General features: G+C 44.6%; 3 protein-coding genes across 5 annotated transcripts; 2 read left to right on the top strand and 1 right to left on the bottom strand.

Annotated features, from left to right (window-relative positions):
* Positions 1–25,545: 25,545 nt before the first annotated feature.
* On the bottom strand, positions 25,546–38,466 carry LOC118088836 (uncharacterized). 2 transcript variants are annotated; one of them, XM_060277519.2, is made up of 6 exons: positions 37,910–38,466; positions 36,439–36,551; positions 34,719–34,816; positions 30,860–30,981; positions 27,139–27,235; positions 25,546–25,864 (listed from the first exon to the last, which is right to left on the bottom strand). In XM_060277519.2, exons 1-6 carry the CDS (start codon positions 38,383–38,385, stop codon positions 25,853–25,855), a joined length of 918 nt encoding a protein of 305 aa, XP_060133502.2. In that variant the 5' UTR covers positions 38,386–38,466; the 3' UTR covers positions 25,546–25,852. The 2 variants fall into 2 exon arrangements, with proteins under 2 accessions (XP_060133502.2, XP_088530313.1); XM_088674187.1 differs by having other exon boundaries at positions 34,719–34,813.
* A 3,390-nt stretch (positions 38,467–41,856) lies between these two features.
* On the top strand, positions 41,857–78,966 carry BAK1 (BCL2 antagonist/killer 1). 2 transcript variants are annotated; one of them, XR_015951076.1, is made up of 7 exons: positions 49,314–49,619; positions 52,656–52,770; positions 68,594–68,729; positions 68,827–68,970; positions 70,042–70,100; positions 72,119–72,299; positions 73,688–78,966. XR_015951076.1 is itself a non-coding variant. In XM_035122954.3 (6 exons), exons 2-6 carry the CDS (start codon positions 52,689–52,691, stop codon positions 73,790–73,792), a joined length of 648 nt encoding a protein of 215 aa, XP_034978845.1. In that variant the 5' UTR covers positions 41,857–42,017; positions 52,656–52,688; the 3' UTR covers positions 73,793–78,966. The 2 variants fall into 2 exon arrangements, 1 of the variants encoding a protein (XP_034978845.1); XM_035122954.3 differs by lacking the exons at positions 49,314–49,619; positions 70,042–70,100 and adding an exon at positions 41,857–42,017.
* Positions 78,967–86,962: 7,996 nt separating this feature from the next.
* Positions 86,963–93,804, top strand: TSPO2 (translocator protein 2). Its single transcript, XM_035122687.3, has 4 exons — positions 86,963–87,346; positions 88,888–89,110; positions 90,253–90,391; positions 92,081–93,804. Exons 2-4 carry the CDS (start codon positions 88,938–88,940, stop codon positions 92,258–92,260), a joined length of 492 nt encoding a protein of 163 aa, XP_034978578.1. The 5' UTR covers positions 86,963–87,346; positions 88,888–88,937; the 3' UTR covers positions 92,261–93,804.
* Positions 93,805–104,191: the final 10,387 nt, after the last annotated feature.

The raw sequence follows: 104,191 nt of genomic DNA, 5'->3' as shown, positions 1-104,191 counted from the left end.
CTCCATTCACAATCCTGCCTTGAGCTCTCTTGGGCTTTTGAATCTGATCCGAGGAGAAATGCTCCTAATTCGCACATCAGTGAGCGCACGTGTGCATATACGCACACGTGTATAGACGCACAAGCAAGCGCGCATGCTACCCCACTCCACACCCGTGCTTCGTAGGCTTTCGTCGCCGCTGATTCGCGTGGGGACAAAGTTGGTGGCGCTGAAGCCGGGAGTTGCGCGCGACAGTGCTCTCGCCGCGGTCCGGGCGGCCGGCCGCGCGGGCTTCCTGTCGAAGTAGGCGCTGCAGCTCAGCCTCCGGCGACACACTGAAAGCGAGAGAGAGAGACAAAGAGCAGAAAGCCAAGACTTGCTCGGGCTAACTCTCCCTTTTATTTCGCTCGGCTATAGAAAGTAGCTACGGTAGTTGTTTTTAAAGCGGCTGCAGCCCTTTATTCTCATAATCTGCTCGACCCAGGGAAAGAAGGAGGGGCGGAGATAAAAGGGGAACCTGACATCAGTTTAACCCTGTTAAAAAAAACAAAACAGATTACCGTATTTGACACACAAAAAAAAACTTCTTTGAAACAACATTATTTCAGAAAGAAACAACTTTCAGAAAGAAGGAGTTGTACCAAAACATCGAGGAAGTGCCAGGAGTTCTGGCTTCCTTTCAACGTTTATTTATTTATTACATTTATATCCCACCTTTCCTCCAGGGAGCTCAAAGTGGCCTACAGACTTCTCCTCCTCCCCGTTTTATCCTCACAACAACCCTGAGAGTGTGTGACTACCAGTCCAAGGTCACCCAGTGAGCTTCATGCCTGAGTCGGGATTTGAACCCTGGTCTCCCAGATCCTAGTCAGGCACTCTAATCCAGGGGTATGCAACCTCAGGCCCGTGGGCCTGATGTGGCCCAATCGCCTTCTCAATCCGGCCCATGGACAGTCTGGGAATCAGTGTATTTTTACATGAGTAAAATGTGTCCTTTTCTTTAAAATGCATCTCTGGGTTATTTGGATGGCCTGCCTAGTGTTTTTACATGAGTAGAATGTGTGCTTTTATTTAAAATGCATCTCTGAGTTATTTGTGGGGCATAGGAATTCGCTCACCCCCCCCAAAAAAAAAATAGTCCGGCCCACCACATGGTCTGAGGTACGGTGGACCGGCCCACAGCTGAAAAAGGTTGCTGACCCCTGCTCTAATCACTATACCACACTGATGCTCATGTTGCTTGCTAGATGCTGTTGCACACCACAACAATCTTCACAAGTGGTGTTAGATTCTAGGAGTTTCAGGTGCACCTACGAGAGTCTGTGATCCCTTTTGGGACAACAAGGCACAACAGAGACTGTGGTGTCTTTATGATACAGTCGTACCTTGGTTTTCAGAAGCCTTTGGGAGTCAAAGGTTTGGGCTCCCAAACAATCGAAAACTGGAAGTGATTGTTCCGGTTTTCGAACGTTCTTTGGTACCCAAACATCCAACGTAACTTCCGTGGCTTCCGATTGGCTGCAGGAGCTTCCTACAGCCAATCAGAAGCCACACGTTGGTTTCCGAATGTCTTGGAAGTCGAACGGACTTCCGGAAAGGATTCCTTTCGACTTCCAAGCTACTACTGTATATGGTTTATTTACACATACATACAAACCTGAACTTACGGTAGATGAAAGGTTTGCAGAGCATTCACATCCCAAGCAGGCCTGGCTTCCTCCATAAACCTAGCTTTGGATTAAAAGAACAGCAAAAGGCCATCCTCTGTGTCTCTTTGTTACGGCTTCTCCCAGACAGCCCTCATCAAGTTGCCCCCCAGCAACCCACCCACCCGTTTGCCAAGCCATTTGCAAAAACTGATGCCTTTCCCCTGTTCACTACATCACCCACCCTGAAATCCTACACCCTTTTGTTCTCTGCCCACCAACACACAGCTTGTCTGGCAGCGTTTGCTCTCTCTCGATGGTTTCATTGATGAGCCATGACAGGTCTTTGTGTCTTAATGCCTTATACCAGTGGTTCTCAAAGGGTGTGGCAGGAGAGGGGGCAAGCGTGGTGGGAAGACTCAAGGACAATCAAAGAAACATGTAAACATTTCAGCATGGTGTAGTATAGTATCACAATTACATATTTATAGACATACACAACCAGAAACAGTAGGATTAATGCACTTCTGTAGCTACATTATTTTTATTCTTTCTGGGTGTACCATGATCATATTATAAAGTAGTTGTGTTCTGTGTTATGCATCAAACATTGCTCGTAGTTGTTTCTTTTAGTTTTGCAATTTATTTCCTACCAATAAAAAATTGGTGTGACGTGAGCAAATTTTTATTCTGAAAGTGTAGCCCGGAGAAAAATTTTTGAGAACCACTGGCATACACTTAGCAAGCTAGCCTGGCTTTTTAGAATGAGCTAAACCCAGGAAAGTCCATGTTTGGCAGTTTAATCACGCCTTGATTAATTCTAACTTCTGCCAGTTCTAAGAATTATGGGTGACCTGCACCCACAAACCATAGCTGTCAAGTTCTCCCTTTTTTTAAGGGAAATTCCCTTATGCTGAATAGGCTTCCTCACAAGAAAAGGGAAAACTTGACAGCTGCTATGCCACAAACCCCAGCATATAAAAATACATTTTGGCTCCTATGTCTTTAACAGCTATAAACTCCACCTGTGCAGCTTTACCAAGTGTGGAGATACAATGATGAAGAAAGCTTTGCCAGCAAAGTTTCTGCCTGCCTTGCAACCACTACAGGCACCTGAACCCCACCAGGCAAAATACAGCACACCTGCTTGCATAGAAGCAAGCCCCTAAGGGCTGAGAAGTCTTAGGCCCTGGCTGCCACAATAAAATATTTTAGAGGTCTGTCCGTCCGTCCCCTCCAAAAAAGTTGATGGCCATTGCCATTCAACGTAGGGATTGTAGAAAAAAGTTTTGCAGAAGGGTAGGGGCTCTACAAAAATCCCAGGTGGCAACAAAACTTAAAACAGCCCAATGAGGACTGGATATGCTCAGTAGACATAGTATTTAGAGTGATCTAGAAAAAGAAAAGGGGAAAGGGGGGTAGGGTGGGGAGGGAATGGCTGGCTGGCTGGCTTCCTTCCTGCCTGAAAAGGATTACTCATTTTAGGAGGGAGGAGGCACTGCAACATTTTGTTGCAAGTCCACTTGTTATAGCCAATTAGAAAACTGTTGCCTATGGTTATTCCTGTGTCTGGAATTTTGGAGGTACAGTGGAACCTCGGTTTACGAACACCTCGGTTTATTAATTTTCGGTTTACGAATGCCGTGGACCCATCTGGAACGGATTAATTCACTTTCCATTACTTTCAATGGGAAAGTTCGCTTCAGTTTATGAAAGCTTCAGTTTATGAACAGACTTCCGGAACCAATTGTGTTCATAAACCGAGGTACCACTGTATAAGGATGCCCTGAGCATAACATTGAACCTATCTAAAAATCGCTACATAGGAAGCTTATTAAAAAATAAGGAATTACCTCTCAGCAGTACACAGGGGCAGTAATTGCAAGATTGGGTCAGACCGTCAGCCCTGTGAATTGCTGATTTGTATAGTCCACAGTGTTGATTAACAGTCGATCTTTTGAAGGAGACTGCACACATCATAGAATCATTGAGTTGGTGTGTTGGAAAGTATCTCAAGAATCATCTAGTCCAACCCCCTACCATGCAGGAATCACAGATGGTCATCCAGCCTCGGTCATCGAACCGCTGAGCAGATTCCAGGCCTTAAAATTAGTGGTTCCAGGCATTAAAATCAGCACCAGGTGGATGTGGAAGGCACGATGTATTCAGCAGATGGTTCTGCTTTTCCATGTGCTGCCTTTTAAATTTACCTATTGCCTCTGTTGTAATAACAAATACGCTTAAAAATAGAAATCTATTTCCTTCTGTTCTTTTCCAGAATGCAAACAATTTTTAGACTTCGATATAATTCAGGGATCTATTACACACCAACACATATGGCAGAGCTAGGAGACCATGTAATGCTGTTTTTGCAGGGGAACTGCAAATTCAGGTCTGTCAGGAAATGCTGCCTTTTTAGAGCAGGGCAAATTTAGAAACTTTTATCCCAGATGGAGAATAATCAGTCAGAAATTAACTCACTGCTTTTTTAGCTGCGGCGCTGCTCTTGAAACTGGGTCTCACTTTTAAGAGCTGCACTGAACACTCTCTTCTCCCCAGCTACTCAAGAGCTGTCACGTTTATGTCCTAACCTTTTCACAAGGACTTCAGGGCCTTTGCCCCTTATCCCCTTTTTTATTCTACTTTTAAAAATGTTGCTTACATGGTGGCTTTCCTCCTAAACTCACCCTAAATTTGCATGTGAATTTTTATGCAAATTTATGGTCCAGGCCTGAAGGTTTTTAAGGATCTGGGGCGGGGGGGGGGGAACCCTGATGGAGTGAGTATACATGTTTCCATTTCGTACACCACAGCCAACTCCGACATTTTATCTCACGAGCTTTGCATGCAGAAGGCAGAGCCTTGGGGCAGTGATGTTTCCAAATACCAGCTGCTGGAAGCCTACCCACTTGGTAGGAAAAGTTGAACCGCCCTCTTCTAGATAGTGGGTCAAGAGGGGTTGTGCCTCTTGCACAAAGGCAGATTTTACATCAGTTGCTCAGCCCTCTTTTGCCCCTTTTGCATGTGGCCCTTGAAAGCTTGCCCAGAAGGAAAGATGGCCCTTGGTCTGAAAAAAAGATTGCTCTCTCCTGAATTAGCACTTCAAAGGTAGGAATACAGTGTTATCAACTACCACTGCATTGATTGTCACTGTGCTTAGCTTGTGCATATTTGAGCTTTGCTTAGACATGAGACAGATTTCTTGTATTTCGTGTTTTTTGGTGCTAATATTTTGTGCCTCCCCACCATCGTATGTGTGTCCTCCAACAGAATAACACTTCATCTGTCTGCCAACATGGCATCTAGTCCACAGAAGGTGATGCCACAATCAATCTGTAAGCATTGAAGATGCCACAAGACTTTCTGCTGTTTCTGCTGCTGCAGCAGCAGCAGCAGATTATCCCCTCTGGAATTTGATTCCTCATTTTGCTTCAGAAATCATTGATTCAGGTTTCTTATGCTGAATTAGCAACTCTCATTAACATGGACAAGAAATCCCACGATATTTCAACCATGACTCGGTGCTCTTTGCCTTTGGTCATTTGCACTATGCCTGCAATGAAGTTTTAAATCCATGCCCCTTGGAATGCATAACATAATGGCCATTTACAAAGAGACCTTTGAGGACGCAGTTATGAATTTGTGGAGGGAGTTCTAATACAGAGGAGCTACTTATTAACCAGGACCACTTTCCTTGCCATTTAATCCACATCACCTCCGGTTAGCCCATTGAATCTTGGAAGTTTACCAGCCAGAAAATAAAAAGACTAAGAGCTATAGCTTCAGGATAACTTAAACTCAGGGCCGGCCCTATGGCCAGGCTGGGTAGCGCAGGGCGCCAGGCTGCCAGGGAGTCGCCGGGCTGCTGTGCCCGCCAGACAGCCACGCTGAGAAACAGGGTGGGGGGCACCGGAGGGATCGTCGCACCACGGCGCCAGGGCGCCAGATATGCTTAAGACAGCCCTGCTTAAACTGCTGGGCTAATTTGTTTTAAAATACCTGTTTGGGGTTATAAAACCCAATAATAAGACCAGTTTGGGGGCGTGGGGAGACCTTAGTGAATCCTTGAGTCAATGGATTATTAATGAGAGTATATGGAGATTACAGAAGAACCAATGTCAGAGGAAGGAGAGGAAGGAGAAGCTACAGCATGATATGCCTTCTTGGTCTCTTGAAAACAACATGCACCACATTTGCAGAAAGGCTTGGTGACCCAAAGAGAACTTGAGGGAGGGGGAGGCTGAGGCATGGCATCATCTCGGAAAAGTGGTGCATGGAAGGGTGTTGCAATAATAATAATAATAATAATAATAATAATAATAATAATAATAATAATAATTTATACCCTGCCCTCCCCAGCCAAGACCAGGCTCAGGGCGACTAACACCAAAAATAAAACAATTGATTAAGATACAACTTAAAAACAAAATTAAATACAGCATTAAAATTAAAATGCAGCCTCATACGGAAGGAAAAAGGGAAAGTGGGAGAGGGGATCAAGTCGGTTCCAGGCCAAAGGCCAGGCGGAACAACTCTGTCTTGCAGGCCCTGCCGAAAGAAATCAGGTCCCGCAGGGCCCTGGTCTCATGAGACAGAGTGTTCCACCAGGTTGGAGCCAGTGTTGAAAAGGCCCTGGTTCTAGTTGAGCTATGAGGTGATTCCTCAAGTTAGTCATCATTGCACTGCCTTTCTGCTCCCATGTGCTCTTCCCATGCAATCTGCTATCTCCGCCTCCGGTCCCACCATTCAAGGAAAAAGGATCTAACTATAAATGTGCGCCCTTTCTCAGTGTATATTAACCAGAGGATCCATGAAAACTTTGAAAAGGAAGTGATTGCAAGAGGCTTCTGAGTGTGACTCAGTGTGGTTAAGGCAGCAGAGTCATCTGTCTCCATGGCACAGTCTCTCTCGTTGGCTAGCTTGCCTTCTTTTTCCATGCTGCAGTTCATCGACGGGAAGCTTTTCAAGCTGCGGATTCCCCATCCCTGCACATTGGAGTTTCCTCTGGCACCAGAGCCTCTCCACCCACTCCTAGAGCGTGCACACCCTTCCTTGGATCAGATTTGGTTTCGGCATGTTTTTCACACCATTGCATTTAAACAGATGTCCTTCCTCAACTTCACAGACCACCAATATGCTCAGTCACAGATGCCCTCCCTCTGATATGATGATGTCACATAGGAAGGAATGATGCCCACCATGGCTGTCATGCAGGACCACATCAAAGCAAGGGTCCCTTTCACAGTCGCTGGAAACTGGGTTAGATTCCAAATAACAACTAGGGTAGAAGTGTGGGCGGATGTTAACAGAGGTAATGACAAAAGAGAGCAGTTTATTGGGGGTGGAACAAACTACAGGTGGAAAAGAAAATGGGGTGCAAATTGTTCTAACCATGTGAGTGGAACAGACCTACCCCAGATTTCTCATGAATGAGCATCAAACAACATTGCAAAACATGCTTGAGAAAGGCGTAGGAGAGGGCAAAACAAAAAACAAAAAAAACACCCCAGAGAAGCTGTTCATTCTTAGAAGATGAGTCCTAGAAATACAAGATGGGCTTTTTGAAGGCCATAATAATAATAATGCGGGTGGCACTGTGGGTTAAACCACAGAGCCTAGGGCTTGCTGATCAGAAGGTCGGCGGTTCAAATCCCAGTGACGGGGTGAGCTGCCGTTGCTCGGTCCCAGCTCCTGCCAACCTGGCAGTTCGAAAGCACGTCAAAGTGCAAGTAGATAAATAGGTACCGCTACAGCGGGAAGGTAAACGGCGTTCGCCAGAAGCAGCTTAGTCATGCTGGCCACATGACCCGGAAGCTGTACGCTGGCTCCCTCGGCCAATAAAGCGAGATGAGCGCCGCAACCCCAGAGTCGGTCATGACTGGACCTAATGGTCAGGGGTGTCTTTACCTTTTAATATCAGTACTGTACCTGCATGTGGGTGCTGTGTTATACTGAATTATACCTTTAATACAACTAGCTGAGCTCAGCATTGTCTATTCTAACAGTTCTCCACCTTTTCAAAAAGAAGTCTTTCTTTCCAGTTCACGCTGGGGATTTGATTTCTCCCCCTGTCTCTCTGCCCCCCAGCTACTCTGTGTCCCTCCCCTGCCTCCCATCCTCTCAGATCATTTCTCTTTCCCTCCTACCCCCAGTTGCTCTGCTTTCCTGTTCAGCTGCTGATGTGAGCCTTGTAAAAGCTCCTGGAATTGGAAGTTCTTCCAACTTCCGCCTTCAACTTGACAAACTTTTCAAGTGGGGGAAATGGAACCAGCCTTGCCACCTCCTAATGAAAGGGTGCACTGAGAGGAGGGTTGGTGGCAGTCAGAGACTTCATGGGCACCAGGGAAGTCGTTGAGGATGCAGCTGCTGCACCCATGGGTGCCACAACTGCAACCACAGAAACAGCCTAGCCAGTCGTGTGAGTGTGAGTGTGTGCAGCCAAGTATTTCTGCACTGCAATGTTATCTGGCCATCAGTAAGCCAGCCACTGCCCAGCAAGCATTTCAGGAAGAAGTAGCTGGCAATGTGGAAGCGAAAATGACTCTAACTGCCTTTGTGTTAGAAGGAGCAGAGGAGACACTGGACGCTTTGTTTTCACAGCCAAGTCAGGGAGAGAAGGAATTCTCCAGGGAGAGAAAATATAAAAGGAGGAATTCTTGGCCTGTGAGACAAATCTTCTCCCACCCCAATGCCCTCAGCTGTTAACCCAGAAGTACAATGCAGTCTCAGAAGGATGAGTTCTCTGTAGCATCTCTCATGCCGTACACACCCTCCCCCTAGAAGTTGTGCAGCGTGATAATCTCTCATCAGACAAAAAAAAGAGAAGGGAAACAGCCACCAGGTGAGATCCGCACTTCGTGACATTTCCCAAATAAAGTTTGGAATGGCAATAAAAAACCTGCAGGTTACAGGGGATATTGTGTTGCATAGGAAGAGATGCAAAGGAGAAGGTTCTCATGCAGAGATGAAGGCAGTTCATCGGAGAGGGAGAGGGCAGCAAGTCCTTGAAAACAGAGAGAGAGGACTATCTGCCCAATGGATTTTGCCACCAGTTTGACACGCGCTACAGAATTCCTTGTAAAGTCAGCAGAGATTATGGGGCTTAACTCTCAGGCACTCATAACTGCAATGAAAGCTGTTCCATTAAAACCATGGGGCGCTGCCTCCCCAATCTTAGTTTGTCCTCAGCCAGCCCCCACTGACCTGCCTCCTTTCTTTCTTATGGCCAGTCCGTGGGGTGTCCCTATAACATCAGTCTTGGTGTTGTCCTTGTAGAACATGCAACAAAACTCAAATTGAGTTGCCCTGCCTTCCATTGGTTCTGGTGCCACCTACTGTCAGTGGCGGACCTACATTTCAGGGGCCCTGAAGTTTGAACTGTCATGGGGGCCCCTTTGCTAATCCAAATCCCCCAAGGTCCTGCATAAGGAGGGTTGGGGTTGGCATGTGGGGTTGGTGCCCTCTTCAGCACTCAGAGGTTCTGTAACAGAGAAGTCAATGTGCCAAGCATTCAATGAAACTAGACCGTTTTTAAATCACCGGCCTAAGGGAGAGGTGGCTGTAGACATTTTACCCACATGCTGATAGGCAGGTACCATAGCAGAGCTGGCCTGCCCATTGTGTCAGGTTAAGCACCCGCCTCAGGCAGCGGAAGTGCAAGAAGCGGCACTCTGCCCACCTGCCCCACTTCTTCCACCACTGAGAGAGGGGGTTCTAGTGCGCCACACTGCTGCTTGTTTTCCCTGCCCCCAGGAGGTGAAGCCAAGCAAGTACCAACAATTTGCGGGGCACCCCAGCTCCCTTCAGTTCAGTGAGACCTGGAGCATTCCTGCCTGCTATGTTGCTGGTCAGCCCCCCATCCCGAGGTAAGCCAATTGGCAACACTTGGAGGAGTGCCCTGGCTGCCGCTGAGTTTAGTGAGAGATGGAGTTTAGTGAGAGATGGAGCCCTGCCATGGCAGAAGGGGTATGGGACCAGGAGGCAGCACTTCCTTTTTCGTCTCAGGTGGCAAAACAGGACAGGCCATTCCTGTTAGGCAGTGAGAGAATCGGGCACAAAGCACACAGAGATACAGAGGGGCAGCCTTGTGCGTTATCAAGGCCCGGTGGGGTAGGAAGGGGTGTGTGGTGGGTGTGGGTCACCCCGGGTGTCATCTCTGAGGGGGTGACAAAATAGCAAAAATATGTGTTTTTAAAATAAAAAAAGTGGGGGAGCTCGCGACACTTTTGGGGGGGGATATTTAAAACGAGTTGAATAGCTTCGTCTGACAATTAGTTAACCTCGACAAGTCAACATAATATGTATTGAAACTTTTTAGTTCAGTCAACAAACGCATCGAAACATGGCTGAACTTGACGCTGTGTAGTGGAGAGTGTGTGGATAAGGAAGGGCAGGGGCTGTTTCTTTCTGCCAAAGTCTGTCTCTGCAGTTTGTACTCGAGTGAGACGTATTTTTGGTTGGTGTGGAGATAATAATCTGGTCCTTAATACTGCCAAGACCAAGGAACTGGTGGTGGACTACAGGAAGGAAAAGGCGGACATTCAGCCCCTGTATATTGGCGGGGAACCGGGTGGAGAGGGTGGCTGTATTTAAGTTCTTGGGTGTTACCATCGAGCAGAGTACGACCTGGAGCACAAATACCACTGCTCTGGTGAAGAAGGCCCAGCAGATGATATATTTCCTCAGACTTTTAAAAAAAGAACAAGCTGAGTGAGAGACTGCTGGTGTCCTTCTACCAAGGCTCCATAGAGAGCATTCTTACATACTGTATCTGTGCTTGGTTTTCCAGCTGCACAGTCATGGATAGGAAAGCGCTCCAGAAGGTCGTAACCACAGCCCAAAAGATTATCAGTCATCCTCTCCCATCTCTGGAAGAACTATACAATTCCCGTTGCCTTAAAAAACCAAATAATATTTTACAGGATCCATCTTATCCTGGATATAGTCTTTTTGCACCGTTGCCTTCGGGCAAGAGATACAAAATAATTAAATCAAGAACGAATAGATTAAATAACAGTTTCTATTCAAGACCTATAACCATCTTAAATGCTGCAACTAAATAATATGATCCTGGGGAGTTGTGATGGGTGTGTATATGTGTGTGAGTGGCTGTAATTGTATTTTTGTTTTGTGTTATGTGATGGCATTCAATTTCGTTGTACTATGGTATACAATGACAATAAAGTATCTATTCTATTCTTTTTCCTTCTTTTAATAATTTCAATGTGGGGGGGGGTTGACAAGAAATTTTCCGCACCGGGTACCACCTGACCTTGCTACACCACTATCAAGGCCTGGTATTTTTCACTTAAGTTCTTTCTTTTCAGCAATGCCAACAGATGGCTGCACTTGACCTAACTTTCATTGCAACCACTCGCTAATCTTTAGGAAACAGGGCAGCTATTGAGGAGGTTACCAGACAAAAGGATGTTGTGCAGGAACCTCCCATTCCAGAGAGGTTTTCCTGCCCCAGTCTTCCACTCTGGCTGGCCTGAATTTATATCTGCTCACTCTTCAATGGAGAACAATCCTTATCAACGGTTGGCAGCCTAGCCCGCTTGCAAGCGTAGCATAGCCGTTGGCAACTTGATTCCATTGGGCAGCAGCAAGAGCAGCGCATTGTCTCCCACGGACAATATAATATGTGCATGTTGCTACGAATGCAGGGCACATGCAAGGGAACCCGACTACTATTGACAGCCACAAGTCCAGTAAATGGTGGGCTGAGAGCAGGGAGGGGGGAGAAATTCAGTTCATTCCGCATTTAAAGGCAAATTTACCCAATTCACTCTTTCCAAAACAAGATGCAAACCAAAACACAGTCATCCATCGAAAATTGCAATGCAGTTTTCTAGGCCAGTAATGCGTACAAAAACGAACATGCTAAAATGTGTATAAAAAGCACAATAGCAGACACAAATGCTGTAGGAAGTACTGCTCTCCCAAAATGTATATTTTAGGACAAATTGCTTACAAATATCTGTCTATTGGGAGAAATTCACAGTCAAATGCTGCTGAATTTTCAGAAGGACTTATTAAATTCATAAATTCATAAACTGATATAAATTCATAAACTGTTTTCTAACCTCAAGCCTGCTTGGTGGGTGCGGGGCTCTGGTTTTCGATTGTGGGTGGGAAAGAATGGGATAAACCTCCCTCTCCTCATGCCACAATCTTGATAACAATCGTGTGTGTGTGTGTGTGTGTGTGTGTGTGAACGCGAGCGCGTGCACACACATCCCACCAGTAATTAATTAAAGGGGGAAGATGTACCTGCATACTTATAGTTTGGCCCTCAGAAAAGTAGCTGTGAGCCCCAGGCACAATAATCCCAGAACCTGTGAAGAAATAAGGCAAAAGAAACTCTGAGCATGTAAGGAGTGTATTTCTCATGTCATTGAGCAAACAGCCACATGCAAACACATTTGGGATTAGAGTCTGTCTTCTGGATAAAATTAATCCTAACTGTGTGGCTTTTTAGAAATTAGACAACGGTTGTCAGTGGCGGGGGGTGGGGGGCAGGGTGGATATGGTACCAAATCCTCCTTTTCTTTTTTGATAAAGAGTTAAACAAATTCAGAAATGAAGTCACTTTGAGTTCTGGTTTTAAAATACATTCAATCCCCTCTTGGCATAGCTCTGTGTGACTTGCAGGTAAATTTCCATAGTTGAGGCAATAACCTTCCCCTCGGGAAATTCTGTCTTTTTAATACGATTAAGCAGGGTAAAAATTAGTGAGGAATTAAATATAGCACGGAACAGAAGAACAATTAACAGCTGCCATTAGCAGCCACTGGACCGACCAGCAGTGGGACGGAGGCCGCAGCCGGATGGAAAGGGAGGCTGGCCGGGGAGGCATTATCCGGTAGTGATTGGAAATCCTAACCAGCTTCGTCTGGCATAGAAGTTTCAGCAACTAGACTCCGAATGCCTAGCTTGGTCAGGACCACACTAAACATTCAAGTCTCTTGCCTTCATTTAATCAGAAACATACACCCTTAATAGTTTCCTTGTGCTTCCTACTTCCTTGAAAGATGAATTGATTGTAGGGCAAAGGTCTCACCAGCTCCATATACAGTACAGTATATCATGGCTAAACACCATCACTATTGGAGGAATAACGTTAAGTAGCAGGGTGTTGTGGTTTTATTTCTTTAATTCATAAAATTTATACGCCTCTTGATTGTAAAAAAAAAAAGCAAAACAACCTCAAAGCGGTTTGCAAAAAGACAAAACAATAAAACCGAGGAAAAAATCGCAACCTTACTTTTAGAAAATTTTAAATACTAAAGCAGATTAAAATGACCTCGACTTTTTCAACATCTGGGTAGACTTGTCTAAACAAGAATGTTATCAGCGGGGGCCAAAAACAGTACTATTGATCTCGGTAGGCAGAGAATTGCAAAGTGCAGGTGCTACCACACTCATTGATCGAGTTCTTAGAAATGTGGAATGGGTATTATGTGGCCCGCTTCACTGGTTTCATATGCATTTCCAAAATAAATTATAACTCCATCTCCTAATATGCAATTATAAGATTGCAACTTTCAATACAGGCTCCCTTACAGAGGTGGTATAATGCCAACCTCCGCCCTGAAACTCTGTTAGCGACTTTGCGAAATAACCTCAAACTGCTGTTGTTCAGCCCCCATACCCCTTTCATATATTGTATATCGGATTGTCCCCCACAGCACAATCATTCAGGCAGCAGCTTAAGACCGCTTTGTTCCTGCCAGCTTTGGGGGCATAACAGGAGTGACGCCATTTGTAGAATGATTATGTACATTTGATTCTTTAAGGTGGCTCTACTTTTGCTTTTAATGCTGTAGTTCTGTTGGTAGTTGTCCTGGCCACTCGTAATAGGAGTGAAGGGATAAAAGAAACAGTAACAGTGGTAGAAAAGAAAGTGGGAAGGAAGTTCTTGTGTGAAATGTAATGGGATCACTAACCACCCCATGTTCAGTATTTATATTATTACCAATATCCTTCCCAGTGATATAACCCCAGGCTGTGGCCCTCCAAGCTTCTTTCTCTAGCCCTTGGAACTCTTCCCAGGAAATACCCTTACCTTCCAAGTCCCGGACTGCAGAATCTGGGACCGGCAGCCATATGACACCGGAAGATGCGTCGACGTAACTTCCGGTGTCGCTTTGCCCTTCTATGAGCACCAAAAATGGCCATCGCCGGCTTCGAAAGTCGCTTCTACGCATGTCAGGAAGTGCGTCGATGCAACTTCCGGTGTCGCTCTGCCCATCTATGGGCACCAAAAATGGCCGCCGCCGACACCGGAAGTAGCGTCTATGCACTTCTGGACATGCGTAGATGCGACTTTTGAAGCCGGTGGCGGCCATTTTTGGTGCCCATAGAAGGGCAAATCAGAAAGGAAAAAAATGGCCGCCGGCAGGAGAAAATAACGGAGAAAAACGGGAAACGAAGTGATACGGGGGACCACCAGGAAAAGGTAAGTAAAAACGGGGGGGGGTTCCCGGGGAGAGAACGGGGTACTTGGCAGCTATGACCACTCCCTGCCACTGTTTCACACCGGAAGTCTTTTGGCTGCCTGGAAGGTGCCCTGGACCTCTGACAATACCCATTGCTTGTCTGGATGGAGGACAGAGATGGGTGTGTATAGAAACTAGCCTAATGTACAAAGATAGAATTCATACCGTTCAACTATCTTGATTCAAGCAGGACATCCCGGAATTACAGAAGCCATCTCAGCTTCTGATTGCATTCTGGTATGTCCCAGGTTTTGGTCCAGCACAATGGCATTTGAGTCAGTTGGCCTGCAACAGAGCGCAGGACCAAAAGGTGCTCGTTTTTTGGTCTCACACTCTTGCATGAATGAGCTGGTTCCACAAGAGCTCAGGACCAAAAGACACTGGTTTGGGGCCACACACTCTGACGTGAATCAGCTGGCTCACAACAGAGCAACACACCTAAAAAATGAGCATCCCAATTTTGATGTTGGTATAAAAATCTGCATCCATCCACTTTTGCCTCTTGGCCCTCAGAAAGTTGATCAGAAGGGAACGTGGCCCTGAAAAAGATTTTCCACCCCTATTATAACCTCTACTAGAAGATGTGAATAAAACCATCTTCTTCACAGCCGGAAGCCCTAGTAAGCTTCATTCATGCACTACATATACTTCAAAAGAAGAGAGACCTTGGATATTAAGGGTTTGTTTTTTCTGCTGATGTTACTACTAGCTGGACAAGGGTCTGGAAAATGCAACCTCCCTAGCTACTAAGTAATCAAGGAACTGTATCTCCACTTGGCTCCCACAGGAAAGCAATTTCCTTCCCTCCGGGCAAAACAACAGACAGACTGGTTTTATTTGGGGGACGCTATTCCTTCATCACTTGTTCTGCTGAATCACGGCACCATCACATTCCGCTCTTTAGAAAATGGCTAGATCAAAAGAGGTTATTTACATATAAGGAAATAGAGAACATCCGTAATGTGGATTGGGAGCTGCTTCATCTGTTATGAAGTTCTGGCCTGGAAAATGTGATGTACAATTTACTATGAAACTTATGCACACATAATAAATGCTCGTTTCGGCCATATTTATCCATGTGCATGCTCTGGGAAGTTGTAATTGAGCTACTTGGTGTAGTTTTATGAATCTGGACAACTGCTTGGCATAATTTAGTGCAAGAGAACCACACTATTTTGTGACACAAAAAGGCTACCTTTCTAGGTTTCTCCTACATCAAGAAGTTCATGACAGTATGAGCTGTTCAGCAATGGAACAGCCTCAGAAGGTGTTGGGTCCTCCTTCACTGGAGGTCTTAAAGCAGAGGCTGGGGGGCCAAATATCAAGGATGCTGCAATAGTGGATTTCCTACATTAGCAAGTGGCTGGACCACAGAGGTGGAGCAAGGTGGGGGCGGTGGGGGTGGCATGCCCTGGGTGCCATCCCTGAGGGGGGTGACAAAATCCTGGCCAGGCCCAATCGCAGCCGTGCCGGATTGCATCCCCCGGCTGGGCACGATTGCCCTGCCCCTTGGGTCGGGAGTCGTGGGGGGCGGCATGCCCTTACCCCACACTCCCGCCTGGAGGAGGCAGGCAAGCAAAAATGGAGGGGGTGGGAATGGGTGCAGCGGGCCTCATCCTGTCCCTCCTTATGGGTGGTTCGCCCCACCCCATGGGCGGTTAGCACCATCCCAGGTGCCAGAGAGGCTTCCTTCGCCACTGCTGGACCAAAAGACCTTTGAGAGCCCATCCAATGCTTAGTCAACAGTGATGGGCATTTGCTATTCCAAATGTTTGACTGTGTGCAACCTCCGCCTGTTCGGGTTGGGGATGGAAAACTAGTTTTACTTGACTCCAATATATATGAAAGGGGTAGGGTGGGCTGAATAGCAGTAGTTTGAGGTTAATTTGCAACTTTGCTAATAGAGTTAAATGGGAGAGGTTAGCTTTAGAATGCCACGATGCTGATGTTACTATGAATCGGGTGTTGTCTGTGTGCTTGCATCTGCATACTTCTAAAACCAACTCAAGTGATACATCTGTAAGTACAAAGACCCTTTACATTTCCAGCACTCCCCAAAGGAAGAAGGGATACCTAGAATTGCCCATTTCTCTGAAAGTGGAAGCATGAAATGATATGATGTACAGCAGCCTGCCTTTGGATTTGAATTACAGGTATATGTACCTGAACAGTTGAGATTGCAAACCCACCTATTTTTCTGACTATTGGAAATACTTCCTCCTGGTGAGTCAACTAGGTTTGGTCTGAAATTTGACCCTACTATAAAAGCCTGTTGTTGACAAAGCCCATTTGAGTAACTGGACAATGCCACTCCTGCAGATCCGCTGACTCATTTAGCCTCCATAATTGCCTGAGTGGAATTATACATTATGATGAAGCCTTCAAACTCTGCTTGCTTGCTTGCTTGCTTGTCAGTAAATCAATCAGAAAGTTCTGACAAAGCTGTAAACTATAAGAGAGAACTGAAGAATGAGTAGCACTTCGCAGCTTATCGCCTATAAAAATGAGCATTTGGTGAATTTTGTTTACAGGATCATGACACTTCCTTTTAACAAAATGCCTTGAAGGTAACATATATTTCATACGGCACCTTTAATCCCAGAGATTTAAAAGTACTTGGTATGATTCTTCAATCATCACTGAAATGCAATTTGATTAGAATGTTCAAAGAGATTTCCATATATATGTCAAATGGGACTATGAAGACCCTGGGAAGGCTAGCATCGCACTGCAAAAAAGCCACAAGCATGAATCCTGAGAGCATTCAACAGATATCCTGCTGTGGGATTCAGTTCATTACGGCAATTGCAGCTGCTTCCTGTAATGTAAACCATTGTTTAGTATATTACTTGGGGCTGAGCCCCTTGGAAACCTGACATCAGTTGCAGATGGGCAACACTAAACCACCTAAATCAGGCATCCCCAAACTTCAGCCCTCCAGATGTTTGGGACTACAATTCCCATCTTCCCCAACCAATGGTCCTGTTAGCTAGGGATCATGGGAGTTGTAGGCCAAAACATCTGGAGGGCCGCAGTTTGGGGATGCCTGACCTAAATGTTTCTGATTCCAACATGTTTGGTACTCTCAGGATCACAACATGAAGTAAACCCACACAACAAACACACATGTATGGAAAGGATACATCAGAATGAACTGTGACCACTCTAAGTTTTTTGGAGCCACTTCTGTGAGATGCACTCAATGGGGATCTAGGAAACAGATTACAGTACCCACAGATAGTAAGTAATCCATGGTTTTCTTGTAACTCTTAGAATGTAGACTGCACACTGTTTAAAATTTAATTCTGGATTTGAGGCACCTCAGTGCTTGCAAAATTTCCACAGATCTCTAAGACACATGGAAAGGGAGAAGGCATGGCAAAGTGAATGATTCCCAATGTATTTGAAACTTACCAAGGGAGAGAGAGACATGCAAGTTCCCTTTTGCACACAATTCTGTGAAATAGTGCTTTTCATTGCTTATCAGAATGTGTGAAACAGCTCTGAAGATTCCTTAAATCTAAGTACGTAGCAGAAAGTGGCACTGAGGTTTTAAGGTGCTTCCAGACAGTACTTCATTTGGCTGAATCAGGCACAATGAATACTGAATCAGTGCACCTGAATCCCACAAGCCACATGTGGCAGGGATGAACCCTGCCCCACCCTAGTTGACTGGTTAAGTCCAACAGGATCAGTACAACTGACACTGTGCAAACCAGGCATAGGCAAACTCTGCCCTCCAGATGTTTTGGGACTACAACTCCCATCATCCCTGACCAATGGTCCTGTTAGCTAGGGATGATGGGAGTTGTAGTCCCCAAACATTCTGGAGTGCTGAGTTTGCCTATGCCTGGTGCAGACTATCAACTCTAAAACCCTACATTTTAAGGACTGCAGTTGCTGGGGAATGATGTCCTTTGGATGCAGCCTTAGGTATGAACAGATGCTGAAATTTACTCAGAGTCACGTAGTGATTTCATGCTCTTTATTGCAGCTCGTAAAACAGTGAGTTAATTTCCCCCCAAACCTCAGGCTTTACACATTATTTACACAATGAGTCCCATCTGATTGGTTGATTCTACTTCCCTCCTGGAGCCTGATTGGGCTGCTTGTTGTTTAGTCGTTTAGTCGTGTCCGACTCTTCGTGACCCCATGGACCATAGCACGCCAGGCACTCCTGTCTCGCACTGCCTCCCGCAGTTTGGTCAAACTCATGTTCGTAGCTTCGAGAACACTGTCCAACCATCTTGTCCTCTGTCGTCCCCTTCTCCTAGTGCCCTCAATCTTTCCCAACATCAGGGTCTTTTCCAAGGATTCTTCTCTTCTCATGAGGTGGCCAAAGTATTGGAGCCTCAGCTTCACGATCTGTCCTTCCAGGGAGCACTCAGGGCTGATTTCCTTAAGAATGGATAGGTTTGATCTTCTTGCAGTCCATGGGACTCTCAAGAGTCTCCTCCAGCACCATAATTCAAAAGCATCAATTCTTCGGCGATCAGCCTTCTTTATGGTCCAACTCTCACTTCCATACATCACTACTGGGAAAACCATAGCTTTAACTATACGGACCTTTGTCGGCAAGGTGATGTCTCTGCTTTTTAAGATGCTGTCTAGGTTTGTCATTGCTTTTCTCCCAAGAAGCAGGCGTCTTTTAATTTCGTGACTGCTGTCACCATCTGCAGTGATCAAGGAGCCCAAGAAAGTAAAATCTCTCACTGCCTCCATTTCTTCCCCTTCTATTTGCCAGGAGGTGATGGGACCAGTGGCCATGATCTTGGTTTTTTTGATGTTGAGCTTCAGACCATATTTTGCGCTCTCCTCTTTCACCCTCATTAAAAGGTTCTTTAATTCCTCCTCGCTTTCTGCCATCAAGGTTGTGTCATCTGCATATCTGAGGTTGTTGATATTTCTTCCAGCAATCTTAATTCCGGCTTGGGATTCATCTAGTCCAGCCTTTCGCATGATGAATTCTGCATATAAGTTAAATAAGCAGGGAGACAATATACAACCTTGTCGTACTCCTTTCCCAATTTTGAACCAATCAGTTGTTCCATATCCAGTTCTAACTGTAGCTTCTTGTCCCACATAGAGATTTCTCAGGAGACAGATGAGGTGATCAGGCACTCCCATTTCTTTAAGAACTTGCCATAGTTTGCTGTGGTCGACACAGTCAAAGGCTTTTGCATAGTCAATGAAGCAGAAGTAGACGTTTTTCTGGAACTCTCTAGCTTTCTCCATAATCCAGCGCATGTTTGCTATTTGGTCTCTGGTTCCTCTGCCCCTTCGAAATCCAGCTTGCACTTCTGGGAGTTCTCGGTCCACATACTGCCTAAGCCTGCCTTGTAGAATTTTAAGCATAACCTTGCTAGCGTGTGAAATGAGCGCAATTGTGCGGTAGTTGGAGTATTCTTTGGCACTGCCCTTCTTTGGAATCGGGATGTAGACTGATCTTCTCCAATCCTCTGGCCATTGCTGAGTTTTCCAAACTTGCTGGCATATTGGGTGTAGCACCTTAACAGCATCATCTTTTAAAATTTTAAATAGTTCAGCTGGAATATCATCACTTCCACTGGCCTTGTTATTAGCAGTGCTTTCTAAGGCCCATTTGACTTCACTCTCCAAGATGTCTGGCTCAAGGTCAGCAACCACACTACCTGAGGTGTACGAGACCTCCATATCTTTCTGGTATAATTCCTCTGTGTATTCTTGCCACCTCTTCTTGATGTCTTCTGCTTCTGTTAGGTCCTTACCACTTTTGTCCTTGATTATGGGTTGCTACTTCAGGCCAATCAGTTGTTGCATCCTAGGATTCTACCGGCCTAATAGGCTGATTAACTTCCTCCTGGGTCTGATTGGGCTGCTCCTGCAGGCCAATCAGGTTGTTGCATTCTGGAATCCTACCTGCCTATTGTTCTTGGATTCAAGCTTAGTACATAACAGATGCTTAGAGAAAATCAAGAACTGGCAACTCGTTTTCTTGAATTCTGTTGATTGTGTCTACAGTCACATCTGTACTACAAAGTTAAAGCAGTCTGGAAAATGGCAAGTGTAATGGCTTCTACCAAGGAACCATGGGAATTATGGTTTTATCAGTGTGGTTTCTCTAGCAAAGATCCCTAATCCACCTCTGGGAGAACCACCATTCCCAGGGTTCTTTGAGGGGAAGCGAAAGTTAAATTGTCTACTGCTTCTGATAAAGAGGTTGCTCCAACAGCAACAAGCAGCACAAAAAGGTCATTATCACCTTTCAGCTACTAGAACAAAACTGACAGCTTGCCTATTTACATTATAGTTCACCTAAGCTGTTCCTGAAGAGCAGCTAATCCATTTTGTAGCTCATTTCTTAAGTCTGTTTTATGGTTTGTTCCGAACACAATATGAGAAATGTACCCATGAATCACCAAAGAACCTGGCACCTTTTCCTCAGATTAAATTTTAAACCTTTTCTCTGGATCATGTTAAATGATAGTTAGTGCTTCCATCAGTTTATGATGTACCGGTCAAGGACGGAGAGATTAAAAGCAAGGCTGAAAGCTATATCATGATCACAAAGTCCTAGAGCAAAGGAAGAATTTTAAAAAATGTCCATTATGAACAGAAATGTGTTCTCAGCCAGTTAAAACCATCTTATGAGAGCTTCCAATAATTTCATTAACATCTCATGTTAGGGACAGGATCAGAAGAAATTCGCACGCTGCTAAAATAATGGGTACGAGTCACATGTCAATAGTTCTATCATATCTAAAAAGAACTTGGGAATCCAGTCTCTCCCCCAAGGAAATGTATTTGAGACTGGCATTGTGGTTCCCCATACATATATTTGGCCAGTAAATATATGGCTCCCTAGGACCATTCCACCTCACTACCAGCTAGAGTACTGTGCTCACACTGATCACCAAATTCATGGTGAAGCATTCATCTGCTTGCTTCAACATAACCACAAATTAGGGCTTGCAACATTCTTTTGCTCAGTTCACTTTCTAAAGGCTTGCAATGACATGGTGCGGACATGGTGAATCAGCATGGTGAGCCATACTTGTGGTGAATCAGGCAGGCAACTGCTTCACCACAAATTTGGGAAATATCTCAAGCACCGCAAATGTAGCTTTGAACAAGGCAGAAGAGCTGAATGAATTGCTCCTGATTCCACATCTGGATCTAGTGCCAGATTTATGTACAAGCTAAACAAGCTATAGCTTAGGGCCCCACTCTCTTGAGGGCCCCAAAAATTTTAAAGGGAAAAAAAACCCTGGATGTACATTTCCAAAGTATAAGATAAAAATAAATAAAAATAAAACCTACATACAGGAAATGTTTTGTGTTGTGTAGGCTCCTATTTGTTATGTGCAAATGGCTTTAGATAACTATTAGGTCCATAAATTACCATATAGCATATATTCAACACATAAACAGTGACAGCTGGACATAGAAAGGGCCCCATTACCTTCAGTAGCTTAGGGCCTCATCAAACCTAAATCTTGCCCTGTCTGGATCTCACATGGTTTTAGTATTTGGGGAATGAGGATTGCAAGAATTGCATCTCTTCACAAAAGTAATACTCTGTGTGATGAACTTTCTTGACCTAATTACAGTCATTTCGTGCAGTGCCAAGAAGAAACACCAGTGGTTTCAGTGACTAAAGTCTAATGATTGCCAGAATATTGGGAGGTTGATGACGATGAGAGCCAGTTCTTCACTATTCTGAGAGGAGCAGGAACCACCTATGCTGAAACCAAGTAAACTCATTACAATACATAATTTTTAAACTATGAAGTATTGTAAGGCGTCTCCTTGGTTTCACCATATTTGGTGATAATCATAGGGTTCCTGCTCCACTCAAAATAGTAGACACTGACTCACCTATAGCTTAAATGGAAACAGAAATAGAATATTTCAGGCTGAGAGATTTTGGTGGCATCCGTCTATCTCAAGAGAAAATGGAGTGTGCTTCTGGGGGTAAAGTCCAACCACTGTGTTAGCAGCACTGAAGTGACCTCCTTGGGGCACAAGCCTGGACAGTGTGTATGGAGGTCCTGGGCTACCCGGATGACAAGACCCCCACCCCACTCCAGCCTCACTGACATAGTTCAAAGGAAAGCAGAGCAATACATTTGGCACCAGCTTGGCTGCATATTGCCAGAAGGAGGCATACCAGGCATACAAGACTCCATCCAACCATCTTAGGGACTCCACTCCAGATTTGTGTAGGATGTCCCACAAGGCAGCAGAGGTGTAGTATCAGAGTTTTCCTTCTCCTAGATGGACTACTTTCCCAGGTTGACAAGCCCCACCTGCCCCTTACTTCCCTACAGCTTGTGCAGAAACCACCTTCTTGACTCTAGGGTTGCCTTATTTCAAAAAGTGAAAATCCAGACATTTTGGCAAAGTTGTTGAGATTTTTTTCTACACTTCTGACATTTAAGCAATTTCCACCCGGACAGTTTTCAATGGCCAAATCCTGGCTATGTCCGGGAAATTCTGGACATATGGCAACCTTATTGTCAGAGGGTCGTCGTGGCTACTCTAGAGTAACTCCACTTGAGTCCAGTTTGTCTTTAAAGACCTTTATTGTGCAAGATATTTACAGTGCAGAGACAGCTTAAAACATGACCTCTCATTCCAAATCAGAATCTGGCAATGGCGTACGTCTGTTCTTACGCCAGCAAAGTAGTTGGGGCACCCCAAAACGCCTCCCCCTTGACCTGCGTTGCAGTGCTCTCCTTAACTCTTGCGCCGGAAGGAGCGATGCCCCCAGTCTCCTCCCTGAGCGGGGGGGGGGGGGTGGCAGGGGTCTCCAGCATCCCTGAGCCTTTGCCTCCATCTCTCCGCCCCCGAGCTTTCCCATTGTTCCTCACACTGATTTCTCTCTCCCTCCGAGTCTTTCCCCTCCCCCCTGGCTGCTTCAGACCCACTGCTGCTCCCTGTGCTAGGCGAGGTGGACGTTAGGATGATGGGGGCTAGCTCCCTGTAGGGAGTCACCCTTACACCTATGTTAGACCCATTATTGTTCTCATCTGCACAATCTGCCGGAGCCTTCTTTGCGTGTAGGGGAAGTCCCTAACTGTTTGAGACTCATCTGATACCCTCACCTGGTTTAGCTAGCCAGTCGAAACTGTTCCCAGGGTGTGGCTGCTGTTGCATGCTGATGGTTTCTAGGAGGCACAGGAGAGAGCTGAGTGCAGGGTAGAGACCAAAGGTAGACAAACTACCCAAGGAGGAGCATGACGGGTCCCCCAGCAGAGGTACTATTCAGTTTAGTCATGACCCGTAAACCTGTCTGCGGACAAACACTAGCTCCCTTGGCCTGAAAGCGGAGATGAGCACTGCGCCCCATAGTCAAATTTGACTGGACTTAAGCATCTAGGGGTCCTTTATCTTTACCTTCCCTTCCCTAACACCCCACATATAACAAATATAGAAAAGAATATTCCAGAATTCCTTAAATTCTTATTATTGAGCCTGGTGTCTAACTGAAGAAACCATGTACAATATTGAGGAGAGTCTTCTGAGGCACAATAATCAAAATAGGTAGCAGTAGTAGTCAGAGGCTTTTGCATATATCTTGGAGACAAGTGACGGCACATAAGATGATTACCGTAGCCCACAAACTATGTGCTTTTGTGAAATAGACACATTAGCCGTATTCTGGATGTCAGCCATACTTGCACTGCAAAGCTAAGGGCAAAACAACTGCAGATCCTGAAAAGTAATCAATAAAACCTGTACAAAAATAGTAACTGCTCTATCTTGCAATCCCCTGGGAGTCAACATGTATGAAGAAGGCTTTGTCGTCTGGCAGGTTTGCAGGGTGTGGGTTTCCTCTCATAGAATTCCCAGATTAGCAGGGGCCTTGGGCTGCCAGAACTATTCCGGCTCAATTCTCACAGCCTGTGGTTAAAAATGCCAAGGGCTGGCCTACAGTTCACCTCTTACAAGAGGCTGAAGGTATAAAGAGAGCAGCAAGATCCATTTCCTAGTCCAAATCCACACTCTGTGGAACCTACCTGCAGGAACAAAGGTTTTCAGGTTTTAGAGCTAGGAAATACAGTGGTGCCTCGCATAACGAATGCCCTGCTTAACGAAATTTCTGCTTAACGAAAGGTTTTTTTCAAGCGGAGGTTGCCTCGCTAGATGAATGCGTTTTACGAAAAATTCGTCTAGCAAATCGCGGTTTCCCATAGGAATGCATTGAAATTCAATTAATGTGTTCCTATGGGCAAAAAAAAAAAAATCCCCCCCAAAAATCAATGCATTCCTATGGGATTCGCTAGACGAATTTTTCATTATAAGAAAAGACCTGTGGAACGAATTAAATTCGTCTAGCGAGGCACCACTGTATCTCTGTCTGTGACTCTGGAGGGTAGCTGAATAATAAAGAGTTGAATAATACCGTAGAAAGCCCCTCCAGACTGGTTTTTTATTGTTTTATTCTGCATTCTGTTCTTGACTCAATAATAGTGCATTTATGGTCAATTTGTTCTTAGTTTGTTCCATGCTGCATCTCTAATGCTGCCACATTATTGCTGTCTGGAGGGGCTATCATGAAACAAAAATGGGAAAAAGATAAACCGAAACATTTGTGATATACTGTATATAATTACGGGATTTCACCAGGAAGTTATGGGATATGCGTGTGACCATCCAACATTTTTGCACACACAAACAGTATTGAATTTGGGATTGTGTATGGCCACCTTGATATCCTCATGAGCAAGAATCATCATGAATGCATAATGAAAAGGTCTGGAGGGACCCAGAAGTACAAGATCTCAGCTGCCTGACCCAAAGTGTTACAATACTAGAAATGATGGAATAAGTGGAGCTGGAGAGAATTTGTCCTTTCCCTAATGGTCCTCAAAAGTTTTTCTCTGCATAGGTGAATGCCAAATATTTGGTAGATATTCAACTTGGCATAGGTATTTTATATATTCCAATATTTGATCTTAATATTCGTTTCCAATCATTTATTTGAATGCTTTATGTTTGTCAGTATCTATCACTAATAGTCAACAACAGCTTATGGCATTTGATGTTTTACACCTTGAAGAAACAGTGAGCAAGAGAATGCATAGGTCCTAAAACTCAGATTTTGTTGGATGTTGAGGTCAATATCTATGTTGAGTTCCCATACATAGTTCACCCTTCAGCTTGTCCTGTGCCTAGAAAGCACAGGTCCAGGTGGTTTTCTTTTTGCCCCACTGATTTCCCTGGGAAAACCAGGTTTTTAACACTGTATGGGAGTAAACATCAGTCCACGGACAACCCGATTGACATTTGTTCTGATTCAGCAGCTAACATTGGGTTTTCCAAGGGGAAAGTGGCGAGACAAGCACAAGTCTGAATGAGCCTTCTGTGTTTCATGAAGCCTCAAGAGATGTCTCGCTTTGTCATGTGTGACATTAAAAGCACACAAAAAAAAGATATGAATTCACAGGAAAACTTTAATGAGGAGGTGGAAGAGCAGTTCATCAACCTGAAATATATACTACAAACACATCTGGTGGATTTGTAAGGGGAGCACAGGGGAAAGTGGGCAACAGCTATACAGAAAGAAAGAAAGAAAGAAAGAAAGAAAGAAAGAAAGAAAGAAAGAAAGAAAGAAAGAAAGAGAAATTTGAAACAGTCCTGGTGGGTAATAAATAACAATCCTTAGTAGACCATCTTCCTCCCAGCAAGCAAAGTGGAGAAGGGTGCAGTTGGTAGGCTCAAAGTGACTCCGACAGTGTTTTCTCAGTGCACATTCTAACAAGGGTGGAAAGAAAGATAAATGTTACAAAGGTATACCAATGATCATTCTGGAGTTCCATTGTCACTGATATCCTACATTTCAATTCTGCTCTCTCCTTCAAAGTAGTGTTGTGGGCTCACAGTCATCCTGAAGAATATTTGAGAATACTTGTCAAAAGCAGAGCCAGCTCTAAGTTTGAAAGGCCCCTTGGTAAAGGACTCCTTGGTGGCATAGCTGCCAAGTTTTCCCTTTTCTCGCGAGGAAGCCTATTCAGCATAAGGGAATTTCCCTTAAAAAAAGGGATAACTTGGCAGCTATGCTTGGTGGTCCCTTCCTCTGTCAGTGGTAGGTCTCCTTCAATGTTGATGAGCTCTGGGAAGAACAGCCATGGTGGGCAGCAGTAGCAGTACTTCAATCAGTGCTGTGCGGCTGGAAGCTGCCATTTTGATTTTCAAAATACACCCAATTGCTGTGGGGCATTGTGGGAAATTTAAATGGTGGCTCTCAATCCCAGCCACCTGGTGTTGATCAGAGCACCAGACAAAAAGAGGGTGAGCTTCAGTAGCTGGCCAGATGCCTGAGGATACCATGTGCTAATGCCAGACCATGTTCAGCCAGACAGTTTTATAGCCTAGCAGTGATTTAAACTTGTGATTTCTACACAGTGTTCCACACTGGTCCTTTATCTTACCCCACCTCTTCTCCCTGCTAATGCAGACATGTAAGATGATGCTCCATTGATTAATAGCCAAGAAAAAAACTCCATTGTCCTGATTGCTGCTTGAAAGAAAACCCCAGGGAATTCAGCATCCATGAAGATCAAGGCATGACCCTTTCAGGAATTCAATTTACCATCTGCAAGTAAAGTTGTCTACATTCACATAATGAATGTAGGTTAATGAGGTTGGGGTTGTTGACTTTTCACTTCCTCAACAAAGGTTATTTGTCTGCAACAGCCGTATTACATGCAGAAATTCAACAGGTGCCAATCCTTGCTGGCATGGCAATGAAGTAGTGCTCAGAAGCTGCAACTGTTGAATTTCTGCCCATTGTGTAGCAGTTAAAAGCTCAGAGCCTCTGTCAGGAGGGAAATGGATGTGATTCCTGGTTCGCTTGAGAGTATCGTGATCCTGTCATTCTCACTAGAGAACTAGAAGGGTGGAGCCCTCTCTTTTGCTGTTTCAGCACAAAAGACAATTCTACAACACTTTAAAGACAAAAAGTTGGGCAAGTTGGAAAGTGCTATGAGCCTCCATTCCCTCCCCGACTATATTAGCATCTACAACACCTTAGGGTGCTCCAGAATTCCAGCATCATTTCTTCCTGGGCCTCTGAGTGCCGTCTCACAGTCATCAGCCACTTCTCCATCTTCATTCTGAGGAAGCCTAGATTGCATGGGGGCAGGGAAAGACAAAATTAGATCAGAAGCGTTGCTAGCACTGATGGAATCTAGTAAAATCTTGACTGTTCTCATTTTACCAGTTAGGCCTAAAGTAGAGAGAGCTGGGGAAATTCTACAAGCTACAGAATTGCCAGTGGCAGTGACCCCAAAGTTGATATTGCAACCATCAGTTGCTTTAAATGTCTCATAAAGGCATCTTCCTGCCTAGGTTTTCCTGGACCCTTAAGATTGGATCCTGTTTCTATTTGCCTGAATCTCCAAAAATCCTGCTTTTACACATTTTTATATTACCATTTTATTGGTTTTGTGTTGTATTTTTGTTTTCATATATTGTTTAGTTTTTTATGTTGTACACCACTCAGGGATTTTTAAAAATATTAAGTTGTTTATAAATGCTCTTATTTAAATAAGAGTCGAGAAGTGTGGTGGAGTCTCCTTCTTTGGAGGTCTTTAAGCAGAGGCTTGACAGCCATATGTCAAGAATGCTTTGATGGCGTTTCCTGCTTGGCAGGGGGTTGGACTGGATGGCCCCTGTGGTCTCTTCCAGCTCTATGATTCTATGATTCTAAATAAACAAATGTGACTGCCTTAAAGTCATAGCTTGGGTCAATGTCAGAATCTGAATAGCCATTCTTGTTCCTTTCTCTAAAATCTGAATGCTATAAATAAAATAGCTTCTACAAAGTATACCAAGCAAAAGTCAGTTTCAGGGCTCCAGCTATCACTGGCTTTATTTTAATAACAACAAGAAGTTTATAAGAGATTAAACTTCATGTGCAGCTTTCAAATGAATTTACTGCACTGCTCTCTAAAGGACAACTGTTATACTATTATGCATTGCCCTCAAAAGGATCCAGCACAGTACCTTATCAGTAGGTACTTCAATGCTCATTAAAACAGAGATGTAATGAGAGTTCAAGGTAATCATCTGTAGCACTTCTAGAGGGCAATTAAAGGCAGATTAAAGTTCATCCAGGTGATCAGTGATCAGTTGTTGTGGTTCTTAAATTTCTATACCACTATTTATCCAATGATCACAACCATATTTTTAGTTGCACAAAAGGTAGACCCCAAGTTTGTGAGAGGATAACCTGTTTGCTTTTTAACAGAAACAGAGCATTTTTGAATTCTACCACTGGTGTAGATCAATGTTATAATTAAAAGGAAATAGTTTTTAAAGATTTACACAATGGTAAGTCATTGCTATGGGTAAGAGGAGGGTGGTGATACCTATATGGGATAGTTTTAATTTATATTATTGGGGGGAGTGGAATTCTTACAGAAGTAGTGCTTTTGAATAGGTCAACGGGATCCTCAGCAATAACTGTGCATATTCTGTGTAAGAAAATAAATTTAGGAAGGCGTGAGGATGTCCTATTAAGTCCTTTACTTTCTCTGTGGTTCTATAATATATCATGGATAGCCAGCCTTTGGCACAGGTGTTATAAGCAGCACAAATAATAGAGGTTTATGGCTATAGCATATTAATTATGAGCCACATTCTTGCTCCCCACCCCCTGCTACACAGCCATCTGCTTCCTGTTCCCCAGCTCAGCAGACTCACACGAAGGGATAGGATGATGAATATAGAATGTGTACATTACTAGGGTGGCACTCTCTAAGACTTTGGACTTGACCTATGGCATGTTTGCCAAAAAGATTTGCCACCACCAGGGTTGGTTTTTACTAAGATTTCTTTTCACATTCATACACAGTTACACTTATATATACAACATCAACAAATTGCAGATTTAAAATGTACACTCATATATTATTATTATTATTATTATTATTATTATTATTATTATTTGGCGATCACTTGTAGCCGAGTAAGATTGTCTTCCATAAACACGGTTTTAACAATGGCTCTGTGACTGTGGAGGCCAATTCTGGATCCACACGTCCTTCCACAGTGGGGACATTGGTTTCCAGGCGGGGGTTGATCATGGTGTGGATTTGCCAAGCGTGCCTTCCTCTTAGCACGTTTCTCCCTTGCGTCCTGAGTTCAAGTGTCTTCAAAGCCCATGACACCTTTGGTAAAGGCTGTTCTCCAACTGGAGCACTCGCAGGCCAGTGTTTCCCAGTTGTCAGTGTTTATACTACATTTTTTAAGATTTGCCTTGAGACAGTCCTTAAACCTCTTTTGTTGACCACCAGCATTACGCTTTCCACTTTTAAGTTCGGAATAGAGTAGTTGCTTTGGAAGACAATCATCAGGCATCCGCACAACATGACCAGTCCAACAAAGTTGATGTTGAAGAATCATTGCTTCAACCCTGGTGATCTTTGCTTCTTCCAGTACACTGATATTAGTTCACCTGTCTTCCCAAAGTGATGTGTAAAAATTTTCAGAGACACCGTTGATGGAATCTTTCAAGGAGCTGGAGATGGCATTTATAAGTGGTCCATGTTTCACAAGCGTTTAGTAAGGTTGGTAGTACAATAGCTTTGTCAACAAGCATTTTGGTTTCCCTGCAAATGTCCCGGTCCTCAAACATTCTGCACTTCAATCAGGAGAAAGCAGCACTCGCAGAGCTCAGGCGATGCTGGATTTCGGCATCAATGTTGGCCCTTGTGGAAAGGTAACTGCCTAGGTAGGAGAAGTAACCAACATTTTCCAACGTTACACAACTGAGTTGGATTTGTGGCGCTGCAGAGGGGCTTGTACTTGTTGGTGCAGCACTTTGGTTTTTTGGATGTTGAGTGATAGGCCAAACTTCTCGTAAGTGTCTGCAAAGATATTTAGGATGGTTTGGAGGTCATCCTCTGAGCGTGCGCACACTACATTGTCATCAGCATACTGAAGCTCTATGACAGAAGTTACGGTAACCTTACTTTTTGCTTTCAGCCTGCTCAGATTGAAGAGCTTTCCATCTGTTTGATATATGATTTCTACTCCGGTGGGGAGTTTCCCGTCGACGAAGTGTAGGATCATGGCAATGAAAATAATGAATAGAGTTCATTACACAACCCTGTTTAGCACCTGATCCCACTGTGAATGGTTCACTTTGAGAGCCATTGTTATCTGTGATTGTTGTTGTCATATTATCATATATATCAATCTTATATAATTATAATTCTTACAGCTTATAAAGAAAGAGTATTTTTAAATACATCAGTAAATTAAAGACTCTGTATCAGGGTAACTCACTATAAATTCTCCATTCCAAATTATTGCCCCTTAAACCAGGGTGTTTTCTTTTAATCCAAGCACTGTAATGCATTTTAATGCCTTTACAGCCACTATGGGATACACACTTTAGCCAGGTGAATTTATTCTAAATGGAACATTGACATCTAGTGGTCACATGTGGTGCTATCCAAAGTTGTTCCCAGCACTCCACCTGACGATTCATTTTCATTTATCAACTCCAGTTGACTTAGTGGAGAGCTGAAGAACACTCTTTAGAGTAGAAATCTGGTGGTCCATCATTGTTCTAGCTGGAACCTCTGCTTAGGGGCCAGAGGCACCCCACAATCTTTTGTCGCTCATTCTCACCTGTTACATTCTACATTTCAAGATCACATTGCACAAATTTTGGTATTTGGGGACCGACTACTCAATGTTTCAGAACTTGGGGGATGAAGAGCACCACAAAAAACTTACCCACAAGCACTGGCAACTGCAGAGGGATTTGATAGGGAGACATGAGGTCTGGGCGTGGCAATTCCATATACCATTAGATCCAATGTAGAGTCATCTTCAACAACTGGTTGTACTGGAATATCCTGAAGAAGGTGTACATATTTTTTTTAAAAAAACATATTCAGAAGATGTGGCCAGATAAAATGGAATTTAGTTTTAAATATCCAGTTATAGCAAGGTTTCTGAAATTATATTACATTATTTTACAAGTGAACCAAGAACGTAATTTTGCTTTTGAAAATTTGATTTTGAACATCCAATTATGGATGTTTGAAGTCTGATTCTATTGGGACTCCATGAGTGCAGTTCAATTTTATTGATATTAGCTATGGACTGTTGCAAAAATGAAATGACAAAAAACTTACAAGATTAAAACAGAAAGAAACAAGCATCTGACAGAAAGACATGGCTGCATAAGAAGGAAATACTTTGCACACTGATTTGGGAAGAAGCTCCATCCAAATTGGTGAGAATTATTTCTGAATAAACATCCTTAGGGCTGTTCTGCACGTTTCTGTGGAAGACCACTGTGTTTAGTATGTATGTTTAGTAAGTACTGTGTGTTTAGGATTGCAGCCTAACACAGCAACCCTATGCACCTATTATGCTGAGGAAGAAGATGTACCACTGCTATGCCAGAAGAATGGCCACCAATATATCCTTCATGTGTTCAACCCAGGAGGGGAGGGGGAAGTAAACAGCCAGAAAATATAAAACAGGCTAAAAAGAGCAGACACACACCCTGTGTGGGTGCACTGGTGGGAGTAGCAGATTGGCTCCACCAATGTGCTGACATAACACCGTCTCCCCCCTTCACCTTGTCCCTCCCACTTCCAGTAAGATTCAACAACTCCATCACCAGAAGGCCAGGTGTGTGATGGTTTACCTGTGGGAAATCTGAGGCAAGATACCCATGTACTGGAAGTTGTCCCTAGTTCCATTCACTCCACTGGGGCATGTTATGGTGCAAAAAATAGTTTACTGCTGTAGAATAGGCATGTCCAACAGGTAGATCATGATCTACCGGTAGATCACTGGATGTCTTTGGTAGATCACCAGTAGATCACTGGCTCCCCCCAAAGAAGCTAAAAAACTTTGGCTCCCCTAAAAAAGCTCAACATCTTTGCCCTGCACCCCTAAAATGACCTGAACCACCCAAAACAGGGCTTTCCTTCCTAAAAAAAAGTTCAATGTTGCTTTCCTCTTCCCTAAAGAAGCTCAACAGCTTTTACATGAACCCCCCCCCCCAAAACATGGGCCTTCCTCCTTCCTAATAAAAGCTCAACAACTTTGACCTGAACCACCCAAAAGGGGGGTAGATCACTCCCAGTTTTTAACTCTGTGAGTAGATCGCGGTCTCATGGAAGTTGGCCACCCCTGCTGTAGATGATTAGACTTCAGTACCGTAATACAGTCATGGACACTTGGTGGCGATACAGATACAGACAAGGACAAAGTATCAAGACATAACACAGACTCAGACTCACTGACTGACTAATGAGATGACATGCCGTGCTCACTTCCATAGCTGCCAAGTTTTCCCTTTTCTCGCGAGGAAGCCTATTCAGCATAAAAGAAAATCCCTTTAAAAAAGGGATAACTTGGCAGCTATGCTCACTTCACTGGGTCACAGCCATAACAACCCACTTTGCTGACCTTGCACCTGCTTGCTTATCTCATACACATGAAGGAAATTAACCCTTTCCTCCATGCCCAGTTCCTCTGAGTAGACCTGGTTAGGCTTGTGCTAAGTCTTGTGGGCTGTTATATGAAACTTCCCCTTTCCCTCTGATTGGGAAGCCAATTCACCAAGCACCAGAATAGTTAAAATTATGACTAATTATGGTAACTGACCACTACTTAATTCTGCTGCAATACCCAGCTATGTAAGCACTTCCAATCATTAGGCACTAACGGTGTTGAGGGCAATGTATATGGTGTGAAAATATGCTTATGAAGCCATTTCCATGTGGCTGCAAAACACGAAACACGTTACTATAAATAGGCACAATTAAGCCCTTTGCACAAGCGCTTGCTTATCTGTGTGGTAAGGATTGAAAGAGAAACATGTGCAAAAGCCATTGCTATAGCTGGAGCTACTTGCAGTTTTTATGGGCAGAGGCGTTGTGCGGGTACAGTGGTTAAGAAAACAGGCAGTTGGGAAATCCCCCGTCTTCATCTCAGCTCTGAGGTAGCCTTAGGCATGCTACTGTCTTTCAGATCTTGCCCTCCACACCCACAATACGAGGGCAAAAAGGTTGCCCTACTTTTCAGAGTTATTGTAAGCTGACTGAGATAATGTATACAAAGCTATTTGAATGCTAAAAAGTGCTATTTAGGTTTATTGTCATGTGATGCAGGCATGTAACTGCTGACTCACAGGCAGAAACTGACAGAATAGATTTTCCAAGCATGGTGATGGTAGCAATGAGAAATAGTTTCCACTCTTGATTTTTTCTTGGTTGGACTGAAACGTGTTCAGGGCATTGTGGGAAAAGTAAAATACTGTAAGGCATTTCACAAGTGGCGGACTTTGGGCTTTCAAATTTCAGTGGCACCCAGTGCGACACCAAAATTTGGCACATGACTCCAGGGCTCTCACCTTCTGTTCTAAATCTCTGTTGGGGCACCCCCTCCAGTGCCCTCTCAGTTCAGTGCCCAGTGTGGGCAAACTGGTCACGCTCCTAAACCTGCCACTGATGGCAACCGAATTGCAGTTACCAGAGCACTGCTCTTGAGGGGGCCCAAGGAAGACAGAGTTTAGCACGCAGCTACCCAAGGAAGTCAGATGCTGATGTTAGATCTTAGTTTTTAGGATACTTGGCTGCTGATATGTCAACAACAACAATAACTTTAAAACAAGTCTCCAGTGTGAAACCAGAATTTCAATTAATGCTGAGCTAATTAGTGCATTTGATTGTATTTGTTTAGGACTCAGTCTGAATCAAGGTCTCCCTTCCAATATGGGTGTTAAATTAGCACTGCTAAAATGAGGTCACTGGGATTACATCCATACATTTGAGCTCTGCATAGAAATGTCACATGCTGTACATCTCTTGCATTTCATAGTCTTTTAATTCCACTGTTAATCTGCGCGCGCCCCACACCCAGGTATATATCCGCCAACAAATAATAGTACTTAATGCAGCTAATGAAGTGGGCTATAGCTGAAGGGCTATGACTGCTGGCCCTGAATTATTTTGCCATACCCTATTTCAAGGGTTTCTTAAGTATCTCTAAGATGTCTGCTTTTATAATTTAACATTTACTGAGCACCACAAGATCACAGGCATGACAACTGTCCCTATCCGGTGACAGTTTCTTGATGGAGGAGCTACCACTTGTAATATCAAGACTCCTTGATATTTTCTATTTGCAAGTCAAGTATTGTTGCTTGCCATTTTGCTGATTATTGTCCTGCTTTCTACTAGTTCTACTGATTCTTACTGCTGTGTTGTTCCTTTTTCATCCTTAATATTTTCACTGGGTGTTAATAGCTATTGTGAGCCAGCTTGTGGGCTGATAGATGAAAAGGTGGGGTGTTACATTTAAACAAACAAACAAATAAATAAATAAATATGTGGCACTGGCAGCTAGCATAGATACTCTCAAATCCCACCTATCTTTTGATTTTTAAGCAAAGCAAATTTACATTGTGTTGGGGGGGTGATCAGGGGGGAATTCTAGAGGGCAGCTCACTGTAATTTTGTTACCTTTACTCTTCTGATGGAAATCACATATTTATCCTTGCTTATGTTAGAAAAATGCCACTTGCAGAGGAGGGGGGAAACCCAACAACAACTCCCTGTTGCATATTTACCACTTTAGAAGCAGGAAGCCACCGGCGCTGCTTGTACATATTGATGAGTCTGTTCCATGGAGAGAGGTCTGCTTTTGGAGGTTCTTCTTGTACATCTTCTGTTTAAAAGAAAAGCCACGTCATCAACTCATGAAGTCTCTCCATATACCAGGGTGGGCTGTAATGACCTCTAAATCCAGCAGCAATTCAGCCACAGAGCTTGAGGCTGCACAGGCACCAGCTAAGGAGTTGGGACAAGGAGCAGGGCTCTGAACTGGCTACTGCAGATCAGGAGACCACTATGCTTGAGGCTGTGAGACAGGAGTCTCCAAAAGAATCTCTTAGTCTACTAAAGAAGAAGAAGAGGAGTTTTGATTTGATATCCCGCTTTATCACTACCCGAAGGAGTCACAAAGCGGCTAACATTCTCCTTTCCCTTCCTCCCCCACAACAAACACTCTGTGAGGTGAGTGGGGCTGAGACTTCAAAGAAGTGTGACTAGCCCAAGGTCACCCAACAGCTGCATGTGGAGGAGCGGAGACGCGAACCTGGTTCACCAGATTATGAATCTACCGCTCTTAACCACTACACCACACTGCCTGTAGGGTCAGGGCCCAAATCCTCACAGCCACCTTCCCCTGAGTCTGAGAAGACAATGCCTCCCACAGTACCTCTCCAGATCAGTGGTGTAAGATAAGATACATTACACGGGGTGGGGGGGTTGTTGTGGGGGATTCTTACTGTTGTTGAAGTTAATTTTTTGTATCTTTATTTCAGATCTTTATGATTACTTTTGTTATGCTTGTAGTTATTTAACTTTTGATATGTTGTAAGCCACCTTGGGAATTGTTTTAACTTAGGAAAGGCGCCATACATATAGAATGATTGATTGATTGAATTTCCCCACAAGTGAGGAGAGCCTGGGGGAGGGAGTCTGGAGACATAAAACCAGGCATAGGCAAACTCGGCCCTCCAGATGTTTTGGGACTACAATTCCCATCATCCCTGACCACTGGTCCTGTTAGCTAGGGATCATGGGAGTTGTAGTCCCAAAACATCTGGAGGGCCAAGTTTGCCTATGCCTGCAAAAAAGGTTTCAGCCTGTTCCCAACCTTTGTCAGTGAAATCTTCTCAGAACTATCTGGACACCTGCAATGTTTGACCCACTTAGTCACCTTGCTGCTTTCACTGTGGGATCTGGCATGGGACCAGCTTCTGCTGGTGTGACTGCAGCCTGTGCACAATAGAATTCAATGGAATCACCTAATAAGAACTGCAGCTGTAGTTCTGAGCCATCTTTAATGGGCCATCTGACATAATACTGGGTTCTAGTTACAGGTGGGTAGCCGTGTTCGTCTGACGTAGTCGAAACAAAATAAAAATAATTCCTTCCAGTTGCACCTTAGAGACCAGCTAAGTTTGTCATTGGTATGAGCTTTCATGTGCATGCATGGTATCTGAAGAAGTGTGCATGCACACAAAAGCTCATACCAATGACAAATTTAGTTGGTCTCTAAGGTGCTACTGGAAGGAATTATTTTTATTTTGTTATAATACTGGGTGTTCCTGATGGTAAGGTTTGCCTCCTGCTTGCTTGAAATACACGTCTCAAACTTCAGACATCTGGTATCGAATAGGATGAAAACAATCAAGTCATAGCAGCTTCAGGGGGTGGGGGGTGAAGGTACTATTGGACAGCAGCTGCCATATGGGTGAGTGGGAATCTTCTTCCAGCCCTCACCTTTCAGTAGATGCTCTCTTTCCTCTTCAGCGCTACAGCCTTTAGCATCAGTCATGGATCCAGCAGACATGGCAACTCCATCATCTGCACATAGGACCTGGGGAAATTCATCCCTAAAGTCAAACACACAATTATTGCATAGAAGAAGGGGACCCCCACATTGGTGGTTCATTCATCACTTTTCCTCTTCCCACCCTAATATCTACACCCAAACTCCACATATTTATCAGCAGTGATAACTGCTACATTGCCACAGACAGGTGGATTTACCGTAGTGAATAAAAGCAATGATGTTGATGGGGATTAAAATTTTAAAAGAGAATTTCCTGGGATGAGGCCTGTCTCTAAGTCAAGCCCTTTAGTTGACTGCATGAACAAAGCCTTCAGTCTGTATCGAAAAGACCCAGGTAGTTAGTCTCCATGATAATCTGTGGTTTATAATAACAGATTATGGAAACCTCTTCACATGGAAATCTTACATTAAGAATTATTCATGGTAGCACTGCTTATGCAAATACTTCTACTGTACTTAAAATTGAATTATTAACCGTTAATGATTATTGATTATACACGGATGAGAAGTTTTAAATGTAACTCTAGGATTGCAATTTTTGTTCTCAAAAATCCAGACACCTCCAGCCGAGTGCTTCTGAGCATGTTCAGATCTCCATTTTCCTCTTAAGGTGATGAAAGGGGTTTTCCCTCGAAAAACAACTTCAGGGTAAAATGTGTTGGAGGCAGAGCATGTGCAAAGTGGGGGTTTTTTGTATCAGGATTTGGGCAACCTGGAAGAAGGTAGCAGGCAATCGCTCAGCTGAGGAGAAGAGTGTTGAGCTCATCTGCAAGGCAGCAAAAGCAGATCTCCATCTAACAGCAGAGTGCACATGCATTCATATTATTGTGCCTGCAGACACACAGATGTGCTAAATCAAGTTCTGCTGCATTTTTTCTGACTTTGCATCCTCTGCTGTTGGCAGCCAGTCAGGCTTGTGAAATTCTGGTTGGCTGCCAACTGTAGTAACTCTTCCTTCCACATGCGTTTTCATGGTTAACATCTCATACAGTGAACTTCAGTTAGCAAGGCAAAGCCCCACATATCTCAACTCAGTGTGTGATAATCAACCTCATGGAAAGTTTAGCAGAAAATTAAGTGTTCGGCCTTTTGAAGCCAAGAACAGTCAATGAGCAATTCCATTCCTAATTAGTACCCATGTAATACAGCCAGATGCCAATTAACACAAGTGGTTTTTGTGAAGGACTTTGCAATATTTGCCCATCTATTTTCACACATTCCTGTATGAATGGATGTTAATCCTATTAGAAATAACCGAGTTTTACTCAAAGCAGATTTTAGTCATGTTCATTAATTTCAATGGGTCTACTCTGAGAAAAACTTAGCTGAATGCCACCCTGAGAGTATTAAACACTGTTCTGTGCGCCGAGACTTGGCCTCAACATTGGTGACACTCACTTTCCCACCGTCTCCCTGTCATCAGATTCTTCTTCCTTCTCTCCCGTGACAGGAACTTTCTCACATGGGTCCTTGGCCAAGCCACTTATCATGGGGTCAGAAAAGCCACCTGAGTCTCCCATCTCCATCCTGGTCGAGTGAAATGAAGCAGGCAGTTTGTTCTCATTCATAGGGGTGGTGTCTCCCAGACTTATTTCCTTCAGCAACGATAGCTCTTCAGGGCAGCTGCCCATCAACTCCCCACAGATCTCACTGGGGGAAGTCTTGGTGGCATCAGGCTCTTTGCCTGGCAAGGTTGCTTCAAGCCCATTATCGGGCAGAGGAGAGTCCAGGAGTTCACTCTTGGCGTTATCTTCATCTTTCGCCTTGGGTCTTTGCCCCTCTTGCGTGACATGCCTGCTGCTCCCAAAGAGGTTTCTGAAGAACTGGAGCACCCAGGGCCTGCTGGAAACAGAGGAGGCTGTGAGAGTATCCATCAGTTTTGGGTCTTCTGCAGGCTAACGTTGGAAGCTGCTCTGGCACCCAAAGGTGGCTGCTCCTCTCAACAGATTGGAATCAGAGCTTCAAACTGAAAAACCAACTGCTCAGAATCTTCTGAGGATTCTAGAACTCTTGGAGGGGGTGGAGCCACAAGAGAGATCACCCAGTGGTTTTGCAATCCGGAGTTCGCCTTTTGCTCTCCTGGCTCAGCTAACAACAACAAATCAACAGATTAAAAGATGGCCAGGAATGGTATAAGAGTTCTTTGGGGTTATCTGTGCAGGTCCACAGCTCCAAATATCATTATTATCTGTAATAATTCTCAGGGCACTGGGCCCAAGTTATAACTCTAAGAGCAAACCAGTAACATTTGAACAATGCTACAATAAGGGAAAGGTGGTTCAATAGAAACAGAGGAACCTGCCTTATACCAGATGAGGCTATTTGTCCATCTAGCCTAATATTGTCTGTTCTTACTGGCACTGGCTTGCTCTGATTGTGAATACATATGCTATGCTGCCTATGCCTGTTAAATTATGCTGAGCGTGTCCGTGTTTTGCAAATATCACCATGCTTTAATCTATTTCCAGTGTTCAAACACGGTTAAAACAGAATTTAATTTTGTAGCTCCTATGCAAAACAATAACACGACTCACACTTTCAGCTAGGACAGGAAAAATTTATAATTGAGTTTTCTGGGAAAAGGTGCATAGAACATAGAAAACTGCCCTATAAAAAGTCAGACTATTGGTCCATCTGGCTCAGTATTGTCTACACTGACAGGCAGCAATTCTCCAGAATTTCAGAGAGGAGTGTCTCCCAACCCTATTAGGAAATGTCAGGGATTGAACCCAGAACCTTCTGCTTACGTACCGCAGATGAAAAATAGTTCTTCTTAACCTCTATATTTTGCTCTAGGAGGCTGTTTGGTTAGAATCGAGTACCACTTCCAGAGTTAATGCTATGCTAAATATATTACTGTTAAATTAGCCACCATAGCTGCTAGAGGGCTGTGAAAATTTGTGTCCTGGGCTTTTTAGATTCACCTATACCGTGGTAGGGACACAGGTGGCGCTGTGGGTTAAACCACAGAGCCTAGGGCTTACCGATCAGAAGGTCAGAGGTTCCAATCCCTGTGACGGGGTGAGCTTCCAAGTGCAATTAGATAAATAGGTACCGCTATAGTGGGAAGGTAAACAGCGTTTCGCCAGAAGTGGCTTTGTCATGCTGGCCACATGACCTGGAAGCTATACGCCGGCTCCCTCTGCCAATAATGCGAGATGAGTGCCACAACCCCAGAGTCGGTCACGACTAGACCTAATGGTCAGGGGTCCCTTTACCTTTATACAGTGGTACCTCTGTTTTTTAGCAGCTTATTTCATGAACAACTTGGAATTCAAACGCTGCAAACCCAGAAGTAGGTGTTCTGGTTTGTGAACTTTGCCTCGGAAGTCGAACATGCTCCGTTTTGAGTCCTGAGCTTCCATTTTTACTGTTGTGCTCTAATTTGTGTCCCCCCATTGTAATTGTAGTGTTCTGAGGAGAGCTCCGCAGTCCAGCTGGTTTGAGGAGACAGAGTGCTGCGGGGGGGGGGGCAGGGCCGTCTTAAGCAAATCCAGCCCATGCTGCAAAGGTCCCTCCAACGCCCCCTTCCTTTCCCCAAGCTGCTCTCTCTCGCTCTGACTCAGGGTCCCCAGCGCCACCAGCCCAGGCTTCCCGCCGCCCCCTCACCTGCTGTGCGGTGTCCCACTGCCAGCTCAGGTCACGCTGCCAACCCCTCTCGGCCTCAGCCAAGGCACGGGCAGCTCCCCAGCTCCCGCCACCTCCCTGGCCGCCATCCGCACCGGAGGAAACAAGCGTGAACGGTGAATTCCGGGTCCCGCAGTGTGCTGCTTGTTCCCCGGCCGGTTGACCGGTCCACCGCTGCCTTCGCCTGCGCTCTCTTGCTGTGCTCCCAGCGGCCCGAGGAGCAGGAGGCGGTTGCCACGCCGCCGCCTGTGCCCCAGGAGTGGTGGTAGTGGGGTGGCAAGCACCAGATGTGGAGGCGCAGGGGTCAGCGGCTCGGTGGGCAGCGGCTGAGGGGATTCCCGCAGGCCGAAAGAGAGGAGGTGGCAGTGGAGCCATAGGGCTCCGACATCAGCTATCTGGTGGGCGCAGCAGCGCCCCTCGCATTGCACCACCCAGCCCAGGCCTAGAGACGGCCCTGGGGGGGGGGGAGAAAGGGCTGGCTTGTGGGGAGAAAGAGAGCTGTGCGCCCGCCCACCCTGCACCCATCCCTGCCCCCTTGGGGGAAGCAGCCTACTTGAAGTTGAACATGCCTGATATACAATACTGTTTTATTTTATAGTACAGTACATTGCTTCTTGCTTTCGTTTTATGGCTCAGTGGTCTCATTAGATAGTAAAATTCATGTTAAATTGCTGTTTAGGGGTTTTTTGTTCTTTTTTAAAAGTCTGGAACGGATTAATCCATTTTGCACTACTTTCTATGGGAAAGAGCGCTTTGGTTTTGGAACAGACTTCCGGAAAGGGTTAAGTTTGAGAACCGAGGTACCACTGTATTGGCATTATTTTCAGCACTCCTACCCTATTATGCCACAAGAAATTTGTCTTCACGTCCAAAAATCCTGTGGCACCACAAAGACTACGTATGACTGAAATTTGGTGTTTGCCGTTATCTGGTATTTCTAGGGACAACTAACACACTCAACACCTCTAGTAGCAAACTCAGGTGGTGAGTGTACATAGGGTCCAAATCACAGGGCATCCATGAAGCTCACTGGGTGACCTTAGGCCAGTCACTCCCTCTCAGCCTAACCTACGGTACCTCACAGGTTACAGGTAGGTAGCCGTGTTGGTCTGGGTCGAAGTAAAATAAAAAAAATCCTTCAGTAGCACCTTAAAGACCAACTAAGTTTTTATTTTGGTATGAGCTTTTGTGTGCATGCACACTTCTTCAGATACCTCACAGGGTTGTTGTGGGGATTAAAGGAGGGAGAGACTCACGTGTGCAAGCTTGAGCTGTTTGAAGGAAAAGTGGGGTATATAAATGCAATGAATCAATGAATGCTAAACGGCATGACGAGGATGAGGATGTCAAATATCAAATGTTGGAATCCTGTGTCAGATCAAATTGCAACTCCCTGTGCCTAACATCTGAGACACCTACAACAAATATTTCACATCAACCTTTGCAGAGGTGGTTTGAAATCTGGCGGAAGGGGTGGGTGGGGATAAACTCTTTCCGGACCTTTCTCTCTCTATCTGAAGAAGTGTGCATGCACACGAAAGCTCATACCAAAATAAAAACTTAGTTGGTCTTTAAGGTGCTACTGAAGGGATTTTTTAATTTTAATAAATACAGTACATATTACATCTCGCGGCTACCACCAGGCTGCAACCCTCTGGGAGCTGCGTATCGGCCGCTTTGCGTCTATGGTTTGCCAGCTGCCTGCCGCCTTCCTCTCCCCTTCTCTCCTTTCGCCTCGCCCCTCCTCGCAGCGGAGGAAGCGGCCGAGAAGCAGGAAGGCGGCCAGAGAAGGATGCGCTAGCAGCTGCGCCGCATCCCTCGCTTGGCGCGCAACCCCAGGAACAGCTCGCCGGAGGGAAGGGGCGCGCCGGGAAGGCGGGTGAGTGGAAGCAAGTCCGGGGCGGCGGCGGGGGATATATCGGTGGCTGCAGAATGGACGGAGCGGGGTCGTGGCGGCAAAAGGGTCCAGCGGGTGCTGCTGGCGCTGGGCGCCTGCTCCTCCTCGGAGCCGGAGGCGTTTATTCGCCGCGCCTCAGCCCAGCGGAAGGATATCATTCTCCAAATGTTCCCGAGAGGTGGGAGAGCGAGGGACGAGGCCGCCGCCCGGTCCCCTGGCTTCGCGGTGGCGAGGGGCCGCGAGGGGAAATGGACTCCGCGCTCCCGGGCGAGGTCGCCTCTCGGGAGCCGCGCTGCTGGGCGCGTCACGCCGATGCGAGGAAGCGACCGGCGGGCTCAGCTGCGGCCGGCTAGCGGGGCGCGTGCGCGCGTGGAGCTGAGCGGAAAATGCGGAGTCAGCAGCGCCTCGGGGAGCTGCTGCAGCAACTGCAGAGAAGTGGAGCTGGCTTCTCCTCCAGGCTTTTTTCTTTTTTTCCTAGACGCGGCTACTCGAGATCTGGCAAGGTTTAAACATCCGGAATACGATTTCTCTCTCGCGCGCGGGTGTGTGTGTGTTCATCCACCCCGGCTCTTCAGCGCGTGCATGCGGGCTATCATTATTATTATTATTACTATTACTAATACTAATACTATTTTGAGTTTGCGGCTGGCAAACAGTGCCGGATTTACGTATAAGCTAAACAAGCTCTCTTGGGGACCCCAAAAAAAAGTTAAAAGGAAAAAAAAACCTGGATGTACATTCCCAAAATATAAGATAAAAAAACAAAATAAAACCATACAGCAACAGTGTGTCGTGTTATGTAGGCTCCTATGATGTAAGTAATGGGCCCCCAATCACTTTAAGTTAGAGCTTAATAATTATTTCACTATTAATATACTTCTTAATTGTATTTCAGTTCAACAATTACTTTGATAAAATACATATTTTGATATGTGCAAATGGCTTTAGATAGTTATTAGGTCCATAAATTACCATGTAGCATATATTCAACACAAAAAACAGTGATAATTTGTAGTCGACAAAGGATAGCTGGACATATAAAGGGCCCCATTACCTTCAGTAGCTTAAAGGGAAACGGACCCCTGACCATTAGGTCCAGTCATGGACGACTCTGGGGTTGCAGCGCTCATCTCGCTTTACTGGCCGAAGGAGCCAGTGTACAGCTTCCGGGTCATGTGGCCAGCATGACAAAGCCGCTTCTGGCGAACCAAAGCAGCACACAGAAACACCGTTTACCTTCCCACCAGAGCGGTACCTATTTATCTACTTGCACTTTGACATGCTTTCGAACTGCTAGGTTGGCAGGAGCAGGGACCGAGCAACAGGAGCTCACCCTGTCACAGGGATTTGAACCGCCGACCTTCTGATCGGCAAGCCCTAGGCTCTGTGCTTTAACCCACAGCGCCTCCTGCGTCCAGTAGCTAAGGGCCTCATCAAACTTAAATCCAGAGTAGCCTAATGACCGAGTGGAGATTTGAGCCCTGGCATTCCAGGTCTGACACTTGTAACCACCAAGTGCCAGGGTGTGATCCTGAGGATGCAGGATCTAGAACAGGGTGCATCCTCCCCATTTTTCTAATGCCATTATCTTAACGTGCTTCCGTGGCAGCTACGTGATTGCACAGCACTGTCAACATGCAGGAAGAGGAACAAATGCTTGTCTTGCTCCACGGCTACAACTGGGGAGTTTGAATTGTGAGGTGGATTAAGCTTTCTCCGGTGTTTTTCCGCCCCATTGATCTGCAGCTGGTGGGGCATGACCCACAGCTCAGTCTGACCTTAATGCTTGTGGTGGCACTTTTATTGTGTGGATATGTAGTCATAAAGTGAAGGAAAAGGTCCCCAAGGTTGTCCTTTTCATGTTTTAAATGGCTGGCTCCCCTGACCAAGAACTTGAAAAAGTTGCACATTCAGCCCCTTCTGCAACTGGCTCCTATGCATATTGATTACGGACAGTGCTTTTTTCTAGGGGGACACAATTTGTGAATCTTTGTACTTTTGTCCATTTACTGTGTTTCTTTTCCCCGATTTGAACTATAAAATGGTGATTTTCTTGAGTCAAAATGAGAGTACCCCTAAACATTTTTTAAAGGAAAAAAAAGCGCTGATTACGGAACAGTTCATGAAGTGGTTCATAAGTAATAAATGTGTTTATAATTGGTCCTTTTGGTTTCAATGGTACTTGCTGCCTAGAAGGTAACAAGGTGACTTCTTTGGAATGTGCATACAGTGGTACCTCGGGTTGTGGAACTAATCCATTCTGGGGTGCCATTCACACCCCGAAAAGTCTGCAACCCGAGCAGCGATAGAGCGCATGCGCGCGTGACAGAACACACACTTCTGGGTCTGCCATGTTCGCAACCTGGAAAAACGCAACCCACAGCGGACGCAACCTGAGATTTTTTTTAGGAACTACAAAAAACAGCCTCCCAGAGTAGCTGGGGCAACCCAGTCACATGGGTGGGGTACAAATAATAACATTATTATTATTCTTACAGTTTAACACACAATTTGCACTTGAGAAGGGCATTCTGTTCTGGTAGGCATTTTGAGTGATAATGTCAGATAAAGATGCTGTGTTAACTAACTGGTATAAAGTAGTCTTAGCTTTCTGCACAGAAAAAGGTAGTGGGAGAAATCCTATTTGAATTGGGGGAACACTGAAGTTGTTGGGGGGAAAACAAAGAAGAAATTGACCGTTCAAATGAGCAGAAATTCCAAGAGAAGTTGGGATATAAGATATACAGCGAGTATATCCCAAACTCTATATTTTAACTGGAAAAGTTGGGGGTCGTCTTATACGCCGGAATATATGGTAACACATAGCGTAATTTGATAGCGATCACTTCTGATGTTTTTTTCCCCCCTTGTTAATGTTATTTAGAGTGAATTTTCCAGGAACTCAATGGGGTTCATTTCTGAGTAGACCTATATAGGACTGAACATTATAGGCCTCATCTCTGCAGTTTCTGTTTTGATTTTACAAGAATCTCAGTCACGTGTATTTGCATAAAACAGAGAAGAGTGTATTATGCCAAAAACTTTCATGGGCTAGAAGATGTTGTGAAAGGAATGTAAACAGTGAGATCAAATGGCAAGGAAATGCAAACAGTACTATCTATGAAAATTCCACTTCAGAGTAAATGTATGCCAAATAAGCGTAGTGATAATTCACATCAGCAGTAATAATGCAATCATTGTTACTCATAGTGGGACACAAAGCCCAAATCCCTATTAAAGCAAAATATAATAGAACGGAACTTCTCGATAATTTTTAGTCAGTTTCTTGACTGAGTCTCTCCTTGTTTAAAAACAACTACTTTTCAGGGCAGCAGCAGAATGCCCTGAGCAGTTGAAATACAGTGGTACCTTGGTTTACAAACTTAATCCTTTCCGGAAGTCCGTTCTTAAACCGAGGTAAAGGTAAAGGTAAAGGGACCCCTGACCATTAGGTCCAGTCGTGACCGACTCTGGGGTTGCGCGCTCATCTCGCATTATTGGCCGAGGGAGCCGGCGTATAGCTTCCAGGTCATGTGGCCAGCATGACAAAGCCGCTTCTGGCAAACCAGAGCAGCACATGGAAACACCGTTTACCTTCCTGCTGTAGCGGTTCCTATTTATCTACTTGCATTTTGACGTGCTTTCGAACTGCTAGGTTGGCAGGAGCTGGGACCAAGCAACGGGAGCTCACCCCGTCACAGGGATTCGAACCGCCGACCTTCTGATCAGCAAGCCCTAGGCTCTGTGGTTTAACCACAGCACCACCTGGGTCCCTATACACTTTCCTTAATGAGGCCTCCCACCGCCAGTGCCCTTCCACTGTTCGGATTCTGTTCTTAGACCAAGGTAAAGCTCTCAAACCAGGACACTATTTCCAGTTTTGCGGAGTTTGTAAACCGAATCTTTCTTAAACAGGACTGTTCTTAAACCGAGGTACCACTGTATTCTACTTCTTGTGGAATGTAAGATTTGTGCCAGGGTACTCTTATGTGTTGGGACATGGGTGGTGCTGTGGGCCACAGAGCCTAGGGTTTGCCGATCAGAAGGCGGCGGTTCAAATCCCCGCGACGGGGTGAGCTCCCGTTGCTCGGTCCCAGCTCCTGCCAACCTAGCAGTTTGAAGGCACATCAAAGTGCAAGTAGAGAGCGGGAAGGTAAACGGCATTTCCATGTGCTGCTCTGGTTCACCAGAAGTGGCTTTGTCATGCTGGCCACATGACCTGGAACCTGAACGTCGGCTCCCTCGGCCAATAACACGAGATGAGCGCCGCAAACTCAGAGTTGGTCATGACTGGACCTAATGGTCAAGGGTCCCTTTGCCCTTTACCTTTATTCTTATGTGTAGAGACTGGCCTATTTGTCCGTGTAGAATGCAGAAGGGCGGTGATGACATTATAGCATATATCAAGTTGGAAGATGAGTGTGGTCAATGAATCCTTGATGTGTGCCTTTCGTGTAACTTGCATTTAAGCTTTAATAGAAATGTCACGTGCTCTTTTTTTTTGCATTTCATGTACCACTTTATCTCTCTGTTTACTTTCTTCTTTGTATACCCAAGTACCTGCCAACCGAAGATTTATGCATGATGAAGCGACAAGGCCTCATTGTTGTGTTTGCTGCAACAGACTGACATGTCTGCCTCACTGGAAACTGTTACAATGGAATGATGCATTTTGTTACCAGGACTGGGTCGGGGCGGGGAGGTTATTGCAAGGTTCTGAAATAGTTTATCAATTTATTTATTAAAATATTTATATGCCAATGTAGCCTAAAATATATACCACAGCCATTTACAACAATATAGAAACAGAAAACCAAACCATAAAAAGTTAAAAACAAGCTAAAAGCAAAAAGAAATTAAAAAACAAACACCATTGTGAGGGATGTACTCTTAATTGCCTGCATAGGCCTGGTGGAATAGAAAGGTTTTCAGCGGTTGCTTAAAAATTGGCACAGAAGGTGCCCGCTGTTACCTCACCTTCTAGGATGCCAGTGTAATGTTTCTTCATAACTCTGAATTTGACATGTTTTAACAATTTCCCAGCCCTCTTTTTAGTGGTGCATGGTGTTTTATAATTTAGTCAAAAGGTAAGAGCACCTAGCAGAAGTGGCCATGAAAATCAGTGAGAGGGTTCATGTTCTCTTCTATGGGTATCTCTACTTATCACTGTAGCTGAAATACATTATTATTACTAAATGTATTACTTGGCCTTCATCAGCAGGCTTCAGGGCAGATTGCAGCAATCTAAAATTCAGTATTGAAAGCAGTTGAAGCAAGTCACAGGAATAGGATGATTCCCCAAAACACTTATCTCGGGTATCAAAGGCCAGGGCAAAGAGGTACATCTTTAGCATATCATAAAAGCTGTATAGTGAAGGTGCTAGAACGGGTCAGCAACCTTTTTCAGCCGTGGGTCGGTCCACTGTCCCTCAGACCATGTGGTGGGCCAGACTATATTTTGGGAAGAAAAAAATGAACATGCCTATGCCCCACAAATAACCCAGAGATGCATTTTAAATAAAAGCACACATTCTACTCATGTAAAAACACGCTGATTCCTGGACCGTCTGGCTGGATTGAGAAGGCAATTGGGCCACATCCAGGCCTTAGGTTGCCTACCCCAGTGCGAGATGCATATTGGAAAAATGAATCACCCTGAGCTGCTGGAACTCATATCTGCTCTGGGTTATTATCAACATCACATAGCAGCTTCATATATTACCACTATTATGCTATCGTCGTGCATGTTGCTTCTCAGAGCATAGAAGGTTAGGTCCCTGCCCTGAGCAGCTTACAAGCTAAAATTTGACACACAAGAACTAACAGAGGACTGGAAGAGAAGTGTGGGCAAGGGTAAACAGAGAAGCAATATGCAGCTTTTTTCAGTTGCATATGCTTAGGCTTTGCTGCAGGTGAGTTGGAATGGGACAGGTAAACTATTATTGTGCCTCATTTTAAAACAGCTGTACAGGTTGCCGGTTTGTTTTCAGGTCCAATTTAAGGTGCTAACACTGATTGATCTGAGTTAAATTATTTTAGAGATCCGTTCTCTTTAATAATAATAAATAATAATAATAATAATAATAATACTGGTTATTACAAGGTTTGTTAGATTCCAAATGCACTCCAAATTTGCATCTAGTTTCCATATTGCTTTTTTTTTTAAAAAAATGGATCACTTATGTAAGAGAGAGCTTACATATTTTGACAAAAGAAAATTTTGCCTAAGGGGTTTGGATGCAGAAGGAAGAGTTTGCAAAGCGGTGCCTCTGTATGTGTGCATGTAATAAATATATACTGTGGGAACTGGAAACATAGATAGGGCAAAGGTCTGTTTTATAGTTGGGATCGAGTAGGCAGAGTGCCTGCATGGCACACACTTTCTGATAAGATCAGCATGTCTGCAATGTCCTGGCATTGCTGCTGCATCCATATCCATTCTGCCAGCTTCTAGTTTCTGGCAGTTGACTCTTTCGATTTCCTCTGTGGAAACAAAAATCATGGGTGTTCCCTGGATTAACCCATTCCCAGCTGGTTAACATTAGAACTTGTGCTGTCTGAGTGCTTGAGTCTCTCCCCCCCACCCCCCACCCCACAATACTGAAAGACTGCTTGCCCTCTTTCTTGGTCCTCTTGATAGCTCCCCTGCCCTCAGAAGTTTGAAGGTGGTGGCCTAGGCTAGGACATTCTCTGTGGCAGCTCCTAGCTTGTGGAATTCCATCAGCACAGAGATGCATTTTACACCTCCTTACAGTTTCTGGTGTATGCTGAAAACATACCTGTTTGCTCCAGCCTTTGACACCTGAATTATGTACAATGGGAACCTCTATTACGAATTTAATCTGTTCCGAATGCACATTCGTAAGTAGAAACATTCGTAAGTTGAAATGATGTTTCCCATAGGAATGCATTGGGAATGGATTAATTCGTTCCGGAGCCTAGGGAAAAGACCCTTTAAAAGAGACTTTTAAGCATGGAAACTGTACAGCAACATTACCTTTCAGTGCAGGGAGCGCGGGCGGCGGCGGCGAGGGACCGGTTAGTGGTGGCGGTGGGGGCCTGATCCGGCTGTAGGCCAGCTAGTGGCGGCGCTGGGGCCCAATCTGGCAGTGGGCCGAGCGTTGGAGGCGGCGGAGCCCGATCCGGCCATGGGCCGGGCGTTGGAGGTGGCGGGAGTGGCAGCGGAGCCCGATCCGGCCATGGGCCGAGCGCCAGAGGCGGCGTGAGGCCGCTGTTAGCGGCAGTGTGGCCCGATCCGGCCGTGGGCCGAGCGTTGGTGGCGGCGGGGCCCGATCCGGCCATGGGCCGAGCGTTGGAGGCGGGGGAAGTGGCGGCGGGGCCCGATCCGGCCGTGGGCCGAGCGCCAGAGGCGGCGTGAGGCCGCTCTTAGCGGCGGCGGAGTCCGATCCGGCCGTGGGCCGAGCGTTAGAGGCGGCGTGAGGCCGCTATTGGCAGCGGCAGGGCCCGATCCAGCCATGGGCCAAGCGCCATGGGCGGCGGGAGGCCGCTATTGGCAGCGGCGGGGCCCAATCCAGCCTTCAGATGTCGAAGAAATTCGTAAGCGCACCCCAATTTGTATCATTCGTAAGTGGAATTTTTCGTAAGTAGGGTTATTCGTTAGTCGAGGTACCACTGTATTTTCAGGACCTGTCCTTCTCCTGTGACTGTTATTAGTTTTGACTTTTAAACACTGATTTTTAAAATACTGTACAGTATCATGTCCTGGGACCTGCTGGTGAAGGGCAGGTGGGAATAATAATAACAAAAACAACAAACCTTTCGGAAGTTCGTTATGTCTTTTGCGTGTTGCTGCAGCAGGAGTGTGGTGTGTCATCATTTAATCACATCCAAGTCCATGCTGATTACTCTCCATTTTCCTCTGCAAATTGTTTGCTTGGTGATTTGTTTCACAGCTTCTACTGTTTTAAAATCAAGCTAAGAGGTCTATAATCCACCAGGTTGTTCTCTTTCCAGCTTAAAATATATTTGCATAGAGATCCTGTCAGAATGAAAGTAATGGCGTTAGACTGTTGATTGAAATTAAGCTTTCACCACTCTATTCTTTGACCTGCTTCTTTCATTACCTTCAGTGTTTCCTGCCTCTCTCTTCCAAGTTATTTATTTAAGCTGCGGGAATGGGTGAAAGAGGAAGAGAGGTATTTTCCAGGAAACAGCCACTCAGCAATATCATAGGGAAATCTGCACATCTCTTTTAATTTCTCCCTGCTGCAGAGCTCTTAAAGACACAGCAGTCTTAATTCTATCATAGCCAAACACTGATTCTGTGCTTCGGTATTGTTTGCTAGAAGTGGAATTAGTACATGAAATTAGTGCATGAAATTCAACAGGTCAAGCATTACCCATAATTTCTCCTCTCCTCTGTTGATTTCTGCCTGCCATCGATGAAAACTCTGCCAGAAAGTGAAGGTAGCAGATATAGCATGACCTTTCAGCACAAACACATTTTGCAGTAATTTTGCCTACAGTGCCTACCGGTATCCCTGAAAAAAAATGCTCGTGCTTCTGGCAATCTTAACTCGTCTTATACAAGAGATCATTTCCCTTATTTTATGGCATCCACCACCACTACTGACCATTGTGAGCTTTTCAAAACATACAATGGAGTTAACACTTTCCCCTTTATCCTGTAGATAGGCTCAATTAGCCATTAAGTGTGCTCCACCACCCCACCCCCCAAAGGTTTTTTTAGTACTGCTGCTTGGTGCCTGCACACGAAAAATGATTCACTGTGGAGCTACTTGATCCCAGACTTAGGCTGGTCAAAGGTTGATCTCAGTATATCAAACCAAACTGAAGACCACTAGACATTAATGACCATCACCACTTTCATTTGGTTTGTGGCTATTTCACACAAACTGTCATTTCCTATGTGGAAGTTGCATGTTCCATCACGTGTCTATTTTGATGCCTGTGCACATAGCAAGATTCAGTTGTCAACTGTAGCATTCAAATAAGATTGACACAGCTTCCTCAACCAAAATGGCTTCCATGAGGGGAGCACATCTTGTGGAAAGTGGACCTGTTTACAGCCAACTGTTGCATGTTCCTCAGTCCTAAAGGTAAAGGTAAAGGTACCCCTGACCATTAGGTCCAGTCGTGACCGACTCTGGGGTTGCGCGCTCATCTCGCATTATTGGCCGAGGGAGCCGGCGTATAGCTTCCAGGTCATGTGGCCAGCATGACAAAGCCGCTTCTGGCAAACCAGAGCAGCACATGGAAACGCTGTTTACCTTCCCGCTGTAGCGGTTCCTATTTATCTACTTGCATTTTGACGTGCTTTCGAACTGCTAGGTTGGCAGGAGCTGGGACCGAGCAACGGGAGCTCACCCCGTCACAGGGATTCGAACCGCCGACCTTCTGATCAGCAAGCCCTAGGCTCAGTGGTTTAACCACAGCGCCACCTGGGTCCCACCTCCTCAGTCCTAGTCCAACACTAAACCAGCAACAATGAGCCTTTGGCCCTCCTGATGTTGTTGAACTACAACTCCCATCATCCCTGCCCATTGGCCATGCTAACTGGGCAGATGGGAATTGGAGTTGAGCAAATCTGGAGGGTTACATTTTCCTCACCCCTGCTCCAGCCTTTGTGTCTTTAACAGCAATAGGAGCTGCAAATGTCAGCAGGTGACAATGTTTCTCTCCAGTGCCTTGAAGTTTGAAATTTTAGTCCTCTATCATAGAATTGTAGAGTTGGAAGGGATTCCGAGGATCATCTAGTTCAACCCCCTGCTGCAATGCAGGAATATGAAGCCTGTCCCATACAGGGATCAAACCTGCAACTTTGGTGTTATCAGCACCACACCCTAACCAACTGTGCTATCTAGACATGATGCTTGTGGACTTTATGGTAGTTTTCTCTGCATGAATGCTTGTTCTAAAATGTTGGCAGTTAACCACCTGTTTTTAAATTCCTGTATTGCAACTGTAGTTTTTGACTTCGTTGCGTCCATTTAGATCTTCTGCTAAAGCATGTTTTCTTCATGCCATGCTGTTTCAACATAGAACTATTTTGTCGTTCTCCTTTGGATACCTGCATTAAAAAGAAATCCAGCATCCCTGCATTTTCAAATTGCAGGTGTCCATAGTAATCTTGGGTTCCTGATCTGCTTTTTGAAAGTCTTGTTGCTGCAGACTTTGAATAGCAAGTGGATTCTAATCGCTTATTTGAAGACAAACACCTATGATTGAAATAAGCCCAACGTCCTCAATCTGTTCGCTATTGTCCCAGCAATTGCTGCCATCAGCAGCCAGGTATTTCACAATTAGAGTTGAATCTTATAAAGATGCTGTTTCTCGCATGTGTAAAATCATCCTGAGTGTATATGAGATGTTAGTGGGACCTCAAGTTTTATCCGCCAATAAGGGAGTATTGCCAGACTTGGACTGGAGAGACAGAATGTTTTCTAAGAAGTGGGAGTGACGAGACTGAAATGAGAGTCAGATTACTGAGAGGTGGAGCTAACAGGCTCTTCAGGGAAGAGAAAGCTGCTGCAATCACACAGCAAGTCACATTACCCAAGGATTCTTTCTAGCATCCAGGTCCAAACTTTTGAGTCTCACACTAACAAATCGGTTTCTCTGACCCTTGAATTTTTGCAGATTAACGCTGCTCTCCCAAAGCTGCGCTCCAGCATGGCTTCGAGGAGGAATAGCAGTGACCCAGCAGACAGGAGGAGGACAGAGAGAGACGGATCATCCCTGGAAGTTGCCTCAGGTAAGAGATGTGACTATCTGGATCTTTTGCTTTGATTACTGTAAAATGATGAGTGGAATTATATCCTCAACCATTGCTTTTCTTTGCTGATCTTAAGATCTGTCTTGACCTTATAAGAACATAAAACCAGTCTTGCTGGATCAGCCCAAAGGGTTATCTGAAGTCCAGCATTCTGCTTCCCACAACAGCCAATCAGATGCCGCTGGAAAGCCCAAAAGCAGTACATGAAACCAGAGCCCTCTGCTGTTGTTCCCCAGCAACTGGTTCCCTCTCATCACTAAAGGTAGCTTTATGGCCATCCTGACTAGCTTTCCTTAGATTTGTCTAATTCAAGTTCAAAGCCATCTAAGATGCTGGCCATCAGCACGTCTTGTGGCAGCGAAGTCTAAACTTTAGCTCTGCTCTGTACTTCTGGTTTTTGTTTTTCTTGACTCCCCCATAATTCAGCTTCATTGGGTGTCTCCAGATTCTAATATTATGGGGGATAAAATATTTTATTTCCCTTTGGTATGTGTGTGGAGTTCACAGGCAACCTTTCCCTAGATACAAGAGAGGCCTGTTTCGTTTTAACCATGTAACAACAGTGCAGAGGAAACCACAGATTTATAACAATTATCTAAATACTTAACGCTACACTCAAGTCAGTATGCGACTGTTTATTTATGGCACTTGTATGCCATCCCATAACATATAGTTAAATAACCACAATTGAGATGCAAAGTAATACATAAAGCTATTAAAAATAATAATAATCCAACATTAAGTACAACAAAACAGAACTTGCTGCAGATTTTAAAAACAGAGGGCTAGATTCCCTACATTATTTGAATGGACTGGGTGAAGGTGTGTAATGCAGGCATGGGGACCTGTGATCCTCTGGATGTTTCTGGACTACAACTCCCATCACCTCTGACCAGTAGCCATGCTGGTAGTAACTGATGGGAGTTGGAGTCCAACTATGTCTAGAGGGCCACAGTTTCCCCATCCCTGATTCAGTACATTCAGTGGAATGTGCAAGCTGCGGCTGTCATCTATTTCTACTCCAAAATTTCCAATGTGCCTGTTATAAAGGAATCAGTGCAATATAAATTAAAAGTGCCAAGACTGAACTTAATTCAAAATGCTGGATGTGTTTTGAGCAGTCTTTCTTAGTGGCCATTCTAAAAATCATTACATAGTCACTGTGTTGGGAAATAATTATAAATAAATAAAACAAGAGAGAGAGAGAGAGAGAGACTAAAAAATGGAAAGTACATAACTGAAAAAGTGCCCCCCCCCGGTTCATGATGTCATTATTACCATTGCTTGTTTGTTTATTACATTTATATACTAATAAAGTGGTGGTGTTCATGGTTCTCCCTTCCCTATTTTGTTCTTACAACAGCCCTTAGGCTAAGAGACAGCGACTGGTCCAAAATTACCCAGTGAGCCGCACAGCTGAGTGGGGATTCGAGTCCTGGTCTCCCAGTTCCTAGTCCAATACTCACTATTACACCATGACAATTAACCCACACAATTAAGACTGGGAGATAATCCTTATCTCCTCATTCAGAAGTGTGATCCTTCTCTGCAACATCAGTCATTTCCTCAGAATAATTTCCAGAGGGGTAATTGTGGTATAGTACAATTTTGTTCATAGCATATGAAGGGAGCCTGGTTGACTCATTAAAAAAGAAAGCCAAACTGTTACAAAATAGTGAGTAAGCATCTCCTACCTTCTCCCACTTTCTGTCCATAGACTGCAATATAAATACAGATTCTGTTGTCCAACATCAGCCAGCTTCTCTCCCCTACCCTTTAAAATGTTGTTTATGGTCTCTAGCCTGATTAAGAGTGCCGAAGAACCTGAAAGCTTGCTCACTACTTGGTAATATTTGAGTTGGCCCAGTAAAGTTACTGCTTCCTATGAATTTTGGAAACTTGTACACAGGAGCTTGCTCAGTCTTATCTACTCTGACTGCAAGGTTATTTACAGGATTTCAGGGTGGAGACTATCTCATCCCTACCTGGAGATGCCTGGAAATGAACCCGGTGCCTTCTGTGTGCAAAGGAGATCCTCTGTCACTGAGCTACGGCCCTTTCCTACGTTTACTTAGAAGTAAGCGCCACTGCATTCAGTGTCTAGTAAATGTGTCTAAGATAGTGGTCAACAGCACACTGTTTCATAATCCCATAGTTATCCTGCAGCCAATTGGAAGCCACGGAACCCACGTCGGACATTCAGGTTCCAAAGAACGTTCGCAAACCGGAAAACTCACTTCTGGGTTTGTGTCGTTCCGGGAGCCAAAGCATTTGACTCGCAAAGTGTTTGGGAGCCAAGGTACGACTGTATTTGAGTTGGGCACCCTCTTGATGAACAAAGTAATTTACAGAAGGTCAGCACTTGGAAGGTGTGTTTGTGGAACCTCCCAGAGCTGTGGTGCAGGCAGGGGAAGGAAAGTTCAGTTGCAAAAACTTGCCTCAATGGTGAACCTTCATGCACATTTTAACCTGTTCTACTGTTGGACTTGTAAATGAGTCGTTGTAGCTTTGTCAGTAGTTTCCGATGTACAATTCTATGTTGCTTTGCTTTGGCTTTTAAAAATCTTTTTAGACAGGACTACATTGTATAATTTGTATCACAGCAGTATCCACACTTTATTTTGTCTGCCCTGGATCTTCCAACGTTCAGCATTGTTGAATGTCCCTGAGTTCTAATATTACAAGAGAGTTTGTGACAGATTTAGCAAAGTGGAAGTCAGAGAGAATGAAGGAAACAATCAGGTGGAAGCCAGGCACTTATTTCCTTGGCTGGGGCTCCTGCTTCCCGCTAGCAGTTCAAAGGTCAATACTTATTTGCAAGATAGTTGGCACGTCTAATTAAAAATGAAAGCTGGCTTGTGTTAAGCTCAATGGTTTGTTTTTCTACAAGTTGCATCGTGGCTGAGTTCAACAGAGTTTACTCCTGGGCAACTGTGCATAAGCCAAATTGCAGCATGCTAACCACTTCACCACCCTCAACAGGCTCACTTTTCTATGGCTCTTGCATTATATACTGCTGCTCTTTGGGTTGTGTGTGTGTGTGTGTGTGTGTGTGTGTGGGCTATTATCTGCAAATTCCTCTTTTAGTGTGTGCAGAATGCCATTTCTCCTTGTGTCTCAACACTGGAGCGAGCTTTAAGTGTGTGCAATGTGAGTCTAGAGAGAGATGTAGCCTCAGGACAGGTACTTTGCTTTCCAATCCAGTTTATAGAGTGCTGCTTTTATGACTGACTGCTCAAATTGCATCATATCTTCTGATGTGTTGTGGTGATGCGGGAGGAGTGGTCCTCAGTGTGGGAATGGCTATAATTAAATTTTTCTCTGTGGCCTCCATGTCATACATGTGCCATGTTCAGGGCTGGTATAAAGTCACACCATTGACCAGGGCATGGCTGAGAATTGTGAACTAGAGGAGATGTAATGATGCACTTTGAATTTTGTATTTGAGATTATGTTTGTAGGCAGCCTAGAGGTTCCAGTGGAGGCAGTGCACAAATCCAGTTCGTAGTAATAAAAAGTACCCTACAAAAGCACAAGTTACTTGTACCTTTTAAAAATAAAAGGATAGAATAAGCAGATTTGATGCATGTTTTAAACAACATTATATATTAATACTAGCTGGCTCTGCCACACATTGTTGTGGCTCATCCCTGTGATTTCCCCCACCCTGTTCCAATCCATGACGTAGCCCGCCCCTCCCCCCACCTTATCCCTGTGATTTCCCCGCTCCTCCCCCCACCGCCCGCCATATCCCTGTGATTCATAGCTGCCAAGTTTTCGCTTTTCTCGCGAGGAAGCCTATTCAGCATAAGGGAAAATCCCTGTAAAAAAGGGATAACTTGGCAGCTATGCTGTGATTCCCCCCTCCCTGTTCTGACCCATGACATATCACACCCCCTTCTCCCCCCACCCTCCCCCAAACCCCTACCCAGGCGAGTCAGTACCTCCATTCAGCCTAGTCTGTAAAGGCTTCGGCCTAGTATGTAAACGGGAGCTGAGGTGCTGTTGAGAGGGAAGTTTTTTAGGTGTAGTACCAGTGTAGCCACCGCTAGAGGCTGCTGGTTTGCAACCTAGCTCTTTTCCCAGCATGCACTTTCGTTGAGTGGAGTGTTTTGAAACATGGGGCTTTTGGTGTTTTACTTGCCAGAGGTTTGACATCTGTCTTAGCAAACTTTATAACAACCTTCGGACATTCGCTTGGGACGTTGTGTCCAAATTTGAATGTAATCGGTCATGTGGTTTCTGAGAACTGTTCAGTGTCACACAAATGCACCCTTTACATTTATATATATAGATATAGATATCATAAGTATAAACCAGGTTGACAAATACACAAGTTGGCCCTAATGCTTCTGCTTATTAAGGTTGCCAACTTACTGGAGTAATGTTTAGAGGTGCAAGGTGTGTTTTAATCATGACACTACTTCCTGTGTCGCCCATGTTCTCCCCATGGCTCTGCCCCATTCCAGCCCTTCCATGGGTGTATCTGTCATGGCCGTAGCATGTCTGAAGTTCTGTTGGCATGGTGGTGGTGCTCTTCCAAATCCTATAGCCCAACCTTTCCCATCCTGGTGCCCACTAGATGTTATGGACTATGTCTCCCACCAGCCTCAGCCAGCCTGGCCAATAGCTGGGATGCTGGAAGCAGCAAAATCTGGTGGGCACCAGATTGGAAAAGGCTGTTTGTTACAGTATATGGAACTTCAGTACAGGATTGTGCTCCGAAAGAGTGCAGTCTAACAGGAAAAGAGTGGCACTGCATAACAAGTGTGCCCATGGGCTGCTCTCATTCATTTCAGCATAGCATGTGTGCAGGAAAGCATCCTGAGGCATTGTGTCTTTCTTTTTAAAGCTTATTTTAAACAAAATGAAAATGGAGCAGCAAAACAGGAAAAGTTCGTGATGATTTGAAAATAGAAATATTTTCCGTTTCAAAGGTTTTGCTAACTTCGCATCATAGGTTGCCCCAAACCTTTTATATTTTGACCACGTCCTGTTTATAAAGCCGGTGTTTACAAAGCAAGGTTTCTGCCTTCTTGTGTGAACTAGGCATGATTTCATCTACTCAGCCAAGCCCAAAGCACATTTGGCCCCTTCTGGTCACTCGAAGGCTGCCACCTCTTCCTTGAAATCCTTTGTTCCTAGGCGTTTTTCAGGTTATGTCCTCTGATGTTTGCTTTCCCCGTGTATGAAATTTGTTGTTGTTCAGTGCTCAGTTGACTCATCAGTGTTAGTGAGTCAACAGTTACAGTTCAGCTAGATTTGTGCAAAGGCAAACAGCCTGGTTTCAACTGAAATACACCAGTAGATAAAACTAAAAAGTTTCTAGCAGATGGATGGAGCAGAAGAAGAGAGTGCATTTCTTAACATAAACCTGGCTCCTAACTCCTTACAGGAATGTCGTTGTGTATAGCAAAAGAGAGAGGAGTTTCAGGCATCTCCAAGGCACACCTGTGTTTTCTCTCCTCTGTATCTACCATTCATAGCAGGGGTGATGAACCTTTTTGAACCAATTGACCAGATCTTTATCTCTCCCTTCCTGGCAAGCTAACTTTAACAGGTGGGCGGAACCACCTACCTTTCATTCATCTGACATCATATTGATGTCAGGTGATTGACAGGTGGGTGATCCCATCCACCTGTCAAAGTTGGCACTTTGGGAGGAAGGTATTCCATCAGCTGATGCGGAGGTAGAAGTTCAGTCCTGCTTTCTGCAGCCATGACTCTGCCTGACATCACATGGTGGGTGTGGTTTGCAGGAAATGTGGTGGGCCACCTTTGGCCAGCGGAACAGAGGTTCTTCATCCTTGATGCATAAAAGTTGCATCCCAGTGTTTCCCAGTTGTCGGTGTTTATACTACATTTTTAAAAAAGATTTGCCTAGAGAGAGTCTTTAAACCTCTTTTGTTGACCACCAGTTCCATGTCGGAGTTGTGTAACATTTGTAAGCAGCTTGATGTGTGGCTCAGCCTTACCTTGAGGGTAGTGTGTGCACCAGCCCCAGCGGCTGCTTGGAATGTGCAGTGCTGGGCTTGAAACCACTGTTCGCTTAAGGTGAGAGATCAACTCCTTTGTAGGTATACCTTTTGCAACAGTTAAATTTTGGTGTGTGGTCACATCCCACAATGTAATAGCTTGTCATCCTTTGTATAAACAGGTATCCTTCTGGGAACCTTAAAGGTTATCAGTGTTTTGTTTTGTTTTGTAAGTGACTCTAGTATTGGCAAGGTTTGGCATCCCTAGAGAGCTTGGCTTGAAAAGGGGCATTATCAGGAACACCTGCAAGGTAACTTTGCAGGTAAGTTCTTCCTCTGGATTTTGCTTCACATAGGACAGTGTTTCCCAACTGGTGGTCCGCGGACCCCCAGGGGTCCGCGAGCTATGCGAGAGGGGTCCGCAAGACTGGGACTCTGGCGAGGCAAGATGGCAGCGCGGAGCTCCTAAACTCGACGAACGTGCTAGCGCCGCCAAATCAGCCCCCAAACAAGCAGAAAGCCACCCAAACCGCAGCCGCTGCTGCGTGGGAGCCGAACCCTTCCCCCGCGAGTCCACCCGCCCACCGCCCGCCCGGCCGCCGGCCGCCGGCGCCCGCTGCCTGCGCCCGCTGCCTGGGGCTCCCGCGTCTGCAGGGGGGCGTAGTCAGCCCCCTGCACCAGCCCCTCCCCGTCGCCGCATCATACCCCTCTGCCAGCCAATAGGGCTCAGGGGGCGGAGTCCAGCTGCGGCGGGAGAATCATTCCAGCTTCTTGTTGGACTTCCGGCGAGGCATTATTGGCGTGCGCTGCGGCGCCACCGAGCTCCTGAGGGCAGCCAGCGTGTTCGCGCTGCCCGAAGGGCTCCTGAGCCGCTGAGACCGCCGCCGCGTGCATTCTTGGCCAAGTGAGTTGCGACAGATTTATACCTCATTGATTTCAATGGGCCTTAAGCATGAGTTGGATTGGGATAGCTGATTGTGAGGGTCCTTTATTCTACGGCTACTGCTTTAGTTTAGTATCTGAACAGTACAAGTTAAAACTTGGTAATTTAATGAAATTAGGGGGCCTTTCACACCTCTTTCCTATATTGCCTTACTCCCTATAACAGGGACAAGTAAATAAGTATATTTCTCATTAATATCAGTTCTGTATATGTTCAAGTCATGAGTCCATCCATATTAGCCTGCAGATTTTTCTCTAAAAGTCTGCAGGAAAATTCACATTTAAACATGAATTTTTTTAAAGGGCCTTTCTCTCAAAATGCACATTTTAAATGTTATTTGCTGTCCAAATACAGTATGCATTTCAAGTACATGTTGATGTATTTATTTTTTTGATGGTGTTTGAGCCAAGAGCAGTATTGAAAGATTTGGGAACTAAACAAGCCAGTGGTTAAATTGGAACTGTACATTATTTCAATACTTGCATTTCAAAACAAGACCAGTGCAGGCTAAATCCTGTGTTTTTGACAGAATTACAAGCCTGGTAGATGAAGGGAATGCTGTGGATATAGCCTATCTTGATTTCAGCAAGGCCTTTGACAAGGTGCCCCATGATATTCTTGTAAAGAAGCTGGTAAAATGTGGTCTAGAACTGAAAATTAAAACTAACTGTATACTGATGGAGTACTCTGTTGTAACTAAAAAGACTCTTAATTTGGCTCTCACTTTTTAATTTTAGGATTAGGAATTAATGGGGGTCCTTGTCACAATAGCGGCTCGATGAGGGGTCCTCGAGAAAATTTTGTTGGGAACCCCTGACATAGGAAATTGGGTGTTGCTAGAATCTCCCTTCTCTGTAGCAAATATTCAGCAGAATTTTTATCAGGACTGTGCCAAGGGGTGAAAGGGTTTAGACTCAACCCCTCTGTGGTCCAAGTGCTTCATGCTTCCACACATACCCCCTGCACTCAGCTGCTTTTTCCCCTTTTGAAAAGTGTGCATTCATTTGGCCGTGGAATTCTTAAAAAGGAAAAGGAAAAGGAAAAAAGAAAAATATTTGAAGAAATGAGTCAAAACAAACAAACAAAAAATTCCTTCCAGTAGCACCTTAGAGACCAACTAAGTTTGTCATTGGTATGAGCTTCCGTGTGCATGCACACTCCTTCAGATACAATGAGTATTTTTCATTCTCGTTGTTTACAACTTGTGGGTGGTTAGAATATTTGCAACCAAATTGTACCCTGATATGAGTCAGCTGTTGGGTTTCATTTTCACAAGACGCCACCCAGGACTGGTCTGGTGCAAGGCTTTTATTGTTTGATTTATTGACAATGCCTGCTTTCAAATGCAGTGTTAACGTTTGTATAAACAGATGTCTCTCTTAGGACGTCATGGTATCACTATTCCTTAAAAGGGGCCCTGCCGTTTTAAGTGTTGGCATTGCCCTCTGCAAGGATCAGCATTGCCTTATCTAGTCTGGCCCGGCGGGCCGCTTGACCATTATCCTGATGGGAGTGAGTGTCAGGAGGCTGCCTACTCACAAGTAGGACCTCGGAAGAGACACATGGTCAGGTGTACCAGTGTTCAGGACAAACCAAAAGGGGGAGGTGGTAATGGAGATGGTGATGATGGTAGTGACAAGGCTAACCCAGAAAAAGTCAAGATGCCAATGATTGGATCTGACATGTGGGTTCCAAAGTCACAGAGCAATACGTGCAGCAAACATAGTTTGCAAGGTTTTTCCCTGGATAGGGACAGTGACAAGATAAACCTGGAAAAAGTCAGGATGCCAGTGATTGGGTCTGACATGTGGGTTGGGATGTCACGAGGCCGGGAGCATAAATTCTTCCTGTGGTATGCAGGCATGTACAGAGTACTAAGGCCTCACACCGAGCTGATTTTACTCACAAGGGATGTTGAGTGCTGTGAAGAATGGGAAGGAAATCTGTGTTTTCCTAGGCCACCCCATTGCTGGTGACTTAGATAATAAGTCTGTTGCTGTTATAAACAGCAGGTGCACTGAGGTGAGTTCCACTGATACAGTGGAGGAAACGCGCCAGATGCGCAGCTCAGGAGGAGCTACAAAGGGTGAAAAGCCCACCAGGTATGCTCAGGAGTTTGCTAACACAGCTGTTGCAGGTTTCGCTGTGGTTAGTGGCTCGACACAGGTCTTGAAACCCAGAGTTTTGAAAGGGGTGCAGGGTTTGTCCTCAAGGGACAGGAAACCAAGCTCAAAGGCTGTAAGGGTAGACACTGTTTCCTTGGAGAAAAAAGCTGGACCACGTCCAGAGGCCGTGTGTGCCAACACTGATTCCTCAGAGAGGAATGTGGCTAGGGTTCGAGTCCCATCAAAGCCAAGTATGAAACTTCCCGATAGTCAGAAGGGCTATGATGCCAAGACTAGTCAGAAGTGCAAGATGGTAAGGCCCAAAGCCAATCCAGTTGCAGGTAGTGACGTAGACAGGATGTTTGTCTTACTGTGTTCCTGAAGTGGGACTGTTGTTCTTTGTTCTTTCTTTTTGCTGTCTGATGCTAGAGAGAGAGGGAGCCATGTTGCAGTGCTCCGCATGTGTTTATGTGTAAATAAAGTAGATTAGCAAAATGCTGTGCTACTGAGTTCTGTTACGCAACTGCGCAACCTCTGTGGATCCATGAAGTGTGCTGATGTCTTCTGGCATCAGTCGCTGTGATGTTCGGGCTGGAGACTGCTCCCGAACAATCGACCAGGAGGGAGGGAACATGCCAGTCGAGCATGTGTCTCTGCTGAGGTCCTACTTGTGAGTAGGTAGCCTCCTGACAGTGAGGTGGCACCCATCATGGTTTGCCAGCCATGGGCAATCTTATCTTATTCACATTAGGGCTGGGCAATATATCAGTACATCATCCAAAACCAGTTTCAAGTTCATATCATATTTTTGACCTTGCAATATATTGTGAATCATGATTTGTGTGTACTATGCAAAAATCACAACGTGGGGGAAACCGTGAAGCCAGCCATTGCCTCTACATAGCTCCATCCTTATTTCAGACATTGTGATTTATCCGTATATCACGAAGTTTAGCTGGTGATACATCATGTTGTTGAAAACCAGATGTCCCCCAGCCCTAATTCACATAGATATTCTGGTGAAATCTGTGCCTTGGGTCACCAACAGCATGGAAAGTATAGAGCAGGATATACTATGGCTGCTTTTGCGTGCTACTGTAAACCATAATAAGCCGTGGCATACCATAAAGCAGGCATCCCCAAACTTCGGCCCTCCAGATGTTTTGGACTACAATTCCCATCATCCCTGACCACTGGTCCTGTTAACTAGGGATCATGGGAGTTGTAGGCCGAAACATCTGGAGGGCCACAGTTTGGGGATGTCTGCCATAAAGGAATAAATTTCACTCAACTTCCCTCCGCCCCATTAATGTTGGAATGAATCAAGCCACAATCCTTGGCTTAGCATCAAGTCCAAAATGGGTCTTGCTTTGTTTCATTCCCCACAAACCACTGTTGGTAAGCCAAGAGCAAACCTGGGCCACAGATCATTGTTAACCACAGTTCTGAGTTCCAGTATAATGCTAAGCCAGGAATCAGGGTTTGTTTCCTCACAATGCTAGCAGTGAGGAGTAAATTGGATACATTGTATGCACAGTAAGTCATGGTTTACTTTACTTTAAACTGCCTAACCTACTGAATGTACTCTTTGATGAAGCACTTTCCACCCCACCCTGCTCCCTCCATCTCATGAAAGAGTAGACCCTTGAAAGGCCAAGGGGAGGGGAAAAGGGCATTAGTGGGCTCTTTAAATGAAAGTTATGCTTAAGAATTCCATGGCACTTTGCATCTTCGTACTATAATGCAGTTATTGATTAACTGATGCAAATGACTGTTTAACTTCTTGGAAACTTGAACATGGTTTGCAGATAACAGTTTGGGAAATGTAGCATCCAGTCACATGACATTTCACTTTCTATGTCATTGCTGCTTCCCTGAAGTTTGCAAATTTGGTGGTAAAAAAATACTCTTCTCATTCCTTGTTACAAATGACCAGGTTTCCTTTTGTGATCGCATGTGCACTCCTGTAAAGTTTCCAAGTGGTAAATATAATCATTTGCAGCCACCTAAAGAGCTTTTTGTGGTCATGTTTTAAGTTGTGCTGGGGAAAGATTTGATAACACTGCATATAGCAAGGAGTTAACTTTTCACCTGATTTGCAGCCTATTATAAACTTCTACTTGGCCAGGCTGGAGCCAACAGTGCCAAAGTGTTCAGCAATGTGTGCAAGATTTCAGGAGCACTGTATAGTTTTACCTCCATTTAATAGATGGCGGATTTAGAAGAGCAATCTGTGCAGGAAACTTGCTTCTGGACCCAAATGGCTCTTGCCCCCATCAGAGGGTCATGAGAGGAAGGCAAAGGAAGGCACAGCTCTTCTGTATTAAGAAGTCTTTTAGCAAGCTCTGATGCATGCTTACTAGGAAGTAAGTCCCATATTCACCAAAGCTTACTCCCAGGGAAACATGCCTAGGATTGCTGCCTTCAATGTGCATGGGCTAAATGGCCTATGAGGTTCACACACCTCAGTAAGGATACTCCATTTTTATGGTGGCCTTCCTGTGATGTCCTCAAGATGGAGCACATGGTCCCTCTCCCCACATCCTCACAACAACCTTGTGAGGTAGGTGAGTCTGAGAGTGGCTGGCATAAGGTCATCTAGTGAACTTCATGGTTGAGCTGAGATTTCAACTGGGGTTCCCTCAGGTCAGTGCTATATCTACTGTGCCAGACATGTCCAACTCCCAAGAGACTGTGATCTACTCCCGCTACAGTATTAAAAAAATAGGGCAGCGTAGACGTGATTTTCAGCATCTGAGCATGCACAGACGCAATTTCTGGCACCGCGGAAGTGAGTCCCCGCACAGCGCTGCACCAGTTTATTGCAGTGTGCGGGGACTTGCCAAGTGGGCAGTTTGGTTCAGGGGTGATTTGTGGGCCAGTTAAACGCCCCCCATGGGCTGCTTGTGGCCCATGGGCTTTAGGTTGCCTACACCTGACCTAAGTTGTTGAGCTTTTTTTATTTTTATTTTTATTTTTTGTGAGATCGATAAGTATCACGCAATCGACCAGGGTCGCAATTGACCAGTTGGACATGCCTGTACTATGCTACATGCTGGTTCTAACTTCATGGTGTGGTACCTATTCTACTGTTGGAACTGATAATCTTTAAAAAATGTGTTCACAAAGTACAAAAAAGTGGTTTGTTGTTGCTTATTTATATTTTACTTTGGGACCTAAAGATCCCTGCATATTAATACTACCTAGTATAGAATATAGGTTCAATAAATCAATCATCAAGACTACAGAAGGGAGCAAAGTCACTAAATATAGAATATTTGGTGGTTGACTGGCCTAAGACCATCTCACTCAACCCAGTCACTGTCTTTAACCTTAGCTTTCAGCCCTGTATTCCCTATCCCTCTCTCAGGACATCAGGCAAGCAAACAGGGCCGATGGTGTCTCCTCCTCCGTTCACCACAGCCCAGGCACAAAGAGGGTAGCTCCCTGCCTTTGTCCCAGTGTAAAAGGAAATGCTTGCTCTTGCTGAAAGAGGGGATGGAACCTTTTTCCGTTCTGAACTTCCTAGTTAAAGCTGGGGATGCTAATGTGACTAGTCTAAAAGCTGTCCATTTGACTAACTGAACAGAGGTGTGCACACTCGTGTTTTCCAATACGGAAAGTCAAACTGAGTGGAGATGGCAAAACCCTCGCCGAGCAGACACTGCACTAGACTGTACTTGTCCAGAATCCATGGAATGCGCCTTGTCTAATCTCGCTAGTTGTGTCTGCAGTCTAGGTGCATAGTGGTATAATAATTTTCAGATCATATACAGTCATACCTCAACATCCGAACGCTTTGACTTCTGAAGGTTTCGACTTCCGAAGTCGACAACCCCGGAAGTATTTTCACCCGACGTGTGCGTTCTGTGCCTGCGCAGAGCAGCGCATGCGGTCAGCTAATGCGCAGAGCAGCGCGAAATTGCACTTCGCACATGTGCGACTGCATGCTTCAACATCCGAAAACCTTGACTTACGAAGACGGCCGCGGAACGGATCTTCTTCGTAAGTCGAGGTACCACTGTATATATAAAAGATAAATGTTCATAACTGTATATATAAACCACATGTCTGAAACTTCACAGAAAAAAAAGTCCTAAACAAATTGACCTCAAATATTTCACTGCAAGGTCAAAGTGAGAAACCACCCCATTGTCTCTTTCCTCACAAATCCTGTCTTAAGGGCACATTTAAGATATGAATAGAGTGTGAGCCTGTGACCTGGCTCAGGAACTAAGTATTTTTCATTACAAAAGACTGGCCAGGCTCCCCAGGTAATCCAGTCAAATGACCATTAACAGGTAACCTGCCAGGCAGGATAAAAACAAAGATGTATCTGGGGACAGTCTTGGACTCCAGGGTGGGGAATTTAAAATTTCTATATAAGAGCTTGCATACCTTTGTTCTGGGTCTCCCCCCCTTCCTGTGTGTGTGGGGGGGGGAACACCCTGTTGCAAAAGTTTTTAATAAAGATCAGGCTTAACTAGCTGCTTTGCTTTTCACTAGAATTCTGGTCTGGTTTCTGTCATTTTACTAGCCGGTAAGGGCTTTCAATTGTGCTCTGCTGGAGGTCCTGACTCCCTCCCAGAGAAGGACCCCTTTTAACTCTTAACAATAGCCTAACCTAATCATTTGGCAGTAGACCCGGATCTCCATTGAACATCTGAAAAAACAGCTGGCAGAAGACAGAATTTCCAGCAGCGGGGAAGGGTTAAGCACCTCTCTCCCTGCCTTCCCACTTAGCTTCACTCCTCTGCCAGCTGTTTGCGCCCCACAAGCTGGGATTCCAAGGCTCCTGCTTGCCTGCTACTAGGAGCTGGAGGGTGAGGGTGAGTGCAGGGTAAATAGTTGACTCCTTCCTCCCACCCCCACCTTCTCCGGGATGACATGTCCCTAGGGCCTTTCACAGGATTTTTGCAACTTTAAAGAAAGCCCAATGCTGAGATGAGAATTGAGTAAAGACAGAGCAGTTTCCAGACTCCCTCTCTGCTGAATGTCTAGCTTGGGCTCTGATGCACAGCAAAGAGGGAGCTGTCGCAAGGATCTTCCTATAAATGTCAGTGGACTCACAACTCACATGGAACTCAGCCAGCATAGCCAATGGGCAGGGTTGATGGGAGTTGTAGTTCACCAACATCTGAAGAGCTACCGGTATAGGTTCCTCATTCCTTATAGAGCTTCATGGATGTGCCATCAATAAATTGGCGTTCTCCGTGTTTCTATTACTTGGTTGTTCAGTCCTCAGCCACTGCGTTTTCAGCTTCAACCCTCTTCACAACTGTGACAATTCAGGCAGTAGACCTTAGAAAGGTTGGATTTTTGCAAGTCTGTACAGCCACACCTAGCTTTGAGATGGAGTGTCAGAGAACAGTTAGCCTTCCTTATTTTTTTTAAAAAAACACAACTGTATCTTCCCCGCCTCCCTGCTCCATTTGTATCTGTAGTGTAGACGGAATTCCAGAATGCCACACCTTGTCGGTTTCCCGTCTTTCCTTGTTACCTGTAATGAAAACAAAAGTGAATCTCTGCCAGGGGTGAATCTACATTGAGCCAGGCGGTGCTTAGCTGGAAACAGCCCAGTTCCATAAAACCGAAAGAGATTAGAGTAATTAAATCCAAGTGCAAATTTGCTAAACTGATACAAGCCTGAGTTTCAGGATTCCTCAAAACTGATGTGAGTCAACCTCTGCCACTGTTCTCCAGTGATAAATTTAGCTTTTATATGCGCGACCTTTAAGTAGTTATGCAGAGGCAGAAAATTCAGCAGGTGCAGCTGATCAGGAATCTGATGCCTCAAAGTAGTTCTTAGCCTTGGGGCCAACTAGATGCAACTTAAGAAGTGTGCATGCACACGAAAGCTCATACCAAAATAAAAACTTAGTTGGTCTTTAAGGTGCTACTGAAGGAATTTTTTTATTTTACTTCGATCCAGACCAACACGGCTACCTACCTGTAACTAGATGCAACTTAGTGTGCGAGTTTTTTGTTATATAAATAAGCAGCCACAAGGAAGTCTGAGCACCTTGGACCCTTGGGGTTAAAGAGTGTTGCTGTTGTTCTAAACCTCTTTCTCTCCCTACCAGCACTGCAAAAATCACTTCTTCATACCTGCTATTTGCATTTCAATGGAAATTCCCACTGGGGCAATTGAATGGCATGTCTAGTTCAGTCCTTCACAGAATGGACAAATATGAAGACTAGCATATTACAATGCAGATGAAGCAATTATTAAATTGCAGGAAGTTTTTTTATATTTAAAAAAGGACCTCAAATACTGTTTATTAAAGTCATTAAAAGCACAAGAGAACAGGATGGGCTTGGGCTGGTACCTAAAAGATAGAAAATGAAGTGCTGTTGAATTTTAGGGCAGGAGCTTGGGTGGATGCCACCACAGAAAAGGCCCTGTCTCCCATTGCTACTTGCTTAGCCTTCAAAGGGGGAAACCCAGAGAAGGGTCTCGGAAGCAGATCTCAGTTGGTGGCCAGGTTCATGTGGGAGAAGGCAGTTGAGTTCAGCTCCCATATGTAGCAAGGATGGGGACTCCGTGCCCCTCCAGACATTGTTGGACTCCATCTCCCATCAGCCCCAGCCAGTGCGGCCAGTGGTCAGGTAGGAGGGCCACAGGCACTCTAACTTTGCCCTAATAAATGCAATCCGATCAGAGTTAATATGCAGAAGATCAGGCTGCATTTCCTGGGAGCTGGAGTATCTGGAAGACCACATGTTCTGCTCTAGATGGAGGTGCCTGTTTTCTTATCCTCCTCGTTGCCCTTTTGCAGAAGACCAGGTGGCACAGCAGACAGAAGAGGTCTTCCAGAGCTATGTTTTCTACCGATACCGGCAGGAGCAAGAGCAGACTGGGCGGGATGTGCCAATAGATCCAGAAATAGCTGTGATAGAGCCGGAGCCTGACAGGTAAGAGCACATTTTTGAAACCTATACCCCAAATGCAAGCCGCATGCCAGTCTGCCTCCACAGGCATTTCTAACGTGGTCATTTGTCTCTTGGGCAGCATCAACAACCAAGTGGGCAGGCGCCTGGCCAACATAGGGGATGACATCAATGCACGGTATGACAGCGAGTTCTCTGAGATGCTGAAGTCACTGAAGCCCTCCAGGGACAATGCCTATGAGTACTTCGTCAAAATAGCCTCCAGGTAGGTCATCCAGCCTCTACTTTTCCCTCTCCAAAAAGTAAGAGGCTGGCTCGATTTTCTGATATGAACAGTTCTCAGATGTTGCTCTCTTAGGTTCCCTCATAAGAAGAGGGAGAAGACTGAGACAATTTTGGGCTTCTTGCTTCAATGTAGTTTTCTTTGATTTTATTGATGTTGTTTTGGTTTTAATGGAGATTGTTTCTTTTTTAAAAAAAATCTATTTATTTAGTTAAATAAAAATGTATGCATCAATAACCTACAATGAAGAAATGACAACAATATAACTGAACAAAAATTAAACATACACAAGACGTATAGAGATTTGGATCATCACATTCACATTCTCTGGAAAAAGAATAATAATGATGATGACAACAATTGGTGTTAGAGGACAGCAACTTTAAAAACATATTTGTTTCCTTTATAAATATCAGACTATTGTCCTCCAGGTCTTATGATATTCTTGCAGCTGAAAAGTTACTAAGAATTCCAAATAGTAGCATATTTCACAAAAGTCATTACAGAAAAGTGGGTGGTTAAAACAGGGGAGCAAGTGTGGCCTAGATACGTAACTGCAGTTTTTAGGAAGGGACTTCATACCCATTTTTTGGTCCTTATTATGGAAAAAATGCTGCCACTACAAAGATTCCATCTTGACTGTCATTTTCTGACCCACACAACTTTAATTGCATGTTCACGCCACTTGCGTGGGCAAGGTAGAAGATTTTGCAGAAGCTCTGCTCAAAGTAGTGAGCCAAACATCTGGACCCTCCCCATGCCATGTTGCAAAGTGAAGGGATCAACCCATTCCCTCTTGCCAATTTTTTTCTAAACCAGCAGGCAGGTAGGAAAATTACTATAGGAGGGGCTTTGTTGCGGCCCTGAGCTTGTCCATGGTGGTCAATTGCCAAAAGAAGGATTTGGGTCAGGTATCTCCCTCATAATTCTCTTTCTGCTCCCTGACACACAGCGCATACATGCCTATAGACGGGTGCGCCCATACTCGTTCCCTGTGAATGTTGTTTAACTGTCTCTTGTGTCCTCTCTTCCTGCTCTCCCCTCCTTGGGAAGCCAAGCAGCGTTGCTCTCACCCCTTTGCCACCTTGAGGTGGTCAGTGTACTGCAACCAGGTAAATTAACCTACAGTGCTTTCTCTTCCCTCTCTTTCAGTGATGATGTGTGTGTGAACTCTCTCCATTTCATACTATGGCTGCTGAACTTTTTACAATGGCACACAAATCTTCAAGGTTGTGCAACCTAATGAGACATGCTTCCATGTTTAAGTCTCATTTCCTCCTATAATTCTGATTAATAATAATAATAATAATAATAACCATCACAAAAATAACTATAATCCTGTTGCGGATTTTTATTATTCTGCCAGTCAGCCAAAGGGGTTCTCTGAGCAGCTAACAATCAAGTTCAAAATGCATGTAAAATTCAGTGAAATATTAGCCAAGTTGACTGGGCAAATGTCTCTGAGCATCCTGCAAAAAGAGGTGACATAGTTCTGTAGATGGTGCCACCTCAGAAAAGGCCCTACTTCTTTCCCCTAAAGACTGTGGTACCCAAAGCAGAGCTATCCTGAAGATTTAAGTGCCAGAGCAGGCATAATATGGGATGTGTCTTGCTGTTTATGTGGATAGCAATTCTCAGCTTTCACAAGTCTTATTTTTCCCCCTTTTCTTTTTGGATGCCAAAGGCATCCAAGTCTGTGCTGCTTTGCTTCTAGAGTGAACACTGTTTTCCTTCGACCATGTTGCTGGCACTTGAACACCGGGTCAGATTTATTTGCTGGGTTATTCAACTGTAGATTATGGGCACCTCCAGTGTAGGTAAATGGTGCCATGGGTTGCAACTGAGGATAGGATAGGATTTACCACAGCCCATCACTTTTTATGCTTGTCATTGCCACAGACCAGTGCTTGCACTTCGGGGTATGAACATAATGTGGTGTTGCAGCTGTACAAACAGAAGAACATTTGATTTCTGTTTAGATGATTACATGACTGAGCCTTAACCCTGTTCCAACATGACTTTGGGAAGCAGATCTCATTATATTCTTATTTTTGTAATTATTACTTACCCTTTACCAGCAGGTCCCAGGGCAGGTTACAACAATCTAAAATTCAGAATTAAAACAGCTAAGGCAGTACAGGCTTGGCCTGTGCATTCAAGCAGAATTTAGGGGAGACAGGTACTATTTGAAGCCACAGGTAGGGAGTACTATATTTGCGTGTTTCTTCATTTTTATTTGTAGGAATATTAGCATATTTGTATGAATATTATATATATTTAAAAAGTCATCACCACCTGCAGTCTGAAATGACAGTCCATTCTACTGTCTCGGGGTGCTTCTACCTCTTTCTATTGCATGTTATAGAAGGAGCACCTCTCCCAGTATCTCCCACCTCAAGTCTTACAATCTGTGGAGGAGGCCGTATTCCTGGTCCTACCTAACATGGTGACTTGGGGTAGGGCCTTCTCTACTGTGGCCTCCCGGCTGTGGATTGGTCATACATTTTCGTAGTCAAGTTAGGTGTTTGGGGAGGAGTGAGCTGAGAATTGTTCTTCATCGTGATTCTTAACTGTAAAGATAGATGTTTTTATGTTCCGCCCCACCCCTGCCCCCCATATATATTTGCTGTGTTGTTGTATTTATCATTTGCTATACACAGCCCTGGGATCCCTTTGTGATGAAGAGTAGTTTAGAAACAGAATGAATGAATGAAGTCTCACTTCCAGAGGAGTTGCAGCCCTTAAGAAGGCCTTCCGGGACACACACTTCTCACCTGTAGAAAAGTACCTGAATAGAAAGTATCTACATTTTAGTAATCTGTGTACATTTGGATTCTTGGGAGGAACAGCTTGAACAAGATCCGAGTTACTGAAGGGATATACACAGCCCTTTCCCCCCTCAGCAATATAAGTCTTTTTAAATATGCCTTGTGCCTTAGCACTGGCTCAGGGGAAGATTCTAGCATGCTGTTGAATGGTGAGGGGGCTGGTCAGAAAGTTGCTTTTAATGCTACAGCAGCAGACTGCGAACAAGCTGTGCCTCAGTAGAGGGTAGCAAAGGGCTGGCCATAAAACGTAGCCTGAATTTTCTAACAATAGAACAATAATAATGAAATGGTCTCTTCCGCAGTTTGTTTGAGAGCGGCATCAACTGGGGTCGTGTGATAGCACTGCTGGGCTTCGGCTACAGGATGGCAATCCATGTGTACCAGCAGGGGTTGACCGGCTTCCTAAGCAGGATCGCCCGCTACATGGCTGACTTTGTGCTTAGAAACCGCATTGCCCAGTGGATTGCCCAGCAAGGAGGATGGGTAAGTGAAGCAGGGAGCTGTCAAAGATGAGTGGGTTGGTTTTTTAAAACACACACACATTTCTTTTACTATGAAAGTATGCTGGCGCTGATCTGGGGTGGACAGGAGTGGGCACAGTAGGGCAATGCCAGGCTGCTGCCCCCCAACAGTGGAGTCATTGCTGTCTACCGTGTTTCTCACATTTTAAGACATGTCTTATATTTATTTTTCCTGCAAAAAAACACACCACGGCTTATTTTCAGGGGATGTCTTATTTTTTTGTTAAGCTTTTTAATTTTTTACCGGTATTAAGCTTTCAGAGAGTTTTGCTGGGTCGGGCTTGGTGCGGCGCGCGCTGCTTTGCCCGGCCACTACTCTTAAAACTCACAGGGCAGCGTTTGTGCTGCCTTGAGCTGTCATTGCAATAAATCGCGCTAAACCAGAACGGGGTGCCTATCTTGGGGTGGCTTTCTCCCCCTCCCAGGCTCCTACCTTCGCATCTCCTTCGGCGCTGTTGCTTTTTGCACGCAAACCAAGCTCCGCAGTGCTGGGTGCGGTCGGATTCAAAAGCAGAGCCAACAAACCAGCACCAGAGCTTCAAGCCGGCACTCTCTCTATGGCTCAAGCATAGAGGCTGCTGCCCCATCGGAGCCTAGAGCGGATTGGTCAAACTCCACTTCCGGATTGCGTTTCCTTAGAAACCCGAGGCGCGGCGACCCGGAAGCGCTTGCGGGACCAGATCTGGGTCGCCGCGCCATGGCTGCGCTGGGAGCGTCGGGGTGCCTGCGGGGCGGGAGGGTCGCCGTGGCTTCGCTGCTCCTGAGGCAGCACCCACAGGGACGCCGCGCCGTGTGGGGATGGCGGGGCCTCCCGCTGGACCCGGCAAAGACAGCAGCACGTGCTGCGCCGAGCCCCGACTCAGCGGGACCCGGCAAAGACAGCAGCGTGCACCGCGCGGAGTCCCGACTGAGCGGGACCCGGGAGAGACAGCAGCACTCGGCGAGGCGCGCGCTGCAGAAGCACCATGCAAACCTGCTCCCACCACTAACAATACGGTACCCCAGCATGTCTTATTTTGGGGGGATGCCTTATATTTTATTGCCTCCAGAAAATCGTGCCATGGCTTATTTTATAGGCACGTCTTAAAATGTGAGAAACACGGTACTGAGAAGGTGTTGGGGGAGAGATTGGGGCTGTGCAGGGCCTTGGGGTTTGTGCCAGATCAACACTGTTGATGCACCTGTGCAACCTCAGGCTTGCCTCCTCCATAAGCTGTTGGTGCACCTTCCTGGCATCCAACGTTTCTTTCAGGGAGGGGGGAAATACATGCCAAGAAACTGCCATGGTTACCCTGGAATGGGTCCTCCCAACATTTCTGCAGGTAACAGTATTTTTTTTTCCTCCTCTAGGCGGCAGCACTGGACTTGAGCAACGTTTACTGGAAGTACGTGGTGACAGTGGCCGCCGTGATTTTGCTGGGCCACTTTGTGATGCGGCGCTTCTTCAACCCGTGACAGGGAAGGAGAGTGTCACTGGCCATTTGCATCCCAGCCATTGACTCGCTCCTGGGAGGCGACACTTGTCAAGGAGGATTCAGGAAACAACCAGAGGAAGCCAGATGGTTCTTTATCACCTTCCAATATGGCACCAGATTATTAACCATCCACATGGAGATTTCAAACACAAGAAATCCGCAGCATAGTATTTAAAAAGGTGGAACTGAGTATGGGAGAGGATTTAGTGGAGTGAGAAAACAACAGGTTGATTACATTCACAGTGTTGCTAGAGGAAAAGCAAGGGATGTTGTTTTCCTCCCTGAAATCTCTTAAGAGGGACAAGTCCTTTTCCAGAACGTTCTCAGGGCCAGCATACTCTCAGCTTTTGCAATTCCATTCCTAAAGAAAGCAGAAGGACAAGCAACATGCACAGCACTGTTATTTGCTCAGTACAGCTGTCAATTCTTCCACTGCCTTGTGCTTTTCTAGTGCTGAAATAATCATGTGGCTGATTGGGAGATCGTGTATCAGCATGAGTAGCACCTTCTAAGATTTGTAGATGTACACCTAGACAAAGCCTATCCCAGAAGGGGTAGCCGGGTGAGACAATGTCTAAAATATTTCATTACAGTGGAACCTCGGTTTTCGAACATAATCCATTCCGGAAGACCGTTTGACTTCCGAAACATTCAAAAACCAAGGAGCAATGGGCAGTCAGCAAAATCTACTGAGAAAATTGAAAAACACACAACGGAAGCTGTTGCGACTTCCAAGGCGCATTCGAAAATGGAAGCAATTACTTCTGGGTTTTTGGCGTTTGAAAACCGAAATGTTCGGCTTCCAAGACACTAGAAAACCAAGGTTCCACTGTATATGCAGACCTATTTGTCATCCACCAGATTATTTCCTTGATCAGGCATAGAGCTCAGTGCTCATTAGTTGATCACTCTCATGTCCTCACTTACTTTTAACTTAGTTGCAGTGATCCTTCTCTGTCAGTGGAGAGCGCCAGCCACTGCAGAAGTTATGAATACACTTCTTTTCATGCAACAGATATCTCTTGGTTCCTTGCATGCCAGCATTATTGCTGTCCACCTTGACCAGGTAGTCTGTATATGCAGTTTGGGAGAGGGGCAAAAATTGTTGAAGGAATTGGAGAAGGAATTTTTTTTTGTTTGATTCCATTATAATTCTTTACCCCTTTGACAATCACTAGCCCAAAGCTTCAATTCCCTTTGATGCAAATGACGTCAAAAAGTCAACACATGAATTGGTACCCCTAATGTAAGATAGGGATGGGGGACTTGTGGACCTCCAGGTGTTACTGGACACAAACTCCCATCAGCCCCATTCAGCATGGGCAGTAATCAGGGATGATGGGAGCTGTAAAAGGGCCACAGGTTCTCAAACTTTGCCCTAATAAATGCAATCCGATCAGAGTAAATATGCAGAAGATCAGGCTGCATTTCCTACAGGTTTTAGTGTGAAAGTTGAGCATGTGCTTATGTCTCCCACTGAAATTGGTGGGATTTGGAAGTGCATGATTAGAGCTGTCCTTGACTCCTAGTAAATGTGCAGAGCTGGAACTCAGCATTTGAAGGAGTTCTGGTTTTCAAAGTCCTTAGCTGCAAAGTCCTGCTTAGCTGTAAACACACACACACACACACACACACACACACACACACACCATTAACCTGTCCACATTGATTACTTAACTCTTGTTTTGTATAGCTTTTAAACTAGGATAAAACTGCATTGACTGCAGTGAAGCCAAGATTTTGAGCACAAAAGGTTCCCTTTTCTTGCTTTGCAGTTCCTCCCTTTACAAAGCTATAAGGCAAAAGCTTACTTTGTAGCGTCTTTCGTCTCTTTCTTGGTTACCAAGAGCTCTTAAGACAAATACTTAGAAGCAATGTATGCATTGTTTGTTTTTTAAAAAAAAGTCACACTGCCTAGATTTCTTCTGAATGTGCATGCCAGCAATATTTGCTTTGTTTAAAATGTTTGATTTGGCAAACAATAATTTAACTTTGTCATGGCCTTAAGATATGGCATGGTTATGTCTTGACGCAGGCTGAACTTCATCCCTGTCCAATGCACTCTTACTTCTTTGAAGTCCCATTTTGTTTCCAGTGAACCTATAGTCTGGCGACGAGCTGCACACATCTCATCATTCCTTACCACTGGCTATGCTAAAACTGGGATTTGTCTGAGAACAAATCAGTAGGCTTCTGCTGTGTGTGTTTGTTTATCATACTAAAGTGGGAAAAGAATCTTTTTACTTACTCTCCAGAACAGCAGTTGTACCCCCCCCCCAAAAAAAAATCCATTGTACAGTTATGTGGATCTAATCTATCAAGCCTATGGTAGCTTACTTCTAAGTAGTTCTACAAAAGATTGGGAATCTAAGGTACTACTCATGGTGAAAATTGAAGCAGGGTGGTTTTTATTTGTTTAGTTTATGCCAAACACTTTGATCTTTGGCACCACCCACCATTGGCTCAGAGATTTCCCCCAAGGAAGTGTGGCCCTTGGCAGGGAAAAAAGAAGAAGGTTGCTCATCCCTGCTACATACGTACACATCCTGCCACTCAACTCAAGGGCTGGATGGCAAACAATTTGAGTAAAAAAGCAAATCCTGGAGGTAGGCAGGCCCTGGTACTAGCTGATCCACACAGTGGCTGTCAACCACTGTGGATTTCACCAGCCAAAGTGTCCATGAAGATACAGAGATGGTAAAAGTTCTAGCAACGAGAACCCGCGTACAGAGATTTGTGGCAGCAATATATTTTCAACAAATAGCCATTTCTGCCAAAGAAGAGCCAAATAAAATTGTGGGGAAAAAGGAATATGTTGGGAACTGGAATTGCTCCAATAAATCTTTGTATTGCTTTATGAATTTTTGTTTCTACTGATGGAGAATTATGCGTAGATCAAATGGTTGCACCATTCTAAGTTGCTTCAAATTTAAACATGTCATGTCATATCTTCTGTCATTTGGGACCAGGCTAGCAACTGTTGTATAAGTAACTCTCATATATATATATATATATATATATATATATATATATATATATATATATATGACATTTCAGTGAATGCAGGTATGGCGTATGTAAACGACGAAGCTGCAGAAACACAGGCTAGGGTACTGGATGCAGAATTTAATTTCTTGAGAATCTCAGCACTGATTCTTCTACAAAATAAGCAAGAATCTAAGCTCTTTTGACTGTGAAGATACATCTGAAATGATGGCCAATGCTGCTGAAATCTCAGAGGTGGCTAACCAAGATACCTATTGACTAGCAGTGGGGCACCAGTGACCTCCATAGCTTTTTCACTCCATGATTAGGAAAAACCAGACTAACAGGACAATATTAACCATGCCTACTCTGAAGTAAATCCTATTGAATTCAGTGGGTCTCACTCCCCAGTAAATGGGATTTGGAGTGCAGTCTAAATTCTGCAAAATCAGTATTCGTGTAAGTTTGCCTAATTTATGCTGGTTAAAGCATTTTAAATTTCAGAGCATAGAGTTCTGGGTAGAGGCAGAGCTCGGGCTTCACCAGCATCTTGGTTTGAGAAATGCTGTTTAAGCATTTGAAGAATGTGTGGCTTCAAAAGAGGATTAGACAAATTCATGAAGAATAAGGCTATCAATGGATAAGTTCTACCTCCAGTTTCAGGGACAGTAGACAACCAGGGAACCACATGAGGGATGCGTGCTGCTGCAGCTTCCCAGAGGCATCTGTTTGAGCCACTGACTAAATGGGCCACTGCTCTGATGCAGCAGGTGCCTCTTAGGTCCTAAACGAACAGAGTTTCTGGGGGCTGGTCAGTAGCATTTGACTGTCTCGTACCTAGCAATGAATTTCCTCCCCACCACCACTATATATTAAAGGCTTTAACTAATGCTCTGTCCAACTCATTTCTTCAAGGGTTTCCAGCTTAAAGTCTCCATCTGTGCCATAGAATTGGTTGCCCCTCTAGAGCATAGGAAACACTCCTGGTGACTCTTGTGGCAGGCATCCCCAAACTGCGGCCCTCCAGATGTTTTGGCCTACAACTCCCATGATGCCTAGCTAACAGGACCAGTGGTCAGGGAAGATGGGAATAGTAGTCCAAAACATCTGGAGGGCCGAAGTTTGGGGGTGCCTGGTTTATAGCCATGAAATAGGTAAATGCAATGCTTCTCCAAGTAGACTGCTCAGCAGTCTAAACTACATGAGCCACTGAGGAAATCTTTGGGGATGACAGTTAGGTTTTTACATACATACTTGAAGCCATAATGTAGCTATGAATCTCCTCCCTTTGTTCTGTATTCTATTTAAGAAGCTGCTTATTATTTTCCGTGCATCACACCCAGCTTTAACAACCCCCTTGCCCTCAGGGATTCAAAGGGAATGAAGCTAATAATCCAGAGGTACCCAGGATATCAGTGCATCCAGCAGAATTGCTTTTCATTATCTTGCCTCCTTACCTGCAAGGCAGTCGCTCGAAAAGTGAATCACTGCTGGACATGTGAATCGCTGGAGGAAGAAGAAAGAACTTCTTCCGGGGAAATAAATACAAGTAGGGAAAGGGGCTGTCCTCTTCAAATCACATTGCTTAATGGCAATGTGGTGTGCGTGTGCATGGCCAGGAGTTTGGAGAATTGCAGCTCTAAATGCAGATCCTGAATTGAGTGTGTTTATTGGAGGAAATCAGTCTTCAGCAACATCTCCTGCTGTATAAACAGCTTTGGGATTTGGAAAGATATCCCTCTGTGGTGTTTAATACAACACAGACATCTAGCAGGGATTGTTGTTCCGGTCTCAAAAGGCCAAGAAAGGGGGCCACTTCCATTGGATCTGGGTATATAAGGTTTCTTGTGTGTATCACATCATGCACTAAGCAAAAAACAATTGTGCCTTTCTACCTCCATCAAGATCTGACCCCTCTATGGGAGCATAGTGGTGCTACTGCCTTTGGAGATACAGCGAAGGTGCCTCTTATCACACTCCCCAAATGAGCACTCAAGCATTTGTTGCATGGGGTATTCATGGGGAATGCACTGGGTTGTTTTACTGGAAAGCTATGCCTTCTATGTACTTCTGAATTGTGAAGTGCCTGGCACACTAGTGGCACTAAGTAAATGTTAAATGGTAGTTTCTGTAATATATATGTCAAAATAAAAGTTATATGGAAATACAGATGGTTTTAAGTTTATGTTATTTAAGTGTATGGACATGAGCTCGAAATACAAGGTGCTTCCCTAATGTGTTTCTGTTTTTGTTTGTTGCTGTGGAGAGCTATTTAGGAAGTGGCTTTGTTTTGATATTTTATGTATTTTAAAAAGTGGATTTATGCTTCCAAAGCTGTGCCATCCCACGTACCGCATGAAGTTGTACAGTTTATAGAAGCCATCTTGCGGACATCTGAGTCACAGCAGATGTGATGCAATGGCCTAGTGCACAAACGCTAAATGAAAATTATGAACACGATCGTAGGTGTTTTTCTCCTCCCTGATAGCTTTGCTATTGCTCAGTTTGGCCTAATATGCGGTTTAGCTTTCTCCAGACTTAACTGCAAGCTATAACCAAGGTTTCCCCTATAGTTTACAGTTTATGGTTTGTGAGAGGGTTTGGACAACATTCTAAGTCAAGTACAGTATGGCTTAGCTCAGTGTGGCACAGCAGCAATAAGAGTGTGATCTCTTTTCCAAGACCCTGCTGTTCACACCAAGCCAAGGCTTGGCTTATTATGCAGTGGAAGTGGATTCTTCACTCTGCATAGCTCTCCACCTCACAAAAAATCAGGCTCCTTAGAGTAGATAAAGTGACAGGAAAAAGGGCACTGGAATAAGTAAGATAACAGTTGTTTGATGTGATATCATATGACCTCTCTGCAAACAAATAAGGATGAATGCAAAATAAATAGGCTGTCAGGAAACAACCTGGGTATTAAGAACATTACCTGCAGTGTAGGATGAAAGACGGAAGCACGGAGCTTCACCTCACCTCCTGCATTTCCCACGCTGTCAATCTGATAAACAAAGACGATCAAAGGAAATTGGAAGCTAAAAGCAATGAATAAAGACAGTCTTAAATAGCCATAAAAGCAGCATTGCCTACTTGCTGACAAAATCCCAGGCAAAAAAGGCAGGTTTAGGTTACGATTAATTCTAAGCACACTTGCCTGGGAGTAAGCTCCATTGAAATTAATGAGACATACCGTGTTTCTCCGAAAATAAGACACTGTCTTATATTTATTTTTCCTCAAAAAAGCACACTATGGCTTATTTTCAGGGGGTGTCTTATTTTTTTCCTCCTCCTGCAGCGGCTGGCATTGCTGCTGTGCCTATCACTGTGTCTTATTTTCGGGGTATGGCTTATATTCCTTGAATGCTTAAAAATCCTTCTATGGCTTATTTTATGACTACATCTTAAAATAGGAGAAACAGGGTAGTTCTGAGTAGATATACATAGGATTGCATTTGTAGGAGTTTTGACTGGAAGCTGCCATGGCCATCCTTGTGAACAGTCTATCCAAATGTGATAAAAACACAAGGGCTGGTCAATTTCAAACTAATATTTGTATGTTTTTCTTGCACACTGGACCAACAGGTCCTGGCAAGGCACTATTGTTCTGCATTACCCAGCTATTTTTGTGTGCATGTGGAATCTACTGCCATTCCAAGGTAGGTAAGTTACTGACACAATTTATACCCCACCTTCCTGTAAAATATCCAAGGTGGCTTATAGTCTGGATAAAAATACACAAGCTATAATAATAACAAGCACAACAATATCAAATAACATCACTGAAATGGGTCCTAAAACTAAAAGTCACCTGATTTCCATGCCACAGATGCCAAGTCTGGATGCCAGCTTGTGCCAGTCATTCCCACTAATGCTCTTTGCCTCTAACAGCAGCTGCAGCTGCTCAAAGAGCTCATGGAGGATTCTGGAACCCCCCAAAAATGCATCTCCATGTCATTCCAGACATCAACTAGCCATCCAACTGGATGTAAAGACCTTCATTGCCTCTCCCTCTGCAGTTGTGGGCATCTATTGTTCGGCACCCTTGACACTTTTCCCTGCCTGCTCCATCCTCACCAACTGTCCAACTGGACAGTTAAGTCCAGTCAAAGGCGACTATGGGGTGTGGTGCTCATCTTGCTTTCAGGCCGAGGGAGCCAGCATTTGTCCACAGACAGCTTTCTGGCTCATGTGGCCAGCATGGCTAAACCGCTTCTGGTGCAACGGAACACTGTGACAGAAACCAGAGCTCATGGAAATGCCGTTTACCTTCCCGCTGCAGTGGTACCTATTTATCTACTTGCACTGGTGTCCTTTGACCTGGGACAGAGCAATGGAAGATCACCCTGTTGCAGGATTTGAACTGCTGACCTTCTGATCAGCAAGCCCAAGAGGCTCAGTGGTTTAGACCTCAGTGCAACCCTATATTTTAATATACCACCTGCCTTATCCTGAATGGCTGAGGATAGCTAGATAGCATGACCATATCTCACTGACCTTACAAAGCAGGTTGTTGCTTTTCCGATTCTATGAAGGAAGAACTGAGGCTGAATGAAAGAGGTCCAAACACGGCAGCCCCGGGCAGAGCTGGAATCTGAACAAAGAGACATATAGGAGCAAGTGAAATTGACCATTGGCCCACTAGGTTTGCCACACATCATGTTGCTTTCGAGGGGTCAAACCTTTCTAGTAAAAGGTAACAAAATGCATCCAAACAGAAAATTGTACATTCATTTAACCCCATATCCAGTCGTCATGGTTACCACCTGCTGGCCGAACAGGTCCTGGCACTGTTGCCTCCCTTATTCTGATGCATTTGTTGTTTTAGCTGGCTTTGCCCTGAATCACCTGTGCCCACCCCCATTCTGCTCCAGAGGGGCGCCCAGCCCTGTGGAGCAGGTTTTGTGCAGTTTTGGTGGGGCAAGGAAGTGCTGCTGCATGCGCAGGAGTCCGCTCACATCACTTTGCATATTGCCCTTGACTATCTCTCCCTTCTAAGTGTTCCTGGCTCCCTGGCATGCCAATGAGATGCAACTGCAGCCAAGCAGTGCCAGAGGAACAGCTGTCACTCATGTCCTGGCCCTTTCGTCGCATGAAAGCCCTTTCATTCTGCCTACAGAGGTTTTGTTTGTTTATTTGTTTGTTCAATTTATTCCCCTCCTTAAAAAAAAAAAACAATTCCAGTACAGAAGCAGACTAGGAAAGAGCTCAACTTAGAAGGCTTGTTGAAAGAGGAAGGTCTTTCGCAGGTGCTGGCAAGGGAGAAGATATGGCACCTGCCTAACATTCAGGGGAAGGGATTGTCAAAGGGTAGAAGAGTTTGGATTTGGATTTGGATTTGGTAGAACACCAAAGGCCTGATTCCTACACTGGGTGGAATGGACCTCCTGATAAGGTGGTGTCTGCAAGAGGCTCTCACAAGCATCCCAGTGAAATGGGACAATAATGGTTATTTCAACAATTCTAACGCTGTGGATACCAAGGATGCCCGCTTCACTTGAGGAACCAGGTTAACCCACAGAGAAACAAGAGTGCACTGGTAACCCCCAGGTCCATCTCTACTGAGCATGCATTAACATTGGCAGATGAGGAGCAATGTGCTACTGTAACTTAAGTGAGATCATAGTCTATTCTTAACTTTCCTGTCTCATAGCAGGTTCAGCAGACGCCCATAAAAAGATACACACCAAGAATGCTACCAGCTGCACTTGCTCCTGCAGGATTCTCTCTCCCTCTTTGTTTAGTGGAAGGTTAAACTTAACAAAAGATAAATGGCCCTCATAAAAAGGGCAGCTGCTGTCTAACAATCCCCTCCCCACAAAAAGAGAGAGCTTTATAACGGTAGTTAACTGAACTTCTCAATTGTAGTTATCAACTCCACAACAGCCAAGGTTAAGACCTAATCAAGTTTTCACATTTGGTCCTTTAAATAAAGGTAGCATTCGAGTGAAGGAATGTAAGTCCTGAAGCAGACTTCACTTCTGCCTAATAACTCCATAATGGGCCTAACACCAATTTAATATGAGCCTCTTTCACCTAATCCCCCAGGACATTCTTTACAAGCAGCTGTCCTGGGGGAGAAAGAGACCCAAGGGGAAGGCATGTACAGTACTTGTCTTTCATAGCCATGTTTTATTTTGATATATTGTAATGTTCTATTGGCTGCTTTGAGATTTTTTAAAAATAGAAATAGGTACCAAAATTACCAATACATTCATAACCAAAACAAAAAACAAAACAGGATGGGGGAAGCCAGTGAGCTCAGGATAGAAAAAATGTGCCTCAGACTTTTCTAATCCTATATGCCCCAGTGTCTGAGGGTATTTCTACACAGTGGCAGCCCCTGATCTCAGTATATAGTATGTTTTTGCCCTAAGATGACATAGTAACTAAGGGAGACCTGCTTCCCCATCCAGAGTAGTCATATCCTTTGAAGCAGAAGTACCCGCCTCAACCAGCCTCTGGTCTCAGCACCCCCATGTCATCTTCCTGTTTCCCCTTGGAATTGGGAAGGTGGAGCCCTCTCAATGTTGTTGCACTCCTTCTTCCATTGTCCCTGACCACTGTTGGTGCTGGGTTGAAGGGAGATGGAGTTCAATAATGTCTGGAGGGCCACAAGGTCTTCATCCTTCTTGTATATGCAAGGAAGGTGGCACAGTGCCCTGGTGCTTGTGATTTACTGCTGTCCAGCATCATACTTAAATCAGCATCATACTTAAATCAGCTCTAATCAGGTACCCCTGAGATATGGATATATTTTATGACAGGCTGAAAGTCCAACTCCTGCTGTGCTTGCTACATGACCCATGGCACAAGGAGATCATTTTGTTCTGGAGGTCTTTGAAACCTTTGTCTTGCAAAGCCAAACTTAGATCCTGGAAATGTGCGCCTCTTTAGAACTGGAGATCAGCACACCTTGTACTATTGTAGATGCAGCCTGTTCCCTTTGGGTCTGGCCCAGTTTGCATACTGAGAATCAGATTTATCTAATGGCATGGGGACCAGGTTGCCATTATCTATTACAGGGGTACCTCGACTTATGAATTTAATCTGCTCCGAATGGACCTTCATAAGTCGAAAAAATCGTAAGTCAAAGCCAATGGGGAATTTTTAAAAAAATTCGTAAGTCGAAAAAATCCTATCTAAAAATTCATAAGTCGAAAAAACCCTATCTAAACCGCATCCAAAATGGCGGACGGAACTCTGTTCGTAACTCGAAACATTCGCAAGTCGAATCATTCGTAAGTCGAGGTACCACTGTATATCCAAATAACACCAATGATGCACATATATAGCAAACACTTATCTGACAACCGAAACGGGCTAACAAAAAGGAGTGCATCCTTCCTTCATCACAACATTCTCCTATAGCCTTAGTAAATAAACTGGGTTTCTCATTAACTTCACAGTTTGCTCTTTCCAGTTTGCATTTAATACAGTAGCAACTAGTGACGCGGGTGGCGCTGCGGTCTAAACCACAGAGCCTAGGGCTTGCCAATCAGAAGGTTGGCGGTTCAAATCCCCCGACGGGGTGAGCTCCCGTTGATCAGTCCCAAGCTCCTGCCAACCTAGCAGTTCGAAAGCATGTCAAGTGCAAGTAGATAAATAGGTACCGCTCCGGCAGGAAGGTAAACAGCGTTTCTGTGTGCTGCTCTGGTTTGCCAGAAGTGGCATAGTCATGCTGGCCACATGACCTGGAAGCTGTCTGCGGACAAACGCTGGCTCCCTTGGCCTATAGAGCGAGATGAGCGCTGCAACCCCAGAGTCATCCGCAACTGGACCTAATGGTCAGGGGTCCCTTTACTTTTACCTTTTACAGTAGCAACTGCTTCCCCAGATACCCAGTTGCACACTGTCTTAACAGTCAGGCAGAAAGAAGCATTAAGATTACAGCCCTACAGTGTGATTTCCATTACCAAAGTAATTCCATTATGAAAGTGTCTGCTGTCACAGACACTGCAATCTTGGCTCTGGGGCAAATTTTCGTGACTGGAGCATGTGGGGATCTGGTTGAGACTGGTCTACCCAAGCAGATAACTTCAGGTGGGTTCACAGAAGAATATGCAAATATCAGGTATCCCTGTTGTTGTTTTTCAAATTCATCCTCAGTACTTGGAGAACCATCTATACCAAACAATGGATCACATGTGCTCCTTCCTACGACACGACACAAGAATAGCCATAACAAATGCAGATTCCCACCAACACACTTGGGACACAGTACCTTGCAAGGAGAATCGGGACTGAACCAGCAATGTTGTCCTACATTCCTTCTGTGTTGGTTCTATCTGCCTTTTATTTTCACCTTCCCTGATCTCTTGGAGTAAATACATTCAATAAAAACACATGTAATTAATGTCTGGGTCAATAGCTGGTCTAAGTAGTACTTGGGGCTCCAGATTTCCCCTAGGCCAAAACCGCAGACAAATTTTGGATGTAGTAGAACTGTTATTTGTCATCCAATCTTCACATCAGTTCTTCCTTGCTTTTTGTCAAACAAGGAAAAATGTTAAGTACTCCACTGCAAAGATCTCAAGAGCCTTTGCTCTTCCGTCTCAAGAAGAAGTTAAAAACACCAGTGAGCTATTCCCAAAGGCCCTATGAAGAAAACTGCTTTGGGATAAATAGTCCATGGTCAGTGACTATCTATGCTGAAGAACATAAAATATCTCTGTTCCCTGTGTTGTTGAAGCAAATGCTCGTCCACATCTAATTCCAGCTTCCAGTTCCCATACCTAAAACACTCAGCAGAACGGCACACTATCTCTTACAGCAGGTGGCAATAATGACAGCGAGAAGATAAGACTCAAGGAGGAGGCTTGTTGAAGGTGTCCTGCCCAAAGCTGATCTCGCAGATTGTAGCAATACTTCTTAGTTATACAGTTTGCTTGCTCAAGCTCTTTGCCGCAACAGACATTGTACTGACATCCAGATGCCCATTCTTGGATTAATGCATTTCACTTGCTACTTTGAAGGGACAGCTGCATGCAGAAAGTTAACGGCACTTACAGAAAGCTCTGCACAATCACACCAGCTCACATCTGCTCCTTAGCACAAATGTCTCCCACCAAAAAAAAATTCTATAGCACCATTCGAGTGCAATAAAACATAACACTAATTATGTGCAACAGCAATAATATTAAATTCCATCTGGACACATCAGCCTTGTTTCAAGGCATAAAAAATTAGATAACTATCCATAGCCAAAGCGAATGAGTCTTTAATGCTCTGTGTGTTGCAGGCAAGCCGCTAATGGAAATGGATGTCTAGCTTTTATTTGCATTTAGCATGCATCTGTAATGTTGCTGTTATTTATTCAAGTGGCTTATGCTAACTTTGGCAGAGAGGTGCTCCCAAGTGCATATGGTTAATGAAGGTTGCACAGCAAAGAGCATCAGTAATTAAACAGCAAACCCAACAGCTCAGATGCTTATGCACCAAGGGTTTCAATACTCAAAAGGCCTGTTTCAAATGCATGGGAAGGGGTGCATGGAGTTTGAAGGGAACTGGGGAAGACCAGAGCATTCAAAGAGATTTGTAGACATTATCTTGGGCTGGTAAGCTTTGCAACAAGAATTTGGCCCTTTGAGGACCACCGAATGCCCAGCAGCTAACCCAGAGGGATGAGAGATGAGTGGAGGCAGTTTACAGTGGTACAAGGTTAGGCTAGCAGCTCTCTTTGGTGTACAGCAGGAGGGTGGGGAACCCGAGGGTCGCATTTCCTCCAGTGAAACCTTCCACATGCCACTGGTGGGAAGGGCCAGAGGCAAATGTGAGCAGAGCAACAATGTAAATGTTACCGTTGTACAGGACGCTAGGTTCTATCCTCCATCTAGATGAGCAATAAGCATTATCAGAGTTCGAGGACATATTCCAGTCAGTCAAAAACCGAGGGTGCAAAGAAGGGCTGGTGAGGTGTGTGGTGCAGGAGATGGTCTGGGGAGAGGCCAGGGGGGTTATAATGGAGCCTGAGGTTCTCTATTCCTGGTGTACAGCCTGGGAGCTGGCTCACCACCTCACCCTCTTCTTAAGAATCTCCTTAACCAAGGTTTTACAACAACCCTGTAAGGTAGGACACTACTATCACCACCATATTCTGGGTGTGGAAGTGGGTGGGTGAGGACCGAGCCGTGGCCAGCCCAAAGCCCTTCGACGAGTTGATTATGGCAGATGCGATATTTTTTAAAAGGAGAAGCAGCTCGTCAGATGCCAACGCGCTTCCTCAGCCTGGCCTGGCTCCGCAAGCCGTTCAGCCCAACTCTGACGGGTGACTGGCCTTGGAGAAGGGGCGCTGCTGTACTACCCCGCCCTCTGCAGCCTGTTACACAAACCGAGCGAGAGAGATCTCCTCCTCTCCTTATCGTACTTGCACGCCGCAGTCCCTGTTGTGTAACCCGACCCACACAAGCTCTTCGCAAACGCGGCGCCTCGCCCCGGCTCTCTCTCTCATCTCCCGCTGTTTGGGCACAGCCAGAGCTCGAGAGAGACTGAAGCCCATTGGCTCGCTCCTCTCGTCCGCCCTGGCAAGACGGGGAAGTTCCGCTCCGGGAAGGTAAGGGAAACAAAAGGCGGCGCGTGGGGGGAGCCCGAGCCGCGCAATTTTGCCAGGGTGGTCGCGTTCTTTTGCTAAACGGAACGTTCCTTCCGCTTGGACAACGGAATGCTTCTCAAAGAAGCAAAACGGGAGCAATGGCTCTCTCCACAACACACACAGCATGCAGCCAATTAAGCCACGCTGGGCTGCGCCGAGGCGGAAGGTCAAGCCAAGCCACCTCTCCGTCTTTCTAGAAACGTTAACAACAAAGACCCCTGTGTCACCCTGAAGCGTGACCAACCGAACGCCCTTGGATTGTGTGGCGGGAGAGTTTTCCTGCGCGACTCTAGTCCGCGAAAGCTTGTATGCCTTATGTGCAAAGCGTTTTCCCAGGCTGCAGCAGCAGGGCTCTCTTGCTGTTGCTGAAAGTTTTTTTTTTAAAAAATAACAATTCTAGAAATGTACAATGATCCTCCCTACAGTGTTACCTATTCTCTTCATCTGTTCATCATAGTGTAACAGATTGAGAATATGAATGCATATTAGAACTTCAGAACGGGAATCAAGATTCCTGTTGTCTGTGGAGCTGGAAGTAATTTAAAAACAAAACAAAACTGAAAAGAGGAAATACTTCAGTCAAGAAAAAAACATCTTGCCTAGGGGAAATCCCCAATGGAATTAAATGAAGCGATCAAAAACAACTTGTTTATTCCACCTATTCCATCTTTAACAGAGCATTCAGGCTGCAGGGCCTGTGAAATAATTTTTTCCTGATCTCCTATAAAGGCAAACAGTATCAGAATTTTCTGTTTGATAAGAAATCTGTTCCACAGCAAACTCTAATTTAACACCAGGCTCTCAATGGGACTAAAAAGTCTTTAGTTATAATCCTAAAACTACTTGAAATGAATGAGACATACTTCAGGGAATGGGGAAGCACACTAGATCTGTTTTCTGATCATTATCCCCAACTGCTTACTAGATAATCTGCTGTCTGGTACACAGTTGTGAAGTGTAATTATGTAGGTAAGGGTTTGCCAAATGAAAAAATAAAGCATGAGAATTGCTTTGCCTTAAATAAAGCTTGAGTGGCTGTCTGGCAGGGATGCTGTAGTCACACTTTCCCCTCTCACTGTATCTACTACATCGTCTTGTCTCCTACAGCAGATGATGAGCATCCCCTATTCTTTGTCTCCAGTATCCCATACGCAAGACATATATGCTAGTTCTGAACATGAAGCTTCTAATGGGTCATAAGTGGCCTACCTGAAGAACAGCAGCTGACTGCCAAGGAGAGATAAATTTGCCAAATTAGATTGCCATGGCCTTAACAGCATTCTTGATATAGTAAAATGGCTTACTCTAACTTTAAAATGCTAATAACAGCATCCTCGAAGGAAATATCACTGAAAAAGGAGCATCTGCATCTGTCCATTTTAACCAACCAAAGAAAAAATATCTTTGCTTTATCTGCTTTAACCTACAGAAGGAAACACATCTTGAGAGTAAGTACCTTCCAATGTGAAAATAATTAATGGTGTACAATTACCAATTTTCAGTTTCAAAGGCACAGGGGCAATCCGTATTTGCTAGAACTGTCTGGCTGAGGATGTGGGTCCACGCTCTTGGCTTCACAGCCTTGCCCCATCTTGGTGGATTCCTGGGCTGGTTCTTCACTCGGAAGGAAGTGCCCACGTGGTTTGAAGATCTGAAGAAACCGTCGTGGCGGCCACCCAATAAAATGTTCCCAGTTGCTTGGACTACACTGTATACAAGCATGGGGTAAGGCTTCCTTGGCAGCCCCTTCATCTTCACTCAAGGCTCCAGTCCTAAGCACATGCTAGAAACCAAGCCCAACTGAATTCAGTGGAACTTAGGTCCAAGAAAAAATACATGGGATCAGACTGACAGCAATTCCATTTTCCTCTGCTGCTCCCATGGTAGCCTTTGTAGCAACTAGTTGGCTGCTTTCCTCTTCGGGATGGGTTTTATCCAGTTAGTCACACTCAAAATAGATCCATGGAATAGACACAACTAACTCAGGTACATTCATTTCAATGGGTTTTAGTTGGGTGCTACCTGTTGCAATTAATCTTGACCCAATGGCTCCTTGCTTCCATCTCCCTTCTTGCATTTCATGTTGGGAATGGCTACCCTAGAGTCCCCTGCAATGGATGAAGTAGTGTCAGGATGCTGCCTTTTATGAGGATGTTCCAGTCTACTGTCTCCATCCAGGAGGACAGAAGTTGTGACTCTTAGGTTGCAATCCTAAACACACTTTCTTAAGAGACAGTCCAAAGTACCATTGAACTCAGTGGGCCTTACTTCTGAGTAGACAGATGTAGAATTGCACTTAATATATCAGACCGTTCTTGCACTACTTCTTTAATGCAGATTCCTTGAGGTCTCAGAACTCCTGCTAGATTGGTAGTGATAACCAAAAATGATGCAACATTAAACTAGCTCTGGGAAATAGAGTAAGCCCACAACTTACACACATTTGTATTGTGCACATTTAGCTTTACACATGTAGCAAAAAACTAAAAAGGGGTGGAAAGGGGGCTGGGTCCCTGGGGAAATGACATCGGCAATCCCACCCGCCATTGAACCCAATGGGTTTTGACTACTGTATACAAAATTTTGACTTTAGGCACGATCCCCAGAACGTAACCCCCATGTAAGTTGCAGGCTTTCTGTAGTAAAATTCTAGCTATATTTATAAGCTAAGTGCTAGTGCAGCGGCACCATAGATCTTTGAGATTTCTACTGAAAAAGCTTCAAAGGTACTAAGCCATCATCTAAGCTGTATTTTGCTGGTGTTAAGGCTTACACAGGAAGGGTTGCTCAAAGTAGTAATCCTATTGAAGCAAAACTGATAATGTGGCATTCAAAAGCAAAGCATTGTCTGGTTTCCTTTTCTGCAGGTATGCTTCATATTTGGTGTGGAAGGACCTTGATGGCTTCAACAGTAGAGCAGTTGTCCCACTGGGCCTCTATGGAGCTCAGCTTGCACTGAACTGGGCATGGACTCCTATATTCTTTGGAGCTCACAAGCTAAAGCTGGTAATGTCTCCCGATCATTTGCTGTACCATTATGTTGCCTGTATTGCAGTTACCTTTTTGGGACCTCCAGTGAGGCTGACTAGGAAACTGCTGGGCTACAATTGTTCAGTGGAATGTGCAGACTCTTTTAAAAAAATCCTCTAGCAGGCATGTTTATTTAAACGCACACACTATTTCTGGGCCTGGAAATATACTGAGTTTCTGCTAGAAATGTCAAAACTAAGAAGGTCCAGATTGAGGCTTTCAGTTGTTGAGCCAGTGGGACACTGGGCTTCAAATGCTGGAACAGAACTGTGGAGAGACCCACTCTGCCATGAAGCTCACTGGGTGAACTTGGGCCAGTCATAAGCTCTCATCTTAAGCTACCTCACAGGGTTGTTGTGGAGAGAAAATAGGGGCAAAGTTCCCTGTAGGAAAAACAGGATATAAATGTAACAAACAAACTGAAACTACTTCCTTTACAGCTTTGTTCTTTGCTCTCTCTGGCCCCAAGCCCTTGATTTTCTGCCCATGTTCCCAAAGGGTAAAGCAGAAAAAGAGGGCAAAACAACCTGCTACAGAACAAAGCAGGCAGATACATTAATGTGTTTTAGTGGCAATTAAAGTTCCCTGGGCACACAATACATGAGTCTTCAAGCGAGGTCCTCCTTAATGTTTGTAGCTGGCATTTAGTTACAAGAGCAAGGAGAATTTGATGAACTGGGGCAAAAGGCTTGCATGGCTTGTATCCACTTTGCAGCTGGCTCCCGCCAATGATATCAGCCCCTTGCAGTTCTGTTTACTGCCTTCTAAATTAAAGCAGCTGGCTGCCTCGAGAAGGGTGTGAAGCTAGCACCGTTATGATCGGGGTGATCCATATTTTTCAGTTGAGAACGGTGTGTCTTGAGATAAGCAGCTCTCAGCACCACACCTTGACCTAATCAGCGAGCAAAGGCCAGGGCTTCAGTGCGCTCATTATTCATATGTGCCTTATTAAACTGTAAAATGCCGACGTGTTAATAAGAGAATATGTATGATAGGAGTTGTTCGGCATTAGCACATTTAGACACTTGACGCTGCATTAGGGATGAAGAAAAGGAGAGCCTGGAGTGTTCAGATGGCTAAATTCCAGCCTCTAGGGAACTGAGGAAGAATGCCAACATTTCTAAGCACAGATGGAAGTGACATTACAACCTGGAAAATTTGGTAATAAGGGTAATAATTCTTATCCTGCTCTGCTAAAGGGAATATGGCCCACCCAGCCCCATCCTATGCTCTGCTGTGTACTGGCACAAAAGCATAGTATCTGGTGAAAGGATTCTATAGTTGACACCTGGGAAAACCTTGCTCCACCACTATGAGCTGGCTCCACCCCGTACCATAACTACCACTAGTCCCGATTCCTGCAGAAGAACATTGTGCAAAGAGCAAAGATCTTTGCAAGAGAGGCAGGGAAATGAGGGGACCAGCAACTTGTTCCAGTTGCCAATGGAGCAATGCTTCCACTGACAAAAAGCTCTGGCGTGAAAAGCCTGAGAGTGGTTCACAAGCTGAACCACCCCATATGGGAGCAGATAGGGCAGTCCTGGAGTGCTCAGCCACTTGCTTTGTATAGGATCATTCTCACCCCTATGGTAAAAGAAGAGATTGTGGTTTTTGCATTCTTTCCAGTGTGTCAATCATTTAAACACTGCTATTTCTCTTTTCCAGGCCCTGATCGATATTGTGGGTCTTTATGGGTTAGTGCTGGGCACTATGTATTCCTGGTACCCTATTAACAAAACAGCAACACTGCTGATGCTGCCTTACCTTGCCTGGCTGACCTTAGCTGCTTCTCTTACCTACCGTATCTGGAAAGACAATCCTGAAACGGGAAAGAAGAAAGAATAAGGAAAGAACTGGGAAAATGGACATATTTGGCGAAACCCTTTGACCCTGACATCCAGTACTATGGAAGGAAGTTAATTTAACTGGCACAAAAGCATTTAGCATTTAAGGGTTGGGAGATGGGGAATCCTTTACGAAATGCAATGGCACATATTAATAAGACTGTTATACATTCTGAGTTCGAAAACCACAGTTCCCATCCTCATTCAAGGCACTATTTTATACATGTTTACTCAGAGAAGTCTTAAACGAATGGATTGAAGCCTTAGTATCCTAGTGAGACGATGTTGTCAGGTAACATTTATATAGATAAGCCTTTCTTAAAACTTTGCATTAGCTTTGTTTTGTTTCACTGAATTGTAGTTAGAAGACTACTTCAGAAAAAATCTGGAGGCGCACTAGACTCATTAAGAGTTGAATACCCCTATATGTGTTGTGCTAATGAGGGTTGCTTCACACATTCTTGCTTTTTAGGTGCATACATTAACTTTCCCTCTCCCATTTCCTCCCCTCTTCATTCTTTTCCCCAAGTGCCATAATTTAGATTGTAAGCACATTGGGGCAAGGACCTGCATTTTTTTTGTTGGCTTCATTCCAATGGCATATAAGCAAGCAGTGCAATCCTACATATGTCTATTTGCGAGTAAGCTTATTGAGTTGAGTAGGGCTACACCCAGGAAAGTGTGTATAGGACTGAGGTGCAAGTCTTTATACACCTAAACATGTAAAGTGTGGGTGTTTAAACACTGTTGTTGTTGGGAATAGCCTCAGGCACTCTGTTAGGTGGATACTCAGTGGCATAGCTGGGTGAATGTATGAAAAGGCTCAGATGCTGGGAATAGAAGAGGCATTATTTTTACCCGACAGGAAGGTTTGCTCTGTTTTTACAAGTCAGTTATTACATGGGCAGATGGTTACACATGAATAGACCATGATGAGGTATTTCACAAGCAGTGTTTTCATTTGTTTAAAGTAAAGGAATTCAGTTTTGGTGCTGGGGACAGAACCGAGCAATTGCTGGAAATGGGTTTGAGTCCCCAAAAGTTATAGTACATTTGCTTTTGCTGCTTGAGATTAACATGGCCAGCCCTTTGGAAATAGATTTAATAAGTTTGGGGGGGGTTAAGTGGGGAGCTGCTATTATTGCTTCTTTCTCCCACTAGCCCTTGGTGCAACCTGAAATCTGTTTAGCATCCAGCAGAGGCTTACCTAATGAAGTTTGCCCAATACCCTCTTAACACTGCTACAAACTGCAGACTTTGGGGCTTTGACATCATATTCTGCTTTTTCTCCCCTTTGCATTGTTTTGTTGAAGACCCATCCTGATTAAGTATTTATGGGCAGTGTATTTTTCTACGGTAGAAGAGGTGCAGAACTGACCATGAATGCCTCCTTTGTTCCCTTATAATGGCAATGACGCCCACCTGAGAGGTGCCGGAACTGAGTTCCGGCAAGTTCCGGCTGAAAAAAAAACCCCTTTCTGGGGAACATAAGCTTGCTCATGACTTTGTGAATTTTGCTTTGTCCTAATAAAGGTATTGCCCTACTGTGGCTTTTGGATTTTTTCCCTAATGGGCAACACAGTCTTTAAGCAGAGCAGGCAGGCTGGTTTTTAGGACGTCTGGAGGTCAATGCATAAACATCAACTCCTTCACCCACCCACATATAGAGTTTGTGTTTTAAACTGGAAACTGCCATGAAATGCCTTTTGAGGGTCACCATGTGGGATAGGAACATACGAATTTGCCTCATACCTAGTCAGACCACTGATCCATCTAGATCAGCACTCATAGATGTTGATTTAGCAGCTCTCCACAGTTTCAGACCTACCTGGAGATTCTGTGGATTGAACCATGGACCTTCTCGTGTGCACAACCACAGAGCGACAGCTCTTCTCTGACACTGTTTCACAAGTGATCACAGGAATTACATTGACTGGCAAGTTCAATGCATCAGCTCTGCGATGGAGACTCCTCCATGGGATCTTGAATAGTGCTCTGGAAAGCTTCTGGGAGAGACAGGATTCTGGAGTCCTAATTTTAAAAAACCTGCCTTATTCCAGAATCTAGAAGTAAGTAGGTTTTTGTAATCAGTGCAATGATCTGCATTTTATATTACAATACTATTAATATTGCTATGAAATCATGTAAAAGGTAAAGGGACCCCTGACCATTAGGTCCAGTCGTGACCGACTCTGGGGTTGCGCGCTCATCTTGCATTATTGGCCAAGGGAGCCGGCGTACAGCTTCCAGGTCATGTGGCCAGCATGACAAAGCCGCTTCTGGCAAACCAGAGCAGCACATGGAAACGCCGTTTACCTTCCCGCTGTAGCGGTTCCTATTTACTTACTTGCATTTTGACATGCTTTAGAACTGCTAGGTTGGCAGGAGCTGGGACCGAGCAACGGGAGCTCACCCCGTCATAGGGATTCGAACCGCCGACCTTCTGATCAGCAAGCCCTAGGCTCAGTGGTTTAACCACAGCGCCACCTGGGTCCCAGTCATGAAATCATGACTGATGGTCAAAGGCCAACTCCGTGTTTCCCTTCTTGACACTCAAGAACAGAGGAAATAGGGGGTTGGTGAAACAGGATCCCGCCAGGGTCACTGGCCTGCCCCCCCATCACTTATTGGGCACGAGTCCTCCCACGACACCTTGAGAGTACACACACCCTGGCTCAGCACTCCAGCCCCTGCTTTGCCCACAGGAGGAATCTGCCAAGATCTCTAGCAGGAAAAGCTGCTGCTGCTGTTGGAAGGAACAGAAAGGGGTCCTCAGAGCAGCTTCCTGATAGAGAGCAGTGTGGGTGCCCCATCCAGCCCCAAGGAGGCACATCCCTCCTGATGTCCAGGCTACCTCTCCTGCTTCTCAGATTTTTTTTGGGGGGGGGGAGAATACAGTTCCTTGCCAGGGGTGCAAGGGACACTAATTATGCCTCTGACTGGGAACATTTCCAGCCCAGTTTGAACTGGATGCAAATTATGTAAACAGTTTTGTGCAGCAGGATACGTGCTTGGTGAAGTGAGCCTGTTTTCTTTAGCTTTTCGGTGGTGATTCATGGCCATCCGTCCAAGTTTGTTTTTAAACAAAGGTGTGAGTCAACTAGAGAGCATGATGGCTCAGAGAATGACAGAGCATCGTGAACTTTGCACTCATTCTTTAAGAGAATCAAACAATCGACAAAGGTGTATGTGATTTAACTTTATCAAAATAATAGAAACACATTGCTAAAGAAGATCTGCCAAAATAGCAAGATCTCACCTTCCATGCATCCTATCTCAGAAGCTCACATTGCAACACACTCTACCATAAGAATAAAAGCATTGCCACTATTGGGTCAGACTAACGATCCAACAATGGTCCATCTTCAAGAGTGGCCACCCAGCTACCTCAGACAAATTCACAAGCTGAACCACCCCATCTGTTCTGAGCACCTGATAATTTGAATTTAGTCTGTATACTGCCTTGCGCAGGTCATAAATATTGTAAATTAAATAAAACATTTGGGTTTGAAATCTTTCCCAAGAATGACTGACAACACAGTGCTTACAGTTATAGTTTGGCAAAGGTGACACAAATATGTAAATTTACATTTTACTTGGGAAGGGGAAAATACCTACTTCATGTAATCTGCCCAGTCCTGGTGCACAATGATTATTTAGAGAGCCAGAGCGCCACCTAGTGATTACTTTTCTGATATAAGATAAGGCACACAAATGCTATGTTGCTTCTGCTACAGAATCCTTATCAGGGCAATACAGTACCTTTATTAGGCTAGCCAAAGCATCACAAAACAGCGTGCAAGTTTTTAAGTGCTCCATAACCTTTCATCAAGCTGGATGGTAAGCAGAGCAGCAGGGGAAGGGGGGGAAAAACTGTTTTGGCTGGTGTTAAGGCCTGGGGTCTGCCTCTGGTCACAGTTCTAAAGCCAAATGTAGGGGAGGTAGCAGACATTCAAATGTGACTCTTTTTAGGTGCTATATAGATATAAGGTTGTACCAATATTTGTTTGGAACATGACACCTAAAAGAAGCTTCATTCGACTCCCTGTTCCACCCTCTCCAATTCCATCTTAAGTGCTGGCCCAGGACATATTGGCACCTGAGGAGAACCACAAAATGGTGTCCAACCCCACCACCAGGGAAGGATCAAGTGAGGAATAATGATCTGCATGGGGGACAAGGGTGAGAGGAGACGACCAGTGCCTCCTATTTGCCAAGAGGTCACTGTAGATGTGGGGGTGTATGTGGTGGTGCTGTCAGCAGATCTGGCCTCCAAGAAGTGTGCTGCAGCTGTTGCTCCAACAACAACAACAACAACAACAACAACAACAACAACAACAACAACAACAACAACAGGCAATGCATTCCTTGGAGGCTGGATCTGCTGCCCCTGTGGATCCTGCCACCTGAGGCAGTCATCTCACCTTGCCTCATGGGTGGGCTGCCCCTGCATCAGAAGTCTCTGACCAGATGCAAACTCCATGGGTTTGGTGCCAGACAAGATGTGTTACCCTGCTCTGGCCCCACTCTGATTACCATTTAGCCTACAGAAGAGTTCTGGAGAACATGCATGGTTGCACACTATTTATGTTCTTGTTGACCTGTGTAATAAGGCATTGCCCTAATACAGATTTTGGAGTTTTTCTTATCTGTTGGTAAGAATTTAAGGGGTAAATTATATGAAACAAATTTAGTTTGCAACATCAGCATTCAAACACCACTCTGACCTGTATCATGAATAGATAGCTATAACCATAATCAAGTACTGTATCTCTCTCATTTTTACAGATTCTAGGGAGGGAATGGTAATCTTGAAGCAATGCTGAACGGCAGTAAGGTAATGGATATGGGGAATAAAGTGAAACTTAATCCAGATCACAGAAGTACTATTTGCTGGTAGATCAGTTAGTCCAGGGCTTGAGGTACAGACTGTGCTGGATGGGGTTGAACGCTCCCTTATGCTGGAAGTTCACAGCTTCAGAGGGTTTCTTGATCCAGCACTATTTCTAGATGGACTTCGCCATGGTTATTCATGCACCAAGAACATCAAAACTGGACTAGTGCAATGAACATTACACAGGGCTGCCTTTGAAAAGTGTTCAGAAATGTAAATTGGTTCAAAATGCTGCTGGCCAAGCTAATGCCTGGGAATGGGATGGACAGAGCATATAACTGCAGTCCCATTCAATCTGCCTTGATCACCTGTTCTGGCCTTAACTCAGCTTGCTAGTTCTCACCTTTAAAGCCCTAAACCAGGCATAGGCCCTCCAGATGTTTTGGGACTACAACTCCCACCATCCCTAGCTAGCAGGACCAGTGGGCAGGGATGATGGGAGCTGTAGTTCCAAAACATCTGGAGGGCGGAGTTTCCCTATGCCTGCCCTAAACCACTTGAGTCCTGCAGATCCTAAGCACCTGCCCTGCTATATACTCCACTCAATTTCCAAAATTCTGCTTCAGGTAACTCCAGGGCCTGTACTTCAGTACTACAGGCACAAGGATCAGAGTATTTTTGGTTACAGCGCGGCTGCCTGTGGCTTCATGTCTACTTCAGGTCTTTTTAGGAGGCTGAAATAAGAATCTCTTGTTGCTTTTAATATTGCCTTGATGATCTTCTATGTTGTTAGCTGTGCTGAGTTACCACCATAGTTGGAGTGGGGAACAGGGGAGACATTTTAAAAATACACAACATAAAGAAGAGTCCTGCTGGATCAGATCAAAGTCTCATCTAGTCCAGCATCCTCTTTTCCAGAGTGGTCAACCAGGTGGTGCCTCTGGGAAGCCTAAAATCAGGAGATGTGCACACAATTACTCTCCAGCTATGGTTCCTCGGCAATTGGTATTCAGAATCAGAGGCATTTTGAAACAGGTAATAAATTATCTGTATCATTTAACATTGTGTTACATGCAAGCTTATGAGCACTGTATTAAGTTTGTTTCTGTCGAGCTAGACAAGTCTTCTGATGCTGGCATACAACTGAGATATTCATATACCACTGGCGCCATCACAAACAAAGACATCTTTCCAATTCCCCCAGCCTTCAGGGAGATAATGTACTCCATGCTAAGTTAATGCTTTGGCTGATCTTATTGAAAGACCACATCCACGTTTATCACCTGCCAAGATACTTTTACATGAAAACAGCCTCAACACCAGTGTCATCCCATGCAATTCCCGATCCACTCAATAATGTATCGGGTGTATATGAAGCTGCATGCTCTCCTTATGTTAAGGACCTGCATTTTATTTGTTGAAATTTGAAGAGTTCTAATAAGCTGTCAAGCATACATGAGTTTGTGACTGAACAATCCAACTGGCTTTGTTCCCAAATTAAAGGCAGTTTCATGCTATTTCAAGCTTTTTCAGTTCTTCACTTGGGTTTCCTGCTTAAGAACCATGTAATCTTACACAGAGTCAAATCATTGTCATATATGTAAAATAAATTGTTTCATTTACTTATTTTTAAGCATTCTACACCCCCTCCTTTTAACCAAGAAGGCTTCCACAGAGCTTATGGAGATGGTTGTAAGATAGCAGATTTACTTATTTATAAATTTCTGTACAACTATGCCAAAATGGAAATTCCACTGAGCCGCCTTATTATTATTATTATTATTTAGAAAGAGAATGTCTTAATACTGTCTACACTGACTTTCAGTAGCTCTCCAAGCTTTTTCAAGAAAGACCTTTCTCAGTCCTACTTGGAGATTCAGGGATTGTACCTGGTAGAATATTTAGAATGCTAAGCATATGCTCTGCCATTAAGCTCCAATGCTTCCTCACCTGACACAAGGCAATAATAACAATTGTTATATAGAACTAGGAGGGTGAGGAGAACCAGGAGGGTGAGGAGCATGGCTCTAACATCTGGAATAGAATTTGCTTGGAGTCATAGCTTATCTCAAGGCCCTGATGCTCAGACACACAGTTGAAATCACATTTGTGCACTTACCCAATGCAGTTTTATATATAAATGGTTTAAAATTATTGTTGTTGTTTATTAAATTTATATACCACCCTATACCCATAGATCTCAGGGTGGTTACATCTTAGATATACAACACCCCATGGGGCTCCTTTTATTTGCAATATTCAATGTCCTTTGGCTACAGTGGTCTAAGGTCAAGCAGAAATGGAAAGAATGATGAATGGCAGCATTCCTTAAACTGCTATTTCCCAGTCTTATTTTTCATGGACTAGCATAAGCGAATGTCAATGTCATGGCTCTCTAAGCTCTTTGAAGGGCTAACAGGTTGTGTGTGTGTTTCCCTGCTCTGTAAAATAATACCTACTCATCAGGTTGTTGAAGAATATACATAGTGGTAGATTCCACTAGATTAACACTTTTGTTTGCCTTCTGAGTATCTTAACAAGGGTGCCTATAAGCGGTAGCTTTGATGTGCCACAGAAAAATTAACTGATGCCTACAAATTAAGACAATCCAAGTCAACCTGAGACAAGAGTGCCAGCATTGCTCTCCTGATAGCTTCTCTGTATTGTTGTAGTCCTGGATATAGTCCTATAGCATGTTGCAAATCTCTACAGAGGTATAAAAGCATGACAATCTGTCCCTGAAATCACTGGAAAATAAGCAGACTGGGTGGGTGGGCTGCTGGAAAGGAAGACACCCTCTGGTTGCTACTAACTGTGCTTGTTTATTGTTTATTTGTCTTGCAGTAGTTACAAGAGGTAAGCAGAGGAATCACTGCCTAACAACGTATCCAGGGATCCGTTTTGTTTTGATAACAAGCTGTCCTTTTTATTCTAAAGAGCACATCCCAACCCTGTCCAATACAGACAGTGTCTTATTTCATCTTTGCTTCTGGCCAAATAAATATTTCCTGAGCCTGGATTGCAAGGCGCTGTCCTCTATAGGCACCTTTATAATTAGAAAATATCCTGGGGGTAGACCCAGCTGAGCAGAGGATATAAACACACACATTGACAAAAGGGCAACTTTTATAAACAGACCATCGGAGAATATTAGACTAGTACTTGTGGTTTTTAGACACCCTGCCAGCGGGCAGAGCTGGGGAGAGTTTGGACTGCTGCATGACACTAATAAGACAGTGATTTTTAAAGTAGCCTTATCTACAGCAGACACAGTTAAGATTAATTGCAAACTGCGATCAACAGGTTGTACAGCAGGGGTTCCCAAACTGAGCTTCATTCAGGTGGTCTGCAGCATGTCTGCATTCAATATTCATATCAACCTCCAATTGTATCTGTATTGCTTTTTATTTCCCAAGTTGCATTTTACTCTGTTACAATCTGAATCCTGTGGAATGCAAATTGCAATACAATACAATACAATACAATACAATACAATACATGAAAGAAGCAATACAGTACAAACACAATTTTAAAACATACAGCATCTAGCACAGTGCATTACAATTGTTACACCAGCTCTACTTCAGTAGTGTCAGACTCAGGGCTTTTTTCCTTTAAAAAATGTTTAGGGGTACTCTCATTTTCCTACTCATATTGAAATACTGCCCCTCAATGAGGCCAAACTTGGACTCACAAAATGTTTAGGAGTATGCATACCCCTGCGTACCCCCCAGAAAAAAAGAGCACTGGTCAGATTAGTTTCTGTTTCTGAACACACGGAGGAGGCAGCAATGTCGCCCGCCCGGCAGGCATGTCAAACCTGCGGCCCTCCAGATGTTTTGGCCTACAACTCCCATGATCCCTAGCTAGCAGGACCAGTGGTTGGGGAAGATGGGAATTGTAGTCCAAAACATCTGGAGGGCCGCAGGTTTGACATGCCTGGCTCAAGGACTCCAATCTGTGAGAAGCTGACAATGCATCAAACAGCAGCATTTTACAGGATACATGTGCATTTGGAGAACTTCATGTGAACACGGATTACAAACCCAGCACTGGAAACGCAGTGATTGCACCGCAAATGGGAGTGCGGACACAACCTTTGTATAATACAGTAAAGTAAAGCAGTATTTTGTCAGGATAAGCAACTACTGGTAAATATTGAAACATAAGGCTTAAATTTATTTAAAAAATCGTTGTTTCAGAAATGGATAGAGACTTTTAAAAAATCTGTTCGTTTGTTTTCTTTAATAGCATTGAAATGTAAATTAGTTGGATTAACAATGCAATGCCTCATTCATTAGAGGTTTCTGAGCAAAGGCTACAGGGCAACATTTCAGGGATACAGTAGTAGTGGATTCCCTGTAGGGGGTTGAACTAAATAACTTTAGAGATTCCTCCAATGCTCTGATCTATAGTGTTGTGTTCGTGTTTATGAAGTAAAATCTCCATGAGGATGAATCCAGTTTGAAACATGTCCATAGCATAGCCTCCTGTTAACTACATGCCATATGCCCATTGCCTGGACTGCCTTCATGGAATGATAAAGGTTCTGCAGAGGCATCCTTGTATTTTGCAGTTTTTTTCAGTTCGTCACCGATGCGCACCATACTCAAATAAATGAACCAAACACAATGAGGCTTTCTTTGCTACACCAAATTCAAAGCATACCACCACTGTGTTCTCTGTGCACTGCTCAATCTCTGTTGTCTTCCCTCAGGTCTGCACACAGCCTGTGCGGTGTCTGCCTGCACGGAGGGAGAGCACTGCCCTAGAAGGAGTTCAGCAGCAGCTGGGAAAGAGATGGAGCCACAATCCCAGCACCACATTCCAAAGATTAGATTAAAGCTCAGCATTGATTCGTGCAACTTGGCTGGCTCCAGTGAAAGTTAAAGCGGCAAGAATGATGGGACCCCGATTAATCCAGCAGTCAAGAGCTTCCAAAAATAAAGTGGGTCAGAGGGACACGAGAAGGGGTATGGAAGAGTTATCACTCATCAGCTCAGGATTCCCATCCCCACAATTCCTCCCTAAAATGTCAAAGGTGACAGTGATTGGTCTGGGGTGCATAGTAACCAGGGAGGGGAGAAAAACAACCCGCTTCCTATGGAAAGTATTCCATACCATTGAAAAAACTGATCATAGCTTGCCTTATAGCCCCTGTTGTCTCTGTCTCATTTTTATAATAAAACCCAGTCCAAGAGGCAGTTGTCATGTGTACAACGTCTGCTTGCTACCAGAGGCCCAATGAAATCACTGCTGGTTATGCCACAGACCAATAGGTGTGTAAGTGTGTAAGCTTCTATGTAAGTGGTCTTTTTAAAAACAGTTAAAAGGAATGGGAGGAAATCTCATATACCGCAGGTATTAATGGAATTTTGTTGTTCTTAAAGAAGCAGCTCAACTCTTTAAAGCAACAAAAATCACTAAAGATGCTGGGTTCTATATCATATGTCCAATAGTGCCTTTGGCTGTTTGTGCAAGTAGAAAGCACTTCTGTGCATGCACCCAATTTTCACTAATCCTCCGATCTTCTGCAACACTCTGCATCATGATACATATTGTTCTGGAGGGTCCCCCACCTCGCAGGAGCAGCTTGGAGCAGGGAGAGAAGTGGCTGCAGTAGATAGGGGCAGATCAGTGAAGACAGAATGCCTAGCCTTGCAAGAGCAGAAATGCTTTCTGCTACTGCAAGGCTGCTCCCTGTTCATAGCTCCACTTTTCATACTATGTTCATAAATTGTGAATTGTGAATGTGAGGAATACATATTCTCAAACACTTACTGTATACTGTGCAGGAAAACTTGATTTGTTGAAGCACATTAGTCAAACACTGGAGAGTTCAAAAGGGTTTTGGGCACTGGGGAGCTGCTATGTGGTTCCCAACAAAATATACTGGGGAGTAGGGAGAAATAAAAATGTAAGAGAGCAAAACAGATACAGTTAACTGTTAAATAAAATCCAGCATGCACTTATTTCAAATACTTTCTTGCATTATTAATGCGTTAATATAAAAATGTACATTGGAATTTTTCAATCTTTATAGTCTAAGTCCTACATGAAAGGTATTCAATGCAATCTCCATCCTCAGGAAGTTTTGGATAGCTCAGGGCAGAGCAATGAAGACATCCCAAACTTTTGCAGGTCAAACTAGCTTGTAGGCAAGCTATATTCCTCCCCCCCCCCCCCCCCGAATGCATATACAGCTTACTGAGCTCCAATAGGCAAAATCTGCACATTTCACTTCACTTCCTCCTGATCCGGACCCAAATCCACTGGGTTCAAAAAAATTAGCCATTTTTATACTTGTTCAAAACCAGCTGCTTATTACCTGCCTCAAGCAAGCTCCTATTCTCAACTCATCATCATCAGTATCATTTCCCTTTGCCCCAATCTGCATTCATTTTTTTAAATATCAAATTGCACCACGGCAGTATTGCTCCTAGTCCCCTCACTGCAATTCCACCTGAGCAAAACATCTCCAGATAGACTGACTGTGGAGAAGAAAAAGCAGCCACCTAAAAGACATAATACTTCTCCTATATATTCCTTATTAACTAATGCTATCATATTCCAGTGTATTGGAATCAACAAAAGGCAGACCCTGTACAATGGGTTTACTCTCAGGTTCAAGAACAACTTCAATCTTTCAGATTATTTTGCGCTAGCAGAATATCTCCCCCAACATACTTTCAGTGTGTGGTGCTGATTCCAAACAACTTTCAGTCTGTTTTTCAGTATATTCCCTAGGGCAGAGGTAGCTAACTTATAGACCAACAGCATCTGTAGGGTCACGTCTCCCATCATTCCTCACTACTGGCCATGCTGCCTTGGGCTAATGGGAGTTGTAGCCCAATAACGCATCCCTGCCCTATGGAAACAGGCATTTTAAAGCAGTGTTTCCCAACCTTGTGCCTCCAGATGTTTTGAGACTACAATTCCCATCATCCCTAGCTAGCAAAACCAGTGGTCAGGAATGATGGGAATTGTAGTCCCAAAACAGCTGGAGGCACAAGGTTGGGAAACACTGTTTTAAAGGATACAATTTTCATATGTATGTAAAGGTTTCAACAAAAGGCCTCATCAACCTTTGGCTCAACA

This window comes from Zootoca vivipara, chromosome 7 (assembly GCF_965207765.1).
Source record: "Zootoca vivipara chromosome 7, rZooViv2.hap1.1, whole genome shotgun sequence".
In the NCBI taxonomy this organism is placed as follows: domain Eukaryota; kingdom Metazoa; phylum Chordata; class Lepidosauria; order Squamata; family Lacertidae; genus Zootoca; species Zootoca vivipara.
Note: the sequence above shows the minus strand (reverse complement) of the source record. Positions and strands in the feature narration are given on the sequence as shown.

Coding starts and splice junctions, on each gene's coding strand:
- BAK1 (XM_035122954.3), top strand. CDS start 52,689: ATGGCTTCGAGGAGGAATAGCAGTGACCCAGCAGACAGGAGGAGGACA. Junction 68,730..68,826: donor ATAGAGCCGGAGCCTGACAG/GTAAGAGCACAT, acceptor TCTCTTGGGCAG/CATCAACAACCAAGTGGGCA. Junction 72,300..73,687: donor TTGCCCAGCAAGGAGGATGG/GTAAGTGAAGCA, acceptor TTCCTCCTCTAG/GCGGCAGCACTGGACTTGAG.
- LOC118088836 (XM_060277519.2), bottom strand. CDS start 38,385: ATGGATACTCTCACAGCCTCCTCTGTTTCCAGCAGGCCCTGGGTGCTC. Junction 34,817..36,438: donor AAGAGAGCATCTACTGAAAG/GTGAGGGCTGGA, acceptor TCTTTTAAACAG/AAGATGTACAAGAAGAACCT. Junction 27,236..30,859: donor GCAGTTGCCAGTGCTTGTGG/GTAAGTTTTTTG, acceptor CATGCAATCTAG/GCTTCCTCAGAATGAAGATG.
- TSPO2 (XM_035122687.3), top strand. CDS start 88,938: ATGTGGGTCCACGCTCTTGGCTTCACAGCCTTGCCCCATCTTGGTGGA. Junction 89,111..90,252: donor ACACTGTATACAAGCATGGG/GTAAGGCTTCCT, acceptor CCTTTTCTGCAG/GTATGCTTCATATTTGGTGT. Junction 90,392..92,080: donor GAGCTCACAAGCTAAAGCTG/GTAATGTCTCCC, acceptor TCTCTTTTCCAG/GCCCTGATCGATATTGTGGG.